Source organism: Dysidea avara, chromosome 15 (assembly GCF_963678975.1).
Source record: "Dysidea avara chromosome 15, odDysAvar1.4, whole genome shotgun sequence".
NCBI lineage: Eukaryota > Metazoa > Porifera > Demospongiae > Dictyoceratida > Dysideidae > Dysidea > Dysidea avara.
The window spans coordinates 1,066,360-1,208,771 of NC_089286.1; the positions used below are offsets into that span (position 1 = coordinate 1,066,360).

At 38.5% G+C, this 142,412-nt stretch overlaps 11 protein-coding genes and 3 long non-coding RNA genes across 29 annotated transcripts; 7 read left to right on the plus strand and 7 right to left on the minus strand.

The window, feature by feature from the left end:
* Positions 1 to 26,916: 26,916 nt before the first annotated feature.
* Positions 26,917 to 112,621, plus strand: LOC136245645 (uncharacterized). 2 transcript variants are annotated; one of them, XM_066037142.1, is made up of 12 exons: positions 26,917 to 27,177; positions 108,184 to 108,305; positions 108,354 to 108,428; positions 108,501 to 108,635; positions 108,682 to 108,732; positions 108,793 to 108,864; positions 108,919 to 108,954; positions 109,007 to 109,060; positions 109,671 to 109,703; positions 109,764 to 109,844; positions 111,080 to 111,136; positions 111,484 to 112,621. In XM_066037142.1, exons 1-12 carry the CDS (start codon positions 27,138 to 27,140, stop codon positions 112,498 to 112,500), a joined length of 1,773 nt encoding a protein of 590 aa, XP_065893214.1. In that variant the 5' UTR covers positions 26,917 to 27,137; the 3' UTR covers positions 112,501 to 112,621. The 2 variants fall into 2 exon arrangements, with proteins under 2 accessions (XP_065893214.1, XP_065893215.1); XM_066037143.1 differs by having other exon boundaries at positions 26,918 to 27,177; positions 108,820 to 108,864.
* LOC136245860 (sterile alpha motif domain-containing protein 3-like) lies at positions 34,959 to 36,145 on the minus strand (the record flags this gene model as incomplete). The annotated part of the gene is made up of 4 exons (XM_066037322.1): positions 35,912 to 36,145; positions 35,608 to 35,862; positions 35,187 to 35,555; positions 34,959 to 35,129 (listed from the first exon to the last, which is right to left on the minus strand). Coding segments are annotated over exons 1-4 (1,029 nt in total), but the record flags the coding sequence as incomplete, so codon positions are not given.
* LOC136245861 (uncharacterized) lies at positions 36,709 to 39,911 on the minus strand. Its single transcript, XM_066037323.1, has 11 exons — positions 39,752 to 39,911; positions 39,374 to 39,672; positions 39,081 to 39,230; positions 38,849 to 39,026; positions 38,671 to 38,786; positions 38,431 to 38,604; positions 38,273 to 38,368; positions 37,527 to 37,594; positions 37,283 to 37,473; positions 37,082 to 37,142; positions 36,709 to 37,024 (listed from the first exon to the last, which is right to left on the minus strand). Exons 1-11 carry the CDS (start codon positions 39,909 to 39,911, stop codon positions 36,709 to 36,711), a joined length of 1,809 nt encoding a protein of 602 aa, XP_065893395.1.
* Positions 49,184 to 54,749, minus strand: LOC136245705 (uncharacterized). The gene is made up of 4 exons (XM_066037192.1): positions 54,631 to 54,749; positions 53,936 to 53,989; positions 53,737 to 53,884; positions 49,184 to 49,690 (listed from the first exon to the last, which is right to left on the minus strand). Exons 2-4 carry the CDS (start codon positions 53,948 to 53,950, stop codon positions 49,395 to 49,397), a joined length of 459 nt encoding a protein of 152 aa, XP_065893264.1. The 5' UTR covers positions 53,951 to 53,989; positions 54,631 to 54,749; the 3' UTR covers positions 49,184 to 49,394.
* On the minus strand, positions 58,016 to 61,468 carry LOC136245583 (uncharacterized). 5 transcript variants are annotated; one of them, XR_010695954.1, is made up of 8 exons: positions 60,534 to 61,468; positions 60,009 to 60,473; positions 59,231 to 59,958; positions 59,031 to 59,174; positions 58,812 to 58,975; positions 58,571 to 58,751; positions 58,168 to 58,515; positions 58,016 to 58,117 (listed from the first exon to the last, which is right to left on the minus strand). It is a non-coding gene; the product is annotated as an uncharacterized lncRNA (long non-coding RNA). The 5 variants fall into 5 exon arrangements; XR_010695953.1 differs by having other exon boundaries at positions 60,009 to 60,095; positions 60,150 to 61,468; XR_010695955.1 differs by having other exon boundaries at positions 59,045 to 59,174; positions 60,009 to 61,468.
* Positions 63,038 to 64,566, plus strand: LOC136245585 (uncharacterized). Of its 5 annotated transcripts, none has more exons than XR_010695957.1 (9): positions 63,039 to 63,291; positions 63,359 to 63,527; positions 63,576 to 63,641; positions 63,688 to 63,837; positions 63,887 to 63,952; positions 63,998 to 64,123; positions 64,173 to 64,273; positions 64,318 to 64,363; positions 64,419 to 64,566. It is a non-coding gene; the product is annotated as an uncharacterized lncRNA (long non-coding RNA). The 5 variants fall into 5 exon arrangements; XR_010695960.1 differs by having other exon boundaries at positions 64,191 to 64,273; XR_010695958.1 differs by having other exon boundaries at positions 63,359 to 63,416; positions 63,477 to 63,527; positions 64,173 to 64,363.
* On the minus strand, positions 71,893 to 75,995 carry LOC136245514 (uncharacterized). 2 transcript variants are annotated; one of them, XM_066037043.1, is made up of 11 exons: positions 75,249 to 75,995; positions 75,054 to 75,203; positions 74,767 to 74,941; positions 74,551 to 74,708; positions 74,323 to 74,490; positions 73,766 to 74,010; positions 73,383 to 73,519; positions 72,870 to 73,128; positions 72,400 to 72,590; positions 72,267 to 72,348; positions 71,893 to 72,216 (listed from the first exon to the last, which is right to left on the minus strand). In XM_066037043.1, the coding sequence occupies exons 6-11, from the start codon at positions 73,870 to 73,872 to the stop codon at positions 71,901 to 71,903; spliced, it is 1,092 nt and encodes a 363-aa protein (XP_065893115.1). In that variant the 5' UTR covers positions 73,873 to 74,010; positions 74,323 to 74,490; positions 74,551 to 74,708; positions 74,767 to 74,941; positions 75,054 to 75,203; positions 75,249 to 75,995; the 3' UTR covers positions 71,893 to 71,900. The 2 variants fall into 2 exon arrangements, with proteins under 2 accessions (XP_065893115.1, XP_065893116.1); XM_066037044.1 differs by lacking the exons at positions 74,323 to 74,490; positions 74,551 to 74,708; positions 74,767 to 74,941; positions 75,054 to 75,203; positions 75,249 to 75,995 and having other exon boundaries at positions 73,766 to 74,304.
* Positions 75,720 to 77,335, plus strand: LOC136245862 (uncharacterized). The gene is made up of 4 exons (XM_066037324.1): positions 75,720 to 76,481; positions 76,533 to 76,673; positions 76,735 to 77,013; positions 77,063 to 77,335. The coding sequence occupies exons 2-4, from the start codon at positions 76,536 to 76,538 to the stop codon at positions 77,333 to 77,335; spliced, it is 690 nt and encodes a 229-aa protein (XP_065893396.1). The 5' UTR covers positions 75,720 to 76,481; positions 76,533 to 76,535.
* On the plus strand, positions 77,299 to 83,009 carry LOC136245447 (uncharacterized). 2 transcript variants are annotated; one of them, XM_066036969.1, is made up of 12 exons: positions 77,301 to 77,507; positions 77,977 to 78,058; positions 78,107 to 78,197; positions 79,421 to 79,506; positions 79,560 to 79,653; positions 79,883 to 79,962; positions 80,109 to 80,206; positions 81,022 to 81,161; positions 81,214 to 81,279; positions 82,012 to 82,058; positions 82,473 to 82,624; positions 82,667 to 83,009. In XM_066036969.1, the coding sequence occupies exons 1-12, from the start codon at positions 77,468 to 77,470 to the stop codon at positions 82,933 to 82,935; spliced, it is 1,245 nt and encodes a 414-aa protein (XP_065893041.1). In that variant the 5' UTR covers positions 77,301 to 77,467; the 3' UTR covers positions 82,936 to 83,009. The 2 variants fall into 2 exon arrangements, with proteins under 2 accessions (XP_065893040.1, XP_065893041.1); XM_066036968.1 differs by having other exon boundaries at positions 77,299 to 77,507; positions 82,473 to 83,009.
* Positions 82,909 to 90,510, minus strand: LOC136245446 (uncharacterized). Of its 4 annotated transcripts, none has more exons than XM_066036965.1 (25): positions 90,115 to 90,510; positions 89,563 to 89,657; positions 89,174 to 89,509; positions 88,527 to 88,557; positions 88,435 to 88,470; positions 88,229 to 88,384; positions 87,791 to 87,868; positions 87,487 to 87,741; positions 87,265 to 87,324; positions 87,156 to 87,209; positions 86,975 to 87,004; positions 86,769 to 86,819; positions 86,555 to 86,611; positions 86,469 to 86,501; positions 86,365 to 86,418; positions 86,147 to 86,206; positions 86,061 to 86,090; positions 85,874 to 86,007; positions 85,724 to 85,821; positions 85,461 to 85,566; positions 85,291 to 85,400; positions 85,050 to 85,242; positions 84,929 to 84,991; positions 83,078 to 83,233; positions 82,909 to 83,018 (listed from the first exon to the last, which is right to left on the minus strand). In XM_066036965.1, exons 1-25 carry the CDS (start codon positions 90,302 to 90,304, stop codon positions 82,986 to 82,988), a joined length of 2,499 nt encoding a protein of 832 aa, XP_065893037.1. In that variant the 5' UTR covers positions 90,305 to 90,510; the 3' UTR covers positions 82,909 to 82,985. The 4 variants fall into 4 exon arrangements, with proteins under 4 accessions (XP_065893037.1, XP_065893036.1, XP_065893038.1 ...); XM_066036964.1 differs by having other exon boundaries at positions 86,061 to 86,093; XM_066036966.1 differs by lacking the exon at positions 86,769 to 86,819 and having other exon boundaries at positions 86,061 to 86,093.
* LOC136245863 (uncharacterized) lies at positions 90,515 to 91,866 on the plus strand. Its single transcript, XM_066037325.1, has 5 exons — positions 90,515 to 90,616; positions 90,660 to 90,852; positions 90,906 to 90,997; positions 91,048 to 91,551; positions 91,603 to 91,866. Exons 1-4 carry the CDS (start codon positions 90,515 to 90,517, stop codon positions 91,351 to 91,353), a joined length of 693 nt encoding a protein of 230 aa, XP_065893397.1. The 3' UTR covers positions 91,354 to 91,551; positions 91,603 to 91,866.
* LOC136245661 (uncharacterized) lies at positions 92,435 to 97,364 on the plus strand. Its single transcript, XM_066037153.1, has 10 exons — positions 92,435 to 94,813; positions 94,860 to 95,364; positions 95,416 to 95,556; positions 95,608 to 95,757; positions 95,803 to 95,974; positions 96,027 to 96,178; positions 96,223 to 96,396; positions 96,439 to 96,819; positions 96,870 to 97,130; positions 97,177 to 97,364. Exons 2-8 carry the CDS (start codon positions 94,861 to 94,863, stop codon positions 96,700 to 96,702), a joined length of 1,557 nt encoding a protein of 518 aa, XP_065893225.1. The 5' UTR covers positions 92,435 to 94,813; position 94,860; the 3' UTR covers positions 96,703 to 96,819; positions 96,870 to 97,130; positions 97,177 to 97,364.
* LOC136245662 (uncharacterized) lies at positions 92,627 to 94,837 on the minus strand. 2 transcript variants are annotated; one of them, XM_066037155.1, is made up of 6 exons: positions 94,451 to 94,837; positions 94,316 to 94,393; positions 93,530 to 94,264; positions 93,284 to 93,464; positions 93,134 to 93,222; positions 92,627 to 93,067 (listed from the first exon to the last, which is right to left on the minus strand). In XM_066037155.1, exons 4-6 carry the CDS (start codon positions 93,432 to 93,434, stop codon positions 92,741 to 92,743), a joined length of 567 nt encoding a protein of 188 aa, XP_065893227.1. In that variant the 5' UTR covers positions 93,435 to 93,464; positions 93,530 to 94,264; positions 94,316 to 94,393; positions 94,451 to 94,837; the 3' UTR covers positions 92,627 to 92,740. The 2 variants fall into 2 exon arrangements, with proteins under 2 accessions (XP_065893227.1, XP_065893226.1); XM_066037154.1 differs by lacking the exons at positions 92,627 to 93,067; positions 93,134 to 93,222 and having other exon boundaries at positions 93,276 to 94,264.
* LOC136245663 (uncharacterized) lies at positions 97,399 to 98,983 on the plus strand. Its single transcript, XR_010696048.1, has 2 exons — positions 97,399 to 97,483; positions 98,756 to 98,983. It is a non-coding gene; the product is annotated as an uncharacterized lncRNA (long non-coding RNA).
* Positions 112,622 to 142,412: the final 29,791 nt, after the last annotated feature.

Sequence of the window (142,412 nt, forward strand, 5' to 3'; positions counted from 1 at the left end):
CAATAAAATTAACCTTGTACAAATTTGTCCATAACTTTCGCCTTGGAGCTGCAATTAACTTCATGGTGCTCTTCATTTAGAGATGCATCTGTAGTAGATGCCAGTCCTTTCTTTGACGCTGTTTAGTAGCTACTATTGTATCCTGGCATTACAAAGCTTTCTTGTCCACTCTTCGTAGATGTTATCTATGGCAGTTTCATCAACATATGTTACTGGTAGCCGTTGTTTCAAGGCCACTATAAACTCCTCTTTGCATCATTAGGTAACAATCGAGCAACATTTAACATTAAAAAAAAATTACTTTGTCAACTTTACATGGCGGATGCGTGTATTCGCTGTCACATGTGATATAAGCTTAGAGCAATATCTTTTGGTATACTTTTTTTAACCAAGAGTATCTTATATCATTTACCCAGGCGGCATTCAAATAAATTATAGTATAACATACACAGCAAGTGAACTGTTACTTACTTTGTATTGGCCAGTCAAGCACCGCTACGCCTAGAATCAGAATTATTCTCCTCTAGTCGACAATCTTATCCTTTTCACTGTTTATTAAGGTTTGGCATCTAGGAAATTTATCAAATTACTCAGAGCAGTCAAAAATGCTTCTATCAAGCTTTGCGTATCAAGTCACAGCCATGCGACCTCGCTCGGCAGCAGTTGCCAGTATCAACGTAATTACACTTTGCCATATTTCTTGAAATTCTTTGAAATCACTACTCTAGTCTACAGTCCAAGGCGCTTCAGTCTGTGGGTGTCTAGCTGTATTGTGGTGTCTGTTTGAGCAGAGCGAGAAGCAGAGGTACTTCAGTCTCAATAATGTATGACTATACCGAGTACACTGTACTGTGTGGATCGAGATACTGTACCAAGGTCTCTACCTACTCGTTGCAGTCTTCGTCTATTCACCAACAAATAGATCTAAAACTCGTGTTGGGTTCTGTATTCGACAACTACATAAACTTGGTAAGTCATGTTGTACATCAGTCAGCCCATAGATACTACACTCTATGGTCAGCCTGAATGTTGCTTAGTCAGTGAATTAACATTACCGTTAGAAAAGGGATTTAGAGCCGGAAAGTATGTAGTCTCACATGCCAGTTTTAAGGCGGTAGCTTTCTCTACTAACACACCTAATGCTAGCATGTAATATGCTATTATGGAGTTCTTAAGTTAGCTTCCTACTGGGAGTGCCTGCCCCTTCACTTAGCCCGAGAAGAATGATCTGGTCACTTACACAGTTGTAATGCACCCTTCAATGTATTGCCCCACTACCCCACCCTAGGGCATCCATTGGGGATTTGACACAACCGAATGTCAAATGCCCCATAGTAGGGCAAACCTATTGTGTCGAATCCCCACTGTTGGCCCCAGTTGCAACACGAGGATTTACTCAGGATTTGACATACAATAGAAAAAAGTACTTGGGTGCTTAAGAACGATCGTCAAATGCCCCATAGTGGGGCAGCAGTTTCGTGTGAATTCCCCCTGAAAAGCCCCTCTTATGCCCAAGGGGGGTGCTTTTTTAAGTATAAAAAGTAAATGAAAAAACATCAAGAAACAGCAATCAAAGTTTTGTTATATCCTGTACTTCTTGGTAAATATTTTAAACCTTGACCTCTATGAAACATTGCACTTGACTCTAATCCAGATATCATTCACCACCTTTATATTCCTAGCTAGTGATATCATTCACCACCTTTATATTCCTAGCTAGTACAGTATAAGTGCATTTTTGTTACTTTTTTTGCAGGCTATAGATCTGCCCTTACCACTACCTCCAGTACTGGCTGTCAAAGTGCTGGACAGCTGGAAATACTAACATTCTCTCAGGGTCACCAGGATCAAGGCAACCCTCGAATTGAGACCTTAGATCAGTGGTATAGGATGTCAAGTTGTAGACAGATGACCCTTCAAAAACATTGCAGCAGATCTTATAAAATGAGTTGAATCCATTGGTTTCATGTAGCATGACTGCTTTCTTCTATAAAGAAAAGTAGTCTGACTTAGTCTCAATGTACAGTTTTGGTGAACACTTAAAGTGCATAGAAGGTAATTGTCACTCAATAAATACCATCATCTGATGATTGCTTGTGAGCAGAAACTGGATTGAAAGTAGTTTATTTAACCCTCACTTTTGGCTGTCCACACGTGGTATATTGTAAAGCGTGCACAGTACATAGTAATACAGCTGACTTATCATCACGCAGCAGATAAATGCCACATTGTTTTAGTTCCTAAGATTGACGCGGCGACTATTCAAACTCTACCATAGGCATTGTTTTTCACTGTTTGATGTCGCTTCAGCCCAACTACTGTGTTTTGACATACCTCAGTACGTATAATGCCCGTATCATGTACTTATCTGTGTCCTCCTTTGTGTCCCATTTATCTTTGCTAAAAACACAAGGTGCCAATTTGCAATAACACCACGTGATGGCTTCCCTTGTTTGTAATGGATATTATCCGTATTTACATGGTGACTGGATTGATTACAGAGGAGCTAATCATAGATGCAATGGTCACTTGGCAACTGGTTGCTGGGGAAATTCAGGTGATGCTAAGTTGGCACTATTCTATCTTTAGATAAAGTTTGAATGTGTTCACTAGTCATAACCATGTTGCAAAGATTGTCAACAAACAAGCGTAAGGAAAAGTCAAGTTCAGAAGTAAAATCCCTAATTTTCTTTGCACTTGTAGAATAAAAGAAGCAAAATAAGGAAGGTTGCCTACAGCTACAGGTATTGTAGATCCTTAGTTGTTGACCGAGAATTAATTGTCCAGTGGTATAATATCAAGAGTTCATAATATTTGAGGGGGGACTCTTAATAATATTGTATATTTTGCTTCAGCTATGTTGCATACTAGGTCGCTTACAATCCTCCTTACTTATTGTGTTCCTGTTTCTTTTATTAGTGCATAGAAATTGGTATAAAAGGACAAGATAATGCTACTGTGCGGTAGTACTAAATGAAAGAGGACAGGTTCAATGTTGTAGTAATTGGGTGTGTGTATGTGTGTTTATATTGTGCTTCTTTGTTACATTTGTATTGTAGTTGTACTTGATAATTCTGTACTTAAAGGCATACTAAGACCCTTTTCCAATTCCTTCATGTACCTAAATATTAACAGACATTCACAATTCACGGGGGAAAAAGTGAAAAAAGCCATCACAATTTCTTTGCTATTGCAGAATGCAGCAGTAGCACTGCAGCTAACAGGAACGCGATGCTATCACGTCAAAATCTAGAGCAATACTACTGCCGGTTAAAAGGTGAAGGAAAGTTCTAAGTACCATCTAGAATAAATTATGTACGATATGTGTAACATTCATTCAGCACCACACAGACAACAGCAAGATAGCTGAAAGATGGTATATGGAAGCACAGAGGCTCCGGTCCCTGAATAGATACAAAAAACTGCAACGTCAGAAAGGTGACAAAGAAAAACCCAGCATACCTCTTGGTCTCCATAAAAAAATTGAGTGTTCAGTAAAGTGACTAAGAAAAGTGTATAATGAGAAAGATTAAACAGCTTACTGTGTAGCACATGCTATTTTTGAAATCTGGAGTAGTCCAGAATGCAACCAAAGCTGAATATAAAAGGCAGGTTATCAACTCCAGAGGAAAACAATAATCAACATACTGGACCATAAAACTGGACCACAGGGAAGGGTACAACTTGTGCTTACAAAAAAAGCAGCAAGACTGCTCGACTTATATTATGGTTTGGTGAGAAGGTACATATTTCCTCTGATGAATGCAGGCCTCTGCTATTTTTAAGAACAAATGGCAAGGAATATGACCAAGTTTTTAGAAGGATGTCACAAGCAATTCAGGAAACAAGAATCTGAAATATTCAGCTACCAAAGCCATCAGATTATTGAATCGTTACTAGCACAAAAGCAGCACATCATTACTCAGACAAAGACAACAGAGGAGTAGCGAAACACTTAAATCATAGTGTAGAGACCCACAAACACCAAGGATGCTATACATAAGAGAGGTGACATGATTTTTACCTACCAACTTTTACATAATCAGTTTGACATGGACACATCCACTTTTTTCCATCCTGCAACATATAACAGCAAAAGGGGTCACAATTTTAAGAATCGTTCTCAAGTATACTCAGCCAAAGAAATTGTCTCTCAGTGAGGGTGATCAATAATTGGAACAATTTACCATATCAAGTACTAAATTCTGAACAAGAACACAAAAAAATTTGGAGTTTTCAACTAGAGTAGGGACCATAGCACATCAATAAAAGTACTGAAACAAGTTGGAGTAGTCCATGATATTAAATCACAGTAAAACAATAAAAAGTGTTATATCCCTACTGTGCATGCTCAACTAATGCACAGTAGGGATATAACACTTCTTTTGTTTTACTGTGATTTAATGTCATGGACTACTCCATCAATGTGCTACAGTCCCTATTCTAGTTGAAAAGTCCAATTTATTCGTGTACTTGTTTGTTAACTTTTATTGTAAATAATTTTATTATGACTGGTGAATCCATGCATACCGCATCTGAAATGGTGCCGCACCCCAGCTATATCAATTATCGTCTGAAAAGTGAAGTATCCTTTACACTTGATTGTCAGCTATGTTGAACCATTACACAGCATTTCGAATCAAGAACTTTTCCGGAAGTATCTATACAATCTACGCATACCAAAAGAAATGGTGCAGCGCCCCAATTTTATACAGGTGTAACCACAGGTTAAACAGGGTTAACTAGAAGGCCACTCCTCACCTCATTCATAGGCATCGGTAGGCTTCACTGCATGCGACGTTACGATAGTACGAAGCATCCGTCATTTCAGTCATGCTGGTGCGAGGTCTCGTGAGCTTGCTGAGTGGGCGGGATATTTAAATCAACGAGGCTCCCACCAGCCCGTCGCTTAGGAACGTTTCGCAAGCTAACTACGCTAGAGTGAGCAAGCGAGCTGCCTTCTCTGCAATTCTTTATTAAGTGGTGCCATTGTCGTGTTTTCATGGAAGAAAACAACCAACTTCAGCCCGGACCGGCTCCAGCAGTGGCAGCCCCGGTTCCAGCCCCAACTCTGGCGAACTCCGACGTACAGCGGATAGCCCAAGCAGTCGCCGGAATACTTCAGCCTGCGGGGGGTTACCCCCTGCAAGCGGGACTACCTTCCGCTTCGCAGCCCGGTAAGTTTCAACGAGTGCAATGGTAATTTCACGCAAGCGGGACTACCTTCCGCTTCGCAGCCCGGTAAGTTTCAACGAGTGCAATGGTAATTTCACGTTATAAGATTTTTATGGTAATTACGTCATGTCTTAGTTATCTATAGTGCACCTTGACCAGCAGCTCAGGTCCAAGGCGATGGCAGAGCTTCTCTGCCATGCAGCGGGTGTGGCTATTGTGCCTATGAGTCAGGAAGTCGAGTAGCGGACAGGCACGCTTGCCATTACCGGAAGGGTCAGGCACGCTTGCCATTACTGGAAGGGTCAGGCACGCTTGTCTAATGGTTTGTCAAGGAAGAGTGACCAGGCACGCTTGCCAAGCATTGGGTTCACTCACATTGTTTTCGAGCTCACCAGGCTCATGTAGTATGTCCTGGCGGAGTCGAGCAATGCCCTCGCTTCATAGGTAGTGTGCCGTCGTTAGCCCATGTGCGATGCTTTTATATACCCACACAACCTCCTGCTGATGGACGCGCGGTGACTGGCTTTAAATCATTTACAGCACGTCGTCCCCCTTTAATTGATCTGGACAAGCTCTGCAACACTGGCCTTAGTCATTAAGAGCATCTGGTCACTGTGTACATGGGTATAGTCAGGTGATAATTGTTCCTTTTATGGCCGAGCAGCCGCTTCATGCCATTCTCTCAGTATCCAGGCATCCCAATACTACCTGTGGACCCCTCACTGGCTATCCAGGGGAGCTGGCTCCACTTCTGTCGGCCGCAGCCCTACCATCATCTTCCAGGCCGTCCACGGTAGTGGTGACAGAAGGTATTCTACCAGTAGCTCGTCAACTGGTGGAGAAAATCAGAAGATGGGATTATGTCAACTTGGCAGACCTCTTGAAGGATCCCCACAGCAGAGAGCAGCAAGGGACGGCAGTCAATGGTCAGACAACGTCGCAAACTGCCAATCAATCTCTTTCCATCATCAGCTGGCTCCGGGCTTATAACATTTTTTCAGCAGTACTCCTGTCATCAGAGGAGACTTCCAAGGAGGAAGCAGCAGGTCTGGCTGCCTATGCTCACCTGATCTTACAGTTGTCAGAGGACCTACAAGGCAACCAATGGTCTCAATATGACATAAACTACGGTGAATGGGCAGCAGCTAAGGGTATTTGGAGATGGGGAGAAATGAATTTAACCATTTATGGCCGCTGCCTAACATCTAAACATCTTAGTCAACCTACCCGCCCGATCATCGGCTCCAAATGGAAATCTCAAGGACAAGTCTGCTACCGGTGGAATGAGGGTCTCCCCTGTAGCAAACTATCCTGCAAATTCAACCACAGATGTTGCACTTGTGGGGGAGCCCACAGGGCAGTTGACTGCACTCCCTCCCAGGGCTGTTAAACACCCTTTTAATCACCCATTGACTGTAATCTGCCATATTTATCATCACTGGCTGTTGGTTGGCTCAGTAAATCACTTTTATCATGAATGTATCTCTAGACAGGTTAATATTTTACATATATGGTCATGTATGCTGGTCACATCTTTATATGTTCATGTGTTACTACTCAATATTAAAGGGAAGGGGCAGGGTGGAGTCCCTGACAGCCTATCAGGATGGAACCTCAGGCATGGGAATTTTAAAGTGGACCTCTAAACACGAAATGCCTGTATAAGGGAACCCCTACTCTAGGCTTTCAAGGAGGTAGATTAAGGGGCCCATTCTGAATGGATGTCAGAGAACTCTCACCCTCTGTCTTAGTGTGACTCTTGCTCACTCCAAGTGGGGTAGGGAAGGGAGCCTTATGTTCCACCTCCTTGGGGTGTGACTATCATTTGGCTGTCCTCTTCTCCCTCCCTACAGAGCTTCCAAAGGACTGGAGAGTGTTTGTCCAGGGCATGGTGTCAAATGGTCTTAACATCTACACAGACCACCTCCTGGCGATTGACTCCTGCAGGTCTCCTAGCTCTCATTGTCGGCTACCTATGGAGATTTTCACACCATTAAATATACATCAATGGACACAACAACTGCAATCTCACCCAGATGGCCGATTTTTCTCCTATATCATTCAAGGAATCTCATCTGGATTCAGGATTGGATTCAACCATTCTCACACAGTCCTCTCAGCATCCAACAATCTCCCCACATCTATTGATTCTCATAGAAGATTATTTGGAACGTGAAGTAGCTCTGTCTAGAATGTGGAAGTTTCCTCGTAACTATTCCATTCCAGGTACTCAGATAAGCCCACTGGGACTAGTACCTAAAAAGAACAAACCAGGGAAATGGCGCCTGATTATGGATCTATCTTCCCCACCAGGTGAGAGTGTCAACGACGGGATCTCATCAGAACTATTATCAGTTAGCTATACATCACTAGACCACCTGGTACTTTTACTTGGTAGAGGATCTCTGTTGGTCAAAGCTGATATTCAAGCAGCTTACAGAATGGTACCAGTTCACCCTCAAGATCAACCTTTACTGGGGTACAGTGGAATGGCTACATATACTTGGATAAAATGCTCCCGTTTGGCCTCAGGTCCGCACCAACAATATTTTCAGCAGTAGCTGACGGGCTCCAATGGATTCTTGGTCAAAAAGGCATCACTCACCTCCTCCACTATTTAGATGACTTTGTCTTTGTGGCAGCTTCGATGGGAGATGTGACCTCTAAATCTTTGTCCAAAGGTCCATTACAGGGATGTAGCATAACCCTTTGGTCATCCCCAGGTCCCAATGTTGTGTAAGCCTCAGTCCTTAAGTACAGCTTGTACCTATGTCCCTAGGTTCCACCATTGGACTGTAGTATCTTCACGTCCCAAGGTTGGAGACCTATGTTCTACCAATGGACTAAAGTATAACCTTTTACCCATCCCCAGGTCCCAAGGTTGGGGCCTTAAAACCTTAAGTCCATAGGTCCTTAGGTTCAACTACTGGACTACAGAATAATTCCTTAACCATCCCCAAGTCCCAAGGTTGGAGCCTCAAATCCTTAAGTCCATTAGTCCTTGGGTTCAACTACTGGACTATAGAATAATTCTTTAGCCATCTCCAGGTCCCAAGGTTGAGGCCTCAAATCCTTCAGTCCATAGTTCCTTAGGTTCAACTACTGGACTACAGAATAATTCCTTAGCCATCCCCAGGTCCCAAGGTTGAGGCCTCAAATCCTTAAGTCCATAAGTCCTTAGGTTCAACTACTGGACTATAGAATAATTCCTTAGCCATCCCCAGGTCCCAAGGTTGAGGCCTCAAATCCTTAAGTCCATAGGTCCTTAGGTTCAACTACTGGACTATAGAATAATTCCTTAGCCATCCCCAGGTCCCAAGGTTGAGGCCTCAAATCCTTAAGTCCATAGGTTCAACTACTGGACTACAGAATAATTCCTTAGCCATCCCCAGGTCCCAAGGTTGAGGCCTCAAATCCTTAAGTCCATAGGTCCTTAGGTTCAACTACTGGACTATAGAATAATTCCTTAGCCATCCCCAGGTCCCAAGGTTGAGGCCTCAAATCCTTAAGTCCATAAGTCCTTAGGTTCAACTACTGGACTATAGAATAATTCCTTAGCCATCCCCAGGTCCCAAGGTTGAGGCCTCAAATCCTTAAGTTCATAAGTCCTTAGGTTCAACTACTGGACTATAGAATAATTCCTTAGCCATCCCCAAGTCCCAAGGTTGGAGCCTCTAATCCTTAAGTCCATTAGTCCTTAGGTTCAACTACTGGATTATAGTATAATCCTTTAGTCTTCCCCTACTCCCAACTTTGGAGACCCCAAATCCCTTGGTCCGTAAGTCCCTACGTTCAACTACTGGATTATAGTATAATCCTTTAGTCCCAATGTTGGAGACCCCAAATCCTTTAGTCCTTAAGTCCCTAAGTTCAACTACTGGATTATAGTATATTTTTTTTAGTCATATTGTGGTCCCAAGGTTGCAGGCCTCAAATCCTTTATTCTTTTAGTTCCTAAGTTTAACTACAAAACCATGTTATTATCATGCAGTTGTTCTTAAGTCTATGCCAATGGTCGGAGAGCCCAAATCTTCTATATAGTGGTGACGTTCCTAGGTTCAACTACCAGTAGTATAATCCTTTAGTCATCCTCTTTAATGTTTTAGTCCTTAAATCACTATGTTTAACTTCTAGACATGCAGTGTAGTAATTTTGTAGGCAATTCTGTATTCCTTTGGTGTACTGCATATCTCTGTGATAATATTTTTTCACATAAAATATCCCATTACACTTAATGAGCTTTCAAGAAATTACATCACAAGACTCAATATACAGCTTATAAGATTTGCATACAATGAAAAGGAATTAAAAGTACTGATGCACAGCTTCTTGTGCTTTGTACCTGTAAGTGAGTGCTGTATTACTCGTATTACTATACTTTGTTTATATCTGGTCAGTCTACATGTAACCTGAAGATTTTAGCTAAATAATCTCTTTTTCATTGTGCAGGTGACAGATGTAATGTAGGAAGAAGACATACACATGTTGGTTCATCCTTTTTGTCATCTTTCCAAAGCCTGAGAGCCACGAGAAAGTTTGTTCACATACTTCAGTGTCCACCTGTAAATAAATACAAATATAGACTATTATTAGAATAAAATTGCTACACAAGGCAAATGAAAAAAAAACAAACAAATATCATACAGGCATAAGCAGAAAACTTTTTCGTGATGCCAGATTATTAGAACTGAATTACACACAGCAAACACCTTTATATGCTCAGAGTAGATGCATCACAGCTGGTAGAAATACAACTAGAGTGGATGAGTATTATTTTAATATTTTAACAGGTTGTAAGATGCTAGTACTCAGTGACTTTTACCAAGTTACTAAAGCTGTATCTATTGCCGTAACTTAATTATTTAACAGTGCTATGAAGAATGTCAAACAAATCTTATGAGGGCAAGTAAAATAAATCAAAAAGTAATGAACAGTGAAGTAGTCAAATGGTTCATGTTCATTGTTACAGTAGTTAATTTACTGAGGGAAGACAATGAAAGAAGTATACTTTTCAAGTCGTGACTTAAGGTGTTTTATAAAGTCATGGATGTGCAACATGTCAATACTTTTGTGCTATTAAAGTGTACATAGAGCTACACCGATATTATGCATTTTTTGGCTATCTAGTATGAATGTTACTAAAAGAAAACAATATCTGATGGTTGATCTGGATTTTTCATAGGACCATTTACAAATTAGAGAGCATTTGAACAAACCAGAGAGAATTTCAGCTTGATTGTTATTCTAAGCCTCTAGTGCTATAAAGTTCTACTGTGTAACTTGAATATGAATAATTCAGGCTAGAATGAAAATTTTAATGTTTACTCTCACGAAGACTTACACTGATTACTTTGCATGTCTCTATGTTTTAATGCTGTTGTGATGTATGCTGTACTGTAGTAAGTATCCTAAGTTATCAAGTAACACTTTTGTTGATTGTAAAGGTGCCTTTTATGACTGCTTCTTTTTAAAGGCTTCAATAAATTCTCAACTTTAAATTTTGTCACTTCTCGAAGTGAAGTGTGCTGTTTAGTTTTAGGCTCCCTACCCATAAAGAGTCGGATATGATTGCGTGACTTCATAGACTTTGTAAGTGAAAAGTCTCACACACACACACACACACACACACACACACACACACACACACACACACACACACACACACACACACACACACACACACACACACACACACACACACACACACACACACACACACACACACACACACACACATACACACACACACACACACACACATACACACACACACACACAAAAATGTACACGCCTTGGAAAAAAACCTAATGATATCGATGCTTATCTATACAACAAATCACTGAAATATCACAATCATTGATGGCTATGCCAAAAATGGGTGGTCAAAGTTGTTGGTTGTGCAGGTATGTGGTTGTGGGAGCATTACAAGCACTGAAACTTCTCCTTAAAAAACTATTACCATGACAATTGTGTATAATATATCTCACATACATGATATGCAATATTCAATCATATGTGCAATTGACTATACAATACTCATTGTCCACCACATCAGCACAGTGGTAACATTTATGAAATGTGCAATGGACACTCTATATTGGATACAATAGACAAAGTTTTGAGTATCTCTGTCCTTCATTGAACACATGCCTTTAGTTCTAAGCAATAGTTTCTTCAAGAGAACTCTCGGCACAATTAATGAAATAATATACTACCATTAATGTAGAACTGTATACAATTACAAGATACAACCTAGGACTGTTTCAATTTATTAGAATACTCACATTTCATTGAGTCTAGTAAGTATTAAGAGTTCTAGTAAGTACTAAGAGTATAGGACAGTTGTGGAGCATACTCTTTACGGGTTGTGAACACTAAACTACTATCAGTGCCTGTTTTGCCACAGGCGTCAGATGCCATGTGTAAATGTAGAAACCTACATCTATGAAAGAGATACTGTTTATATATCAGTACCTATTATTGGTTCTCAAACCATTCTCGATCAATAATTACTGATGTAGATAAAATTGCCAGATCAGTGGGTACAGTTTTGCTGAAGTGTTCCTTCTAAATTACATGAGGTTACACTTTATAAGGTTTGTTTACCATCACACATTACAATAAATTAAGTCTTTTCAACTCTTCATTTCAGTGTGCCACTAAGAATCCAAAGTTTATTGCCGTAATAGAGGTGATGATGCATGCATCATGTACAACCTTGTGATTTACAATCCTATACTATAGCCAAAGCATTGCTTTAAATAAAACTTACACTCGTTTAATAAGCAGCTAATTAATGAAAAAGATGCCTGTGAAATTTAACACTTGGTTTTGATATCATTGTGCAAATACAGTATACTAACATCATTAAGCTCTGCAAAATTGTGAGGGTCACAATTTTCAGCACACCACTTATCAGTATGCCCTCGCATATGCAACTTGTCAATAACTATTTCTGTAGCAGCAAGTGCAGCAGCAGCAGTAGATGCATTATTGCGCTTGAAGTTTCTTGCATACTTCCGCAGGTGGCAACCATCATCATAACAGATGAATTCTAATACAAATAAGTAAGATGTTCAGTTAGGAAAGATTGTTTGTATAATGCATATAAAACACACCACATCAGAGTGTTAACTTCTGTGCACTCTTTACACAAAGCAAATAGTCCAAATAACATTCCCTAAAATCAGTATGGCTTTCATGGTAAACAATCTTATGTTTACAGAGTGTATCATTGTTAAGTTACATGGCAAGAGGGTTGCATGCATGATTTTAAGAATTACTAGTAATGTAATGTTAATGGAACAAAAAAGACACGACATTCATTGTTTTAGACATTTTAGTATAGCTTACAAACAGTAACCTTTTGTACTATAGAAATCTCCTTTTCTGAACTACAGAGAATTTCATTGAGTCAGATTTGCATGAAACCATGTAGGTGTGGGGCTTTGGGACAGGTATGCTTTGGGATGGTGATGTTTTTTAGACCAGGCAGCAGGTACTACAGCACCCCAGGACACTCATAAACTTAAAATCTGATTGGTATTCACTGGTGTGTTACACTTGATTGCATACAAAATGATATACATAACTAGATCTTAGGTAGGCAAAATAAAACTAATTACCACTACCAAAACTTTATAACTACTGTACCATATCACACTACTTGTTTTTACAAATACTGTTATGGTTTTATGAAGTATTATGAGACTGGTTACCAGCCTAATTTTTTTACAAAAAATGAGAACATTTATGATCCCTAAAAGGCAATTCATTTTGTATGATAATTGATACACAATTGTAACATTTTAGAAAACATAAGTAATGAGAGAGTAATGCATAAAAACTTACTGATTGTTGAGCTGACTTCGGGCAACGCATTGTACATGTCGTGCAAATAGCCATACACCACACTTTTTGACTCCGAGCAGTACAATTCACTGAGGGATGTAATGATGCCACAGGGCCACATTGTTGCCAAGACACCTACAAAGACAGTTTTATAGAGCTAATATTATACATTGTTAATGTATCAGTTGGTCATATCAGTCAGGCATACTGATATTATGTATTCATAATCACAATTGCATCCACTTTTAATCTTTAACCAGAAAACTGGCTAAAACCCTATATTTGCATCGGCCCTCTTGCGTTTTTTCCACCATGGTTATTACATGCCCTAGAGCAGTCTTGCTAAAGGTATGCATAGCTTGAGTTAAAATTGGGCAGCCCAGGACATGGTCTGATGCCAGGTGCTAAAGCACTTTCACTTGTTTTGATAAGGAGGTTGGCAGCTGTATTATGTAATGCTACAGCAAGAAGTTAGTCATACCAACCAGCTAAACTGCACCCATGACCTAGGTTGTCAAAGTGTTGTGAATCTATAGGAGGTTGTGCTAGTGTGTATATCATTAGTAGTGCATAAGGATGACAATCTTATCTGACCGGTGGGTGGGTAGATGATAGTGGCGAATCTGCTTTTTGCCAAGTGATTCAGCACCAACAAGTTCAAATAACGCACTCCTGCCACTAGTAGAGATCGCACGATTGCGCAGCCATAGTATTTAATTAATTGTGATTGTGAGTCCCAGTTCTATCAACAGGTTTAGGTCCCTACTGCCCCCATCTGGTTTCCTTACCTGTTAACCTTATGTACAGCGGTAAATTGTGTATTTGAACAAAACCATAACGAGATAGCACAAATTTGCTGTGGCTTTTAATGTCTAATGTCTATCTCTTGGCATGCATAACTACTCGCTTAAAAACATAAAATTTATTGCTCATGATTAAACTTCCAAACTAAATATATATTAGAGCTTCAAAATAATGATTATGACAGCATTAAAACTTGATGCTCGCACAGCTTAACTTGCTAAAAATACAGACCTAGACAAACTCCGTCATTACCTACTGCCCTGTCTTAGGTCCGTCTTGGGACCAATTGTTCCATGACGGACTAAATGGTCCCAAGACGGACTATGACGGGGCAGTATTTGGCCAATGACGGAGTTCGTCTAGGTACCAAGCTAAGCTGTGTCAGTTTGAGTGCATTTGCATCTTGCAACATTGCTATTTTTTATCAGCGATTTTTGTTTACCAATTATATATCAGCTTAATCACCAGTTTGCAAGGAACAAAATGATGGCCAGGAAAGTTTTCTGTATTGTATACTAATAAAGTAATCATTTTCATACCTGATGATTTTGTCCATCACCATGCAAAAGCCTTTATGCTTTCAAGGTACCATAAAAAGCTCTATATTCATTGATTGCATCAGAGGATATGCATTATTTTAAAGTCCTCTGAATACATTGGTTTTTGTAGTTTTAAAATATCAGTCTTTGTGCTATAATTAGAATTTGCTGAAATAGCATGCCATACACTGGATTTTGTGCTTTTAATGCTTGCATGTTTTAGAACCATGCATGTTAAACATTGTAGTAATTTATATTGTGTATATATTGTTTCCATACCTGCAGTTCTGTGATTCAGACGTACATTCTTGTCTTTTTCAGTGTTACACTTCAGACTATCTACCACAGCATCATCCAACAATGATCTATACAGTAAAAAAGCAAAGATTATGGCAGCCATGAGAAACACAGCTATTGCCACCCTGCGAACCAGTACTGGGATGCCTGTGCACCACTCAAGTGCTTGAGTCTATGCAGGCAAATCCTCCTGGGGCAGGACTAGTAATCCGCAGGAGGACCATCCAGGTCTCAAGGAGAGGGACTGCGGAAGCCAATGTCTCACAACAGTCCAAACACCACTAAGTAAGACAAGGATAGTTGAGCATTTGCTTCCACAGTTAATACCAGGTACCCATTGATGTTACAGCTGGGTGGGCCCAGTTGACACCTAGCCACCAGGTTCCCATTTAACAGCTGGGTAGACCAGAGTGATGTGAGTAAAGTTTCTTACTCAAGGAAACAACAACATCACCAAGTTGGCTTGACTGGGCATCGAACCTGGAGCCTTTCAATTACCAGGCTGAGGCTCTATCAACTAGGCTAGCTGCCTCACCAACCTGATCTATATAGTGTGTCATACACATGTATTACACAGAGAGCAATGGTTACACTTTACTATTGTATGTTAACTGTTTGCAGGCCTACCAACTCTCACGGGTTTACCGTGAGTCTCACGGTTTCACTACCCTGCTCAAGTGCAGCAGATCGAATCTCACGGTTTTTGAGGCCTGCTAACTCTCACGGTTTGTAGCGCGAATGTCACAGATTTCAAGTTTAAAAAGTTGAGACCTTTTTTTTTTTTTTTTTGGTCTCAGCATAGCATTTACCAGCTTTTTTTTTACTACACACTGCAATACTACAATAAAGGTACAGAAATTTCAAGATTTTTTTACTTTCCAGGTTGGCAGGCCTGTCTTTATTTCGTGAATACTAAACTACCACATTGAAATGGCGAGTAGTCTACTACTGTATGTTACCACACAAATACTTTGAACAACATCTATGTTATGTATAGTAATAATTTAATATTATTTCATCAGGTTTGTACTCCATAAAGCATTTTGGACCTTTACACCATGTAGTAATGAACTAATCTGTTGTCAGCTTGGGATGATTGAGAGCATTGGTGGGACAGTTTTTTTGTTTGAATCAATGTAAAATTGAGAGTAATAACGATATTCATGTATGCATAGTATTCACCCATGTTATTCACAGGTTATTCAACATTATAGCCTTTGTATCTATATAGCATAATTCAATAGTAATATATACATTGAAAACTTCACAGCATGTCATCATACCTTTGTAGCATAGCAGTGTCACTCTCTGAATCAATCCGCCTTCTCTTCGACTCAAGTTCACCTGGCATATCATTTTTTCTGTCTGATTGCCTTTTATAGTGATCAACCATTTCTTTGCTGATGTTAGACGCTGGTTCCCAAGTAAATTTCTCATTATCTCCCTTCCATGAAACCTATTTTACAGTACAAATATTGTATTGAACACTTGTAAGGTGAAAGTGTATATAGTGTAAATGGAAACAATGGCGAGCTGACAATAATGGGTTATGGTTTGGAGATTTTCATCTGTTGTTATGATCTTAACAGATAGCGGTACATTATTTTACATAAAGTCCCAAGAAGTGATGTGGATTGGTGTCACTTTAATTTGGCAATCTCACCAACTGCCAAATTTTCCAGTACCATTCAGCTATGTCCATATTAAAGCTAGACTAAAATAAATGCCAGTGCTAGATTAAGGCCAGTGGGATCCACCTTAATACAACCGGTGGTATGAGATTGATAAAACCCATACTGATAATACCACAATTAAACATTAATAGGACATGCTTATCACATCACTGTGAAATACGCATACAGATGCATGCATAAAAAAACATGAGTACATGCAGTATCTATAGGATAAATTATTCTTACATACGCTCTAAATATTTGATACCAACTATATATATACCTGATATAAATCAAGTGGGTTAGTGGCTATTGATAACACCTGGATAACATTACTGTATACCATACAGGTGTATGTCCCTTTGCTGCTTTGCAAGCCCAGCTGAGCAACATTGTTCCTCCTTATAGCAGTTGCTGTTTACAAGCCTTGAGTCTTGTTAGTTGTAGTTACTCTTGTTCTACTGCAATTTACGCCATTGTAATCTCCATTGCATACACACCAAAGTATTATATATATATGGCTGACCAACTGCAGGTTTTTTATTGCTTTTCATGATAAAATAATGTAGGTTGTAGCTATAGCAATGCCATAACTGAACAATGCAATGCCAAAATGCAAAACTTGGATCAGCCATCGAATAAAACACACTGCCGTCCAGTATATACAACTCAGGCACTGAACTCTAGTACTGAAAACTATTCTAGGGCCAGAATAATGGCCCCTGCATAAGAGGCAGAACAGATAAGAGGTACCACAGAAAAAGGACACAGAGCTAGAGATTCAACAACAACATTAACACTGCTAGGTATTTGTTTGCTTTCCCTGTAAACACCAAGTACCCATAGATTTTATAACTCGGTGGGGATACTCAGATATGGCTGGAACACTTTAAGTTTTTTTTGCCTAAGGACCAACAGTAACTAGACATAAACTGCATGGGCAGTGAAAATGGATTACCTGACCAGTATGGTCCAGTTATGGCAAAATGTATACTGCATTCTGCTTTACAACAGTACTATGCGTACACTGTACCAAATGCAACACCAGTGCAATATTAAGTTTAGTGTCGTGCACAATTTCCTGTAAAATATTACCTGATAGTACACTCCAGCTCTAGTACATTTGTCAGCTGTTATTAGTCTCACTGGGTTTGTGCATGCCAATGCAGTATAATCAAAACAATAACGGCTGTTATAAGCTGGTGTGTTAGTACAACCGATGATTATTTTACCAGGAAGACTTTCAAATTCAATATGACCATCCAATTTTGCACTGCATATGTCTCTGTGGTTTTTCATGTTCCCATCAAGTCTGCTGTATTTCATAATCAAGCATATATACTCTATTTTAACGATAGATTATACTGTACCTGAGTATGTTTTCCGCATTGCCGCTGAGAATTTGACATTTATTTCCTTGAGAGTGTCATGTACATCGGATGCTATGAACATGCTACCGAACACATCAGGAAAGCTTCTCTGAATAACTAAAACTGCATATCGAAGATGAGCATTCTCAAGTCTTTTTCTATTGAGTGGCATCCTATCATTGCTAAAATTATATGACTTGACTGCTTTAAAATACTCATATCGTTTATCCACAATTTTCAACCTTTTTTCTAGAGTACTCTAGTCTAGGGGAGAGGATGAAGTTCTGTGTACAGTTGAAAAAATATTGTTTACCTGTTATTATAATGTAGCAATTATTCAAATAGTATGCTTTATGATGGGGGAGGAGGGGGAATCAAAAAGAGTAAAAGATGAAAACTGTAGATGATTACTGAATCAGTTATATAAATGATTAAGAGATTATAATATTTGTATGTGGTATATAGAGTGCCTAACTGGACTATATTTAGAAAATGCACAGCTGTAAGCACAGTAGCACTGCTTCTCTTACAATAAGGCATTGTGACCTTATCAACACCAATCATCACCTATACCAGCAATTCTCTAAAGCAGAGTAGAGGTATGTACTTGTGATCAAAAGCAAACTTGTAGCTGTGTGTTTGTACAGGCTATACTGGCAGTTAGACACTCTCCCCTTTACTAATAATATGATAAACTGTTGACATTAAAAAAAAAAATCATTAGTTGCCTGGAATTTTTTATTGATTGAACCAGGAGCCCATAAGTGCCGTAAAGTGCTTATGGGCTCCTGATTGAACCTATAGCCATTCAATTTGATGCCAATTGTAATTATATGCTTTTGTTTTCTTATACAAGAATATAAAATTGATGCCAATTTACACTCAGGTACTTACACAATTCAACAATCTGTCATCCCCTACAAATTATAAATCCTATGTATAATGAGTTACTACCTCCAAGGGACTCAAATGGCTGTTAAAGTAAAATCACCAGATTTTGCATTCATGATCATCAAAAAATACACATAGCGATTATCTCGAGTCTTTCAGACACAACAATTATACACAATTGCAACAGATAGGCCCCAGTGTTAACACGAAACCTATACATCACAACAATTATAGCACAAACCATTTTATTTATTAACAATCTGCATGGACATTGTCATAAGAAGAACAGTTTAATGTACTACATGTTATTGTCTTTCAGTACTTTCACTTATATTAATTTTGGAGATTTTATAACTGGGCTTTCTCACAGGTGCAATATATGATAGTTATATAACATAGTATACAGAGATTTACTATTACCATGAATGACAATAACTCTTTATCACACACACTCTGTAATAGCTATATACAGGCATATTTGCCAGCTAAGAGGTACAGAGATAAATGCGTATACGTACCTGCCATATCCAGGTGCATCATCATAAAGAGGTGATTCATGATCATGTAGCCTGCTACAGCACTGTGAAGAAATTTCATCAGATTGAATACTAGATTTTTTCTTGGCATCCAGTTTCGAATTTTGCTTCTTAACATTGTAGTATCCATGGTAGTGGTTGTATATATCGGCTTTCTGGTTATATGACACTTGACCAATGAGAAGCTCAGAATCCATTTTTCTCAACAAAGCAGTTGCAAATACAGTTTCCTGAGAGGAGACAAAGTATGGAAGGTCTTCCCAATCTCTGTCATACTGTACACACGAGTTTAAGCCGTTCGTCGTATAACCAAAGTGTTGGACAATTTTACATTTGGAGTTCTTGCATATCTTGTGATAGTGCTTCCCAGCTGTAGTTCCAATTACTTCGCAGTAAACTGTGACTTGACTAGGTCGGTCAAGTCTTGTTATAAGACTACTTCCACACTCTGAACACAAAGATTTATTGGATACCAAGACCACGCCCAGCTCTTTTCCATGTGGTGGAATTTTCATGTGCACCAGCTCTCCTGTGAGGTCATGGTCAGAGGCAAACGAAGTAGGATATATGGTCCTCGTGTTATCAATAGCTACTGCAAGTTTCCGTTTAAATTCAGGATCATCCAAACATGCTGCACCCGCTGTAGACATGTGAGTGTCACTGTCAGTGGCAGCTCTAGCAAACAGTAGCACTGTGTCTAAATAAGCAGGGTATTCCTTGGGTATAAAAGTAGACGCAAACATCAACCGTCTACGCACTGCAGCATTAGGAACGAGTGTAGACAACATTTTATCAACCAACTGACCGACGAACTGGCCGATGCAGAAGAGGCAGCTACGGGTGACGGCACATGTGACAACAGTTTCCGGACTGACAGGCTAATTTCAGAATGTGGTCTATAAATTTGCTGATAGTCATTACGTCATCGTGCATGCTGTAACCCTACTATAACAGTCAGAAAGTATGAATTTGGGGCCCTGATTTTGAGCTTCGGAGTTATTTTTACTGAGGCTGCATCTACTGTAGGAGAGCTAATAGCTAAGGGCAAGTTATAATAACCGGAACCGGAATATGGAATGGAATGGAACGGAACGGAATCAGCTTTAATTTTGTAGGCTCGCTATATACCATTTCCTCGACCAGACCATCAAGATCGAGGTAAAGAACTGCTGGTCCGTGGCCATTTAGCTAATAAGTAGCTGCAGTTAACTCGGGGTAACTACAAAGCGGCTCAGGTGTCTATAAAATTCCATTCATATATACTGTAGCTACTTGCAAGCATTGTTCTGTTGTTGTGTGTACCGCGGACCATCTCGTATCACGGTGTAGCTACCTGGCCAGCTGCAGCTGGCCCTTTTTTTCGGATAAACAATCATAAAATTAAAGAAATCTTGCCCCATATCATGCAACACTTTGGTACACCAACATGCACACTATATGCAACCATTTATAATCAATGCATTAAATGTACCGGCACAAATACAAAATGATTTATAATCATGCAGTTAATCAATAAACCAAAGTGTTAGTACAGATCAAACTTTTAGGAAAGTGTTAGTCCAAATGTTTGAACCAGAAACAGCCAATGAGTTGGCTGAAGCTTTTCCTTCACATCATCTGGTACTTCAATCTGATTGGGATCAAAGCTGGGGCATCGCTGACGAGGACAAGACAAATTAGCATGATAATGCACATTAGATAATGCAGACAGTTGTTGTCGTCCCATGACATTATTGAAATAAAAGTGTTGCTCTTTCCTCACTAAAATAAGGTCCATGGGTGGTGGAGGAGGTAATTTACCATCTGCTGCTCGGCTATATGCTCCCCTACATCCAGCGCATACTTTGATCAAAGGAGTTAGAAATTTTAACTGAAATGGTCCTGAATTACCAACAACAGACTGAGTATGTGTGGGTGAAATCAATTGTGCTGAGGTCACAGCAGGGGATGGATTCACATTCAAATGTAAAATTTGATTGCTTGATAACACCTGCTGAGTGCCATTATTCGTACTGGTGAAGTTTCCACTTGTAACTGAACTGGGTAAGAGGTTGTGAATTGTACTAGCAGTATCACTAGTCACAGTCTCAGTAGCAGGTGTGAGAGGATCGATGATGGCTTCAATATCTAATCTACGTGAAGTAGCAGGACCTTTGCGCTTAGGATGACCTGGCTTTTTCCCTACTCCCTTTGAAAGCCCATGGGTGACAGCAGCAGTAAGGTTGGGATGAGTTTTACTACCCTTGTAACCTTTCAAAAACTCACTAAGGCAGCCCATTGACTCAGCTGCAGCAAGTACATGAGAGCAAATCCTCTGAGATTTCCAACCCAAACAATCACCATCACACTGCAGCAGTCCCTTTTGCGTATTTCGTGTCACTATATGTGGCCTCCCGCCAGTTTCACTGGTGACACATTTAGCACTTGTCATTCCTGGAGCATCACATACTCCATTAAAAGAGTTGAGTAAATCCTCTGCTTTTTTCCATAAAGACAATACAAAATCAGCAGGCAAACTAGTTATACCACATTTGTCAGGTGGCACTGACAGACGCACAGTAGTTGAGAAACTTTCACTGGTGCTGGGCTGCTCGTATTGTGATTCGTAGGCAATACAGTTTTCTTTGAATGCTTTACTGATTACAGCTTTCCTTTGTTCAGGTGTCATTTTAAACCACTGAGCACTTTCAACTGTCAAATGGCCATAGTTTTCCTTGAATTTGTACTCTCCCATTCCATATATAGCTTTCTCAACTTCCTTTTGCTGAGATACTACAAGGCTGTACAATTGATCGCTCAACTGGGCCCATGTTGAATGGATGCCATCGGCATTACAATACTGCTGAACAACCCTGTTCATGCTTTCATTTCGATTAGTATTGTACTGAGAAGGAGGACAACCTAGTCCAGCATTTTGCCGCACAGAAGCTATCATCGAGCTTTTCATGACTTCCACTTCATTTCTGACCAACCAGTTGTAAAAACAAGGATCACAATGTGGGTGCACAGATCTTTCTATTTCATCCCACTTTGATTTTAATAAAGACAGCCTATGCCGAAAATCAGACTCACTTGTTGCATCAAGCAGACCCTTAGTATACACTGTACCATGTTGAGATCCAAATATGTCTCTAATTATTTGATTTCTAGTATACTCAGGAATCAACATCTCTGTCAACTTTCTGCGGATGTTGTCCTTCATGTGGATAAAACACCTTAGATGAATAAGGTCATCAGAAAACACACACGCAGCTGCTTTAGCAATTGCTTGCTCCCCATCTGTCCCTATCGCACAAACTTTGGAAAGGCTTGGCTCAAGCTTAACAAGTGTAGCAAAGAAATGGTAATAAGCTTCATAATTTTTCTCTGTGTGAACAAAGATTGGACCGATAAATGAAGGTGAAATATTTGTCACTTTATTGATTAGATGAACATACGAATAGGTGGTTGTGGTAACATAAAACTTTCCAAGATTGAAGGTTGGGTCAATTCCCAATACACAAAACCCAGCACGGTCTGTGCAAAATCTGCATAAATCAGACAACTGTGAATCCAACGCAAGAACACAGCTTGGGCTGTGATCGATATTGATTGATCTTATAAACTTTCTGCCTCCAGGTAGGTTGTCCTCTTTGCACTGCGTAACCAAGTCATAAAAGGAGTCTGGTCTACCAGATGAGCCATGGCTTTCCGTTTCACCACCAAATTGTCGGGCATTATAAACTTGTCTTCGATCACGAGGTAATTCACTGGCACTTTTTGCATTCAAACTACCTCCAGCTTCATTGTGTACAGCAGCAACTACCGACTTTGGCTTTCCAGTTGAATGTTTCAGTTTACTTAATGTACTCTTCTGGGTTCGGTGATATGGCGTAGTTTGTCGTTTCGCATTTCCATGTGGTGGCAGTGTTACAGGAACTTCAACTCCATCTTTGAATAGATATTGGATCACAGCATATTTTATCAACTGGCTACTAGAATCCAGAACATAAGAAATCCGCCGCTGAAACTCGGGTGTAGTTTTATGGCGGTGATAGAGACGTACAAGAGTAAACACATTTTCATCATCAGAATCGGATCCTTCCTTGATCAACTTGGCATCTACAACCACATCATTATCATCAATTTCGACAAGATACTTTCGCTGTGGCTTTCCTCCATGCACCCACATACCATTATCATCAGTTCTAAGATCATCCAAGCATGAGACACAAGAAAGGTCCACAACAAAGACACTAGAATAGTGTACACCTGTTGGCTTTTGCTGACATATTCTCCTTTCAGGTAAACTTCCTATCATAATCTGGAACAGCTGCTTAACTGAAAGTGAATGTGGAGGTCGAGCTAATACCGGTACCTCTTGTGTTAAAGGATCATGGTAATCATCTTCAATCATGTTCTGAATTTGCATAGCTCCGTGAACTGAACGGTTCTTTGCTTTGATTGGTGACAGGTACTCCACAGTAACACATGAGCTACTAGTGCTTGTGTCACTATAGTTAGCTTCATCAGCACTGGTATTACCAATTTCTAAAACCTCTGGGTCTTTGCTAGGCTTTTTTCGTTTCTAGAGAGAAAAAATCTAGTAAAAACTGTACAGGGTGTAAGTGCTTTTCTATCTATATCTATACAATATGTAACATACTTTCATCTCTATGTAGCTATCAAAGGGTTCATAGAGAAAATAAATAGGTAATTCTGAATTGTGTGTAATTCAATTACTGTTTGCTTACTATTTAGATGGAGGCTAATTGTAAAATGCAGAATTACAGAATTTTGCACCTGATACAGGAGTTATACTTCTTGCAACAAAGAAGGAAAATTCCGAAACGCAAAAAGTGTCATATGGCTTCTTAAGTATGTTGTCCTTCTATTCACTAAAAATTTGGCTTATTTTAAAAACAATAAACTTCGTCTCATCGAATTTCGACCAATATTTGGGTCAAAATATACAGTAGTTAGATTCTTCACTGGTAATCTATGTTTGCTGTTTTAGTACTAATTGTAATGTCAGCAGTATTGAACAGTCAATCCTGCATGATAGCTATTGATACTTCAGTTACTAATGGGTTTGGATCGTCGGCATCACAGCTCGCCACAACTGGCTATAGAGCAGGCTCAATTTTCTGGAATTGATTCGCCCTCAGACTCGCCAAGGGACAAAACAAGCTACACTATTCTCTGCCGTGACCATAGATAATATACCCTTTGTATATTATCTATGCCATGACAAATTCACAGCTGCTATGGTTGTCAAACATGGCTAACATGCGAAAGTTTAATTATAGAAACTATTTTGCTATTAGAAAACGGGTTCCGAGTAACTAGAGGGGCCAAATTTTTAGAAAACTTAGGGTAGGAACCGCAGAGGAGGTTGAGCACGCATCATCGAGCATCTCGTGATTTCAAAGAACTGTTGAACTACTCAACATTAACGCCTCTATATTACGGGTTATAGAAACCTCACAAACCTTCTTTTAGCAACTTCAACACAAAACTTGGCCTTCTTAATTAATTAACTAATGCTTGATAGCCTGTATATTTCCCCTAAATGCAAAGAAAGTTGGTATCAATGCCCGCCGCCATGTTTGGTGCGCAATTACGCATCACAACCCTATGATGCGTGACCAACCAACCTCCTCTGGGTAGGAATGCTAACAGTAAACAACCACCATACTGGGAGTGGACTATGCATGTTTGTGGGTAAATAGCATGTAGGAAGCCATACCACACACTACATCTACTGTGTTGCAAGAAGTAATAAATTTCAAGGTGGGGAAGCATTAGTGCGTTCACTTCTTTCCAAAAACAACAAAATATGAAACCAGACAAATGTCAGAGCTAGCACAACAAAGCGTGTTTCAATTAGACAATTGCTATACTGAATGATTGAATTTTTAACCAGCCAGTCATTCCCCACTGCAGGGGTACAGCAACACACAATGATCACATAATAGGCTAAAACAAACACATAGCTACACACAGCAAATAATTAAAACATTATTGAATCACAGTTACTGCCGGTAGAAGTCAGCAAAAGGTTACTATGACTGATTAAGGACTAAGTAAATTTATCCCTATACACTACCATTAGACTTTGAAAATTGCACATGCAATAACTAACAGTCTGTGGCAGGAGGCAGGCAGGTGCAAGAGGCATTGCGTAGCTACATGTTCTCAGTTTTCCCAAGGTTTCACCCGGTGTAGACAATGGTTGTTACGGGTTGTTAAGTGCGAACCAAGTATATACGTAGCTATCTTGTACCTACCTTTGCCTCATATTCCTCATCTGACCCGGATGAATCACTGAATATTCGTCTGGTAGAGCTATGGGGAGTAGTAGCCAAGGTATTAGCATGGGTCGGAGCAGGACTCTTACTAAACAGCAGTCTCTTTACTCTTGCTTCTTTAGCCTGCTTTCGTCTTGCTTCACAAACAAACGATTCAAATTCTTCATTCTCACTACTAGTACTAGTGCGTATAAACTTCGATAAAGACATCTCACAAACCTAGTTCAGCTACACGTGGCCCAACTCTCCCGTTCCATTCCATATTCCGGTTCCGGTTATTATAACTTGCCATAGGTACGTCGTTCAAATGGATAATACTCTAAAGAAGTTTGTTAGTTACAGCCAGAGCAACCCTGAAGCTCTAGAGACCAGGCGAAGGCTAGAGAAATGTTGGGCTGTTGATGTGAACTGGGATTTGTATCCTAAGAAGCTTTCTGGTGTATGTTAAATCTGTAACGTTATAAGGCTAGCTATAGTTATGTGAACCCTACCATCCTAATGACATCTGATCTGTATCTGTTCATAGGGATGTAAGCAGACTGGAACAGCACTTGCTGCACCAAGAACATCTATTTTGGCTGGGCTGATAATTTTGTGCAGTTTCTTCCTGTCACCAGCAGAAGTTAGCGTTCCGGAAACGAGCTGGATAGAACCAGTCCTAGTCTGGATTGCAGTTTCAATGTCCAGTGGCTCAAGGAAGACAACCATTTACAACTTTTTGTCAAAGATTGTCAAAGATGTGAAAGAGAAGATTGGAATCGATGGTGAGGTAGCTATTTCGCATTATCTCTTTTGCTTCACAGCATATACAGCTGTAGCTACTTAGCTGTTGTGTATTCACTATAAGCTAGCTAACTTAGCGGGCACCTCCTAACCGATTTTACAATACTTACTCTAGTCATGTAATTGATACTAATTTCAGACCCCAGATATACTCAGTGATATAGCCTGTAAAAGATGCTAACATTACACCCCTGACATAAATTACCAATGACTTCGAGAGGGAAATCGGATGCATTGCTTGAATACTTTGCCATAGACTCATGCATAGGCAACCATGCAGTATTTCTAATGCTGTTTGACAACTGCTGATACTGTACCTGTTGTTTTTTTATGATACACTGACCATATGTAACCCATAATCATGTCCCGATGTTATTGACTTTAATGTTTCATGGCTCAATTACAGTCACAATTGCTTAGTCTAGTTTCTTTCATGGTTGCATATATATCTTCCTCAGTATAGCTTTGCATATACGGTACCGCTCTAAGCCAACGTCGCACTTGCTCTGGAGTCCATTACATCGTGCATTGGAGTACGCGCGTGATCACGCTACCGTAACGTGCAAGCACTCCCAAGCTACCTCGAGAATTCGCCATGCGCAGGTATGTATACCAACACACGATATGGAATACTGCTAACCCTTCAACGGAAGCGATAGAAATCCATTGCCATTAAGAGGTATACACTGATAAACATTCTGTGGTGATGATTTCATGCGTACTTTACGGGATTCACCTGGTGTTATAAAAATAAAACTTTCAATCCCGTGGAACAGTTGTTCGAGACATCAACAACTGGCTGGTACCGTCTTTTCAACCATTCGTCGCAGACAGCTGACAATTCACAATATTTGGCACCCCCCTGTAGAGCCTAGCTACTTGACAATTCACAGTCTACTCGAAGTTACTCGAAGTTACTCGAAAGGAGATGGCATCCTTAAGGCGTGCAATGGCGCTCGCGAGCAAAGGTTTGTTATTAATTACTGCTGTATTATATTTAGCTAGCTAACTGCTTTTTTGGTCTTACATGCTTGGCTGACGCTAAGTAGCTAGCCAACCAATACTGGCTGGTGGGCATTGATCTAGCTGTTTTTCACATTGATTTGCACCAGCTGTTAAGCAAACCAAGTGACGCTAGCCAGACGTCGCCTTTTGTTTTATGGTAAGTAGTTCTACGGTTATAGCTAGAGCGCCAACGAGGTTAGTAACAGGAAGGAAGCATCGTAATTGTAATTAGAAAAGTATTTATAAATATAGTGCAATATATTATTGGTGGCGAGCGTTGACCTACGTGTGGGAGCTTCACAGCTGAAACGCCTACATATCCATTTGCTATGAAAAAGGTAATTACTTTTTCTTGTGTTTGTGTACTTACAATAGGTGTGTAGTCACAGGACGCACACAGAAATGAACGGTCCCCCTCAGTCCCAGCCCATTGTCTATCAGCTAGGCTATAGTCTACAACAAAGAACAACAGATCTGTGTTGCTACTCAGAGTTTGTCTGCATGCTTTAGGCCTAATTTGATTAGTATTAGTATTAGGTGTACAGGTAAGGAGGCTGTAAAGACTGATAAGTCTTTACAAAAATGTCTAATGCTTTCGTCCAATCGTTCATAGCCAGTAGTAGTTGAGTTGAGCAGGATTTTCCAGAAGTGAAGCTGTTTTGTTAGGGTGGTATTACATTATTAGCCTGCAAGTGTTCCTGGATGTTGTCTTTAATAACAGATTCAAAGGAAGCACATTCATTTAGTACATTAGTAATGCACCTATCAATGTTAAGCCCCACTACCCCCCCTCCCGGGCTTACTAAGGGATTAGTGGGGGATTTTCGCTGAATTGATCAGAAATTTGACTCAGTATCTAGGGTCCCTCAAGGGACAGTCCTTGGCCCCTTGATGTTTCTCCTGTACGTAAATGATATAACATGTAAATTCACCTTTAGGGTATTCTAAAGTTGACATCTCTATGTAAATGTTTATTAGCTAGTTATTATTTGCAATAAATACGTACAGGCTATTCAATGAAAGGGGACTAACTGATTGTGGTTAAATTTAGTTAATGGTAAATGTAAACCTGCTAAGATGCATGGTAAAATGTTTTACAACGATGCCAATTACCATAAAGTCTTGAGTGATTCACTTGAAGTACATGATCACGTTAGGATTCCCCAGCAGGAACAAACTGAAGTTTAACTAGGCTTGACTCATGCATAGTTCAGCTGAGAATGGAGCACAATATGTATGACTCCGGATCCTATAAGGAGCTTATTGTTACATTGTAATCAGGCTGTGTGAAGTTTTTTCAAATGAAATCATGTATAAAGGGTGTAATATAAATAGGTGTGGATGTAAACTGCATATCATACCACCTTCAATACCAAAAGGCCGACCATTACAAAACATAATTCTTGAGGTACACTTCATCATCAATATTATGCAATACACTGTAAAATTTTGGGTGTCATGGCAACACCAAAAAGGGGTGTCCAGTTGCATGTTTAAATACAACCCCCCATGGGTGTTACAAAGGTGCTTCTGCAACACTCTATCAGGTGTTGTACAACACCATCATTAGTGTTACCACAACACCAACCCTCCCGTAAAAGCGTATCTGCAGCACTGTAAAGGTGTATCTGCAGCACTCCATCAGGTGTAACATAGCACTTGAAATCCCCTAAGGGTGTTGTAAAGGTGTATCTGCAGCGCTCAATTAGGTGTTACATAGCACTTGAAATCCCCTAAGGGTGTTGTAAAGGTGTATCAGCAGCACTCTATTAGGTGTTACATAGCACTTGAAATCCCCTAAGGGTGTTGTAAAGGTGTATCTGCAGCACTCTATCAGGTGTAACATAGCACTTGAAATCCTCTAAGGGTGTTGTAAAGGTGTATCTGCAGCACTCAATTAGGTGTTACATAGCACTTGAAATCCCCTAAGGGTGTTGTAAAGGTGTATCAGCAGCACTCTATCAGGTGTAACATAGCACTTGAAATCACCTAAGGGTGTTGTAAAGGTGTATCTGCAGCACTCAATTAGGTGTTACATAGCACTTGAAATCCCCTAAGGGTGTTGTAAAGGTGTATCTGCAGCACTCTATTAGGTGTTACATTGCACTTTAAAGGTGTTGTAAAGGTGATCTGGAGCACCCTGATCAGGAATCATGCATGCATGAATGCATGCAGACACTTTAAATGCTTTTCTTATGCACAAAAGAACAGATATCAATTAAGATTAAGTAATTCTGTCCACTTTTTCAAGTAAATGTTAATAGTTAATTGGTTTCTTCATCAGCACATCTGTATATCCTATGCGTGAAAACAGGCATGTTAGCATTTATTTTGAACAACAACCTGCAATCACACATGCACTTATATACAAAATATTCTTATAAAGTAGTCACAAGTTGTTGATTGCTCTAATAGAGTAGTTACTTGACTGCTCTATTAGAGTATTTAATCCAAACCAGCCAAGCTGTGAAAAAAGAAGCATGGCCTTCCCAAATAGGCTTGTATGAGAAAGATGTGATATCAATGGTGGCGGCCAAGAAATGGCTGCAGCAATAATAATGCCAATCAATACACAATTGGCATTAATATCACTGCAGCCATTTCTTGGCCACCAACTTTCTTTTCCATGCTATAGCCATTTTTGGAAGGCCGCGTTCTTTATCACAGCTGTAGATATCATTTCTTTTGTATTTATATATTGGAGCTTGTTTTGCTTATCTTTTTTATTTTTCTACAGGTAAACACAAGAACTAGATTTGATGCTACATTTTTATTATATGTGTTTGTATTTTTTGTAACTTGTTGAATGTTCTTTGTATGACTGCTCTATTAGATTGCCTTGAAATGCAATTGTTGCATGTACATGTTTGGTTTTCATGTTATAGCTCATTGATGTTTAAGGTGATGTCCATTCCATAATGTTTGTACCTTAATTGATAATTTACCAACATGGGCAACTTAGGTGGTAGGAGTGACAATGAATCGCACTATCGACTGTTCTATTAGAAGATCTCGATTCTTGTGCGTTTGGTTTTTGCATTATATCTCCTTGATCTTTAATTTGATTTCCACTCTGTAAAAGAAGGTTTGTACCTTGAGAGTCTGCAAGAAACTTCAGCCAGTTTGCGTAAGCAGTTTATGCAGTGAGTGTGCGCAACAATTGCACTTATAATTATTTGAAAACTGTGTGTAACTTGCCTGTACTTTATGCAATCTGTACGAAAATTGAAGGGCAAATACGCTTTAATATGGTCTTGCTAAATCTGAAAATCAAATAAAGCATGCGTGAGCCACAACGTTATTCTAAGTATTACGAAAAGAAGAGGTGCCTGGATGGATTAAGCTCGAATTTGGTATATACGGTGTCCCACCATGAGGGATTACCACACCAAAATGGTCTATTTCTATTCGAGCATGACCGATTTACGTGTGTGTGAAAGTTTCATTCTCTTGGTACATGTATATAATACACACTTCTCTGTTGCATACCCACACCAGCAATCCTTGGCCACACAACACATTATTGTGTGTCTTAAATCTCAATTGCTTTTAATGAAATGGTAGGTGAAAAGGAGGATTCAATAGCTATAAAGGATGTTAGTTAAGTGCAATTGCATTCATACAGCCAAAATGCAGGACAATAGGGTTGTTTACTATGATAAATTGTCAACACAGCAATAAAATAGCTACTGAATTAGCTATAGACTGCTACTGAGCTAAATTTAATTTTCGACCGAAACCACAGAAACCCATCTAGATTGGCCACTGCAAGGATCTACTTCTGGGAAAAGCAGAGCTTAAATTTCATGCACACACTGTCTTAATAATATAAACAGGCAGGTTTATTTAGACTCCGGTGAATATAAACATATACATTGAGAGCGCACACCATGGCCCAGCTATATATGTAAAGTAGAGGTGGTATCAGATCGGTATCGGTAATACAAAGTTGCAGATACCACCAGTAGACACTTACCATGTTTATTATATCTTCAACCATCACTAACTAAATTTCCAGTAGCAATAAATTTGTTGGGCTAACAAAGTAGCTAATACAAAGCCTTTGTTACTCTTTTCCAAGTATTGCTACACTTGCTTCGTGTGTGTTCTAATAAATTAGAGTATACATGAATCCTTTGTGATTAAAATTTAATGACAGTGCAGTTATTCCTCAAAAAGAAGCTAAAGTGTGTAAGTTTACGGTGTTTGCAGTAGTAATAGGGTAAATAGATTTAGTTCACTTATAAGTGTCTGAGTGTGGAATCCCATGCACTAAAACTGTTGCTTGAGAAGCTAGCTTAGCTGTTTTATAACTACCTGGCTTGTTTTTTCATGAAAAAGTTTGGTTGCAAAGCTGTAACAAGCACTGAAGAAATATTGGCCGCCCACGCAATTGATTACTTAATTAATAAGCTTACAAGAAAACCACCCCAGACCAAGCAATTAATAATCCACAATGCTGCAATGCTTAGTATCGGTATCAGCATCGATATCGGCAGATGATTTCACTACAAGTACTGGTATTGGAAGTATCGGTAAAAAGCGGTATCTAAATTGTAAAGTATGGACTTACATAGACATGTGTCTATTATGCCAGAATAATTTTGGGAAAAATAGGTGGTGAAAAGAATTGGGTGTGATGATAGGGTGAATTTAAGGTATTATAAATTTAACTTGGAGGGGAAGGTACAATTCTTTTAGATGGCTAGCTACACCTCTCAAATATTGCAAGCATAAAATTGGCTTAAATATTGAGATACTCTAATAGAACAGTCACTTGCGGTCAATATATTCTAATATAGACTGGCCACTTAAGTATGCATGAAGTGTAAATAATACTCTTGTAGTCTGGCACCCTACTCCCAAAATTTGAATAAAATCCTCAGCCTGTGTTTAACTAGCAGTTTTGGAACAGAACGTGCTCATGTAATAAAATTAAATATGGCATCTTGCTATGAATATTACATTTTAAATGCAGCAACAGCATGGCCAATTAATAGGCTTAATTAGCTTCCAAGCATTACAAATAAGTATAACTAAACTCATTTACTCATACTCAGTAATCATACACTCACCCCTTGAGTGAATTGAAGACTAGTCTACTACTGACAGTTTGAAATCACGCCGGTATTCCTGAATAACAGGTAATTATTGTGTAAAACATTGCATGCCGCAATGAATATAAAATTAATTACACAACTTCTACACATAATGCGCTAATAATACTAACACACTGAGAAATGCGGGGTGAATGTTTGTAGAAGCCACGGTGCTAATCTATAATCATGATAACTAGCCACATTAACAGCCTGTGTGGTGGAAATTAGGGCTGGGCGATAGTGAAATTTTTAATGTCTGAACGGATGTTCACGATAGCCGATAGTGAAAATTCACCTATAACATGCCAAAGAGAGATGCAAGGAGGGATATACTTATGGATATGTTTTTGACTAAGAGACTAAACAGCCATTTTAGGATGCTCCTTGTTCCCCAAAAAATCATTTCGCATTTATATCTGCATATTTTTACATGTTATATTTTTACATGTTAGGCAGGTTATATAGAGCCGGTACCGGTTACACTGTTTTGCCGGCTATTTTGCCGGCAGTGGAGGGTATAATACTTAGAATGTTACGTGCATTAAAAAAAAACTTGTACAAAAACCTAAGAAAGCGAAAAAAAAAGTTGTCTAAGCGAGGGTTCGAACCCGGGCATCCGTACTCATAAGCAATGTTTGTAACGATTATACCACCGGTGCTGCAGCTAGTCATGTTATTTAGTTTCTACGTTATAAACATCCGACTGAAGTGAACAAGAGTGAAGAAGAAACCAAAGCTGAACCCTAGCCTACCCCTAACGCTAAGGAACTACTTTTCGCATCCCCTAAAGTTGAATGCTCAGGGCAACCTACTAGTGCCGGCACAATAGCTGTTAGTGTTTGCAAACCGGTACCGGCTAAATATACACTTTGTACATGTTAATTACTGTCCTATAGTAATTTTTCAAACGATAGGCGATATCCTATAGCAATACTATCCCAATATTTCGATATGTTCATACTATCTCCCAGCCCTAGTGGAAATGCTATAGCTACTTCAACCTACTTGATTCTAGGGTATAATGAACACTCCAATCACCATTTGGGGACCGGTGCCTTATTTGTTATTTCTTTACCCGCTTGCAGCGGAAGGCTTACACTTGTAGCTGCTCTAAATATAGCCTCTCACCTTAATTAAACTGAATCTGATTAATGCATCAAAGACTGCATTGCCGCGACTGCGTCACCAAATGCTAGTACTCGATTCGGCTTCAGTAAGAGTGTTCAGTTACGCGCAAACAATTCTTCGTCTATCATCAGGCTCATTGGAAGCGAAGTATAGCTTAGAAGTATAGCTAGAAGAAGCTGGAAGTATATCAGTTACTATATACAGTAATCAAGTTGTTACCTTTCATCATATTTACCGCCCATTTTGAAATCTTGTCGCGTGAAGTACACCACGGAACTAAAATCATATGCTTGAAAGTAGCCAATGAAATCAGTTGCCTTCATTTAAACAGCTTGTCTCGCGCCACCCGCCCTGCAGTAGTTACTTTTTGTGCACGTGAAACTATGTGATGTGAAGAACCAACTGGAAATCGACTATAAAACCACTTGATCACGTGAAGTTCGCTTGTGGGAGGTAGGGTCGAACTGCTGATTATTGCCTGATAAAGAGAATCAAGATTTTATTAGCCTCTCACCTTTTCACGGGGTAACAAATATACGGCGAGCTACAGTGATTTCAATCTCTAGTAGCTAGCTACTATTCTGCATCTCACACAGTGATTTACCAAAGGCATGCCTTTACCAAAAGTGAGTAGCTACTTGTTCATTGTGTTTGATGCACACTGGGTATGTGTCGCTATATGTAAAACACCAGCAATACAGTAGAGCATTGGCCTTTAACATCTGAGGTATTTTTGCACTGATGCTTTCCAGTCACTGACCTAGCTGTGCGAGGACCTGTGTAACTTAAACAAGCTTAACTGAATCTTGTAGCTCAAATTAAAGTCTGAACTACATGGCGATCTTAAAATATCCAACTATAGCTATAGTTTAATTTTACTGATAGCAGAATTTGTCCAGTGCCCAATTGGTAAACTTGATAATAATAATGATAATGGAACAAAGTATACACACTGAAGAATGCACTTGTCATCAGTACTATATAGCTAACAAACTAAAACTACAGTTCAGGATGCTGATCCAAAATAAAACTACAGTTCAGGACTTGGTTGATGCTGATCCAAACTGGTCAGTACTCGAGTAACAACATCAGGCACTTTCTGTTTGTCTTTGATACCTAGGATATATCGCTGAACAAAAATTAAAATAGGGTACAAAGATTTAGGATAACAAATATCAAATACATAATATGAACAGATCATTTTGATTAAAGCATCCTTAAATGAAACACATATCATGGCATTTCTCCTTTCTATTGTAATGAAATAGTCCCCTGGACTTGTCCGAGCAATGTAAGGCTCATTTTGATCTATTGTACTGATCTCATCTTCCAACTATTAGATACAATGAATCACTATACAAACATTAGTGCAGACAGACTTACAGCAATCTTGTGAAAGATCTTTTGTTTTGTTTTAGGTCCGAGGAGCTGACTAAGTAAAATTATAGTATTTTCATCCTGCACATTCACATTCTCTATAAAGAAAATATTACATGAATGAAAAAAAAAATGATTTTATCTTCATCAGGTAAACTTTGAAGAAGTCTACTCATCGTTTGAGAAGTACAGCCTTCTAAATTAGCTTGAACCCATACTTTGCTTGACAGCATATCTAATTGGCTTCCTGCATCATCAATTTCATCTGTGCCCCTGCATTCTTCTAATATATATCTGATCTCCCTTATGATCTGTATAAAAAAATGTTTAATAATAAATATTACCAATTTTGTGGCCGCTATATTTACATATTTTTTTGTTTCAAGAACTGGAAACTTCTGCAGTACTTCTTGTACTGGTGGACACTCTTGAAGCAACCATGCTCTTCTAGCTTGGTAAGTACTCTTCATAGCCTTTTTTACAAAGCCAGTATCGCAATTCTCTTCTTGCAATGCATTTTCCAAATCTTGCAAAGTTATTGCTTCATCTTCTGGTGGCGGTGTCAGTCTAGGTGCAGTTCGCTTCCGTTTAGCAGAAGGCAATGACTCTGAAATACTTTCATCTGTCTCCTGTGTGCTTGTATCTGATTCACTTCTTCGCTTTCCCCCTCCTTTGGATGCTTCTGAAGGTCTTCTCATATTCTTGAGCTTCTGTCGAAGTTGAAGCTTCCACGAACCCTATATAGTTACATAAATACGTGCTATTATTTATAAATTTGTGCTAACTTACATATCCATTTCCAATGGTGTCTTTCAGTATAGGATGTGTTTGAACCAGCATTTTGCACACAGTTGTATAGTCCTCAGAGGTTGGATACTGTGTAAATTGCCATATTTCCCATGCAATAGTGGTAATGATTTCTGTACGCACTCCTTTCACAATCTGGGACTTCTCTATAGATTCACATGTTTTCCTTGAAAATTGAGGAATTTTGAATTTTGAGTGCCAGTCAGAGTTAGTCCTTTTGACAGCACCTTTTGTTGTCTATAAAATTGATATAGTTATATACATACACATGTATAGTCATGCTTACTGTGATAGCTGAAGACTCTTGGTTGGAATGAATAATAGAAGTAACAACTTTTCTCTCTCCGATAATCGGCACTATCTCCTGAATCTCTTCTGGCAATAATTTCAAAAATGCTGAGCCGTCGATTTTATGATGTTTGAAGGGTGAAGCCACAGAATCAGGAGACTCAACTCTTCCTTCCAGGTTAGAAGTAAGAAAAGCCTCCAACTCATCCACAGTGCACTTTGCAATGTCCATGACTCCAGCAAAAATCCTGACATGGTAACAGTGATTTCTGCTTCTTTTATACATCACCACTGGGGCAGATTACAGCATGTATTTAATCAGCACTGGGTGTGAAATAACACTTAACAAAATGAATATACTATAGAGCAAATATACCCATCCTATTGTGTTTAATTGGCGGCCGCTGTGCTATCCAACTGAAAATTAAACACTTGCAGGGCTGCAACTGAATCTTAGCTGATTCCTGAGATGATATTATAATAATTTATACCCATATCCTCCATTCTCAAACACTTAAGTCCTTCCTCGCAGCATTACTGTACCCCTCTACCATTCCCCATGAATTTAGAAACACTTACATATACTTGTGGTTACAACAACAAGTTCATTTGCTTTGTGTAATATGACACCTTTATCATTATACAGATGATAAACTGAGGTAGAAAGGTTAGTTATTCATTGCTAAATGCAACTACACATACAAGCACATAATTCCAAGCTGCACGTGTTAAGCACTTAGTATTTTTGTAATAAAATATGAACACAGGAGTCAAATTTACAGAAATGAATTGTGACTAAACACTTTCTGCAATGTGGTATCTAACTATCACAAAATGTTTGCTATTTTGAGTCTGCAAAATTTCTGTGTAAACATAAGGTAGCTTTTCAATATCTACAAGTAGTGATATGGATGTCTCTTTAACTTCATAAGAATGATAATGGTTACAATATGATATGGTTTCATAGGTAGTGGAATCTAATAGAATCTTGCTGTTTGATATGTAAATATTTTCAATTTTGGCAAACTTGGGATATTCACCATCTGCTGCTTCCATCATTATTAAATGGCTTGTTTGATATTTCTGTCCAGCAAGTTTTATCCACTTTGCTCTGCAAAGTATGTGTGCAAGTAATAAAGTTTGCATGGTAATTGAAGTTTGTGGTTACCTGAAACAGTCAGAATTCCCCCTTAGTGATAAGGGCCTGTCTCTTTCTGCAACAAGACTCCCTATAAAGTGCCACACACATAATTTATGAATTCATCTGTTTCACCAAAATTATAGATGGGTATGTATTTGTTTATATAAGATCATAACATTATGAATTTACAATTCTGGCAATCGTGATCAGTTATAGCTATGTATTTACCTGGCCCAACTTCTGTCTCTTCTTCGAAAAGTGATTTCTGGCTTGTGTGGTAAAAGCACTGCAGCATTTGGTGCCTATTTGCTAGTGTCCATGGTAAATTAATGTAATTTCCCAAGCGCTGAGCTATTTTTTTGAAATATTTATGTTTTGCTTCAAATCTAAGTGCCCACAACCTTGAGAGTGGTCCAAACCTATGGTGCACACATGCATACATATGGCTAAATCAAGTATAATATTTGCTTACTTGGATATGAGTCTAGGAGTATGAATCAGGTAGTGCATTTTTGGAATTACACTTTTATCTGGATACAACTGTGTAAACCTTATATGATGATCTATTAATATTTTTAGATACGCAGTTTCATCTATTGTAATACTTGGTGCCATTAGGTAGTCAGTTATTTCCAGCAGAGTAAGAAAATTGTGCCAATAGTTGTCATCACTTCGGATATAGTGTCCAATGAGTATTGGTAAATAACGAGCAAAGATCCACATTTGGACTGCTGCAAAATTTCATGCGTAATTTGTATAATTATGTGCATGGGATGTTCATGTAAACTGGCATGGTAAATAAAATAACATTATAAAATGCCATTGATATCACTGCAGCCATTTCTTGGCCGCCAACCTTTGATATCACCTCTAAATATGTAATTTCAAAATAATGCGACATGCATTTGTATAGTTTGCATACAGCTATGTGTGTGTTCATTTACCTTTTTGGTTCAATCGGCTTGTATTTGAGTAAAGTGTTTTTCTCTCAATTGGTACAGGCGTATCAGATTCTGTTCCAATGGGTAATTCCAGAGACTCAATGTGCTTGTTTAAAGTTTCGAGTGTAAGGTAGTTCCTTTCAATTAATTTGATAAGCATTAGTTTTGTTTCGTATTGCAAGACTCCCTCTAATAAGTCATGCATCATATCACAAATTAGTGCACCACTGCAAATATCAAAATGTAAAACTTCCATCAATAAGCTTCTGCTGTTCACTCCACATTCACGTGACTGAGATGGGTCATCATCAATAGCTTGTAAATGTGTCTCATGTGTATGACTGCTTCGTAATTCAAAGTGGTCTTCATCAAACTAGAGGTATAAAGAACATAAATGTTTCTACTGAATATAAATCACTATACTTATATGCTAACATGTATTTTGATTTCTTCTGCTGTTCCTAAGCAATGACGGCAAGGTAGTTGGGCACTAGCACTTTCTTTAAATCCACCTAAAGCAGCGCTGGCAGGATTGTCAGCTATTACAACAGCAAGTGAACCAAAAACTTTCTGTGGTCCATTGAAGGTAACAAGATCATAGCCATTTTCCTATATAAGTGGAATATAATTAAAATTGAAATGACTTTAAACTGTCCCTACTATTGGCTTAATTACTTTACTCATGCCATACTTTTTCAGTGTCCTGGATTTGCACAAAGCAAGAAGTTGTATTCCTTTTAGCTTAGAACGCTTGCTTGGAGTAATATTTCCCAGTCCAAAGTAAAAGGCAGCTAAAAGGAGCCATGTTCATTAAGACATACTATTATCGGTAGTACGTGTATTTTATAATTACCTAGTTTATGTTTTCCTTTACTTGAACCTAACGGGTTACACACCTCAACATCATCATAGTATAAAAAAATTTGTAGTGCTGTTGGGTGTTCATTGAATAGTGGATGTGTAAAGTAATGAGCTCCATCACAAAAATCTGTCAACCTTTCTGGTGTAGTTGATGTGTGACCTTTTTGGACCTGGGTAGCACATGCAGTAATTACAACCACTATAATATTTTACGTGTTGCATACTTCAGTATAAATACCCTCATCTTTAAGTAACATTTGTAACGTCTTCAGCAAGGGTACATAAACTAGTGTGTCAGTGACTTCTTTCAAGCGACGCTTCCTTCCGTGTCCACGGTGAATTCTTCTAGTGCCCATCTTGATTTTTGTTGGCCTCTGTATGTAAGTGATTAAGCAACAATACTTTCATTTGTATGTTCTGGTGTCAGTTGTGTGTAATACAGTATTAAATGTGGTTATGAATGCAAACATACACTACCACTGCCGTAGCATTCTGTTTTGTAATTTAATGAACTTACAACTAAATTAAAATTATCTCGAAAATATGTGAGTTGTTGGGCTGGTGTTTGAAATCCTCTGAATAGCCTGCTGGTAGCCGAATAGAGATGTTGATGTATCAGTAGTTTAGCTTCTGCCATATTTGCTGCACTATCCATCATTGTCCCTATCTGACACCCTATGTTTTCTATAACACTATCAAATAGAGTCTGCACTTCTTCTGTGATTGTGCTCATTGCAGATTGAGGCATTCCATGTACTTCTTTTAATTTAAGTAACCAGAGTGCGACAACTCTGGAATTATCTGTGGATTCACCATCTGCAGAATAATATACTGCACTATACTATTGTACCCAGAGTATGTTGTTACATCATAATACATTGTGTACATGTAATACCTGTTATGCTTGAGATAGACAAGCTGTCTTCTTGTAATGTTGCTTCATTAGAGACCTGATCCCTTTCAGTGTGATTGCTACCATCAATTACCATTGGCTCAATATCACCAGTGTAAATATCATACAGACCTACACTTTCACCAGTGGCTTCTAACTCCATTGTGTTATTTGTACTGTTGTCACTATCCAATCCATGCATTGAGTAAACATGATTTCGGTAGGTGTAAAAGTTACGAAAAGTCCTTTGACAGCCTTGCAAACCACACTGCATATGAAAACATGGATCACAAGCATGGACCAGTCGTATGTGAGTCAAAAGCATTGAAACAGAAGCAGCACTAGCTGCACACAAAGGACACATAATCATTTCCTGTGAACAACTATCATACATATCTAGTTGCATGACTCTTTTTATATGTGCTGGTTTCACAGAGACTCATAGCCACTAATAATTTCTGTTCCATCATCACAAGTAATGGATGACTTCACTCAAGAATATGGCTAATTGAAGTGCCAAGCCCAAAATAGTTGTGTAACCCTATCTATAAAAATGATAGGCAGCAAAGTGTTTATCTTGGCTTGGTCAAGTTGGTGATTTGTGTAACCACCCAAAACCATGTTGGCATTACATAATGATTACAGGCCAAATCTAAACTTGTACACCCAAAAGCTTAGCTGTTTTTTTTTTTTACCATGCAGTAACATCTACATACCACATATGAGGTACATGATCAATAACAGTACTAGTGTATATATATGCTAACAATTTACTCTATGTACACAGATTTCTATTAACCAATTTCATTTTTGAAAGTGCGCTATGGCCGACAAACTTTTAAACATAAGTGGGTATGCTCAGAACCAAGAGCTCATAAATGCGTCGCAAGGCTTGCTGCACTTATGAGCTCCTGTCAGAACTGAAGCCAGTAAGGGGTGATAATGAATGCCACTGGTTTACCCAGCAGCTATATATAGATCAATCATCTGATGATGGTTTTTTTTATAATTGCATTTTTGTATGCATAATTATAGTGACTGCTTTGAGAATGAGTTATTAATAGTCTGTTCTTTTGTAACAGTTATAATGGTTGTTGTATTAATTCACTATAGTCTGTTCTATTGTGTGAGGCTTTAATACCAAAAACTTCTATCACCAGTAAAGGTCTTAATTTTCTTCATAAAGAACTAAACACAGTGTATTTGTGCTGTATTGACTTTTTTACTGATCTTAATTATTGTATAACTGCATTGTATGTAAGTACAGTCACTACTGTAATAAGTGTCTTGCAAGGTAAACTATATACTGCTCCAGACTTGTGTAAACCACATGGACTTTGATTTGTTTTGTAATAGTAAGTGGGTTGGTACTGCTTTTGCTTTCAGTATCAATTCTTGTCATAATATAGTTAGTGATTCCCACACTGAAGGGAAGATCTAAAAGTGTTTGAGTACCAAGCCTTTGGTCAGATCAACATCTTTGTGTCTGGCCATTAATATTGTTACTCTGTTGTGTAAGACAGTTTTTGATATATGTGAGTCTGCTGGTGATGACATAATGTTATTTAAATGCCATTATGAATTGGTGCCAAGGTGCCACACCAAAAAGTCAGTAAAGTGATTAACCTAAAATTGTAATTGGTAGCTATAAACCAAGCCAAAGCAATTGGTCAGGTCAAGTCTTTGTGTCTGTGTCATTTACTGAATGCTGCCATATGGCTGACTTGATAAAGTAGTTCAGAGGTGTACAGGTCATGAACTACAAGGTGAAAATTCCATGATAGCTCTCACTTGCACAGCCTTGCAGACCACACTCTATAATAGAAATTACATTCAGTAACTAGAAGGCTAAAGCAAAATGAAAATTCCATGATAGCTCTCACACAGCTGGTATTGCAGACTGCCCTCTATATGGACAATCATGTTCTCTAGCTTGCATGATTCATTCTTAGGTGCATGGTAAATAAAAATAAGCTTGAAAGGAAATGTGAATTATATTATATATAGCTAGGTGTTCCTGTGCTTAAACATTTCCCAGCGCCTATTTTAACCTTGGCATCTGCATCGTACATATTGTCAGTGGCGGATCTAGGAATTTATAAAGGGGGTTTCCAGTTTAGAAGGTGGAAATATATATTGACATGAGATACGCAAAAGTTTGCACTACATCGTCTGGTTTGGTAAGGTGAGACCAAAAAAAAAAAAAAAAAAGTCACAGCCTAGTAATAGTACATAAAATATATTAAATAACTTCCTACACACTACTTTAGTAGCTACTGTGACTGTTCTATTAGAGTATCTCGATCGAGACGCACACCGCGATAATTAAAACATTTAATTGTTACACAATCATTTTTCAAAGGGGGTTTCCGTGGAAACCTTTGAAACCCCCTTAAATCTGCCACTGATTGTTAATATGCATGCATGAGTACCAAATAGCTACATAAAGATGAGCTTTCACAGACTTTTAGGAAGTACTGCATGTCTTTGAGTATGTAGTGTAGTGGATTCCTATAGGTATTTAACGCTTTCAGGATTTCTGTGGTCATGCCAAGTCCATTAGTTGTAAAGGTGTAACCAAGCTAATTATCTATTTGGTTAATTCAAAGCCTTAATTTGCTTTTATAGCTGGCCATTAATTTTGTTTAGCTGGGGTGTGTATGAGTTTTGATGTATGTGTGTGTGCTGATGATGATATAGATAATTTGTATCTATAGACAGGTGTCACTTATAGTACAGTGCCATGCCAAAACATACTTGTAATTTATTTAAAGCCAAAAATATATTTTACTGCCTTGCAAGTCACATACCAAGCCAAACATACTTATTTGGTCATCTTTGTGTCTCCTGTACTTTAAGTTATGTTATCCTGCCATATATGGCTGACTTGGTAAGCTAGTTGAGTGGTTTAGGCCAAGAACTGTCTACCTTTGAAAATTTACACACAAGGTAACCTATCTGTGACCTCCTCTACTTTTACAATAAGTTTAGCCTTTTAAAGGTTAACAAATACAGTGAAATCCTCCCTACAGGCAAGTGTATATAATAATTATTAATATGTGTCACCAAGAGTTGTGTCCAAATGCTGTAACTATAGTCAAAGCCAACTATATGATAGGCTTCTGCATATGTGATGAATTTTGTTAAATAGATTGGGGATCATTTCAGTAAGTACTAATGCTAATGCTATACATGATAGAGTTTAGATTGCAATATGCAGCACAGGTACGTAGCTATGCTATACTTTGAGTAACTCAGCTTGGTGTTTGATGCTGGAGAGGGGCTTCATAGTTTGTTGTAGATATAAAGTAACAAAAATAAAGTAACAAAATTATCAAGGATGTTTACGTGTCGTGCTATTTGGAAAGGCTATGGTATGGTAAAACCTTATGATGAAAATTGTTTTTCCAAAGCCCTATAAATCTTGTCAGGATGAGCTACTAATCTTGTAATGTTGTGGTCTCGTTACAGGTGTTGACTCACAACAAGATGGTCCACCTGATGATAAGTGGTGCTAGCTCTGCAACATCTCCGAAGTGATTGGTGGTTACTTACAGTTGCCATGACAACACAATTTATGGGATGTTGAATTCTGTAGTCATCATGAACAACGCATATTATATTTCCACTTTATTTGACTTAATGTTTTTATCAAAAAACTCTTCCACAACACTTCATGCCTCACACCCACTGACTCTGTGAGACAGTGCATTTACCATGTGTGGGTGGTCGTACGCGTATTATTCATTCAATTGTGTTTCCAAGCAGTGATGTTCTATTAGAGTACAAGGAGTGTGAAACTTATACTTTGCCAGCAACCTGTCCAACTCAATTATTTAGGAAGCCATATGAGCCAACAGGGCAATTCTCTTCCTTTACAAATAAGTGGGTAATCACCACAAAAAAATTGTTAGCTTTGTATGATTTATTTAACAATTATATGAAATATTTACACTGTTTACTATTAACGCTGTTTATATTTTATTTATGAAGCCATGCAACTTAATTTGATAAACCACCCAACTGCTCCAGTACGTCACTACCTTTCTATACTACAATTATTATAAATTCTCTATCACTTGATATAATAAAATCATACATACTATATACATAATACCTTAAGGTGCATAAATTTAACGCATACTAAATTTAGCGATTTCATGTACTTGTGGATTTAGCGAGTACTAAATTTAGCAATTTTTTGATGACTATATTTTTAAAAATTCAATTATAAATGAATGTCGTTTATAATGACATGTGTAATCAGTCAAATGTTCATTGTAGGTAAGTGAGACAACGTTTCTACCGATAAACAGTTTCAAAAGGATCTTCTGGAGGAGGAATGTGCGATCCAACAAAAAGATCGAAAACGCCTGCTTTCTTCCAACCATTTATGATTATTTGTTGACCTCTTTCAGTTGTAAAGTGGTTATACATCTCAATAAGCCATTGTGCATGCAAGGGTTTTATCTTGCTTAAGCGCAAATCAACTTCAACATCATTTAAAGCAGCACCATTGTCAAGCTGATTCTTGACTTCCCTGCTGTAGTAAGTTACAAACTTCTTCCTCATAAATTTCTTTACTGATCCATTGACTGTGAGGTCTAGAGGCTGGAAAAAATGTGTCATGTTAGCAGGCACTGGCACGAGTTCAATGTCTTTAGCCTCAAGCTCTGCTTTAACAGCAGGTGTCATTTGACCTTTAAAGACATCCCAAATCACCATTGCCTTTTGTGTTTCAGGTAATTTAACTCAGCTCTTTTATTGATGACATATGGATTGATCACTTCTCGTATTAGTTTTAGTGTTTCTTCTTCATTTGACCAATGGGAGGGGTTCTGTGACAGGCAAAATCCACGAGGAAAACGGACATCACGTGGTTGACTTGCTTTAGTTTTCCCAGCATAGATGATTTGAAAAGGTAAAAAGGAACCAGCTAATGTTACTACTAAAGTTAAGGTTATGTTTCTTTTATCATTTAAACCTTTGACAGGCACATTTTTACTTGCACGCTGAGCCATTGTTTTCCTTCCAACTGAAACATATGATGAAGGGGTTTGGTCTGCATTTATCACTAGTTCTGGTGGAATTCTGTATTTGACTCTTTTGTCATTAATATCTGTAAGGTATTCTCTTTCACATTCACTGTACAGACCTTTTGGTACAGGCGGATGTGCTGTGGTACCGATTCGCCGACTGTATCCCATTCTGCGGTACACAGACTGTACCCATGTGCGAGGCATTTTAAATTTTGCAAGATGTGGTAGACTTGACGGATTACTCTCAATGAGTGCTGTAGCTGTTGCTCTTACAACATGAATATCAACAACAGAGCCTTTTGCCCGAAAAGCTTTCAGCAGTTTTATCAATTTTGCATCAAAATCCAATAGAATAGGTGGTCGTCCTTGAGGTTGGCATTGAATTTTACAAACTGGTTCAGGGTTTGGTTTTTCCAATTCTGACTCGACTACTTCTTTGTAGGCCTTCTTAAAATTTCGCACTGTACTTTCAGTCAAGGTTGGGTACTTTTTTAAAAACTGCTTTCGGGCCCGTTCATTCCCATTCTCCACGGCATACTTTCCTATCTTGGCTCGATCTTCGTCTGAGTATTTCAAATAAGTCCCTCGTGTACATCTCTGTTTCTTTTTCTGGCTACTCAAAATCTCACTTGTGTTGTTTACAACAGCTTCGTACTCGACTTCGCCAACCCCAATTCTCTTAGCCTCTTCTAAAGAAGGCATTCCATCAGGCATAGGTTTCTCTTGGGAACTGGAACTCTCATCAGGCCTAATCCGTTTGAATCCGAAACGGTAAAGAGCCATATCACATGTACAAGGTGAACTTGCGCCTGTAAAATCCTGTAAAACCAGTTAATGCAGGTAGGTAGCACCTGAAATTGATCAGACCACGTCGGGATCACGTGTATCCACAGATGGCTGGCGTTGCATCTAGCCCTATGTTTTTGCAGTTTAGTTTTCTTTGTGGACTGAGAGGATATCATGAATACAAGTTATTTTGGGCCCCAACTTTACATGAAATACTGCCAGCACGCCCAGAAGTTGGTAACCGTTTTGATCGTTTTGCAGTAGCAGGATACAGACGATTTGGCGCAATTAAACGAGTTGTTGGACACTTACCACGAGAAATATCTCGCTTTATGTATTTCATAATCGTACATGGAGCCACAGTAACTTGTAAAGTGACTGATGTTCATCATCGAAGATCACCTCTGATTCAGGGTGGTCTTGAAATACCCATCGAAGTAACTGTCAGCATGGAAACGAATGATCAAAATAAGCAAGCATTAGAGCTGTGCAGGAAATCCGTGCAGATGAAGTATGCAGAACCAGTAAATGGTGAATACGAAGATTTCACAGACCGAATCTTGCAGGCACTTCATAACGCTTATGATTTGCTGGATGAATCAGAAGATGATGAATCTGAAGAAGATGATGATGACTATGCTGAAGATCCAACTACAGGAAATACATAACCATGATTATAACAGTGTTTTTAATTTAACGGATATTTAATTTAGCGAAAATATCAAAATCGCTAAAATCGCTAAATTTAGTGTATCGCTAAATTTATGCACCTTAAGGTATAATAATCATGCGTACTATGCATATAAACATTCAAGACACTGTCACAATTTCCATGATGATAAGAGGTCTGAGCTGCATGAGATAATCCACCCCACATTCACCAATGGAATTCTATAAATTGAAGCATAAAATAGACTAGACGAAACATGAGAAAGAACTCACCCAGTGTAGCCAATATGGCAGATATAAATCAGGTTGATTGTTAACTAATATGTGTGGTAGCAATAAGTGACAACTCCCATCTAAAGAAAAGATAATTTGTATGTGTATCTGTATTGTTCACATATGTGTGTGTATGTGCATGTGAGTGTGCGTACATGTGTCTGTACATGTGTCTGTACATGTATGCACATAAATAATAACAAACACTGCAGTACACACAATTAATAATGAATTCATTACCAGCTCCCCTACAGCTACTATCACCTCTCACGATTCCAATATCACAACTGTGTTGAAGCTAATTTTTTACAGCTAGTCCTAAATCAAGAGTTTGGGAAGTGTAGCAGTATGGAGGAAATTGACGTATACCACTCACAATCTACTTTGACCTACACAATGATCCTGTATATAAAAATGGATACTCTGAATGTGTGCTTACATTATTACCCTTACATTATTACCCTTGTGTGTTTATATGTTTTACCAACATATAAACAATGATAATTGTTAGAGGTGTTTAGTACGCACGAAGGTGTGAGCAAAGAGCTGATAGCGGAAGCTACCAGTTTGTAACAAATAATACATTTCTTATTACTTGATTTTGACTTAGTAATTATTTTATCGGTTCAACTTGCTACTCCACAAAAGGATGAAGGGGCCCTGTGCCCTCCTCTGGATCCGCCTTTGAAATTGCTTTTACAGTTTACTGTATGATGCATGCCATCATGCTGGTATAATCAGTCTTGTGCTATTGCAGTGTACTATTATAAATCACAAGCAGGATCACATCATGTGCAATTACAAGTCTAACCTCTCAAAATTGTCATCGTGCTAATCCATGGAGTCCAGGTTACCTGATAGCTATTTCAGTACACATTGACGAAACCGAGGGGTAGCCAACGCCCATGCAAAACGCCTGAGTGGTGTACGAGAGTCCCAATATTTATGTATTTCAAAATATTAAATACTAGATGAATGCATAGCATTGAAGGGACAAGCCTGCTTTATTATAGTGTAGCTAGTTGCAAATTTCTTTGAAAGAATTCTTTACTAATACCATTTTGTGTACATGATTTAAAAGTAAGCTTGAATAGCTACAATTTTTACTGTATAGCTATGTCCACAAGGTTGCCAGTGCCAGTGCCTTTAATAGACTGTAGTGATGTTATAATTTCTAATGCTGAATTCTGAATCCTCACTTTTAGATGAAAGCACTGGACCAGGTGTTTATGCATGATAGGAAGCAACATAATATAGCTATCTCACAAGATGATCACAAGTTATGTGGCTATGTACACTACAGTCTTAATGGCTGATTTGCATGGTTTCTATGGTGAGCACTTGAACAGCTTATTGGTTGTGATCTATATTGCTTGGTTAGCACTTAGATGGTCTTTGGTTAATTTTCCTTTACCAATTTCCGTTTGGACGTACAAGACAAGCAAGCAAGCAAGCAAACAAGAAAATCTCCAATCCTACACAGCCAGTGTTTATTCTAGGATTTTACTTTTGGGGGGAATTACACTTTTAGGGGGTCAGGGAGTTAAAGAAAATACATTGACAGAGCTAAGTGAAGACCAAAAAAAAAGATCGTCACCATAAGATAACACCTATTCACCTCAAGCATAATAATATGCATGTATAATATGCATATTATGCATGTATAATATGCATATTATGCATGTATAAGTGATTGCGTAATGTCATATAACTGCATCTACTTTCATTATTTGACTTGTCATCTTTCACACCATGTTGTAATGACATACACTGTATTGTTACAATTTTTTGCATAATATATGTTGCTATGAGATTAATACTCATTGCAGCGATGATAAGTATATAACTTGTGCTAATGTGGAATTTCTTTATGGGAACTGGATACAATTGTGACCAGACTTGTAAAACCTTTTATACATTTTAATAAACTTAGTATACTATAGTATACTGTAGTATACTGTAGCTTCACTCGTGCACAGTTATGTGCAAGTTATGAAGTTCCCCAGGTCAAAAAATGGGTCCAACTTTTTTTTGCAAATCTTACTTTATTTGAAGTGCTGTGTAGATGAATTTTACTTTACCCCTGTAGCCTAAATTTTGTAGGTGTGAATATCTAATGCAACCTCTCAAATTTCAAGAGTAACATATTTCAGAATTAATTCCCATATATTATCAGGCAACAATTGCCCCTTCTGGACAATCACATGTATGGAAAACCATGCATGAATGCAAAATGTCATTTTTTAGTTTGTAGTTTTTGCAACAGTTGGCTAGCTTTTCTGCATGAGATTCTATGACCTATATACACTTTTGGAGAGATTATTTGGTATTCACATGAGATAGTCATTGATCTCATGACCCTACCTACACATTAGGGTAGTTCTCAAGTATTTAGTGCATCTATTGATGATTTTAATTAATTAAACATGTAGGTTTTGTCACTGATGGTGAATGGAATTTACTGTGTACTAAAGGGAATACAAGACCACTATCAGTGCTGCAGATTCAAGCTAATGTTAGAGCAAATCATTTCACGGATGGGTTTTAAGAAGTTATCCACTCTTCTGTACGTTGTTTTTTTGAATGTGCAGCTGTTTATAGCATAACGAGTACTATACGAAAAGTATTTCCCCATTGTTTGTATGCGTGTATGCAAGTGCGTGGATAGTATAAGGCATGAGTGATGTTCATAAGAATAATAATATTCAACAATTACATTCATTCACTGTATAAGAATAAAGATGCAATATGTGTATGCATGTGTATGTAATGTACGGGTACTATACGAAAAGTATTTCCCCATTGTTTGTACGCGTGTATGCAAGTGCGTGTATAGTATAAGGCACGAGTGATATTCATAAGAATAATAATAACATCAGTCACCGAAATGGTCCACATACAATTGCCTGTTGATGTATCATTCCCCGTCCGCTTGGTGTCATCATATAAAAGGTTCCACATGATACTGCTGCTGCAGTGCATTCTGATCCCCACTGGTAGAGGTTACTGAGTTGCCCCAGAATAGAACTGAATTCGTTCTGTTTTAACTGATGGTATAGCCCATCTTGCCTGACACCATTAAGATTATACACTCTGACTTCATCTTTTGCTACTCCGGTAATTATCATATCTAACCAATAGCATAGTGCTTGTTTGGACAGTGCAGGGGTTCCTCCTAGTAGCACAACACAGTAGTTTAAACTCCTAGTCTTGTAAACCAGTCTCTACATTTAGTTTGGGGAATTACAACTCATGATGGAATGAAATCAGAATATATGATGTAATCATTTTTAACATTAGCTGCATTGCATGAACCAAGTAGAGTGCATAGCTATAGGCTGTTAAGCAGTTCTGTTTCAATAACAGGTATGAAGTAGGCCACAGTAATATCATGACAAAGAAGCACACATTTAAAAATCTAGTGTTACTTGCATGTGGGAAATTTGACGAAACCCTGTTACATAAATAGTTGTATCGCTTCAATCCATTTTCGGTTAAGGTTAGAGCTGAGCAATAGTACAACTATCACTATTCACAAATTGATAGTAACTTTTATATCGAGTAACAATAGTATCACGATATTACTAGCAGTTATCAACCTCACATATACGACGCATGAATAATCCAATTACACACCACATATCTGCTTTTCTTACACTCCATTGGAAAACACCACTATGTATTACAGTTGTAATCTTGGTTGTGCACACTCCACTAAACTTTCACAGTTTCCTCAACTTCAACACTTATCACGTTTGCTTCTGTTATACATGTTTTTTGACTAAGCACAGATATGTAAGCACAGATATGGATAAGTTACCATGATTGTTACTCACAATAATGATTATCGATTAATCGCAACTAAATTTAGTAGAGGCAATGCTATTGTTAACGGCTTAATTCCCCAGACTCTCTAAAATATAATACTTTTCTCTATAATCAGTGTTGCACCAATATGCATATTTTCACATTTACCAACAACTGATTATTTACCCATTCCTGTACTGATATGCCAATATTCACTTATACTCTTTAATACTTCGTGAATTGCTATTTGCTATGTCTGGGGTAGTTGGGTAATTAATTGCATGGGCAGTCAATTGTACAATGTTTGCTACAGCTTTGCTGTTTACCCCTTTCAAGAAGAAGGAAGCCAAGTAGTTAGAAAAACAAGTAAGCCAACTTCTTACTAAGTGTTTTTATTGGGATTACAGACCCTTTGCGAAAGGCAATTGATGGCAGCCAATAAATATATGCCTGTTGTAGCAAACTTTTCGGGGACAAACCTAAAACAGTTATAGCAAATAAAACATTTTAGTTACCACTGCGTACACAACTTTCTTTACTGCTACGTGTTCATTACCATCAATAATGATTGATTGTGGGTTTTGGTTAATCAGCTAATTATTTCCACTTCATAACCGATACTAATACTTACAAAATTTGCCGTTACTGATTATTCAACCAACTATTGGTGCAATAATATTTTAAAGTTGGTCAAAAGTGACCCTTTTCCAACACCTGATTATTGCTTTGTGTTTGCTATCAATAAATCAGCTAAGCACCTTTGATACAATTAAGTCAATTGACTACAACATAACACAATACTGTTTGTTGCACTATAAAGCCTATTAATATATATAATATATATACATCAAAGAGGCTATATAAAGGGGAACAGAATATTCAGTTATCCACCCAACATCTATCAAGGTGGCAGTCGAGTGGTTGGCATGCACCCCCAACAGTGAGAGAAAAACAAAATAGCTCATCAAGTGCAGGACATGACTAAAACGCAGAACGGACTGGAAAACGGACGTCCCATTTCTTTCTCCACTAGCCGCATAGGTGTTGATTCGTGGGTAGCGCGTGTCAATGGCTTCTTGTGCTGACTATCACATTATGAAACGGCAATCGTGTGATTTTTCCGTACCATGCCCCCTACGTTTCGAAGCGAGTGGATTGATTGCAGAAGCACTTCTCGCACTGTTCTTCGTACGTATCGCTGTATAACGGACACAACATAGTTGAAAACGAACTAACGTTGCTTGGTAGTAATTGATGGTCAGGGCACACACTGAGACGTGTAATTATTTGATTTGCCTGGCACCATCCGTTTCTTTGATGCAGTATGCAAGGGGGTTCACTGGTCATGAATTTACAAAAAGTTAACAAACAAGTATAAGAAAAAAATATGAATTTTAAATTTGAATAGGGATTATAGAAATAAAAAGTAGTGAAACAAGGGAGATCACCTACACCTGCAGCCATACACATTTAATCCCTACTTCAGTCATGTAATGTAGTATAGCCATGATCCCTACTTAAATTTAAAATTCATAATTTTTCTTATAGCTACTCGTTATTATAAAGCACACTGGCTATTTCGCTTCGTTTTCGGCTATGTTCTGCGCGTTACGCAGTCACGTATTGAAAATAGTACATGGGGCGCCTCTACAATCAGCTCACTTCAACGTGGTACAAAAATTACGCCCATTTCATCCTTGCATGAAGTCAGCACAAGAAGCCATTGATGCGCTACTGCGAATCAACACCTTTTCGTTAGTGGAGAAAAGAATAGGGACACAAAGGAGGACAAAAGTAACTCCATGATGCATGCACTGTAGCTCCTTTGGTTGGTGAAAAGGCATGTCTCGGGTCCAAGTGACGTCTAACAGTGAAAAAATCAAGCCTGTAGCGTTAGCCATTGTTGAGTTATGCTTGTCTGAACGCATCAGTTAGTTAGTAAGTATGTAAGTCAGTCAGTAAGTCAGTAGAAAATTCCATTAAACAAGTAGAAGGAAAAATTAGTAATTTTAAGTTCGATTAGGGATCATAGAAATAAAAAGTAAGGAAACAAGGGAGATCGCCTACATCTGCAGGTATATACTAGTGGACATTTAATCCCTACTTCAGTCTATATATCTCTTCATGGCTAGTTATACACTGAATTAAGGATTAAATGTCCACTAGTATATACCTGCAGATGTAGGCAATCACCCTTGTTTCCTTACTTTTTATTTCTATGATCCCTAATCGAACTTAAAATTACTAATTTTTCCTTCTACTTGTTTGTTAACTTTTTGTAACATAATTATGACTGGTGAACTCGCAAATACCACTTCAAAAGCAAGACAAATGTTTTGTGTAAGCGCACACCCCAACTATTAATTATTGAATAGCTAGTGCTTCGTTTCCAGCTATGTTCAGCCTATCACACAGCGTTATTAATGAGGAGATTACATTAGAAGCGCTTCTGCAATATATCGAGTCCCTACGGAAAATTTACGAAAGATTCACTCGTCAGAATGCGCGCCCCATCGATAAATTAGTGGAAGTTATTGTAGCCATTACGCTTCATTGTTAGCTTTGTTCAGCCCGTTTCACAGTGTTGTAAACGGAGGACATCGTGAGAAACGTCTCTGCTGTCACTACAGAAAATATGGGTGATTTAGCCACCGGGAAGCCATTAGCGCTGCCACGAATCGACACCTCACATGTCAGCAAAAAGAAATAGGGCACAAAGGAGAACAAAGGTAACTTTGGTAAGTTCATGATGCACCCCTTGCATGCACTGCGGTATGCCAAAAGGCACCAGTCGGGAAGAAGCGACGTTCAACAGTGAAAAAATCAAGCCCGTAGCCTTAGCCATTATCGAGTTACGCTTGTCTGAATGCATCAGTAAGTTAGTCAGTCAGTCAGCAGAAAATTCCTTTAAATAAAATTTTTTTCAAAATTCATAGCAACTTTTCTGAAGCATTTTGGGCTGACACTTTTGGGCTTGATTCTACCTAAACAATGCTGCCAAGGTGCCATGAAGGTATTGTGAGGCTGATTTCTGGTGAATATTTTTTTGTAAAAAGGTGCTAACCTTGTGGATATAGTATTACCATACTGTATGATAAATTTTTTTTATAATAAAAATTTTGTAGCAACCCTACGGAAGCATTTCGGGTCGTTCTGAAGGCACGTTTAGGCTTGGTTATACCTAACCAATATTACCAAGTCCTCGTGAAGGAATGGTAATGATGGTTTTTGGTAGATTTTTTTCATGGGCCACGTCCAAACCTTCCTGATCCCTACTATACAGTACTACCGTACTGTATGATAGCACTAATAATTCCAAACATCATTGAGTGATTGATGTGTAAATCAGGTCTTGCTACACACGATTATCTAATATCTATGAGTCTACGAAAGGCTAGTTCAACTAATGCCTACCTCGTGCAAGTGTAGGAAGATTCTGGAACGGTGGTAGCCCAATATTACCCACACTTGGCATCCCTAAACACGTGTCAATGTCCGCATCACTGGAAAATATTATCGTTATTCCAGGATCTTGATCTTCATTGGACTGATCATTAGATTCCTGCAACAGAAAATATGCGGAGGATAAAAAAAAGTGATCCCAGAAACATACCATGGAATCTTCCATGTTGTTCAAAATGGCCAAGGTTTGATCCAAAGTTCCAAACTAGATGAGCAGAACAGATGAATGTCCATACATAATACAAAATAGGGTACGTAAACACACAGTTGGGCTGAAGCAACATCTAGAAAAACTCAAGCCTGTAGCCTTAGTGGGTGGGTGCTTGTTTCCAAACAAAACACACACACACACACACACACAAAGTAAGAATATTGCCTAGCATTGATTGTAGACGATGGAGGTACAAGAGCAAATTCTTTCGACCTTAAAGTGACAGATAAAAGAAGGTCAAGGGAGATTTTTAGTAGCCAAACGTGGGTAATTATGTGGGCACTTTACCTCATCAGATCGCGCAGTCATGCGCACACGATCGAATTTACAATGAGTGAAGATAAAACATTGCCTTTAAAAAGTACAAGTACTGGTATAGTGGATTTTGGTTGCGTTCGAATTTCCCATATTCCGTATTGTTTCTTCACTTTTAAAGCCTGCGTAGCCATGGAATCAGCTTGTGTAGTACGGTAGATCTAGGAAGATCGTTAATGAGCTGATTGAGTGGCTACCAGGCGTTGACAACCGCCAAATTACTTGAACACAACCAAAATCCGCTGTACAGGTATTTAATTTATTTAATACATTGGCGACAGTCATACATGTACATAGATCTATAACGCGCGTAAGCTCACCTCTACAAGAAAAACCTTTAATAGATCGTGAGTTGACAACTGCCAAATTAAGATCGTGAGTTGACAACTACACTGGCAAACAGTCTTGTAAAATGCAGCGAAAACTCCGCACCCTCTAATAATGGGTTTTACTCTTTTCACCACCTTTCATAACCCTTACGTAATATTAAGCTCAAAAGCATCCAGACTTCCTACTGTAGTTGTTGCTCTCTCTCTTCGACTTTAGGGCACGCATCTAGTAGTTGCCGCGAGTAGTCGACTTTAGGGGATGCGTCCAGTAGTTGCCGCGAGTAGTAGACTTTAGGGGAAGCGTCCAGTAGTTGCCACGAGTAGTAGACTTTAGGGGAAACGTCTAGTAGTGTTAGCGTTAGGGTTAGAGTTCAGCTTTGGTTTCTTCTTCACCTTTAGGGTTAGGTTCTTCTTACTATATACAGCTTATTTCGTTAGTCACATTTATAAGATACAAAAGAAGGGAATCAAGGGAGCTAGCAGCAGTAGCATAATCGGTAGCACACTGGACCATCACACTGGGATCCTGGGTTCGATCCCCCTTCAATACTGCACTATATTTTTCACCTTTTTGGTTCACCATTTTTTGTCTAAGTTCTGTAGGGTTATGAAATAGGGTGAAAAGAGTGAGACCCCTCTAATAATGGTCAGCCGTGTTTCTCCGCGTAACTGGCACATTTTCATAACGAAAAAATAGAACATTAGGAATTACGGAACGGGGGGTTGCGCGTGTATTAGAAATAATTTTTACAATGGTTCATTCTTGTTGTGTTCCAGGCTGCAGTAACGATTCCGTGAAGAAGCCTGGTTTGTCGTATCACCGACTCCCATTGAAAAGAAAGAAGTTGATGAAGGTATGGATACACAGATAGGTCGGAAAAACCTACCACTCAACAGAAACACCAGGGTTTGTGGTGCATACAGTTACCTCAGTCACAATAAATTATATATGCATACTACACAAGCATCTGTGATATGATCCATAGCAAGGTTTAGTTTAGGCCAAGCAGATATGTTGTTATACTGTGCAAGAGAGATTCTGGCCCAGTTGTAGATAAACAAAGAATGCCAGTAGTTATGGCATGCCCTACATTAAGGTTAAGTGCAGGTCTAGCTGGAATGTCCTATACTAAAGGACAAGTGCAAGAGAATTTCATCTGGCCCAGTTGTAGATTAAATAAAGGTAAATTTGGTATGTACTGCAATGCCAGTAGTTATGGCATGCCCTACATTAAGGTTAAGTGCAGGTCTAGCTGGAATGTCCTATACTAAAGGACAAGTGTAAAAGAATTTCATATGGCAGACATATTTCCAGCTGCAGGTAAAATAAAGGTAGATTTGGTATGCACTGCATTGCAAGTATATATGGCATTCCCTACACTAAGGTTAAGTTAAGGTCTAGTAGAAATGCCCTGCATCAAAGGAAAGGTGCAGGAGGATGCCATATGGTAGGTCCAGTATACCTACTGGAAATCTGTGCCCTATATTTCCTGTACATTTCCTGACCTCGCAGAACCATAGGAAATTTGATTATTTTCCCAGTGCTTCCTTCACTGTTTACGGAGATGATTAAAGTGCCCATACAAATTAATTTTGTAGTACGCAAATGTATTTCAATGGAGTTTCTCTCACAAAGTTATGCGAACTAGTTGGGTTTGTACTGTACATGCAGAGTATGGGTGCCATCACCTGACATATTGTTGAGATGCGCTCTCCCATGTTTTTCTACTTTTTCATAGTATTTTGGAAAGTAAAATAGTGCTTGAAAACATGGGAAATATTTGGAATATTTATATATAAGGTCTACTTTTTTTGCCAACTTAGCTTCAGGTGATTGAGTGTGAGATGGAATATGAGGGGGTAGGTATATTAGTTGGAGTAAATAATTCTGACATATACATCACCTTAATCTCACACACTTCAACAAAGACTCACACTCAATTTACAAAGACTCACATTCTTCTGTAGAACCATTTGCGACTGGGATAAAAATTTTTGATCATAGAAAATACACATTGATCGCTTGATTTCACCTGAAAAAACGAGCCTCGATTCTTGATGATTTAACACATATTTTTGTAAATTCTCGTTTCAGCTTGCGAGCTAGCTCAATCAAAACTTTCTAGGACATCTTGATTGCTCGATGCACAGCAAATTTACCACTTGATCGCTTCATTTAATTTTGATCCCAGTCGCAAATGGTTCTACAGGACTAATGGTAGTGACTGTCAAGCATCGCCAAAAGAGCAGAGAACTATGAGACAAAGTGAGCAAGAGAACTTTGTGAGCAAGAGAACTATGAGACAAAGTTTGTTATTGTAACAAGACATTTTATAATCAGTTTTATTATTAAAGTTTGTTGTTGCAACATGAGACATTACATTTGAAGTTTGTTATTGTTTAACAAGGTTAATAAGTGAAGAGGTGGTAGGGCATTTATTAGAACAAGCGTGGGCTTGTATTACACACACTATCAGTCACATTGACCTCGTGTCAGAGTGAGAGTTTCCCCTCCCTCTCTCCACAAGGTTAAAAATATGTGTCATTAGCTACTGGGGCATCAGTAGCTACAGGAGGCGACGAGGGTTAAGCTGGCTTATTGGCACTATTCGAAGCTGGTTTTGGGCTAAGAACCCCTTCAGGTGGGACAGAAATTCCCTTTTCTTTGTTGTTCCAGTCTAGTGAGTGTGAGTGCTCTTTCACTTTTCCATGAGGTGGCTGGGTATAGTGAAAGAGGGCCCCCTCTCACTCATTCTCCCCCAAGCTGTAGTAATTTAGCTATTTGTATAGTTACTTCTTCCAATTCCAACTCCCTATCCAAGCCAATAAGTTGGCCAGGAGGGCCCAACAAAACAATCTAACGGATCAGCCTACACTTGGTTGCCAAACCTTCTCAAGGTAGGATGTTATTGCAGTTGAAAACACTATGCCAATGAAAAACATGTGAAATGTCAAAAATTTCATTGACAATTTTCACTGCATTTTCATTGCTAATTATCCCGTGAAATGCAATTTCAGTATATTTTCATGACCCCCACCAATGAAAACTTGACATTTCACATGTTTTTCATTGCTAGTAGTGAAAGTTCATGCACTATTATCAACAGTTATATAAACCCCCTGTTTACACAAGAAACCGTACAACAACAAAAATGTTAGAGAGGTAGTTGTCACGTATCATACTAAAAAAGCATTCGACATCATCCATGCTGCTTGCTCTAGGATGATCTGGCTTTAGACTCTTTCTTGCTACTTCTCTCTGATGCCATTCTCTTCCTTCAATGTTGGTGATAAATCTCTTTCGAAAATCCTAAAATGTCTAGGATTCCTGCAACAACATTACATGTAAGTACTTAAATAGAAGTTTATATATGTAAGAATTAATACCTGTTAATTTCAAGTAAACCATGATGCCATTCTCTTCCTTCAATGTTGGTGATAAGTCTCTTTCGAAAATCCTAAAATGTCTTTAGGATTCCTGCAACAACATTACATGTAAGTACTTAAATAGAAGTTTAGAATTAATACCTGTTAACTTCAAGTAAAACAATGTCATAAAACTTCTTTATACCATGGCATTAGTTCGTCTAGTATCATGTTGAGCAAATGGACTTTGAGCGCTGTCGTTCACTGAGCCCACGCTCATCTCCAGCTCTCCTCCAATTCCAAACCACTCTAATGTACCGGGCCTCAAAGTGGTAGCCTTTCTTTTCCATAAAAGTGGCCAACTCGGGATGAAATAAATGCTCTGCATCCAACACATATTGTTTCCCAGACCCTGTTAAGGCAGGGTAAGATGTTGGATTACTGAGTGCCTCCACAAATCTCTCCAACTTAAGACTTTTAGGACCACCGTTTCTCGTGTGGCTAGTAATTCTATACAAGGATACAAATTATCCAAAAAAGTGCATTATAAACTAAAGTAATTTACCTTAAGGAGATGAGCTTCATCCTCTCGTTCATAAAAATTTCATCTGTTGCTGGATGTACTTCTGGAACATACATATGGGCTCTAAAAGGCACCCCATTTTCTTCATAAGCACTAACAACAAAGGCATACTCTAACTGTGCTAGAATAGATCTCAATTGATCATCAAACGACTCACTAACTCCTACATGCAAAATGACAAACATTGAGCAGCCACGTACTAGTCCTAACAAGCTATATTTACCTGTGTGCCAAGTAGAAAATGTGTAGCCAGAAGGAACTGTTCGAACACGCAGTCATTGTATGACATCTCTCCCTGATATATCACATGACCTCAAGCACCATACATATCTTCTCCAATAATTGCTGGATTGAGAATCTCTGCTATCATTTTGCCATTTGGAGATTCTGACAAAATACGCACATATTATCAATCAATGCATTGTAATACATACAATATTACTATTTGGTGCTAACATAGCAATAAACTTCTTGGAGGATAGCCTGCTGTACTTCCTACGAACATCTGCTCGAATCTGCAGTACACTTAGGGGTCGTGTGTATCCCTTCATACGTAGGTAATTAAACTCCCCGTCACTCACAAAGCCTAGAGGTATAAAATGATATATACTTCATACATATAGCACTCTATTATTTACATACCTGATACTTTCATCCCATGGGAGACCATTGTTCTACATAAAGCCGAAATCAACCTACGCATATCCAAGACCAGCATACGGTAAACACTGGACTGGCAGTGCATAAGGTTTTTTATTATGACGATCTGATGAACACAAAAATGTGCATAGCAGGAGTTCGCCTGAAATGCACAGTCCTTTCCACAAAATTCAGTAGCTGCTTCCTAATAGCTAATTTCCTTGGAATGTTATGCTGTTCAAACAGTCTAAGGACACAGCAGCTGACACATGCCAGCAGTTCATGATGAATGTTACATCCTTCACTGATGAGAGTTTTGAGCTCTTCAATGTTCCAAGACAGATTGAACATAGCAGAATGACCACTCTTCAACTTGCCTTCATATATTCATTATTGACTTTCAGAAGTTCTGATAAAGAGCATATTTATTTACAATTACTCGATGAGATAAACTGCAAGTCCTCTCTTCAACTACGTATTCCAGCCACCAAAAGTAACTCACTCCCAATTTATTCTGCTGACCCCTGCCTAATTCCAATAGCATTTATCCTTTCAATCCTCTGGCAAAACTCAGTATACTGATGCTGTAGTCTTCCGTTACCCAAGTCCACATTGCCTGATCATTGTCCACTAACAGGCTGGCATAAGCCTTTGAGAACATCTGTTCCGTCACCCTTTATCCACCATTGAGCATCAAGATTCAAGGAAACCAATTCCTCCAATACTGCCATCTGTATGAAATAGTGTAATTCCGACATTCAATAATATACACTATACCTACCTGAATTTCAGGACCTGTAGTAAAATGTCCAGAAGCAATGTCTCTACGAATCGTTCTTTCGGACAGTGCAGGAATATTTACCAAAGCCTAAAACAGTTGAGCATGCTTACATATGCATGGTAGCACATATAAAAAAGTAACCTTGGAGGGATCCATGGTTGAAATGCTCTGTTGAGATAGGCATACCTGACTTATAGGGCAGTAGCTCCATAGAGGCCCACTGAATATTTTGAACCATTTGGTTCCAAAAAGCACGTACATTGTCTGAAGCCAAGAGTGATAGTCAACTGGGCATTTAACCTATGTACCTCTTCGATATGTCCAGCAGTAAAAAGGTTCACCATGTATTGAATCAATCCCATGGGCATCCTTTTGGCTGGCAAAAGAGTATCTGATTGATCAGATCAGATGAATGTGTGCCATCACAGATGTAGGCCACTGCGCCGTAAGCCTTCATACTCGCATCTATAAATACATGAAGAGTCGGCTGATCAGTGAGCAGCTGCAGTCGTACACTATCCTCACCGGTGTGGTTGCCGATTCCTTCTTGACAGCATGATGTGGAATAAAATGGCCGTTCTGAGGTACATCAGATTCTTGGGCTCTTTCTATGAAACCTCGGCTGAGCTGGTCTGTGATGATGGCACCATATGTCTTCAAAAGATCTAGCGTCTGAGCTAATTTGCGTGCAAGAGACCGTGCCCTCTTTTCACATACACTATGGTTTGAGGGCAGTGGAGGGTGGTCAGTCTTCCAAGGAAATCCAACAATGTATGAGCCATCTGCATCTCAACAGACTAAAGAGTCAATAAAGGTTCTGATCTGTTCTGCACTGGTTGCCTTGGATTGTGTGGTGAGTGATGTACCCATTTGTTCTATGTCCCAAAACCTTGTGTCGTTACATTGCATAACTGCCATGTGAAGTATGTCAATGTCTGCATCACTGTGTGAAGAGGAAAGGGGACCAGACAGAAGATAGCCAATCTTGGACTCTACGGCGGTGGGACCGTTGCCACGGATTATCTTATCTTGAACGAGATTCCAATAGAAATCTGCACCAATCAGCAAGGTGATCTCAAACTGGTTGTCACTTCCAACTGGGTGTGCAAGCTGAAGGCCATGAAGGTATGGGTATTGATCCCCCGGGAGAGGTATTGCATTCTGAAGAGGTGCCGCAATCTTTGGAACAACCAGTACTGAAATCGGGACTTCTCCACCGTCGTTGGTTAGTATTGCAATTGAAGCTGATTGCAATTCTCTTAGTACGGCTTCTCCCCCAAATGTAGATATGCATATTCTCTGGCGTTTGCACGTTTCTACCTTGAAGCTGTCTGAAAGCTTATGGGTCATGAAGGACCTTTGTGCACCCTCATCAAATAATATTTGTGCCTTGCAATGATTGAGTCCTGAACGTATTTCAGCTATGGCAGTATTTAAAAGGCAGGATGTATTGCCAGACAGCAGGTTCGTCCCTGGTAACTTGGACGGGACTGAAACTGTTACAGAAGCAGTTATATCTTCTGGTGAATTCTACTGGTTAGGTGGAGGTGCAGATTCTTGTTTCATCTGTTTGTCCTGGTCCTTGTCTGTTGTAGTCTCACATAGGCTAGAGTGGTATTTCCCTCTGCAATGTCTACACCGTGCCTTTAATCTCACTGGGCAACTCTGTGGCAACCCAAACAATTAAAGTACAGATTGCTCTTACGAACAATTTCCATTCTTCTTCTTGGGTCAGTGACGGTGTTGCAAGCAAATGAGGAATGGTCCGTTGAATTACAGTAGGTACAGCATGACGACTTTGGTTGCTGAGTCCGTGGTTTAAACTTGTTGGCTCCTGTGAAGAGCGAGGTTGTTGGCATAGTTGACAAGGTACTGTCTGGTGATTCGGGTGTGCATTCGAGTAATTCCACTGACTCAAGCACTCTGAGCTTCCTTCTTGTAAATCAGTGATTGGCCACTCTGGGTCAGTGTGAGCACGAGCAAGGTTTCGGCAGATTTCTGGTGGAAGCTTCCCAAGAATAATGGGGACCAACAGGGCTCCGTAAGAGTTCTCAGATTATTCAAGTGCTGTCAGTCCTCTTATGTGACTCTCCACAGTGTCATGAAAGAGTCTCAAGCTAGATAGAGTATTTAATGGTTTGGGAGTGTTCACCAAGGTGTGCATGTGTACGTTTATTATTTTCTGGGGTTGTCCAAAACGCACCTTCAGGAGTGCTACCGCATCGTCATAATTAGCACTTGTCAAAGAATTGCACGAGATGCTTCCCCCTGTATCTGGGCTTGGAAGATAATTGAATTTCTGTACACCATCCAGGGTGGAGTTATAGAGTTGACAGCTGCCTCAAACGAGTCCCAGAAACTCTGCCACACAAGGGGGTCCCCCAGAGAAGGTAGGCAGGTTTAATTTAGGCAGTCAACTCACAGACTGTCTAGTAGTGGCTGGGTAGCTGGCACTGCCACTGTTGGCTGTTGAAGTGGCACAAACTCTGCAGTAGACACATTTAGTACGGTAGGTGGTAAACATATTAAGGGTCCTCTTAATTGCCTCTTGAGTGGCTGCAGATTCAACAATTTCTGCTTCTAGTTCATGTGATTGTGTTGGCAATTTCTTGGTCCACTTGTTTCAACGCTGCACGCTCATTAAATTGTTCTATTGAATTGGTTAGAGTAGCGATGTCTTTCTCAATAGGTGTGCTCTCCGAGTCAATAATGGCATCCACCTTCTAAATGAGGCGCGTTAAATGGGATAGAAATCCTTTCCGCGATGTTGCAATTCCTCCATTCTCGTTCTGAAACAAAAAAAATAAAAACAGTCACTGTGGATAGTTTGCTCGCCTTAGAAGGTACCGTTATCAAAGTCATGTGCCACGGTACAACAGCTTCTGCGTGGTTGGTTAGAAAAGTAGCGGGAGATCGACGATAGACGAACAAACAACTGCTCACAGCACCGGAAAGTTGACCGGTTCTCGTCTCAGCTCTCAGACAACGAGGGAGGAATGATGCTCTTATTTGCTCACGTGATACAACACAATGAAAATACAAACCCACAATCCTAACTTAATACAATGGCAAATAGTAAACTCTAAAATATAGTTCAGTTCAATCCGTGACATTACAGACCAAGACAGAGACTGGTGGCAAACGTCAAAATTTATTTTCGTGACTCGGCAAATGATGGGGTTGTAAAAGTCTCACGATCGACCACTACTGTTCATAGGTGAGTCCAGGACACTTCTGGCCATTGTGATCGGCAACAAGAAAGACGCATCCTAAAAGTCTGGATGTAAGTGCATGAATTTAATTAGAATATCTTGCTTTTAAGTATCCCCGTGCGTATACGTAATGTGTAGATTTTAGCATGGGTGAGTAGTTGTATTCTGTTGGCGATATTTTGGCACTGTTCCTGAGGTCAGTTGTTTGATGCTTTGCGCAAAGTCAGTGTTATAGGATGGTGATACTATTTCACAGGCCATGTTGAGCTTCTCTTGTGTCTGCAATCATCTCGTCCTCCCTGCTCCTGTAAGAGAATATCCCTATATTGTACAACCTGTGATTACTTTTTTACAGACCATTCATCCTCCCAAGGAAGTTCATTGGTGATCATCAGTTCACCACCTGTTGACAACAGCCATTGTAAGCACGCCATACTTGCTTTGAATTGCTATCACTTTTCTTACAGGTTGTATACTTCTGAAGGACTTAGACCATTTAAAAAGGTCTGACTGATTGTTTCGGTGTTAATACAGCTTGTGGAGCTTTGCTACATTTAACAACTGGTATGTACGCCTATAGTAGATGTGTCAGGACAGTTCTCTATTGACTAGCAATTGTAAGTGCACTTAGTCTGCATTGTAAAATTATATTTACCTTCTTTCAAGGACTGCTGTGTGTTGTGGGACCTCATCTCAGGTCTCCGAAATCGTTCTGATTACCAGCAACTGCAAGTGCGTTAAGTTTACATTGTACAATTGTATTTACCTTCTTTCAAGGACCATTGTATTTTGTGGGACCTCGTCTCAGTTCTCCAAGATCATTCTGATTGCCAGCAACTCAGAGTACTCAAGGAAATGGGACCTCGTCACAGTTCTCCCAGATACTTCTATTTGCCAGCAACTGTAAGTGCACAAGTCTGCTTTGTACAAATTATATTTACCTTCTTTCAAGGACTGCTGTGTCTTGTAGGACGTTGTCTCAGTTCATTCCAGGACTGCTGTATCTTGAGACCGCATCACAGTTCTCCAAGATCTTTCTTATTGCCAGCAACTGTAAGTACACTAAATCTGCATTGTACAAATTGTATTCTTTCAAGGACCGCTGTGTCTTGTGGGACCTCGTATCATTTCTCCAACTAAACTGTAAGTGCACAGCGTTAAATTTTCGCATTCGATAAATTGTATTACTTTCATTCAGGGTGAAATACAGGACTGACCTGTGGGCCTTCAGCAAGGGACCAATACTACACAGCTGAAATTCCAGGACGATGTTAGTTGATAAAAACAAATTTTTTGTAGTGTAATTTTAAAAATGTGTTAAAAGATTCCATAAATGTGCAAAGTTATACGGTCAAAGCCGCTTAAAGAGCAGTAATCTACGGGACAAACTGAATTGTACTACCGTATATTGCAAATCTTCTGAGGTGGAAAAGCTTCGCGGATTTTGCGGTTTTGTCCAACCACGAAAGTTTTCCTGCGAATTTCCCGCTTTTAATATAACAGCAAGTATAATCATGCAACCGCAAAACTTTTCCACCTCGAAAGATTTGCAATATACGGTATGTGAAACGTGACTATGTGATTCTACTGGGTGATACTACAGGGGCCATTAGCTTACCAATTAGCAATATTGCAGCCCATCTCCTTGTTTGGTCTGACATATGTCAGATGAAAGTAGGCATATGGTTCTCCCCTGCACTGTTGTTGTAGTTAACATAACCGCAATTTTCTGTTGCTATGTAGGAGATAAACAGGCTAGGTGGGACTACTGTATATCATAGTGTAAACAGGAGTTTGGAGGCTAATAGTGTTACTGGCTGATTGACTGGCAGGCATGTCAGGTCAACCACTATGTTGGCCTGACATTTGGCTGGGCGTTTTTGAAAAATTATAATCATCTCTGAAATGATACAGATCTGTAGGCTTATAAAGTGGTCCCAAGACGGCTATGACAGGCAAACGCCCACGATTAGCGTAGATGTTTATAGTACGGGTATATAGCTGGAAAACTACAGTGCCACGGATACATCCCAAAAATGCTGTGTGACATGCTGTACCGCAGTGCCATTTCTCCACACATACAAGTTTGTTATAGAAAGTGCACTTGCTCATCAAGACTCACAGTCTCATTCTTTTCTAGCCACCACAAGTGGTATGCGTTACTCACAATCCTATTTAGTATAAAAACTCAATGAAAACAGTGTGTTAGATATATTATTACATTTCAAATACATTAATTTTGTGTTTATGTGTAGTAGTTGGGATGCATTGACTTATTCTTGCAGATTGCAATAATAGGAAGACAAAAGCAAGGTTAGCTACTTGAGATACATGAAAGCAAAATATGGCATAAGTGCATTAACACAATGAAGAATCCAAATGCACATACTTTCTTGCTGTTCTCATTCATATACTCTAATAGAACAGTTGCCGTAATACATTGACCTTCCGAAATTCTGAGCAAAATTGGGAAACCACAATTCAATTCTCCACCTAACTTGCCACCCAGGTTCTACATGCCTATCAAATTTGAGTTTGTTAGAAAAATTGGCACTTTCAAGTTCTCTCTAGGGTGTTGTATTCATATAGCACCCTGAAATAGGGTGTTGTATTCATATAGCACCCTGAAATAGGGTGTTGTGATGATCCTTTTGAGGTGTTGATAAGAAAACAGTGTTGCAGCAGCAACTTATCCTAAGAGGTGCATTCATAGCACCCCGACACAAGGTGCTGCAGAACTAAAAAGGGTGTTGCAACATGTAAATTTGGGGTGTTAGGGAAAAGGCAACACCCATTGGGTGCAGTTGTAACACTTTTCACTTTCAAGGAGTGCGGTCTCAACACCCCTTTGTTTTTCCAGTTAAAAGGGGGTGTTGCAAGTGCACCCGAATTTTAACAGTGCATGCACATCAGAAATCCTGTTGGTTCACAGTTGCTTGAATCTCAGAGACTTTGTTGACAATACCCTAAGCAGTAGTAAAACAGAAAATGGTATATGTTTACAAATTTGAGCATATTTTTAGGTAATTGATCATGAGGGGTAGCAAAACAGCCACTCTTCTGTAATCTCCTGCCAGGTTCCTTTCTTGTTTTTTGATTAGTGTAGGTATTAGTCTGGATGTTGAAGGGTGATACTTGGAAAATAATGGTACCAAGATAAATTTCATATCATTAGTTGCAGAATTTTCTGGAGGACAACATATCCAAAATCGTTATAAATCGTTATGGATGTTTGAAGTGCAACAAGGCATTAACCTCCAAAAATTTAAAATGTGTGTTGCTGATTATAACTCAATGTGTACAGGGAGTGTATAAACAGTGGAATGGACTACTGGAATGGAATTTTTTAAAGTTTAATATCATTTTTTACATCTAAATAAGTGCAACTCCTCCCTTTAAGTAAGCAAATAAATAGGATTCCCCTTGAAGTCAGCTCTTTTAGCATACTTTTCCTCACCACAACACTTGTATGACTTAAACTCAGTACTTGTCTGCAACTAACTGTCTTAATGAAGGTTCAGTTCAGTGTACAATGTGGCACTGCCACAACAAACTTTGGCTTAAATTTGTTTTCTGACATAGCTAATTGTGTAAAAGGCTCATTATAAATGCTTACAAGATAGTCCCGTTTCACTTTACCCAAAGATTTACGCTTAGGCTCCTAGGTTAGTGGTAAACACCTTGTACACTTCTGTGTTTGCCCTCCAGTGCCTAACTGGTAAAGTTGATAATAAATAAATGAATACTTCATTATACAGTGAATGTACGTTTCAGGGGCGGATCCAGGGGGGCTTTGGGGGCTGAAGCCCCCCCCCTTCACATTTAGGCTTTACTTGATCAATATGCTGAGTATTGTAATGAAATTTTGTCTTAGCATAATTATATGATCACTAATAATACAAATACTCATAAAACCACCTTATAAACATCTTTCCAAGGTATTATCAGTGGATTTTTGCTAAAGTTTATGCAACAAGGATCCGGATCAGCATTGGAGGTGTACAAGATCGAGATACTCTAATAGAGCAGCTAGCTAACTACTCTAATAGAACATTCACTAGAAACATGTAGTTGGTTCTGTTATGGAATTTTTCCAAATCTGCCTGCACCTATACATACAATGAAGTGCATTGGTCTGTTTAAAGGGCTTCATTCTGCTTGTGTAGTTAATATGTATGGAAATACTTAATTCAGGTACACAATTTCCATTGAAAATGCTCTCAGATTCAATCTTGTATTGTTCAAATTTCAAAATTTTCCATTTTCAACATAACATACACCTATTCAGTGTTGTGCAATTGTGAGAAGGGTGCATCATGTACTTGGTTGTCTGTACCTACTCAAACTTTTCCATTCCTACTCAAACTTTTCCATTAGCAAAATGCTTCAGAGAGACCTATATAATCTAAAGGCAGTATATAAAATATCTACAGATATGAATTTTATGTGGAAATGTCTCCAAATTGCAGTATTTTAGCATCTATTTTTCAAAATTTTCCTGGGGGAGCATGCCCCCAGACCCCCCTAGTTCCAGCATGCTTCGCATGCTGGGAAGTGTGCTTCACACACCTCTACCCAAGAGATTAGTACCTTGAGTTAGACCCCCCCTTTTATAAATCCTAGATCCGCCCCTGCTTTTTACAATGCATAGCTACATGTAATCAGCTAGCTAGCTAGCTAACTTTTTATCATTTGGGAACAAGCGTTAAGTCATCATCAGTATTCCCAATAAACCGCTTATGCAACTGACTTTACAGTATATTACATTGGTAAACTTTGTGAGGTGAATTATGTTAAAAGAGCTGACTTCAAGGGGAATCCTATTTATTTGCTTACTTAAGGTGAGTGGTTGTACTTATTTGGATATAAAAACTGATATTGAACTTTAAAAAATCCCATTCCCACCATTCCAGTAGTCCATTCCACTGTATATACACAGAAAAGCTGCAAATGATGCAATACTAATAGATCGTATTCCAAATGACATCATACGAATTTTCTATTTGGGGGACTCTTATAGTTTCGAGTATTATCGCCAATGGTGATTGAGATTTCTAAGCTTGATATAAAGGTTAACAGACAAGATATTGAGATGAAACTACCAGGTTTGGTTATTACAGCAAATAAATAATAGTATTTCTTCTAAACTTTGAAAACCAGCTGAAAATTCTAACCCGGCGTTAGAGAATAGGTTTTATACCCTTATAACTGTACCTGTTGTCAATATCTTCTTCCAGGATTGAATAGTGATTTGAATCTTATTAAGCCACATTGGAACTCTCACTCGAAGTTGTTAGAATACCCCAAATAGCCACAGCCATTTTATTTCATGACGTCATTTGGAATACGGTCTATGGTCAGTGCACTAGTGTTGTTCCAGTACCAGCTTGTTATTTCAGTTCCAGTTCCAGTTCTAGAATCATAAACCTTTGGAATTACAGTTCCAGTTCCAGTCTAAAACTATAACTGTTAGAATTACAGTTTCAGTTGTGGAACCATAACCTTTAGAATTATAGTTCCAGTTCCAGTTCTAGTTCTAGAACTACAACCTTTAAGATATCAGTTCTGTTTTTAGTTCTGCATAATTAGTTTAGTGCTCCATTTCTAAAACAATGCACAGTGTGCGCTAAACTATGGGTTTTGATTTGATTGTGTTATGTATCTAGGCAGAGCAACTACTACAAAACTAACTATACATGCAAGGCATTGATGCTCCAAGGCTTTGATTATAGGGTGATTTGAAGTTAATATCAAACATTAAACTAGATATAAACACATTTCGGAATGACAGAAACACCTAGGTAGTGAGAATTATTGGTTTCACTTCAGTGTTGCATTGGGTGTATACAATCACTGGACTGGATCGTGGACTGGACCGGTGGACAAGCAATGGACTGGACTAGTGCATGGACTGAACAAGTTTCTTTCTTTTTATTGCAGTATTTAGGAAACTGGTTGTATATAACTACAGTATTTTTCCACAGCAACACTAAATTTAGGCTATACATGTAGGTGGACCTGTCAACTTACAGCTTGTATATGGAAAGGCAAGATCGACAGATAAACTACAGCTACTTAATATTGCTTATTCAAATGCCCATAGTTTGTGTTAGAGGATGCATGTCACTACTATAATATTAAATGTTAAGAACAAGAAGGATGGTGGACACAGAGCTAAGAGTTTAACTGCAAATGGAGTATTTAATACTTTAATTTTTAACAGCTATTTTGCATGTGTTTCAAGATTGACTACCAAACAATTCCTTCTCAAAACATTAACACAAGTTGTTATTTATAAACAACCCTAGAAAAATGAACAAACAATGCAGGTGGGCAAAGTTCATAGGTTCATTTGCATATTCTACACATGTGTAGCTCTTTTATAACTAAGTTCAATATCTCAAAAGCATGAAAGTTTAAAGCCAAAATTGTCTTCAGAAACAAGAAAGAATTAACTCTAACAATGCAATGGTTTCTCCAAGCCTGAATACTATATAAGGCATGAGTCCAGTTGTTCAGTCCTGCAGTTCAGCCCAGTGTTTCTAGCTATATAACCTTTTGCATCATTCTATTGAATACTTATCAGTTCTTGCTTTTATCAGCACACTAACTGTAGTCGTGTAATGAGCATTGTATTTGCTATTTTTATTGATAATAACTAAATGATTATGACCAACTTCAGTTCCAGTATTAGTTCCAGTACTTGATCAATTTTCATATTAGTTCCAGTTCTAGTTCCAGTATTTAGGAAAATTAATTATTGTTCCAGTATTGAGAAAAGTAAAATTATTGTTCCAGTTCCAATTCTAGTTCTAGAATTGGAACTAAATTAAATTGGAATTCCAGTTCTAGAACTGGAATTAAATTTAATTTAGTTCGAATTCCAGTTCTAGAACTGGAATTAAATTTAATTTAGTTCCGCAGAACTGGAACTAAATTAAATTGCTGGTATTGGAATTACTTTTAGTTCCAGTACTGAGAACTGGAACAACAATACAGTGCACCACATTAAGGCACAATAAACAAAGTGGTGACATGCATATAATTATATTATAGAATAAAATGTGCAAGTACAGAGACAAATGTTTTGCCATTAGGGTATAATGGACAAGGAATGATTCTCTCTTAGATGATCAAGACTATTCAATAGCAATACCTGGTGTGAATAAAGAGTAGGATTTATAAATCTACCAGGTATAAAGGTCAGGTCTAGCTTCACTTAAATATCTGTAATTTCTTTGTCACTACACTGTAAAAAGTGGCTAGTTGTTTTAGCACATTGCCGTGAGAATTATGCATCTATGAACTGTGTAATATTTGCTAACCTATTGCTATTAATACTCCTGGGTGTGCTCTTTTAGCAAGTGGTTGCCATAATTACCACCATTTCATGTAATATTAACACCAGCTATAGCTATTATAATATAGTGTACTCCTTATGTTCAAAATGTTGAAGTGAAATTAACACCCATTCTTTCTCATTGCTTACCACAGCTTGCTGGTATAACACGGCAGCTCATGCAACGACGGAAACCGAATGCCACAATTGTTTGTTTCAGCCCAACGTGCAACATGCAGTTTGATTTCTCAATGGTGAACTCAAGATATTGTATCGTGGGTGCTTGTAGCCAAGGAGGTCGCCAAACAATGGAAGATGTTATTAAAGTTGAAATAAACACTGGAGAACAAGCTTGCTTCTTAGCCGTTTTTGATGGCCATGGCGGAAGGGAAGCTGCCCAATATACCCGTGATCATCTTTGGGACAATATCAAGTCTGTACGTGAATATAAAAGTAGCGAACCGCAAGATATTTGTAAGGCAATCACAACTGGATTTATTCAAACTCACGATGGAATGCGTAAGGTTGTAAGTAACTGGATTTCGAAATATGATGGATATCCCAGCACGTCTGGAACTACGGCCTCATGCGTTATACTTCGAAGCGTAGACAGCAAATTGATATATATTGCTAATGTTGGCGACTCCCAAGTAGTCATAGGTAGAGCAAGTAGTAACTGTGATGAGACCAAACTAACAGCAGAGGTGATAACTAAAAACCACAAACCTGATGACAAGGAGGAGGCTAGGCGCATTGAAGAATTAAGAGGGACCTTGGTGACGCAAAATAATGGCACCACAAGAGTTGCATGGAAAAGGAAGAGAGACCCAGAAGGTTGTAGCAATGCCTGCAAAAAACACTGCATTGAAAGCATCCCATTCCTCAACATGACCCGAAGTATTGGTGATTTTTGGAGTGTCACTGAGACTAATGATTTTCTGATTTCACCTATCCCTGATGTACACATGCGATACTTAGATGACAAGGTTAAGTTTTTGGTCATTGCAAGTGATGGACTGTGGGACGTAATGAACTCACAAGAAGTAGTGGATGAGATTGCCAGGAACACTGAAATTGATGACCGTCGTGAAACTATTCCACACATATTAATTAAAAAAGCCTTGAACAAATGGAACAAAAGGCAATGCATTGCTGATAATGTTTCTGTATTGATAGTATTCATTTATTGACATTGATACAGAATGATCAGCTATACAGATCGTGTTATATGTAAAATTAATGTATGTACGTGTAGTGTGCAACTTTTTTTTTGATACATATAATATTGTACTTAGCCATCCACAAAATGACTTAAATAATTGTATGACATGACCTTTTATTTTACAGAGAATATTTCAATGTAACAAAAAATTGTTTTAAAAACGTATCCCTTATTGGTCGAAGTGTAAGCACTTGTCTACTAGGAATACTTTTGGCTGACATTACTGATCTTCTGTCAGATTCTTCGACAATCCAAGAGTGGTGGTGGACACTGTACTCCAATATTTCCAGGGCATGCAAGGCCAAAATCAATTCATTGTCCACCACGAACAAATTTTTTACTATACCAAACTTGGCATGTGATTTATCCTCTGCACTCAAGACAACAGCAACTCCTGTCTTTAGCTTCACACCAGAAACCTCAGCAGTTTGTGTACTGAAATTATAATGCATTGAGTATTATTTTCAGGCTACTGATATACTCACCAGAAAACCATGTCATGTTCAGTTAAGGAATAAGATGATAGTTGATCTTTAAAATTTGTTGCTTGCACTGTAATGTTTTCTCCTGTACAGTATAATGATGCATAAAAGACTTAACTGAAAACATTAATGTTACCTTTCCCTATAATTTGACTTTTAAAGCAAAATCCTGAATCAGAATTTAACACATAGCACTGGTATGACTGCTGTCTCATTGCAAGTGAAAAAGTTACATTGATGAAATTCCCCATATGTGTTGCTAGAGACTTAAAATATTGGTGTTTTGCTTCATAACGCATTGTCCAGTACCTCACCAAAGGTCCAAGTCTGCAAAAAAAAAACAGAGACTTGACACAGGCATTAATATGCAAAATAATATGCTGCATGTGACCTCATAAAGTTTTTTGTAAGTTAAGTGTTGACAGTGTCATCAATGAGGTGATTATTGAAGATGTAATTACAAATTTCTTTGAGAGAAACCTTACCAACTATCAGAGGGAATTAGTATACATGAACAATTGTATATAGCTAGCCAGAAAATATGGCAATTTTTTTAAAGCATAAGTGATTGCTAGGCATTCACCCTAATAAATACAAATTGTGTACCTTGCCAAGAGACGTGGAACATGAATTAAGAAATGCATTTTAGGCAACACGGACTCTCTGTACAGAGTGACAAATTGTTCGAGGTTTTCTTCAATCAAAACTTCCAAATATCCAGGAGTCTCAGGATTTACAGTTGGTGCAAATATCAGATCTACTATGTCCAGTAGTTGTATATAGTGGACCCAATGTTCATCATCTTGTGGTATAAAATGTCCTATCATCACAGGAAGCATCCTTCCTAGTGTCCACATTTGTGAAGCTGTAAGAATTATTTCCATATACTGAACTGTACACATAGGCAATCACAAAAGTATTATGAAACATCACCACACATTGCACTAAAATTAAGATTCCCCAGTCACAATACACGCTGATTCCTTTGCTCATCAACCAGAAGTACCAATGTTTTGTAATATGTACACATTACAAAAAATGCTTGGTAAAAAATTGGCATGTGGACTTAATTTTAGATAATTATGAGAATATCCGACCAATTAATTTAACCTGGCATACTTGTCTGTCCAAGACGAGTTTTATCAGCAGACTGAAGGATAGTTGATGTCAATGGAGAAGGAATAGATATTGCTTCAAATCCATAATCAAAGTTGGACATAAGACTGTTTATATCATCATTGCTGAATAACCTAGTACTAGTTAAGAGACAAAACAAACTTGAATGATCACAAAAATGACTATACTTTAAATAAATTTTAAATAGCCCCCCCAACCATCGTCACAATGTAATTTAAAAGTGGGTATACTGTACATAGATAGAACGAAAGTAGGGAGAATACATTTTTTTGCGATAGTGACATTTTACTCTAGTATCAGGTGTTCATAATAGAAGAAGGGACTATTGGTAGCACACAGTATCAAACAAATAGCATACAAAATACCTTATGAAATAATTTAGCATTAACTTAGTTGTGTAGGGCAAATATCCTTCTAACACATCGTGCATCACATCGGGTACCACACATTCATCTGCTACATCAAAATACATCAATGAGTTGAGAATTGACTCCCTGTTAACTCCAAAAGTCTTAGAGTAATGATCTCTGATAGTAGGATTGTCTTTCAAAAGTTGGCAGTGGTGCTGATGGCTCAGTGGTGTTCGAAGATCGAAGTATTTCTCATGAAACTAACAAAAACATTGAAGAAATCAGTTACAAATGTAAATTATCATACAATCATGTTCTATGAGTAGTGTATGTACATTCTACAGTGTATATAACAGCAACGATTCCTGGAGAAAAAGTTTGATGAGTTCGGTAGATGAATGGAGGCCTATCATGAAGGGTCACAAGCTTCTCTTTGGTTAAACTTTCCCACTATATACTAGATCAGGTACTACATGTAAACTTCAAGCACATCCTCACATGATCATGCTATAACATAACCTAGCTGTTAATTTAAACTCCATGTACAACATGTGAGAAATTCTAAAACATACCTTGAGTTAAATTTCTGGTTTTGTTGTCAAACATTGTCTGCATAGTCTATAAGCAGCTGAGCTTTCTTTAAATCCTGCCACAGCACTGCTTCCTGGGTTGTCTCCAGAAACTGTAGCGATTGTTCCATAGAACTTTACCAAGCCTTCACATGTACTAAAAGTACAGCCCTATATACAGCCAACAAAGTATATTGAAGTATTCTGGTATACACAATAAAAAAGAGTTACCTTTTCTAGCTGTTTGATATCTTTAATGGCTGGCTCTAATATCTTGTCATGTCCATAAACTTCCAGCAGTGGGGCCTCAACCAAACACAATAATTGAATTGCTTCCAAAGTAGACCGGTACATCGGATGTATGTTTCCTATTGTATAGTAGTAGCAACCTATTGCAAAATATAGGTCATTCAAAGTAGAAAAATATGCCACCCTATAAAATCTAACCTATTTTGTGCTTCTTACGAAAGGAGCCGAGTGGGTTGCACAGTTCACATTCATCAAAATACAAGAAAATTTGAAGAGCATTGTGATGTGAACCAAACAAAGGATGGCATTTAAATTTAGGAGAATCACAAAAATCTTCCAATAATTCATCAGAACGTTGATGTCCTCTCATAATCTGAAATTATACAAAGGTTGAACTGAACATAACTGTTTAGAAACATGCACATGCGTACATTTATTAAGATTTCTACCATATTAGCTATAATACTTGATTAATGATTACAAACCTCTTCATACACAGCAGGGCAGTTAAGCATGTTCTTCAAAACTTCTAGTATTGGTACATATGTGAACTTTTAATCAACTTCTGTTAGTCGTCGTGATTGACCCTCACCAGTCCAAATATAGGATGTTCCTAATGTTATTTGTATGGGATCCTGTACAACCAAATTTACATCATGATTAATAACAAAATCACTTACCACAAAATTAAGGTATTTTCTATAATAAGACAATTGAAGATACTGTGTCTTAATATTAGCAAAAGGTGATGTGTATGGCGAAGTTTCATTAACCAGTGCATTTAGGCCGGGAATATCGTCAGAATTCACATTTAAAATAGCACGCAGGTCATCACCAAGCTGGCAAACAACATTAGTACATAGTTCAGTAACATCCGATAGTATCTCATCAACAGCTGATTGAGTTAGCCTTTTCCCTTCTTTTAACTTCAATATCCACAATGCTGCTTCCCTTTCTAAATTAGTTTTATTATTTGCCAAGGACTGTGGGGGACAATCTAGCGGCGCTGACTCAGGCGAATGACAAGGCTCCTCAGGCGAATCATTATACAAGTCTTCTGCAGAATCGGCACTGCTTCCAGTTGGTCTTTGTTCCTCTTGTTCGCACTCACTTACTTCCCCACGATGTTTTTTTCTAAGATGCCTTTTGTAGGTGTGAAAATTGTTAAAGGTGGTCTCACAACGAGTACCACTGCTATTTTCAAAGCCACATGTCATATGGAAATTATGAGAATTTCCATGTACTCTGCCAATGTGACGGTTTAAAAGTTGACGAGTTGGCACAGAGAAATCTTCGCAAAGATGGCACTGCATATAGTTAACTAGAATCAATTCAGTAGAGACGGCGGAACAACTAAAAATGCACGAGTTTAATCCTGCCTGTTCTTCTCAAATGACACCCTTGATGATTTGATCAGTATGACGAGCCTAAGAAATCCGGAAAGGCACACACTAGTATGGCGGCGCCCGTCACTTTGCATAAAAGTAAGGGTCGGGCGCCGCCAGACTACTTGATCACAGAGCAGCATGATGGAACGTGTTGAAACGATGTGCAGGTTACTTTCTGATGCTGGCTTTGATGATACAGTAGTAGACATATTTCGTGAAAATAAAGTTGACCAACAAGTTTTGATTAGCCTTGATAAAGAAGATATGCTAGAATTGGGTGTAGTGGCACTTGGCGACCGAAAAAGATTGCAGCAGCTTATCGTTAGCCTTCGTGATGTAGAAAAGGAGAATGTATGCCCTGGTGGGGGTGGCGACAGAGGCTCGAAGGATAGACGGAAGGATTGACGGAAGGAAGAAACATCCACCGTGCCTACTTGTACACCACGCTCTCCATTGTCCTCGCCATTGTCGTCGTCGTCGTGCGAGTTATCAGATGTACCTGGCAGTCATAAAGACCTTGAAAATGTAAGGCATATGTTTTCATAGTACTGTATAAAATCACAACCTTTTATGCAGTTCATGGAGGAAGATTTATTACAACCACACAGTGCAGAAAACTTGGCTGGCGAAGAGCTGGAAGAGAGCCTTCTATCCCATGAAGAAGAAGTTGATACACAAAATTCTACCGTAGTAGATGCAAGCCAGAAGTTGAATCAGGTAAATACAAAAAGCTATTACTTTAAAATGGCTTAATAATGGTTCCTTTTTTTTATTAAAGGGACCATCAGTGCAAGCTAGCATAACATCCAATGTGCCAGATTACCTTGAAGGATGGGAAGAAAATTTCACTGCACCAACTCAATTTTCAGAGCGTACAATGGGCGTTTTGTCTTCTGGTTTAATGTCTAAGTCTGCTAGAGCAGAAATCACACAAGCTACTACAGCAAAGATGCTTAATTTTTGCAAGTACCCTACAGCAGATCAGTATAACATAGTTGCCAAAAAAATTGTCACTAATCTACTTAACGGAAAGAAGGATAGTACTGGCACAGGATTTGTAAGTTGTATGTTATTCATATTATTGTACACTTATAACTATATGGTAGGGATCGTGGGCTAAGGGCTTGGAAACTCGGTTCCGCAACATCCGACGCAAGCCACGTTCTTCTTCTATTGGACTTGAATTTTCTCCACCTACTAAAAAGAAGAAGATAGGAATTCACTCATGTCCTCAATCCTCTGCATTGCTAGATGACGCAACGTATGATTTGCATTTAAAAGAATTAGAGAAACAACTGTCTAAGAAAACCAAATCTAAAAGTGCCCTTTCATCTCTAATGTATGGTGGCCGAGAAGGGTCAGCCGCTTCGGCAAAGTAAAAGCCGCTGCGGCCCGGTACAAACCGCGTCGGCCTAGTGCAAGCCGCGTCGGCCACGCCATATTGTTATGCTCACGTGACAATCGTTTGCGTATTGGTGAGCTGCAATAAGAAAAGAGCACGCAAACAACGAATGGATCAGGACGAGGATAAAGAATTCTCTATAGATGACGGTAAGCATGACTTGTACGAAAGCATTTTTTACATATATGTATGCTAGTGTATTAACCATGAATAGCCGTTTTCCCATGTTCTCTGGTTGCAGTTGTATTGGGAGTCCATTCTATTCACCACTCGGTGATTTCTCTTCGTGTATCATATACAGTAAGCATAGTATGACCCAGAGCCAGAATTTGATAGTCTTTAATTGCTTAGAATTATTTATTTGGATATATCACGTGAAAGGCTACTCATTATGTTGCCCCCAGACCATTGACATCAAGGTTTAATATGCCTAAATTTGGTCGGTCTTATTTACTATATAATACCTCGAGTACGTGCAAAATCACAATTTCCCCATAATTAGCGCTGTATGGTAGCTAGCACTGAAAGGATATTGTGAATTACTATAGTCACATACCCCATCATGCACTATAATATTATGTTGCACCAATTAGTTGTTTATGTACATATCTTTTTTAGTTATTGCTGAGTTGTTTTACTCTACAAGACAATACAAAGCTATACTGCAACGCTTAAAACTAATACATGGTATTGACAGAAGGTAAGAGAGTTTTGTGATCTGGTCAATTTCTAATGACACATTCTATAGCATGTCCTGGTTAAAGCGACAACTGAAAAGACTAGGTCTAAAGAGGCGTTCTCCAGACCCTCCTGACGAGACAGTAAAGACACTGATTGAAGTTGGTTATTTGGCTACTTTATATAAAGGCCAGCAAACGTTTGACCTAACAGTGAACCTATACACTGTATAATTTCTGTTATTGAGAAAGTAGACACTAGGGGGGTGGATCCAGGATTTTTTGAAGGGAGAGGTCTTGGAAATTGGTAAAAAATAACCCTTACGACTTCAAACAAGGTGATTCTGCACACCCTGTGCATTGTTTACACAATAATGTTCCTCCGGCATATCATATTGCCATGATGTGCACATCTAGCTAACCAACTGGAAACCTACACTTACACTGATGTTAGTGCAGGTTATTGCCTTACTAAGCTAATGTGGATATAGCTCACTACATGTACAAGCTGTTTGTTTACTGTGGCAGTACTACAAATGGTCAGGTTTTTGTTTGCTCATCTGGCACTCTCCTTTCTGGTTGTACAGAACCCGGAGTGATTTGATTGACTCTTTTCATTTTTGTGAAGTTAAATTGATCTTGCAGTGATGCCTTTAGAGTTATTAGAACAGTCATGTGATGTTACAAACTGGTTGATTTGAGAGAATCATCACTAGAGTCCACCATTGCCAAAAGAATATATACATTACAAGCTAATCAGACATCTGTGGCAGATCTATGGGTTTCCACTTATAGTGATTGCGTGTCTTATGCCATTTGTTGAGATTTGAATAATCCGCAGCACTTCAATCTATTTCTAGTTTGAATCCTGACTGTTCTATTAGAGTATTTTTACTTTTCCAAGGGAGCTTCCTCTGTGTTTGACCCTGAGTCACTGTCCCTACACTGCCTGCAGTCATGCAGTATAGGTAGTACAGGACAACATACAGTAATAGGGGCCTGTTGTGCACTCATAAACATACCTTACGGAAGAAAACTTTGGCGGTCAAAAACTTTGACGAATTTAGTGAATGACTTGTGATTCGCCAAAGTTTTTCCCACTGAATTGCTATTGCTATTGTGAGTCCTTATTAGTGTCAGCACATCAAATCACCAAAGTTTTTTCCGCCAAAATACTGATTCGCCAAAGTTTTCTTCCATACCGTAATATAATAATTTCTTGAGGAGGGGTCCCTCTGGACATATACTATTGAGTATTTAGTTATATAGTTGGTCACTGTAGACTGTACAGTAGGTCCATAGGCAAATCCACCAATTCAAGGATTCCTTTATATGATATATTTGTGATAATATGACTACTCATTGTGTTTGTATGTTATACGTAGTCAATAATAAGTTGCTCAAATCAACTTCGAGGATACCGGGCTGTTTGGAGGATTCTATACAGCAAGTACAGGCTGCCTGTTAGGAGGTACAGATTAAATTCCAAAGAGTATCAGTGTAGTATAAAGGGTATCCTTGTAGAGATACAGTTATGAGAATTATGAGACAAATAGATCCTGAAGGTGTTAAACTACGAAAGAAAAGGAGACTTAAGCGTAGATTGTACAATTCCAAAGTAAGCGTGTGGCTAAAATAGGAGTTGAAATGTATGCAATCAAATATTATGCATTGTTTCAATGCTTTTACTGCATTATCTCTACTAATTATTTTGCTTGCCATTATGCATACTCATTAGTGCATCAGATCATTTACAGAGTTTCATAAGTTGTTGCACTTGCAGTGATTTATAGTATGTACACAATGGAACATCTATGCTGTTTAAGATATATCCATACTTGTTATAGGGTCCAAATTACATCTGGCATTTGGACGGATATGACAAATTGAGTCCATATGGACTAACAATTCATGGATGCATCGATGGGTAAATGGAATGTGTAAAGTATTCTCATGAACTTGTACAGTAACTTAAATTTTGTAGTATATACTGCATAAGGGAGTTGATTTTGGTTGTCGTGTGCTGTGCTTATAGGGTGAATTGCCTATAACCTACTCTTAATTATTCTGTAGGTATTCAAGGAAACTGATTTGGTTAAAGCTCTCTCCAACAAATCATGATCCAAAAGTCATTTCTAGGCATTACCTAGAAAGCATTGAAACAATTAAAGGTATCATGTACATGTACTCATATATGTGACCTGGTCTGACAAAACCGGGCTTATCGCCTATTTCAAAGTATTGAGAAAAGACGGTTTGAAGTATTCAAAGTGTTGTAGCTCGCTAAAGGCTGGAGCTATGCCAGTGATAATTTCACACGTTTTACTACATTTTCTTACCTTCTAGAGCATCCATCTCACAAGCACCCAACTATTAAGTTTCCCGTCATTTTAGATAGTTTTTAAACCAAGGTTGACTGTATCAGGCGAGCTCAACTTGGGAGGGCGGGAGGGGGCTGGTGGTGGCACTAAGTTTACTGAAAAAAATTAAATGGCGAGGTGTTGGGATGGACAAGGTCAAATTATGGGCCATTAAGGGCTCAAAACTAGCCAAAAACAGAGGAAATTTACACAACAGCTCATTGTCCAACACCACGTAGCTGCACAGCCACACACAGCCATCTCCTGGTTGATGGGGCTTCATGAAGGCACCAGACCGCTAGTGCAGCTCGCCACAGGACTGGGGAAAAGCAGCCAGAAGAAGCAGACCACTGAATCCTGGCTGACTGTGCTGCTGATATTTGATAGTTCATTCATGTACCTTTGTATTTGTGGCAAAATATCAAACTTCCTGTGATGGGCGATGAGCCTGATATTGTCAGACTGGGTCACATACTTAATGAATGGTGGTACATGATTTTAATCGAAAGGTAACATCACTCAGATTTCCTTTGTATATTATAAATGCCAAATAGTTTTATATGAAAAAACAAAACACAACTATTTATATCATAAAGTATAGCCAACAGCTGTTGTTATTGATATAGGTTGTCCAAGGGTGGTACGTGCTGACCATGGTACTGAAAACTGCCTAGTTGCAAAATGTCACATTGCCTTCCGAATGGATCATGAAGATTGTTTGTCTGGTGCCAGGAGTTTTATATATGGACCTTCAACAGCTAACATTGTGAGTTCTATCCATGGTTTTATGGTTGTTTATATCTTTGTTCATTGTCAAGAGGATAGAGGCATGGTGGTCACAGTTGCGAAGGTTTAAGACCAACTGGTGGATAGATTTATGTAAAGTATGTCCTATATCTGACATGCTGAGCAATAACTCGACTTGCTTCCATTTTTCAAATATAACAACACATTGAAATATGCAGGGTAAAAGTTGTATGTTACAAAAATCTTATGCATGTTTTTTTTTGCTTCAGAAAACAGTAAAATAGACTATACCTTCAGCACGGTGATTGTACAAATTGATTGTTGTACTGTTTCCCATATACTGTAGGATAACAATGAAGTCATAAGATGAAATTTGAGAACAAAATGCATTAAGTTGGGTTTGAGCTCAGCTGATTGGTCACATATTGTATAGTTGGTACTTTATAAATTTTTGAAGGAATGATGTGCTCGTATCATTTATTACATAAAGATTCTAAAATGTTAGCCTATTTTGTTGTGCAACTTGACAATCACACGTACAGGTCATAGGCAGTATCTACCTATAGTTTGTCTACGAAGTTTTGATATCTCCATCCATGGAATAATATGGTACAAATGTAGGTGCAACACATGATCATTCAATGACATATTTATTATGATGAATTGATGATGCAATAAATTCCAGCAACCTCATAATGTAAATAATACGGGCACATTGCCCCATGGATGGTTATTCACATAGGTACTGTGGCTTAAGTAATCTCTTCCTCCGTACATTTGATTTTACTGGTTTTTTGTGCGTTTATCTTTGTGATCTGTATATAGTGTAGTGCATGCATGTATATTCAGGATATCATTGTTTTGCATAGGGACTTCAGTCTGAAGGACTTTATGACCATTCTAACACCATTCACAGGTTAGCTATCCCAAGAAATTTTAAATAAGATTTAACCCTTAAACACACAAAATTTCTGAGATTGCATATTCATGCCAAAATTAACTGCGCATCAAATGAAAGTGGTCCAAAGGTGATAGGAGGGACTGCCCCTGAGGTATATTTTATTTTATAAAGGAATGGGAAAGAGTCTGTGAGCTTTACACGGCACATTTTGGGTGCAGTTTAGTGCTAGGATTTTAATCTTAATACAGTAGAATGACGTAAACTGCATAGCCATAGAAGTTCATTTTAAAAGTTACAAGTCTTCGCTTGAGGACACGCTCTTTGTAAGTAGTACATGTATTTTCAGTATCATGTGGGCTTAAGGGTTAAAGTGTGCATCCCCCCTACAAAAACAATTTCATATGTGAACTGTGTTCTTTGTGATTTCAGATACACACTTGCCTTTTCATTTGCAAATCTGCTGCAGAAAGATCTAGATAGCTTTGCTGCTGATTGGAATTCTCACCCAATCAGAAAAAATAGACGCATTAAATCACCACATGGTTGTCCCGATGATCTATTTGACATGCCAGCATTGCAAGGTATCATATTTGTAGATGTTCTGTCAGCATGTAATTTTACAGGGGTAGAAGATCAATTGCAACCATTTGACACTGATTTATGGGTTACGTGCATGCTGAATGAATCCAGTTCATCTCCCACATTTTATCCAGATGATTTCAAGACATCTGCTACCACCATCTTACAAAGTGCTTTGGGATTGACACATGGTGGAATTACTCATGACAATTGCCGCAACGTTTACCTCACTTTAGTAGAGTTAATAGATGAACTGGTAAATAGAGGTATTACTATATGCTCAATGTTCTCAGCAACTACTTCAGCAATGTAAGCATAAAGTGCAAATATGATGTACTAAAGTGCAAATATCATTTTCAACAATTAAAAGTTTGTTTCTGACCACCATTCCATCACCTTTAACAACAATGGCTGAATAAGTAATTTCCAGTATGCACATGCTATAGGTAACTTACTTGGTCACTCGAACACCTCTTGCTGTGTTTGAGGAGGCACTGTTCAATAATCTTATAGTATAGCTGTAGGAGGTTTGGGGCAATATCATCGGCTGAATCATCAGCTATGGAGCGGTAGCCTTCCAGTGACCTCCTCTCTTCATCATAATGTTCGGTCTGAGTAGGAAATACCCTTGTTACATACTGTATGTGGCGCACATTCTGGAAAAATTGAAATTATTTCCGTCATTATAAACTTTCAAGGCGAAATATTCTCTTGGACAATATTTGTGACCGGATTTTGGAAAATCAGTTCTAATGTCACATTTGACAGTAAAGTATTTATGAGGAACTTATAACTTCACAGTAATATTTTCTATGCCTTGAATTATCAGAAATAATGTGAAATAATTCAGCAGATGCATAGCCTCCGTAACGGCAACCCAATGAATGGTATAATTCTGTCTGTGACATAAGCACTGATTTTTCAAAATCTGGTCACATTTTACTACCACCTTTTTAAACAGATCCTTTTTAAACAGATCATGATTGTGTAAGATGCATTGTTCCATCGGATCAAATTTAAAAGTATATTTGTAGCAAATAATTCTGATACATAGCAAACGATTGCTATGGCTGGAATCTTAGTTAGCAAGGCACCTGCCAATAACGCTTGCAGTGATGTTACAACTCCCACCATCGCACTTATATGGTAAAAGGAGTTTAAACACGCTTTGACGTGGTTATTTCTGCTGGTTATAATCCACTTCATGACACAATGTAAAGTTCTATATTATTAACTTTCATGGTCCAAGCTATTCACAACAATATTTTAACAATGACAGAAATTCTGACCACACACAATTAAGACATAGTATTTAAACAAGTACACAAAAATTGGAATTTTCAACTAGAGTAGGACATGATACTAAAAATCACAGTAAAACAATAAGAAGGGTTATATCCCTACCGTGCTCAAGCTGTGATTTATAGTATTGTGCCCTACTCTAGCTTGTTTCAGTACTTTTTCTCGATCTTACTATGGTCCCTACTCTAGTTGAAAATTCATTTTTTTTGTGTACTTGTTTGTTAACTTTTTATGCAAAATAATTATTATTACTGGTGCACCCACGCATACAGCATTAAATGAAATAAATGGCTATGCGCGTCTCAGATATTGTCTGAAAAGTGAAGTAGCATTATGCTTCGTTGTCAGCTATGCTCCACCCGTTACACAGCATTACGAATCAAGAACTGTTTGAAAAGCACCTCTACATTCTAATCAGCGTGTACGAAAATATGGACTTTTTCCATTGCGAAAGGGAAGCCATCACACGTGCACCATTTAGCTGTCAGCAAAAAATTAATGGGACACAAAGGAGGACACTGGTAAGTCCATGAAGGATGCATTGTATGGACTGCGGTATGCCAAAAGGCACCTCTCAGGCTGAAGCGACGTCAAACAGTGAAAAAATCAAGCCCATAGCATTAGCCATTATCGAGTTATGCTTGTCTGAAGGCACCAGGAAGTCAGTAGAAAATTATGTTTAATAAATAATGTTTAAAATTCTGTATCAACTTGATGAAAGGATCTAAAGGGTTGTTTGGGCTTAGCTTCAACTAACCAATACTGACTTATCATTGTTTGGGAAAAACGAGGCTGGTTTTCGGGTGATTCTTATTCGTGGGCCACGCCTACTCCTGTGTGGTCCCTACTATGAACCACTATCGTGGTTCATGATAACAAAGCCCTAAGCAGATGACTGTACAGATGCGTGCATGTGCATGGCATAAACAGACATACCCAAGCACTGCATATTAAATTTACTAGAATTCTAATACATTCAAGCAGCACATGTGTATCTAGCATACCAATTTCGGGTCATCTCTCTTCTTGTCATGCGCCACTTTCTTTGTAAATAACTCCAAAGCTACCTGCATGAATTCATTGCTTAACTATACACAAACAATCTTTAATTGCAAGTTTTCATACCACTCCATAGCTGTACATGTCAGTTTTCACTGATACATGTGCATATTCTGTTTCTGGAGCTGTGTACCCTGCTGATCTGGACACCATGGGTACGGTGATCACGGATCTTCCAGCTATCAACTGGGGGATTTCCTGTGAGAATCCAAAGTCTCCCAGTTTTGCACGGAGGTTTTCATCAAGTAAGATGTTGCGCCTACCAAACAAGGAATTTTAAATGCAGCAATATACCACCTGTACAAACAGTTTTATATCTCCATGCATGATGGGTGGTGTGGCCGAATGAAGCCATGCTAACCCACGGCAAATGTCTATTAAAATCTTTGACTTTAGCCTCCAGGTTAATGAAGGTTTCTACAAAGCAAAATAGAAATACAAAATTGTAAGATGTAGACCTTAATGCACCATGTGTACCTTAAACAACCGTTGATGAAGACTTCCTTGCTCCATAAACTCGTAAATCAGCATAGGTGGCTTTGAGCAATAACCCATCAACTCAACAAGATTCTTGTGACGACATCTAATTAAACAAAGGCATATAATGATGACAATATTGTATTTACATAATGCTGTGATTAGGGTCGACCACACTTTCAGTATTTTGATAATATGTGCAACCTTGTAAAGTATTCTAATTTACTGAATGGATCTCCCCCCCCCCCCCCCGACCATTATACCTTGTAAGTGCCCATGCCTCACAGTTTAGCTGTCCACCAGTTGTAAACTTTTCTGGGATATGCATTCCCAATTGAGCAGCATGAGCTACAGCTATAGTCTGTGTGAGATGTTAGTACGCATGATAAGGTACATGTACTCCATCTACATACATCGGTGAATTTCTTGATGGCAACTTTAGTTCCCTTCATGGTGCCGAGGTAGACATGGCCAAAGCCTCCCTCCCCCAATTTGGTTGAAAAGCCTTGTGATGCTTGTACAATGTCCTCTTCAGAGAATTCTGGTACTAAATAGGGACTATAGTAACACACGACCAAGCAAATCAAACACATACAGTACCATAAATAGGTAAATCGTTAGTTCCATTGGCTGCTTTTGTAAAGAAGTATATGTTACATACATACCAAGTACGTAGTTTGCCCCACCTTTGTCACCGCTTTGTTCTGGTGCAGCTGGATTCAAGTTTCCCTCCGTAATCGCCACACCTGCACATGTAAGACCGAGAAAACAATCCAAGAGAGCATAAAAATAATGTATTTATACAGTCCAAATGCTATGTAGTAGGGTTTAAAATAGGCTTAGTTTCAAGTATACATAGCTGCCAATATGACCTAGCATACTAGAGTCAGGCATATGTACATACTAGCATCTTCACTATGATCTGTCATAAGGTTGCTCCCCAATAAAACATCCTGATCTATGTGGTAGAGTATACTAAACATCAGTCAGCAGTATTGAAATACATACCACCAGAGTTAGCAACAGGTACTAGATCTTTACCTATACAAGAAACCGTACCATAAATTTACCTGCGAATGAAAGACAATTCATACTTCGAGTATCATTACGTGGCGGTTGATTACTGCGAAACTGAGGGAGCACAGGTAGATCTGCATATAATTAAAAATCATACCGTAAGGTACAGAGTGGTCACATAAAAAAAAAAGGGTTGGGGTAAACAAATCCATATTGCTTATGAAGCATGCAGTTTTCCACTGTGTTGCAATGCAAGTACATCCCAAAGGGTTTCTCAGACCAGTAACCTACCTATGGTGTCATCAGAAGCTGCACCCGACAAATGTCTTTCTCCAGAGCATTCTAACGTTTAAAAAAAAATGTTACGGTAGATGGTTATTCAAAAGTCAAAATGAATTCACTGTTGATTGTGCCTTCTACTTATTCCTCAGAATGGTAGCAGAAACTGCCTTAATATTATACCACTTTCAATGCATGTCAGTATATGCAAAACTCACTTTTACGTTGACTTTGGAAACTGCATGGGCCTGGATAAATACATAAGTATTTAAATCTAAAATGAAGTAGGATCTATACAATGAAAAGTAGTGAAACAAAAAGTTGAATGATGGTATCACAGTATAACTAGGTGGATAACATACTGTTTGATACAGATGCAATTAGAGTGCGTCAATTTACCATTATTTGCAATCACTGAATGTTTTGTCACAGTCTCTTCTACATACTCGATACCTATAAAACAGCATAGATTCATTGCTGTAAAACCAAAGAATGAACATGTATTTACCCTTAAACCTTTTCTTAGGCTGAGATATGACTGACGGTTCTGAATCACTATCTACAGTACCTATTATAGAAAGCATATAAACAGTGTACAAGTTGAAAGCTAGAAAAAACATCAAGTATAAAGGACAAAAAGGCATGATATTGATCATGACGCGTGGATTTTATGTACGGTGAATACCCAAAGCTTTCTATTCAGTAAAGCATGGTACTTTAAACAGCTTACTTGCATCTACAATAACTCGAATAATCTTCCCAACTACCACATCTGAGTTACACAAGGCTTTACACTGATACAAGCCTCCTTTATTGATGTACACCACAGGTGATGAAGGAAAATGCTGTGTACTGTCTCTTTCCCCAATGATTTCCCATTGGTAAGTGCAAATGCCATGAAGCGAAGCAATGCAATACAAGATCAGTGGCTGCTTCATGCTATGCACAGTGATAGCCGTAGGACTCTGCCACATAATCTTTAATTCTAAATAATTGGCAAAATATTCATGTTGTTTAACAATGCACCTTATTACCACTTGTTGCATCCTTGACTACATAGCCAGCGAAGTTGCACTGTGCATCATTCAGGGGCGACAACAGTTGAGAATTGTCTAAAAACAGCAATCCTGGATGTCAGCAATTGCTTATGAATAATACATACTGTTATTAGATTGTTACACACAGAATGCTACTGTTATGATTGTTACACACAGAATGCAATAAGGAAATGTAACGCTTCCATGATATCGTTACACTTGGGACATGCGGTGCACAAAACTGTACCTTACATAACAATCATAAGAATTCAACTTCTACAAGTTTATGTGCATACATGTATGCAATACATGCAGTGTTGTTTTATAAAGGAATTAGGGAGAGCCTATATAGAGCTTAGTAGCAAACTAAATTGGGAATGTAATTCTGAAATCCTTGTACTGAAAACAACAGCTACATAATACATTCATACATACTTAGGGAAATAGAGTACACTTGATATCCATCCTCTTCAGGATGGTACACTCCCAGTTGTGTGAAATCCTTTCCCAATATACAGCGCCAAATGTATTGCCTTGTCACATGGCTTCTGACTGAGTGTGGCCGTGCACGTGATGGTTGAAAATACTCAACTACAGGAAGAATTGTATGTATGCACATGTACACTAAAATGTAACTACACCTCTTAATGAAAACCAGCTCTCTTCGATATCGTATCCTTTGGAAAGACAGATTATATGCAAATACATACTACTAAGTAGTGTTTATGTTTACCTGTGCGCTTAGGAGACAGGACAGACGTTTCCTGTAAGCAGCAGATATAAAACTGATAGCTATTAAACAAACACCAAAATCAACAAGTCTATGGTACCATTCATGCAAGTGACTATCAGATCCGTTGTTTATTGGAGTATGGGTTGTACATATGTGAGCATATAATAGTGGAGATAGATGTATTACAGGATCTTGTAGCATGTAAATTTGATGTCATTTTTTCATGGGTTACCACAATCATAGGTAAATCTCATAGGTATACAATACCAATAACAAGGCAACAACTAGTTAGGTTGCTTGAATATGTGCAGCATCACTGGTTTAACATTGCATATCTTGTGTACATACACTTCACATATTTATTAATGTTTCTCATGAATGGGAATGTGTTTCTTGTGTATTGGTGGACATCATGTATGCCCACCCATCAAAAATTTTGTAGTTACACTACTATAATCAGTGGCTAAACACAAAGCCATGTGGACTATCAACACTAGCTGTGATTACATGAATACATAGAAGTAACAAAAAATACTCTACAAGCTTATCCTCCACAGAGTATAACATCGTAGTTCAACACTATCCCTCACACATTACATACTCTTGCTATAAGTATAGTCATGTTATTATAAAACACAACATTATACCTCATTACTTGTGTCTTCATCAGTTGGGTCTTCGTCAATACAGCCAACTCCAATTTTTAGACTGTTCGCAGATTTTTTTATCATTAATAAATAACTCCCAATTGTCCATGGCTTTTCCTTCCCCTTCACAGTTACATTTTCAGATAATATTCTGGCCCCATTCATCTTAAACAAAGCCAGCTTCTGTCCTCGTTGTACACTAACCCTACAGCTCCTAGCAGCCTTCAACGCAAAGGCATCATATCCCTCTGTCTTCTTTGTCTGCACTTCAACATAAGGACTTTTCTTACGACTAAACACTCCAGGTCGTCCTTCTTGCATAGCACAAACAGTAATCTATATTACCGAAATTCTCTATGTATTTAAACAATTGTCACAACTAGTCATACCAGCACAGTGTCATCTTGATTCTTTGTTGAACTGTCATTGGCAGATCCACGAGACTTCATGGATTTCTGCAAACTGTTAGCCCTTTCAAGTAAACCTGCACATGGTATTTGAAATTTTGTTTACTACTATGCGTACTGCACTAGATAATTTTCAGGCCCATAACCAGGGGGGTTCAAGTGGTTTGGACGAACCCCCGTTTGTAGGCTGCGGGACCGGCGGAGGAAAATTTAAATATTCAGTCACTCTAATAGAACATTCGGCACACTGTGACGATTCAACAGTAAATCACTGATTATTATAAGTTAAGTACTTTGATAGTACACATATAACGACCTTGAATTGTTGTTCAACAGTGTAGTGACTGTCCTAAAAAAATTGAGACCTTTTTTTGGCCTTGACTTGACATTAGAGCAGAAATCTTGAGCTGCCTCACTATTATGATCACCTTCTGGGAATATAGAACCCCCTCTGAGAAATCCTGGCTACAGGCCTGATTTTATAGGAGATAAGTAACATACACATATGTAAGCTATACAACTATGCACAGACACCTTGGATTTGCTCTTCGTTTTCTTCCTCAGGTTCATGGTCGCGTGGCTGGTCCTGGGACTTGTGTCCGCGTGTCACTGTTTTATTGCTGGCTTCCGAGCTGGCTTCCAGAACTTTGGAGCTATCTAAAAAAAATTCTCCTATGTTCCGTAACAGGGAACTAGGGCATTTATCGCTAAGGTTCAATTGCATTACCGAACACGTGTTAGGATTTTCATTGCATTACCAAACACGTGTTCAGGTTCACGTGCACTTTAAAATTAGACTCGTCTAACACGTGACTCGTAGGCCGACGCGGCTTTCACTAGGCCGACGCGGCTTGTAACGGCCGAAGCGGCTTTTACTGTGCCGAAGCGGCTTTCACTGTGCCGAAGCGGCTGACACTTCTCGGCCACCGTACTAATGGCTGAAACAAGTGCAAACAAGCACAAGTGGATTGTTGATAAAAAGCCGTCTGTTTTGGAGGTTATCAAAAAATTTCCTACCCTTAAAACTTTTGACATGGTATGTACTCTATTAGTTTCATACATACAATTGTGTATTGCAGCTTTTGGTGGATTTTGCATCCATTACCGTTATGGAGGACCCTATGAAGAGTTTTATGGCCAACTGGAAGATCTGGATTCCCAAAATTTACCAAAAAGTCAAATTGGAGGCTGGATTGCACAGGAAAACGTATTTGTCTTTTCTCCCTTTAATATCACAATACGAAGATAAATCAGTTGAAGATATTTGTGAAGGTAAACATGCAGTACAACTATATATGTGGTACAGTGTAATTTTTGATATATAGATCCAGATATTTTGGTGCTCTTGCTTTGCTTGCGAAAGCTATTAAACAGCAAAATGCCAAAGAAGTGTACTGAATTTTTGGTCTTTCTGGAGGTATGTACATGTACAGCTACATTTGCTATTGTTGTCAAATTATACTACAGGATGGTGATGATATCGACAAAAAAGTTGAGGAAATTACTGAAAATGCTCCATACATGGTGCAAGTTGGTTCTGTGACCACTAGGCAATGGTTTATTGCAATTGAGAAAGGTATACTGTTCTCAGTTGACAACTTTGCAAAAGCAGTGGTTGCAATGATGGCATGCTATTACGTATTTGACATTGCTTACCCTAAGCAATGGAATTCTTGCCTTTTGTTCATTGAGAAATATTTGCTGACCCCGAAAGGGTGCCCTTCGTTGAATGCAACTCAGCTGGGAGTAATTGCAGATATTGAAAACATTTGACATTTAATAGACTGATGAACATTTGTTAGATTGTACATAGGTTCATTGTACATTGTTTCTTTTTAGGTACAATTATTCTTAATGCAAATTTTGCATCAATTAAAGTTGCAGTTGTTCATTGTTTGTGAGTTTCTTAATGTAGGAGAAACCTTGATGACACAGCTGTAACAAATCTGAAAGAAGAAAAAGAATACAAATGTAAGCATGTTAACTTTACAGTGGTACATTTACTATTTTTTTATTTGGCAGTGGCTCCTGAGCACACAAGTACAACAAAGGCTAGGAGAACAATGAGAAGCCACTGCATTGAAAGGAACAGAAAAATTGGAAGCCTGACTGTGTTAATTCAAGGAAGCCACTGGTGTAACCTCAATATCAAAGGAACACTGGACATGCCAATATAACAATTTAACCATGTTATTATACAAAATAAAATGACTTTTTAACACATGTTTTTGATGTTAATTTAGCACTTTACCTGAAGATGTCAATATAGCACTATAGTGATTGGTCATTTTTGGTACTTGCAAATAACACATGATTTTTGTGTTATAATTACACCTCCCTTTTAACAGTGCATAGAGCTGTACTCTAATTTACTGTAGTGGATATTTTGCATTCAAATACTCAACTATTTTGTAAGGCCTTAGTGATTTTCTGTTCTCATCAGCATCCACTTGTATTTTCTTTGCCACATATACCCCATTATTAAAGATGTAGCTAACCAGTGATATCAAAAAGATCGAGTATGTGCAGTTCAGTTTATAAGATTACTGCCCTTATATACTAGCTACCTTGTTCACTGTAGTCACAAACTCCTTAAAGATTGTGCATTGAACCTTCTAATATTTATATGTTATTAAAATTCTGCAATCACAAAGGACAACTATATAATGTAGCTACATCTGATGATCTACTTCAGATGTAGCTACGCATAGGCTGCTATAAGATCAATTCTGTATGTATCTAAACAGATAACTACCAGTGATATAGATTAGTTCTGTATCTAAATAGCTAACTACTAGTGATACAGAAAGTTGAGGTATGAAAATAAGCCTATAGCTATATATAGCCATACACTGTTAAAACAAGGGTGTTCCTGAAACACCTTTTGGGGTGTTTTAGTTACCGTTATTGTCAGGCTCCTTAAAAAGGTGTTCCATTACACCCTTGCAGGAGTTTCCAAGATAACTCTCAGAAGTGTTTGCACACACCCTGAGGTGTTCCATTACTCCTCTATTTACAGTCAAAAATGATTTAAATGAAATTAAATGATTTAAATGAAATACAATGATTTAAATGAATTACTAGCAAGAGTATATATTATACTACACAAAAGTTGTTGAAATTGTACACACAGGTACATACACTGTATTCACACAGAGTTTCATGACGTTGTGTCCATTTTCTGTAGGTTACTAACAAGCTTCAGTGTAGCAGGTGGAAGTGGCTGATCATCAACCAGTTTGAAAATGTAATGTTGGATGAAAATCAGGATGGAACAAGTGTGCTTTGGGAAAATTATGTCAAAGGTGAAATAAACACCCATCAAGTCCATCACACCATCTTGAATAGATCTTGATATGACAAAAACCTGCTTCTCACAGCACACAAATGTTTGAGCAGACACTTCACCAGGACGACCAGTGATAACCAAATACAGTTCAGTCTGTTCAATGGCAGAAACTTCAGCATCTACATCAATATCGGTCCTCTATAAAAGTAGATATGTGTATGGATAAAGAGATGATCATATTATATGAAATGTACAATAATGTACCTCAAAATGCTTCATAAAAATAGTGATCTTCGGAAATCCGCGGGGATACAGAAGTCGACTCAATATTTCCAAGTAAGCCATATCATGTGCTTTTACAAACAGCATTAACTTAAAAATAAGCTATTTAAGTGTATCTGCATTTGTGCTTACCTTCAGGTTTGGGTAAATCTAAACCCACCTGCATGGATTCCAATAGCTTCTTTATGAACGGTCTATTGGCTGATTCTATCTTTGCCAGCTCAACAACTTTTGCACACCATATCGACCAGTCCTTCATATTATCCTTTACACTTCCTTCCATGTGTGCAACAGCCTTAAATTCTCGTCTTACCTAGTATGGTTAAGGATATAACTATAGTGCACATACCACAGATTATGTACAGCATATCCACAAACTTGATTGCAAAAATGGAAACTTTGTCACGACATCAGAAACTAGGGGACAATCGGTCCTTATCCATTCTTGTCTTTTCCCCTGTGTTAAAGCCATCAACCTCTTTACTTCACTTGGATTCTGCTTCCCCCTTTTTGAAACTTTATTTTTGTACTCTTCTTCCAATTGTTGCACTGTTTCATCATACTCTTCGTTTGAAACTTCCTCTTCATTTTCAACTCTACTGCACTTTGCTACAGACTCAATGCTATGTTCTCCTTTGTCCAATCCCCTTTTGCAGCCCTTTCTGAAGTTCTTGAAGGAATTCCTTAGTGCTAATTTCCATGATCCCTATAGTGAACACTATAACAACATATTTACAGGACTGTTGACTTACACAATTGCAGTCTGGATCTACCTTATCGCAGAGCTCCGGATACTTTTGTAACAGCTTCGTACACAGTTGTGTACTGTTCTGGCTTTGGATAAAATGTATAAGCTGTGATGTACATCCGAAGTACTTGGATTATTTCTTTTCGTGCCTTGAATGTTGTCACCCCAGTTCTTACAGCATCCTTGACAGCATCCGAAAATGTTCTAAGTTGTGGGATGGTAAAGTTTAAATGCCAATTACTGGTTGACACTGGTACTGCAGAATATGGTGAAGGACTGGCAATTGGAATGGGGGATGATTCGGTTGAAACACCAGCACATGATGATGATGTACTCTCATCTAAAGTATTGCTTAGGATTTGAGCCTATACAAGGTTCATCTCTGATTTATACAATCACTCCAAATATTTTCTTACCTCAGTTTGAATGGTTAAGTTAGTTGTAACATCAGCACTCGATGAACTTGCATCTAAAGTACTGCTTAGCGCTTGAGCCTACATTTGGTTATGTGAAACTGATTTAATACAATGATGCTCCAAATATTTTCTTACCGAATTCTTCCTAGCTTCGTTTAGTATTTTCCGCAATTTGATTCGATCTCCAACAGCAGGTGCTACTTCTTTTAGATCTTCCTCCTCCAGCCCAACAAAAAGTTCGCTGTTGATTCGATTGTCTACAACCGCTGTAACAACACTACTGCGTACTCCTTGAGACAGAAGGAATTCTCCAAAGGCCTCACAGCTTAGCGTCTCCTCTTCGTCACCACTCATCTCCTAGCACGAGGCATCTCACGAGACACGCAGTGTGCATTATTTAAAGTACTGTATACTTGATGCCTAGTGAGCATTCGTTGGAGAAAATTTAACAGTGTTGTACTTTATATCGACTAAATCATCGTCTTAACTTTAGGGAAGGTTAGCTCTATATCTATGTAAATTGTACGACGTTTTGTTGTCTTAGAATGTTTCGTAAACGCCAAAACTTGACATGTTCACTGTGCTCAGCTGCTTCACACCTAAGCTTTGACATATCTGACTACGTTAAGCATATCAAAATCTTTCATGCCCATGATCCATCCTTCAAAGTTACGTGTGGAATTGGAGGATGTCAACAAACATACAGTAACTTTCATACGTTCGTGAATCATGTATCTGGTATGCATAACACTGTGACTCCTGCATCTCAGTCTGATAACTGTGATGCACACAATTCAGCAGCAGATGACGAGCAACCCAATGATGACTTTGATAGTGGTGAATGCAGTTTTGGTGGGGTATCTTATCAAGACTTATTGTTCACAAACAATAATGATTCACTATCACCTCGGGAAATGATGAAGAACACAGTTGCAACATTTTTACTTGGGTTAAAAGAAAAGTTTAAACTCACTCAAACATCAATTCAAGGACTTGTTGATGGAATATCAGCCCTGATTAGTCAACGTATAAGTCTTTTAAAGTCGGAAGTACGTATCACAATGTTAATCTATGCTGTGCATATGTCATATATTTTTTAGGTTTACAAACTGTTGCACCAAGCTGATTTCACTGGTTTTGAAGGCCTGGATGAATGTTTTGAGCATCATGAACATGTGTTTTTAGGATTAGAAACACAGTATCACCAAGTCAAATATTACAAGGAACACTTCAATCTAATTGTATGTAGTATATATTAATCCTTTTTCCATAATACTGGATTTGTCTTACAGGAGCCTTTAAGGGTGGTTCTTGGTGAATATCGTGCGTGGAAAGGTTGGGGAACTAAGCGGAAGTGTGTTACAGAACAAGATTGCCTGATGTATATACCAATATTGGAAACAATTCAGAGTCTTTTGAATAACAGTACTTTACTATCAGAGGTTTGTTAACACTTCTTATGGGTTATTGGCATACAGTAATTTCAGATTGAGAACGGACACCAGTCTTCATCAGTTTCCAGTGATTACTGTGATGGGAAGGCTTACAAATCACATCCCTTATTTGGAACTGATAAGAAGGCTCTGCAGTTGTTTCTGTATTTTGATGAGTTGGAGACATGCAACCCATTAGGATCCAAAGTGAAGATTCATAAATTAGGTTCGGATTGAATTTTATTAAAGAAATATGCATTATAATATTTGAAATACAGGTGCTTTCTACTTTGCACTTGGAAATATTTCTCCAAAGTATCGCTCTCGAATATCTAGCATTCAGCTGGTGGCATTGGTCAAGTCAGATTACATCAGTTGTTATGGAATGGACACGGTGTTGAAACCAATTGTTGAGGACATCAAGAAATTGGTAATAGTTGTATTATTTAAAGTTGGTTGAGTTTTATCTTAAAGGAGAGAGGTGTTGATATTGTGATCCATGGAGTTCAGAAGACAGTCCGAGGAGCCCTTGCAGTAATATCAGCTGACAACTTGGGAAGTCTTGCTTTAGGCGGATTTAAGGAAAGCTGTTCTGCTTTAAGAATTTGCAGACATTGTATGACATCTAAAGCTGACTCTAAAACAAAGGTGCGTAGCCTGTGCCAGTATAGTTATGTAACTTTTCTAAAGTTTTTAGAGGAGCAGTTTGAACTAAGAAATGAGAATGACCATAAAGATCACTGTAAATTAATTGAAGCAGACAAGTCTGGTGCTAAATCAAAAGAGTTTGGGGTCAACAGAGATTCAGTGCTAAACGAATTGAAGTATTTTCATGTATGCAATGGGGGACTTCTACCAGACATAATGCATGACATCCTTGAGGGTGCCCTTCAATATGAGGTCAAACTGATGTTGCAGTGGATGATAGTCAGCACATTACTTCACACTGGATGATTTTAACTCTCGTTTGGATGGAATACATAGAATTTGGTTATATGGAATCAAAAAGCCGCCCTAGCATTGTATCAGGAAAGACAATAATGTCTGAGGGCAATTCATTGAAACAAAATGGTTTGTTGGCATGCAAGGGTGTACTAATATTATTAATCAATGATTTTTAGCTTCACAGATGTGGCTTCTAGGACGGATTTTGCCAATCTCATTGGTGAATTTGTTCCTCAACAGGATGAGCATTGGGAGCTTTTTTTGATTATGATGGAAATTGTGGATTTGCTTTTTTTCTCCTACAACATCTGTTGACCATGCAGCTTACTTGGCTGCTCTAATAAATGACCACCACCGTGATTGGCTACCCTTTATCCAGACAGCAGCATTCTGCCTAAGATGCATTTTTTGGTCCACACACCTAGATTGATGATCCAGTAAGATATAAATTGAAGATCAACTTAATTTATTTCAACCTTGCAGATTTGGACCTCTGGTTCGTCACTGGACCATGAGATTTGAAGCAAAGCATTCATACTTTAAATCTCTTGCTCGAGCAATCGGAAATTTCATTAATCTGCCATATACTCTTGCAATGAGGCATCAGTTATACCAGTGTTATTTAAATAGGAATGAGGAACAGCTACCATGGAAATCTGAAATGGAAGTTGGTCCAGTTAGCACAGATTATCAATGTACATATGTAATACACATGGTTTTTTGTAGGTTCAGCAGTGTGTGATGACAGATTGAATGAAACATTGAATCAGCCTTCTTTGAGTGCTTACAGGTTTGCATCTAGATGTGTTAATTTTATATGTAGTATGTCTCAGTGTTTGTGTGCGTGCGTGCGTGTGTGTATAGCCCAGTTGTTGGATTGCAAGCCCAACTCTTGGACACCCTGACCCTGCCTGATCTCCATCACACAGTCAGGGACAGGTCTGCTGCCATTAGCTGCACTCCAAAGGTGCATTACCAGGCCCACCACGAGGAGGTTGGCAGCACGGGCCCACATTGCATACACTGCATGCAATCATGGAATAGGTTGATTCAGCTTAGGTCCTCATTACTGTTTGTGGCTTATCCCCCTTCATGTGGCCCACCTAGTCTAAATAAATAGTCTTGTAAATGGGTTACTCAGCCTTCCAAGGCTAGGTGGGTGGATGTGTCTCGTGGGGGGTGAGGAGTCCGGGATGAAGAAGTCCCAGGACAGATGGTGAAGAAGTGTGAGGTGAGAGGCAGCATAGCCAAGTGATTAGAGCATCAACCTGGTAATCAGAAGGTCCCAGGTTTGATGCTCGGGTCGAGCCAATTTGGTGATGTTATTTCCTTGAGCAGAAAACTTTGCTCTAATCTTCCCAGCTATTAAATGGGAATCTGGTGTCCGCTGGGAAAGTAGTCCACCCAACTGTAACATCAATGGATACCTGGTGTTAACTGGGGAAGCAAGAGTACCACTGTCCATGTCTTACTAATGGATGGGGTTCAGGTGGGACTTTGGATACCTACACCATCATCCATGAGGATGGTACAGCCCTACTGCGGGGTTATAGCTTTCCCACAACAGAAACTCCTAGCACAGCTCCTAGTGCCTGCTTAGTGCACAGGCAGCCTAGCTTCGCTGGGTCGGCATGACCATCTGACGGCAGGCTAGAGACTTTGCTTGGTGTGTGTGTGTGTGTGTGCAGGTATGTGTGTTTACAGATTGGTGTGCTTGTGGGTTTTTGCTTCAGTCCACCAGGCTGTTCAAGTAGGGACCTGACGGTCTAGTGCCAACTGGAGTGGTGCACAAGTGTGAGCAGTGCTAGTCACTTGTTAGATGTGATTTTGTGGCATTGTAGTTAAGGATTTACTTTCTACACTCGGTGGTTGTGTGCTTTTGTGTTTCATGCTCTGTGTATTCACGGGGGGGTGTATGTGTGTGCATGTCTGTGTTCATTGGTTGTATGTTTTTGTGCATGCCTGCTTGTGTGCTTGCGTTTGTTTGCATGTTTGTTTGTGTGCTTCATGTGTGCCTGCATGTTGAAAAGTGTATTATGATATGTTTGCTTTATACTTGCAGTTGTAGCTGGATTAAAGTTGACGGTGATGAGTACAAGCTTGACACTGGTGTCATAATTGAAGTAACTGATGACATGCCAACGATTGGAGTGATTAAAAAAATATTTTGATTGACGGGCAGACAATTTTTTTTTGTTTAAATGCATACAAATGTACATATGATGCACATTTTCGTACTTATATTCTAGACGACAATGCTACTTGTCAGATGATACCACATTCCAGTTTATTTCATTCAGGAACTGTTCACATTCGTACATCACATATACATGAACTGTATAATAGTTTTGTAATTTTACCTTTTGCCTTATGCACACCCTAGCTTGTAATTATTTTAGATTTCTAAATTATTTTAGTGGACTGAAGAATTCCTCAGTGCAGTAATATTGGGTGATATAATTTGTTTGATCTGCTCTTCTATGACAAATAATCAATCTAGTAATGAACATATTATGGCATGTTGTGTGATGCTAAGAAAAAATAACTTTACACCCTCTTTGGTGTTTAAGATACACCTGAGGGTGTTTAAATGCACCCTTAGACAACAAGGGTGCAATGTAACACCTTAGGGGTGTTCATTTACACCCCAAATGGTGTGGGTGTTACAGTACACCTTTCGAAGGGTGTACAGGAACACCCTTGTTTTAACTGTGTATTGACCCGCATGCTGATTTTCTGATGAAAAAAAAACAAACAGAATATCACAAAAATTAATAATGGCCTAATAAGTCTACTGAATATTTTAAATTATTTTTTCTCTAAATCTGATAAAGCAATCAAGTATAATTGAAAATTTCCCCTTATGTATGTTAACTTGTGATCAACCTCACAAAGAAGAAGCAAACTAAGTGTCTAAGCCCTAAAGGTAGTCATATATAGGCTGGCTGTTGTGGAAATGGCTAAATATGGTGGAAGCATGAAAATATTGATATATTGAGGTATTTAATTTACAGGTTCACTTGCAGGTTACACACTGAAATGAGCTCATAAATGCTTACTAAGCTGTGCCATGCTTTAAGGCATTGTAGTAGTAGACATGTACACAGTTCATTCTAAATGCAAGAACTGTCATAATTATGGTATACATTCGGCAGTTTTTAAAAGTTAAATTATTTCGTAACAGTAGTCAGTCAATCATGGACTCATAGCTTGTGGGGAGAAAATTGTAAAAGGCTGAAAGACTATTGCTAAAGAAACTGTTACTGAGAAAGCATGGCACTATTCAAGCTATTTCAGAGGCTAAAAAAGAGGTTAGTTGTGGCTAAAAGGCTAGTTGTAAATGACTTTTGGTTAGTTGTAAATAGTGATTTGGCTAGTTGTAAAAGTCAGACTAAAATAACAAGCTGTGTTAAAGTCAAAAATTACATACATGTGCTGTGTATTTTTAGCTACAGGGATTTTACTAAAAGTACCTCAAGATCCAGTCTTGAGATTGCCATTTTCAAAACTTTCCACTTGTGGTCCAATAAATTGCAAGTTATAGTTATGGTCATTAATTTTCCCAGTCCACTACTGATATAAAATCATTGCCTTAAAATCTTATAAAACAGTAGTTTGACCTAAAGAATTGGCTTGTATATCACTGTAAATTTGTTTGCTATTTCCTAGTTTCAGGTCTCAGTCACTTATCTCAAATTGCTTCCAGATTTGATCTTGCCACAATTATGTTTCAACTAGGTAAATATGCTTCCACACTCCCCTGAAATCCCTTTAATCATTCCCTTCACTGAATCATAATTGTAGTGCATATTTCAGGTCATTGATTGCCTTGGCTTTTACACATACAAAGCAATATGACGGTACATAGGAGTCTTTGGTTTGCACACTAAATTAGCAAAATTAACTAGTCTCGATTATAAAACCTTGGATTATTTTCAGTGTACAGCTAGAGTGATACAATGAACATTACAACATTCATTTGTTTAACAGGGGAACTGGTATTAAATTGTGAATTTTTTTACAAAATTATGCACAACAGCCACTGTATGTACACATCTGATATTGGGTGCGATCAGCTAATTGAAAGGGAATAATTATACAAAGTGTAATGTACAATTTTAGTACACAGTAGTGACCCCTATGTTGTACTGCCATTTGAGCAGGTACTGCAATACCATTCATCATCAGGTGCAGTGGTAATCCCAACACAATTCCTAATGTAATTTGAATGTATATGATATTACAAATAAATTCATATTATCCTTACCAGTGATACCACAGATTACATTTTTCACAGCAAATCATGTCAACATTTGCACAGACAAAAGTGCAAGCATTACAAAACTAAAATTTTAAAAGTCCAATAATATGTCAACATTTGCACAGACAAAAGTGCAAGCATTACAAAACTAAAATTTTAAAAGTCCAATAATATTTTTTTACATCCAAATAAGTACATCAGACTATTGAAATTCATGTGTTTACAAATTCCACTCACCTATTCATTACTTAGTACTATAGACATAACCTCTGCCAACCTGTCTCTGGTATTGTTTAGGAAGCCGATCACATAATTTTTTGTTAAATTTTATGAGTGGCTTCATACTGTACATAAAGACTTTCATGGTTTCTTATGACATAGCATGGCAAAAATATGTCTTGGACAAGCATTTACTATATTCTTTTTCAATTCACTGTACTTACCACCCACATTATAGTGGTAGAATCTCATAGCATCACACAAGGCACAACAGAGTTGCATAACTTTGCAATTGGCCTATAATTGTTTTTGTTTTGTAGCACATGCATGATATTATGTTCAGGAATAGTTTGAGCTCCAAGACCTCTTGCATCCATATCCTTATGGTAGTTTATTTTCTAATTTAATAAGCTTTCTGCACACTAGTACCAGTGCTGTTTGGTACGTACTGGGCTTTTGAAAGCACAGTGTTTTTACAGTGGAGGAAGGTGTAGGCACAAAAGCTTTTCAGTGGAGCCTCTTCTTGGTCACAGTGATTTCATAAGTTAACGAAATTCATGTGTTACTCACCCATTCATTCATTAGTACTAGACATATCCTCCGCCAACCTGTCTCTGGTATTGTTTGGGAAGCTACACAAGCATTCTACTTGTTAAACCTGTTTCTTGGTTATACAGTAACATTGCATTCTGTAGTGTCAGTTTTATCTAATTTCATGAGTGGTTTCATACTGTACATAAAGACTTTCATGTTTTATTATGTAGTACGCTGACATTATAGGATGGCATGTCTTCATTATTTTTGGCTCAATGACACAACGAATACAATGCTAGTTATCAAACAAAAACATTAGACCTAAAGATAACTTCAGTCAGGTCCACCCAGCTCTTTTGTTTGTGCTTTATAGCATATTTAAAGTTGGCTCAGAGTATAATTCTGTTGACGCCTGGATTATGCACCACAAATTGCTATATCAATTAGTGGTAAGTTTGACAGGGATTAGCATTTTGTGTTTACAGGCTTCTGGTTTAAGGAGGAACATCTGTGTTTGTTTAGTTTGAACCCACCTAATTAAACTTTCCTGACTAATGAAATTAACTTAACCCATGACTGAATGCAATATATTTCAAAAATAATTTTATACTCTGTAAAATTCAAAGTGTGCTTTTAGAGGCCTACACAAGTCATAGACATTTCTTATAATTCTATACAGTACTTTGCTACTGGTCATGCTGTATTAGCACATCTCTGTAATGAGTTTGCTGAACTGCATTGTGTCCATATCTTCACTGTACCATGGCTGCCTGACAAATTGCCAAAATTGACTAACTTCTTAGGAAACACCAAGCACTGAAACTTCATATATATCGTACAGAAGCTTAGAACAGTACATGTACTTGGTACCAAAGCCAAAGAACTACTTCTCTAGTCAATACTACCTTATACAGAAAACCACTAGGTGGTTGTAATTTGTGGTCAATTGTATGCCTTCTGGTTGATATGGTGAGTGGTATGTAAGTTACATGGTATTTGTGTGTGGACTGTTACAGTAATAAATTGTATCTTTTATTGAACACAGCACCTACACTGAACATGTAGGTACATGTAGTAGCTGGATTTACTATTACATACAACCAGCGTTGTATAATCCATGATGTCTTTTTGCACTTTAACATTAAATTTCCACCATGGTCATTTGAAATTAGATAAACATGTACCACAAATTATGGGCAATTAGTGGTTTATGGTGTATAAACTGGCTGTAAATAATGTTGTGGGAGTACTATCTGGTGGCATCCTAAACCTTGAAAATTCACTGGTCAACTCAAAGCTACCACATATCAATGATTATCTGCAGTGATTTGTGAAATTTATGTTCTGGTCTAGTGTCTACTTGCTTGATCACTCAGCAATAGGTCAATAATCCATAGCAGTATCAGAACTTGCATGAGATCAAGACACACGGTAGTGTGTCGTGCGGCCCAAGAAACCGGCGCGCCACACCGTGAGTATATTGACAGGAAGAACGAAAACGTCATTTTCACACCTTTGTATCTCAGTGATCACTTATCTGATTGGAACCAAATTTGCTACACAGTTGCCCGCCAGCCAAGGGAGTCTACATTCCAAATTTGAAGGAAATCGCTCCAGCCATTTCCGAGATACGAGCTGCCAAAATTTCGTTTTTTTTTCTTCTTCTTCTTCGTCTTTTCGCACACTTGCAAAAATTGCTATAACACGCAAACGCGTACTCCGATCGCCTTGAAATTTGGCACACAGAAAGGGAGTACAAAGGCGAATCCTAGCATCAACTTTGGTACAAATCAGATGAATGGTTCAGGAGTTATGACCGATTATTCGCGTAAAACAAGATCGATTTGTTGTCACGCCTACAGGGTAAACCGCTTCATGGAATGAGTTGAAAATTGCTATGTAGATGGAGTAACCATCGTAGGAGTGCCTTTTGGTGGTTTGAAAGGAATCGAGATAAAGACCACGGAGATATGACACAAAACCCAACCTGTGTCACAATTACGCGATCGATTTTTATGAATAAAAAAGTATTAGTTTTCACGCCTACTAGACAAACCGCTTAAAGCAATGAGCTGAAAATCGGTGAATAGCTGGAATAATCTTCATAGAAAGTCCTTGCAGTAGTACAGAAGAATCGGATTACAAACCACTGAGTTATGATTCGAAAGCCAACTCCGTGTAGCAAATGCGAGATCGAAATACTCTAATAGAACAGTCACCCTAATAGAGCATTCGGCTAATTTATTTACTCCATTATAGAATTTTATTACATCACAAGTTATTCTGTAGGGAGTTCAGCTGCAAACAGTTAATCTTATAGACAGTTCAGCAAGAAGACAGTCACCATGTGGAGAGTTAAGCAAATATATCACTATAGAGATTCAGAACATTACAAGTCACACTGAAGAAAGTTCAGCTATAAACAAGTTATGCACTGTGTAGAGAATTCAGCTACAATTAAGTCACTCTCTAGAGAATTCAGTTACACAGAATTCTGCTACACACAAGTCACTGTGGAGAGAGTTCAGCTACAAACAAATTACCCTTTAGAGTGATCAGCTACAAACAAAACACTTTGCAGGGTGTTCAGCTGCAACAAATCAATTACCTTTAGAGCGATCAGCAATGAACAAATCAACACAAATCTACCTGTAGAGAGATCAGCTAGAAACAAACCACCCTGAAGAGAGTTCAGCTACAAAAAATCACCCTGTAGAGACATCAGCTAGAAACTAGACACAATGTAAGGAGTTCAGCTACAAGCAATCACCCTGTAGAGAGTTCAGCTAAAACAAATCAACCTGCAGAGAGATCAGCTACAAACAAATCACCTTATAGAGAGTTCAGCTACAAACAGATTACCTGTAGAGAGATCGGCTACAAACAAATCAACCTGCAGAGAGATCAGCTATATACACACAAATCAACTTGTAGAGAGATCAGCTACAAACAAATCACCCTGTAGAGAGATCAGCTAGAAACTACACACAATGTAAGGAGTTCAGCTACAAACAAATCACCCTGTAGAGAGATCAGCTACAAACTAGACACAAAGTAAGGAGTTCAGCTACAAGCAAATTACCCTGTAGAGAGTTCATCTACAAACAAATCAACCTGTAGAGCAATCAGCTAGAAACAAATCACCCTGAAGAGAGGTCAGCTACAAAAAATCACCCTGTAGAGAGATCAGCTAGAAACAAATCACCCTGAAGAGAGGTCAGCTACAAAAAAAATCACCCTGTAGAGAGATCAGCTACAAACAAATCGCCCTGTAGAGAGATCGGCTACAAACAAATCAACCTGCAGAGAGATCAGCTACACACAAATCAACTTGTAGAGAGTTAAGCTACAAACAAATTACCCTGTAGAGAGATCGGCTACAAACAAATCAGCCTGTAGAGAGTTCAGCTAAAACAAATCAACCTGCAGAGAGATCAACTACAAACAAATCACCTTATATAGAGTTCAGCTACAAACAAATTACCGTATAGAGAGATCGGCTACAAACAAATCAACCTACAGAGAGATCAGCTACACACAAATCAACTTGTAGAGAGATCAATTACAAACAAATCACCCTGTAGAGAGATCAGCTAGAAACTACACACAATGTAAGGAGTTCAACTACAAATAAATCACCTTATAGAGAGTTCAGCTACAAACAAATCACTCTGTAGAGAGATCAGCTAGAAACTCGACACAATGTAAGGAGTTCAGCTACAAGCAAATCACCCTTTAGTGAGTTCAGCTACAAACAAATCAACCTGCAGTGAGATCACCTACAAAAAAGTACCTTGTACAGAGTTCAGCTACAAACAAATTACCCTGTAGAGAGATCGGCTACAAACAAATCAACTTGTAGAGAGATCAGTTACAAACAAATCCACCTGTAGAGAGATCAGCTGGAAACTAGACACAATGTAAGGAGTTCAGCTACAAGTAAATCACCCTGTAGAGAGTTCAGCTAAAACAAATCAACCTGCAGAGAGATCAGCTACAAATAAATCACTTTATAGACAGTTCAGCTACAAACAAATTACCTTGTAGAGAGGTCGGCTGCAAATTAATCAACCTGCAGAGAGATCAGCTACACACAAATCAACTTGTAGAGAGATCAGCTACAAACAAATCACCCTGTAGAGAGATCAGCTAGAAACTAGATACAATGCAAGGAGTTCAGCTACAAGCAAAATCACCCTTTAGTGAGTTCAGCTACAAACAAATCAACCTGCAGTGAGATCACCCACAAAAACGCACTTGTACAGAGTTCAGTTACAAACAAATCACCCTGTAGAGAGATCAGGTAGAAGAATTCACCTTGTAGAGAGTTCATTTACAAAGAAACCATCATATAGAGAGTTCAGCTACAAAGAAATTACCCCATAGAGAGTTCAGCTAGAAGAAGTCACCTTGTAAAGAGTTTAGCTACAAAGAAACCATCATGTACAGAGTTCAGCTACAAAGAAACCACCTGTACAGAATTCAACTACAAACAAATCACCCTGTATAGAGATCAGCTAGAAGAAATTACCTTGTAGATAGTTCAGCTACAACAATTCATCCTGTAGAAAAATCATGCTAGAAGAAGTCACCTTGTAGAGTGTTCAGTTACAAAGAAACCATCATGTAGAGAGTTCAGCTGCAAACAAATCACTCTGTAGAGAGTTCAGCTACAAAGAAACCGCCATGTAGAGAGTTCAGCCTCATACAAACCACCTAGTAGAGAATTCAACTACAACAAATCACCCTGTAGAGAAGAAGTTACCTTGTAGAGAGTTCAGCTACAAAGAAACCACCATGTAGAGAGTTTAGCTGCAAACAATTCAAATGAAGAGAGTTCAGCTAGAAACAAATCACCCCGTAGAGAGATCAACTGGACGAAGTCACCTTGTAGAGAGTTCAGCTACAAAGAAACCATCATGTAGAGAGTTCAGCTGCAAACAAATCACCCTGCAGAGAGTTCAGCTACAAAAAAATCACCCTGTTAAGAGTTCAGCTAGACGAAGTCAGCTTATAGAGAGTTCAGCTACAAAGAAACCATCATGTAGAGAGTTCGGCTATAAAGACACCACCATGTAGAGAGTTTAGCTGCAAACAAATCACCTGTTACAGAGAGTTCAGCTACAAAGAAACCATCCTGTATATAGTTCAGCTACATTTCAAGTCACCCAGTAGAGAGATCAGCTGCAAAAAAAATCCTGTGGGGAATAATGAGCATGTAATAAATATATGTATATAATTTGTATAATTACTAATAAAATCAAAAATAATTGAAGTACTAAAATTCTTCTTTAAGTTCTTTTCTTCTTCCTGTGGTAAAGAAAAAAACACATGGGTTAAAAAAGCCCCAAAGCCAGCCATAGGCTGGCTTTGCAGTATACAAATACAAAAAGAAGTGATATCTAATCAAAAACAGCCAAGCTGTAAAAAAAGGTGCGGCCCCCAAAAAGGCCATGGTGAAAAAAGATGTGAAATCCAAGGTGGCGGCCAAGAAATGGCTGTGATGGTAGGTTAATGGTTACATTTTAATAACGGCAATTCAGGTGAATTTTGTGCCGCTTGGTCTTGGCACCAAATTCACCTGAATTGTTGTTATTAAAATGTAACCATTAACCTACCATCACAGCCATTTCTTGGCCGCCACCTTGGATTTCACATCTTTTTTCACCATGGCCTTTATGGGGGCCGCACCTTTTTTTACAGCTTGGCTGTTTTTGATTAGATATATATTTACACACATAAACATGCACCTGTGAGAACCTGTTTGTTGGCAATATTTTGTACATATTGATCAATTGTTTTACTGTAGATGCATGTGATCATGCTGTTGTTCAATTTGATGAGGAGGAGGGGTGTACGTCTGTTGTAGAAGATTTTCGGATACAATCAGATATTAAAAAGCTATCTGAAGGAGATAGTTGTATTGTGCTGTGGGACGATTGAGTTTTGTACCCAGCTACTTTTGTTATGGCAGGTAAATATACTTCCATCACGGGTGTCGGAAGGTCTTTAATTCATTTATGAATGGATTTGTGTAGTGGACCACTGGTCCACTAAGGGGTTGTTATTATACCGCATAAGCAACATCTATATTCACAATTTGCAGCTTCATGGATGCAAATGGGATAACCTAACCTGGAAAATGTGGTTTCCTATAGTGACTGATCAATTCTATTTTTCTGTACCTATGTATCATGTCATGCATTCTAACAGAAACACTGTGAGCACGTAATAAATGTATATGTCTGTGAAATGCAAAGCTAAGATTTATGTAACTCTCACAAATTCATGCACCATTGATATATAGCCAAAATAGAGCTTGGATAATTGATAGTGTGTATTGGATAATTAATTGTGTGTATTATTAAATTGTCTTACAAGTTCCTACCACAATTTGCCCATATGCTATAAAAGAAATGAACAAGAGACCAAGCCATGCAGTTCATATTATTGTTGTGTTATATTCTCTGTTGTAGGATCAAAAGATTGTTGCAATAAAAAAGAAGACGAATTGCTGAACGATGAAGAAAAGGAGAACAGAGGAGTTAAACAAAACGTCACAAACGAGAAAGCTGTTATAGGAAGGAAATTGATTGAAGTAGGTATATGTCCATTTGAAAATTTCATTATAGTAGATCAATCATAGACTAATGAAGCTCAAAGTATGAGTGAAGAAATAGGAAGAAAGAAAACAAAAAGAAGAAAAAGAAAACTGATACAAGTATGAATGTGCTTCATGTGCAAGTTTAACATATATATAGGTGCTTCAATAATTTGTTATTGTTCCCTTTAGGTAAACAACAATGAAGATAAAAGCATGAAACATGACAATGTATGTGCAGGTGTTTTATGTTTATTGTGCATGATATATAAAATCTTTCAGGAGGCTGGGAGAATGGGCAAGCAACAATCACAGAAGACCAAAAATGTATTCATTTCTTATTATGTGACCAAGTTTGATGCTTGTTTTCTAGGAAACTACAAAGAAAGGCAAACAAAAGCAGCGATCAAAGAAAGCAAAGCAAGTGAGTATACATAGTACCAAGATCTGACACATATTCATTACTAAAATATATCTTATATAGTTGGATGATGATGATTTTATTTTAAAGGTTGGTGAAGCTCCCATACAAGAAATTCCCATGAATGAAATTGAAGTATGTGTAAATACATTACCGTGCTAAAAAGTACTGTATTTTTGTATTTTATAGATGACATCAGATGATTTGGATACTTGGAATGACATTGTAAGTGCTTTAAATAAATATATGTACAATTGTTAATTAATGTATCCTCTAGATCATAGATCAGCACAAAAATGTTGATGATGAATACAGTGAAGATGATATTGAAGTGGGTACTTTTCTTTAAAAGCACAGTTTTCTTAGCTGTTATCTAGCAGTGGGTTTGTAACAACCATACTTACATTGTGTAATTGTGTAGTTTTGGGCTTCGCAGAGTTGGTTGATTGTATAGGCTGACACTGTGTTTCAGTCAGATTTTGTGCCTAGTGTTTTGTTTCTTGTGTACCATCAATTATTGGATGGATTCACAATGATGTACAATACTGTATAGTCAAAAAAAACTGTCACCACTGCTTTGTCTAGTGATGATGAATGATTGTTGTAGGAAACTGTTGATGTTGAATTATCTGACTACCAGGGCAGTGTGTCAAACAAGAAAATTGCTCAAGTTCATGTACTAAATTAAATTATTGCCCCCAGCAAATGCCATCTTAGGTGTACCGATACATTTTCAACACTTAAAAAGGAATAAATGAATAACTAGTGCTCTGAGAAAAAGTTAATATGCTAATTTGTATGGTACTGTTGACCCAGTAGTGTATTTTCAGCATAGTCAATGTACAGATCAGATGATAAAAGAAATCTGCAACCTATGTTGTTGTTTGCTTGAGATGGTCTATGTAAATTCTTACATTAAATTTGTTTTAATTTATTTACAGCATATGAGAGATTCTTTTGGAGCAATGAACAAAGTATGTACTGTGTACTAGCATTGGAAAACTTGGTCATTTAATTATTGTAATTTTACATAGGAAATTGTGGTACCGGTGGCTATGGGTTTGAGTGATCGTGAGCGTGACCGTTCCGTGCACCACTACACTGGTGGTAGACAGGTGTGTACTTCAAAATGTATACCATGTATAGCCTTTTCAAGTTGTGCAGTTCTTGGTTCCTTATGTTGCACAGCAGCATAACATGTGAAGTTATGGATGCTGACTACTGTCTTGTAACCATTTTAGTTGGCAGTAAGTCACACGAAACGTGGCATTTTATAGCATGGATCTTGAAAATCTGTGATAGCTGTGCAACCTGAGGTACTTTACTATTATATCTATCACAAACTTAGCTCTATTAGCATTAGGATTATCAGTATATTTGAAACTCACTTGAATACTTGGCTAATAATATAATAGTTTGAGCTAACTTTATTACTCAGTATGATAGGTACAAGACTTGCATAACCAGTCATACGCTAAACATCATGGATCTATAACTTATTCTCCCTTAGAAAATTACGTATAATTTCTCTAGAGGCTTAATAAGGTTACTAAATCCTAAATCCAATAGAAACCTGCGATGGGGTTACTAACCACTTAGTAACCTGTGGTCTCGCCAGTGGTTGTTTACTACATTCATCAAACAAAAGTCGGCAAAAGCCAAATACACAGTACCTTTACTTTTAGCTTACTTTATGGACAAGACACACAATATTTGGGCTGATCGTTCTATTGCCACATGGTGGCGTGGCTGACACTTACTATCAGCAACTCGACTCTGACAACAACAGCCGCAGAGTTTTCTACTTTCTTTTACTCTCCTGTACTCACTTCACTCAATCAGAAGTTTCTAAAGGCTTACAATACTGGCTAGCCAACACACCACTTCAGTATAACTGGGCACAATGCGATGTTAGTGTGGCGCTGCCGATTAACAAACTTAACAAATATCTCACAATGCTAACAGCCATTTTGCCACTTGTTATAGCTTACTTTCTACACTAGACAATCATCATTGGTGCCGTTCTTCTAGGCATAGTAGCTACTATGGTATGGTGTTGACACCTCGAAAAAATCTCGATTCGAGTACCCTCAGTGCCACTTTCTCTCAATCTTTCTTTGCCTGCTACGCTCAGAGAAACTTTCTAAACTACTTAAAATGGGCCGACTTCAGTTTCTATGATTTAGTGCCCCTCTGATGATGTGGGCTCAACTACCCACAAATCAGGTCATTAAATTCACGTAGAAACCTTGTCGGCTCGTTCTAACTATAACTGTGGAAAATTTGAGTAGTTCTAAAATGCTTCCGTTTAGTTACTTTAGTTACCGTTGTTAATTTTAATTTTTTCCAGCAGGAATTAGACATTCATGAGCTAAAGAAGGAATTAAAAATTGAAAGCACTGAACAGGTAAGAAATACATACTTGTGCTAATGCTTGTGGGGAATCAAAAGTATGCATATAGCTACAATAAATTTCACTGATGTCATCCTGAACAACATCAGTGCTTAGAACAAATACAGAAAAAAGCAGAAGCTAACAATTTTTTTTGTATGTAAAGCACAGTCATGGCTACCTTCTTATTGCATATATTTGATTCTCTACATGCATTAATAATCTTTGTATAGACTCACCCATTCACTAATATTAATTAAAAGCATAAATTATGACACAACTTATAATATTGGCACACTAATGTAGTTCAGTTTAAGTAGCTAAGTCTCTAAAAAAATCATAAAACTTTTTCTTGTTTATAGAAGAAATCTTTAGTGGAGCTCAGTTCAACTGTTGGGAAGCTGAGAAAAGCAGTAGAGGATTCGCAAAAAACTCTTGCGTCTATTCTTACGAAAAAGTTCAATCCCACCGATACCATATCAGTTGGATTCAATTCATCAAATGTACAAGTTCCATCCCCAACAGAGTGTATTATGATACCACCAAGTCACCAGTCATCACTTAGTCCACTTACTACCACTACAGAGCCTTATCAGGGGGAGCTACCGCCAAATGCTGAAGAGAATATGATACCACCTAGTCATGAGTCAACTATTGCTGAAGCCAACCCTGCAATTGATCAAGGGACGAATGTTACAGAGCCTGTGGTAATTACACCAAATTCTGTGAGGACCCCTCCTACCCCTAATCGTATGGTACCAGCTGGAGTACTACTTGATCAAGGGACAAATGCTACGGACCCCATTGCAGTGAATCCAAATTCTGTAAAGCCTTTAGTGAGGACCCCTCCTACCCCTACCTGTATGGTATCAGTACAAGGGACAAATGCTATGGATCCCATTGCAGTGACACCAAATTCTGCACAATTTTTTGTGAGGAACCCTCCTACCCCTGCCTGTTTGATACCAGATCAAGGGACAAATGCTACAGATCCCACACCAAATTCTGTGAGGCCTTTTGTGAGGACCCCTCCTATCCCTAACTGTATGGTACCAGTTCCAATGCCCACTACGGCTTTATCAAACATGGAGCTCACATCCATTTACAATACTAGTTGCTCTAGGCGCAACTTTTCTGTCAACTTAGTCAGAAGATTATTCACTGTTTCGGTGAGGTGCTTATCCAATGTGTCTGGAAAGGGTAGAAAATCACAGTTAAATCCTCAAATGATTCAATATATCCGATCTTTGACATTCCAGTTCTTTCCTCTCCAGGGGTATGAAAATGAAAGAAAAGAGTGGGCTGCCTGCGTCGTTTCTATCGATGAAAGTTGTAGGAGGCTGATAAACAAACCTAGTAGACAACAACCACCACAGTGAATACTTCAGAAACGTTAGTAATAACTATCTAGATGATTACTGTTATCCCAATTAATAAGTGATTACTGTTTCCTTTTCATGAATAATTCCTTTCTGCTTAATTATTACTGAAGTCAATGCATAAAAAAATGTATATAAAGTATAGCTATGTAGTTAAGTATTCTACAGAACTTAATTGTATCAATATCCACTTGGATTTCCCTCCACTTCTATAATCCTTGGTATCACTTTATGCAAATGCCCAATGTACTTTTTACAAACAGTTGGAGTCCGTGTCTGCCAAAATTGTTGAATGCCCTCCTTCAACTCTTCAAGGTTTAATGGCTTGTAAGAGCTTCTTAAAAACTGTTTCAGTGATCCCCATACATTTTCGATGGGGTTAATGTCAGGAGATTCTGCAGGCGTTTTCCACCAATTAATCTTCTTAGCTGCAAAAAACATTCCAATGTACTTGCTGGCGTCCTTGGGGTCGTTATCTTGCTGTAGTCTATGACCCCGTTGATAGCACTTTTTCAAAAATAACAGCAGTGATGATTCCAATACCTTGCGATACCTGCACAAGTATAATATTATGTTAACTAATACCTGCAATTGTTATCTACAGCTATGTAGCTGTACATACCTCACAGCGTTCATAATCCCAGTGAAGATAACAATTTGGGTTGCTCCTCTAACCGAAATGCCACCCCAAATGTGAACCTTTGCAGGGTGTTTTGGTCGTTGTTTCAGTATCCTCTTTTGGTTTTGCTTTCTAAAGCACAGTCTACCATGGTGATCTAATTGAACTGTGCATTCGTCACTGAAGATAACATCTTCAAACTGCTCACAGTCTTCTAATTGCTTTTTACACCACACTACTCTTTTTGCTTTATTAGCTTCTCGAATCAGCTGGCAATAATGGGGACAAGTACATACCCAACCATTTTCTCTACGAGACCGCTTTACTGTAGCTAGAGAAACTCGCAAAGATGGAAACTTCTTTTCTAACTTTTCACGAATCTGTCTAGCAGTAAGTTCATCATTGTCCTGTAGCATACTATCAATCATCTTGCTCATATTTGCGGTTATTTTACGGGACTTATGTTGTCAAGGCAAGTCGGTGATAATGTGATACTTCATAAATTTTTTCAGCAACCGCTGCAAGCTTCTGAGTGTTACTTTAATCCTTTCTTGTTGCAGTCGTTTCCAAATGGTTCCTAGGGTATATCCAGCTCTATGCAGTACAATTACTCTCTTCCTGGTTGCTACATCCATACGAGGCATTTTGCAAACTACGCTTGAATTATTATAATTGTGCCATTTATATAGGTTGTACACAAGTTACTTTATTGTCACGTGCGTTTTCTACTGTCACAGCGTCGAGGACTCACTCAATGGGTAGCTATAATATTTTGTAACACAACCTTGCTATTCGTAAATATTGATGGTTTCTCTCAATCTCTTATAAGGCTAAGAAGTGCGATATTGGATCACATTCCCCGGCCAGTGGCTAGCCACGCCCTCGGCCACGCCAACGTGAGAACATTATGCTAATTAAAAACATCCTGCTCTATGATTAATATAGAATATAGGTTATACGTAAACACTTAAAATCACATTGTACAACATTGAAGGTTCTTCTTTGGAGACTTCACCCGTCGTCTGGCCAACTTGTAGACCGTCAAGCTATCTTCGCGTCCTCAGGCATGGCTAGCAACACCTGTAATATTGATGATACGCAACAATAATTATATTTGCATGTCAAGTCTATACATATAGCCTATATAATATAAACAACTTGATTAAGATCCGCATGGTGGCTTAACATAAAGACTGCGGCTTTTAATCAAAACGTCGCAAGTGAACGCGTGTGAAAATAAACCAAGCTACAAAATTGTTTCAGCTCTCTTGAGCACTGGCAGCCTAATTTTCCTAAGTATAAATTTATGTTCAATAGTTGTCGTTATTATAATGTGAGTTAATAACATTAGCTGTGCTTTTGTGAACCACCGGCTGGGTTTTCCCCACGGAGAATTATAATTAGCTAGCTGAGAGCACTCGAGTGGACTCGATCACCCGGATAGTGACTCAACACGTGACGTTCTTGTTCGCTTTTCAGTATAGTCCAGGAATGGTCCTTGAAACAACTTGAAGCATTGGTGGCGGTCGACAAAGGCGCAAAACCTACTATATATTCATGCTATACTAAACGTAAAACCTACTATTCGTGCTATACGCAAGACAACCGGTATTGTTGCAATGGCTCTGTTTTCGCTAACATGCTTGCATGGAGTAGCGATTGTGCAGCTAACATGCAAGTGTATTAATTATTAAGAAAACCGCTCCCATTGACGTGCGAGTCTGTGCTGGGGCTGTGTAAGCTTGTGCACGAAAGTACTTCAAAGTCATAGCGTAGTCGCTCGCGTGCACCTCTGGGTTGCGTGCGACGTTGGCTTTGAGCGGTACCATACCACTATTTTGCAGGCCGTTCTGATAACCCGGACCGGTCCGGTCTGGTCCGGGTTATCAGAACGGCCCTTTCAAAGTTGTTGATCTTGGTAGGCAACTCCCACTATCACCCATTAGAGATCTCACAGCACACCTTTTATCAAGATGGATCGTCGTTGCATTGGTTGATTGAAGAGGTTTCTTTAATGTGGTGAGATACCCTGCAGATGACAGTTGGAAATGCCATTCCAAGTGGTGATGATCTGCATACTACAGATGAGGTACAGTATCTGAAAAACTAATAAGCATGTGAAATATAGTAATCCAACAAACTATCATCCAATAAAGGATTATAGTAATTGAAAACACGTACATAACCACCCCACAGTATTATCCTTCTCAATAAATATGGGTACAGAAGCATAAGGTATAACTACAACATGCTTATTATCACAGGATTAAACCTATGCCTGGTCACTAAAAAGTTGGAGGAGAATGACTCTACTGGGTTTTAGCCCCTACCATGGCAATGTTGTGTGGATATTAATTGTAATCATATTACATGCATGGTATTGTAGTAATCATATTACATGCATGGTATTGTAATTGTTGTAACCATATTAAGTGCATGGTATTGTTGTAACCATATTACGTGCATGGTATTGTTGTAACCATATTATGTGCATAGTATTGTTGTAACCATATTAAGTGCACGGTATTGTTGTAACCATATTAAGTGCATAGTATTGTTGTAACCATATTAAGTGCATGGTATTATGTATGTTTCTAGTTGATCAGTACCCACTCCCAAAATGTAATGAATATGATATTGCACAAGTAACTTTTGTTATGTTAAATCAACTTTATACTGGCTTTTGCCATCTTACCTGTACCCTCTATAATCTTGCCATGTCAGCTACTTATTAGTGTTACTACATCACACCTGAACGTGTCTTATGTCCAGGCACTACAGGTGACTATGTACTTGTCAGTGTGTATGTCATTAGTATAATGAAATTATCATGGTGCTAGTGGTCACATGTGTCTGAGGACTTGTGCCGCACATTACGATTTGTTGCACCTTTGATTTGCTCGGTGATTGTTTAACTATTGCGCAAACAGTTTCATCAATCCCTTCTGTGTATGTATTATACAATCACATTATAGCTAGATGACAACTAACAGGCTATTGTGTACCATAGCCAGGCTGCCTGGAATAACTTGAATAAAGATACTGGTCAGTAGCTAACAATAATTTACATCAAAACAGTAATCACACAATAGTGTAGAACATTGTAGCCAATCAGAACTATACAGCTGCTCAGCCCAGATTTGAATTATGCCAGGTGCTAATTCAAATTGCACTGTTTGTTGCCTTGGCACAAATGGCTGAGTTTATTGTAAGAAGAACGCGAGGTGTATCTATTGATTTCAAGACATTATCAGATGTACGGATTCCCCAGTAAGAATCAACACATGTTGACATGTTGCCAATCAGCTACTGAATTGTTTATATTGTACTGTATACACATTGTTCTGTTCATACTACACCTGGTTTCCCATCTATACAGAAGCCATACTTATACTACTTAACTGTGGGTATAAATTAATATTAAATTGGCTATTACATCACTACTGCATGGAGCTGGAGTATGTGCTATGGGGGATTTATCCTCTTGGTTATTGGTATAGAAATAGTTAATAGCCTCAATCATGATGTAAATTATATGGGTGCACTCAAAAGGAATGGTTTGTAGCATGAAGATAAAACACCTTGCTCGCTGTGCTGGGATAATTGTATATGCTAAAAACTAGCCACTTTTGATACATTACATTGTGTTTGAAAACTTACAATCTAGCATTAGAAAAATATGTACCCTAAATATTGCCAACTGTTATTTAAAATATGCCTTTAGCCCTCTACATAAAGTGGTCTAAAACAATAGTTTCTCTAAAATATTTACAGGATACGATCAGCCAAGAAAGCTACTACCAAGAAAGTGAAAGATGATGACACCTTGTATCCGGTTATAGTAACCAATCAATATGACAAGTGGGATCGTGTTAGGATACACTACATTGGTTATGGCCAAGAATATGATGAGTGGAGGGAACCTGCAGGCCTTGTACAATTATCATCTCCGTGTGCGTTTAATGAAACTCTACACCAAGAATTGGCATGGGAAATTAGATCAACATCACAGAAATCAGATCCATCAGTTAAAATAACAATGCCATTTGATAAGCATGTTTTTGATGAAGGAGGGCCATGTACACAAAGGGACAAAACAGATTACTAGATACAGAATCCATCAGTACAGTGATCTTGATGACATTTTGAGAAAAAATTGGCATTTACGTGGACTCAACTGTGCTGGAGATTACTGCCCTGTCCTCCTCAACGCCACAGAATTTTATTTGAGCCGCCGAAGGCCAATAACTCATTTCATTCCTGATAGTAATGGTGCAGCTATCAAAACTTCAACCCCTCGAGGATATGTCCTGCATTTTACTTTTGTTCGAGGCGATGGCAACTCATGTGACCTTGGTTCAAACAGAGACATTTTTACCTAATCATGACAAACAACATGACTTATATACCATATCATTACTATATAGCTAGTTACTTGACAAATATTTTGCCGGCTGATCCCTGGATTACCTGATGTAGATAGCTCTCTATTAAATACGCAGCTCTCTCTTACTATGCTCTAATATCAAATGCCCTTCTTTGCTCGGGCATCTTCAGTTGCTGTAGATGCTTTGTAATGTTTGTGTCTCCATTGAGCCTCTCGGTTGATGTTTCCATCTCTTAGTTGACTCCCTCAACTAGGGCTGGGTCGAAGCTTCGAATGTTCGGTAGGTTCGAAGGTTAAGCAAACTTCGAATTATAAAACTATCCTTCGAAGCTTCGTAATGCACTCATAACCTACAAAAAGAATTACGAATAAACATTCTGTTCTTTATTGCAGCAGCTTATTCACCTTGCACGATCAATGTTCGTCTTGTGCGATCGATGTCACCTGCCACGCCCATTTTTAAGCCAATGAAAATTTATCTTTCTACCATGGTAGAAGCCTTTAATGCCTTATAAAGTGATAGATAATGCATGAAAAATGTCCTTAAAGTCATTAGTTGGCATTTAACTGTGCATGATTGCAGTACAGCGGACAAGCCCATTTGCAATCGCTCGATCGTGTCATTCAAAACTGCTGCTATGCATTATCCAAATGCTTACAAACTTACAAAATAGGATTAGAAAGATAAAACTTAAACATAAATACAAGAAAACCTACCAACACCGAAGCTTCGAATATTCTATTAGCGGATGTTCGAATATAAATTTCAAGCTTCGTCCCAGCCCTACCCTCAACTAATAGTTGACTCTCGAGCTATCTATAGTTAACCGTAAGAGATGATTATTACCTTAGTCATTACAGTATACGACTTGAAATTTAATTTTAAAGTAGATGGCGATGCTTTCATCCGTGCTAAAATATAGAATATCTTGAGCAAGGCATCGTGTGATCATGGATGTGGGTACGGTGTGACTCAGAGTACTGATGCCAGTCCATTAAAAAATGTACTTATCAATGGCATTGTTATTGACGGGTCTGATTTGTCAGCGTTGACTCTGCGCGTGACTGAGTGCAGGAAAAATATGTCGTAATATCGATGACACAAGAAAAAAACCGGGATCCTTCAGGTATGGCGTTACCGTTTATACGTACGAATGGGCCCAGGGGATTATTGGGGATTGTATGTAGTAGTCTGATCTATCGCTGCAGCACTTTTCTTCACGATGCGGAGTAAGAGTTAGCTAACTTTCAGTGAAATTCCCGGTGAATCGTTGCATTTTCAGGCCTGCTTCTCATCCCTAGTAATTGATTCAAACGTGACTGTTTGAATCAATCATGTTGAACGTGACTGTTCAACACCATTGTCTACTTATGTTATATCGCCATTATCATGGTAACATGGAAAATACTATACTATTGAACCCACCAATTCAATTAGGCAGACAATCGCACTGTGACACCAGAACTGCCTCTCATATAGCTGTCACATGTTGATTTAGATCCTTACACAGAATTTTTTGTTCAAAAGGGACCAATTGGTTACCGTCTTTTATATTTATACGTAACTCTTACACGGTTTTTTCTGTTACTAAAATCTAGTGATCCAGCTATTCTAGGTACAAAATCTAGTGATCCAGCTATTCTAGGTACACTGTATTATAGATTTATTGCTCTGAAATCATGCAGAATAATAAATTATTTGAATTCTCATACAGCATTTTTTCAAGTTGCATACCCCTTGGGCAATAGTATGGTTTGGTTGAACATATTGTGTACTTTAACACATTTCCTTCTTGACTGTAATTTTATTCTGTTTCTGTCAGGTGGTGAAACAAGTTCCTAGCTACCAGTTGGTGAAACAAGGAACCCACAGGAATTGAATGTCTTACTCCATGCACCAAACTATGGTGTTGACTCCAAGAATTAAATTTACTGAGTCATTCAAGTTTCAATGGAATAGATTTGTCAACTCCTCTATAATGCTTGTTCGTAAGTGTATGCTTGTGATTGATAGACACAAAGAAATACCCAATTAGATGTGTAGTATGAAGACAAATGGACTTTTCCCTACTTAATCACATAGGATACTGGCCATGCGACCAGGTGTGGGAGTTTACAATACTTGGATAACGAATTCCTCTGCAATTAATTGATATCTCCCTAGGGCGACTGTGAATACAGGGATCCATGAGTTCACATTAAACTCTACTGAATGCCAAATATAATCGTTGTGGCTGGAAAGCCTACTTGTCACAGGTTGCAATATTTGCACAGCTGATTGTATGAGGACTAGTTTTTATCCCTCATTACTATATGATCATTGTGTTTGTGTTGATTTTGTCTTTGAATCGTAATACACCTGCAACATAACCAAAATGAGAGCACTATGTCCAACTGGACAAAAGCAAACTTAATAATTGTCTTGATGTGGTTTTCAGGGAAATGTTAGTAAATGTGTTAGTCATAATTTATAATGTTACTTTTTTGTACAGGTACGAGAGTTGTGTCCTGGCTGCTTACATTCACTGCAGTAATAGAGTCATCTTCAAGATACTCTAAGCGGTTAAGCTTCTTCATTATTTGTGTAAGAGAACCTATGCTGTGATGATTAGTGCTTTTAAAATAGTACTGGGTTATGTGGTCATTCAGTTTTTCAAGCCCTTGCTGAGAGGGGGCTAAACTTCCATATAGCATGAGAAATTCGACAAAATGAAATGAATGTAAGGAGTAACTCGTTTTGTTTGATAATCTGATAAAAATAAATTTAGCCAATCCTTCACATCTTTGCTAAAGTTGGCTATCTTTACCTCATCAGTGTTGTCAGACTTTAGAAAGTCATTTATCTTCATGAAGTTAGTCCAGAGTTATTGAATTTTGTCACTATTTGGCAAAGATGTAAACAGTTTCATGATGTTGATTTTGTTAAAATGGCGATACTTCTCAGGACCAGTAAGATCTCTCCATTTCAATTTTTTTGATTCGCGATCTGTGTATGGATGAAAGCTGATGTTGCACTTTTCTAGAGGTGTACTGATAATCGGATTGGCTATAATATCGGCCACCAATATGGCAATTTTTACCAATATCGGTATCGGTACAGAACAGCAGGAGGACCGATATCGTTACTGATATTTACACAGTAGCAATAGTTTGTACATAAACGGATTGTGCATTGGTTTTCTACATTATTCATGTGGCTGTTTAGTGCCAGTGGCTTATTGTTCACTCTGAAACAAGCGCTACGCTATGAGAAGCCATATAAATACATGCGATTTTACTGTCTGTTGCTGGAAAGCTTATCACAGACACAGTCTTTATAAATGAAGCAGTTATACAGTAGCTACCTTGTAATAAAAAGAAGGGTCATAGGATAACCAAGGAAACTTGCTGTCACAGTACCAGCTTTCTCACAAACCATTAGAATGCAGAAATATCCGTATAAGGCTTCATAGGAGTATACATAAAAATGTTTGTGGGTGCCTAATTGTCTGGAATGCACAATAGAAACCCAAGCTGTGTACCACCACAGGCAAAGTATAGCAATGAATACATGCACGTGTTGTTGTAGGGTAGGTAAATGTACACTTTTAAGGTGGCAGGATACCGGATATAATGGTTAGACAATGGAATGGCTTCGTCAACCATGAAATATATTAATACCGTTTAATTGAATCAGGCATGATGTAATATGTGTAATGGATTAGCCAACTCTTGCGCGTGAACTTCAATGTATGCTATGGATAAAAGAATAGTCAATTTTGTTGTATAATGCCGTTGTTGCTTACTTGTTAAAGTATCCTAGGATTGATTGCAAAGCAGTGGCCAGGTAGCTACAACATTTCTAGTTGATATTTGATCTTCTGATGTGCACTAATAAGAATGAATTGCTTACAATGATAAAATACAACTGAGGTTTGTTCGAGGGGTCTGCCACGATTCGGAATCACGTCGAAGACCTCAGGAATCACTGGAATCAATCAAGGAATCATGGAATTATGGGAATTTGAAGCGGAATCAACTTTGTAATTAGAAATATTTTGAAATAAATGTTATGAAAATTATATCGTAAATTACCGTTTAACACAGTATAACACCCTCATAAGCTAAAGACGCTAACTCTCACTTGTTTTGCACCTGGTTTTACACTTTGTGTATACACCTACGTGTATTACAGTGAGTGTTCCTGTGCGTTTCTAGTGAGGTTTAAGTCTTCACGAGTGAGTGCGAGCCGTCGCAGAAGCAGCTAACTACAGCCACTGTATACTAGCTAACTCATTCTCCGTCGGCTGGCTGTTGGATCAAGGTTTCCTGGATTCCAGAACATCCTGTAATCTAACAATTTTCAATAACAGCTCCTACAAATTCTCAGTGGGGCCCGGATCCGGTGTTCCCAGCGAGACTTATACTAACCCTTAGCTAACTAGCTTGTTAATGAGTTGCAATACATTCTTACTATATAATTATTGCAAAAGTCATAATGGTGAGTATATTACAATATAGATGTAAAATCACGAGGCTACAAATATAAGCTATAAAAATAAATTACAATGTAATGTTTCAGAAGTTCCTTAAAAGTATCTATATTGTCACAATTTATATCACTAGGTAGAGTGTTCCACAATCAAATTGAAGCAGGAAAGAAACTGTATTTATAAGAATCAATAGCTGTGTCTGGCTGTATAAATTTAAGTTCACTACTTCTGGTATACCTTGATCTATGAGCTATGTAATCAGGAGGTGATACATCCGCAATGCTATGAATAATTTTATGGAACATCTGAAGCCTTAAATGTTTGAAATGAGTTTCAATAGTGCTCGAGTTAAGACGTGATAACATGTTTGATACACTGCTGGTTTGATATTAATCATTCATTACAAAGCAAGCTGCACATCTTTGCACAGACTCAAGTTTGTTTTTTGATCGTCTGCTGTAAGAAGCCCATGCTGCAGCTGCATATTCCGTTGTGGGCTTGACGTAAGTAAGAAACAGGTCGATTCTTTGATTTTACCGGAGCAGTTTGCAAAATTTCTCCTCACAAAACTTAATACAGAGTTTTCATTTTTGCACACATTGTCCACATGCTGGTTAAAACATAATTTTGAATCAATTGAGACTCCCAGGTACGTACTTGGCACACTGAACCACAGTAAGTTGTTCTCCATGAAAGTGGTAACTGGAGTATATATAGGGTTTCGTTTAAGAGTTATATAGATACAACCACACATTTGTCAACATTGAAAGACATTTTCCACTTTTTCTCCCATAGCTCCAATATCTGTAAATCATCTTGCAAATCTTTAACATCTGTTAAACTATCAATTCTCCTATATAGAATGCAGTCATCAGCATATAAGCGACAAATAGAACTTAATTCGTTAGTGATATCGATTTGATTGATTGATTTGATTTTTAAATTAGCCTCAAGTCAGTCGGCAATGCCGTTCTTCCCTGACTGAGGAGGAAACACAAAAATAGCATACATATACACATATACAACTGCACACACACAAAGACTGAACAAAAAATTACAACACACACATAGCACATACAAAACAATTAAGCAAACAATTTACAAGCATAAAAATCATCAACAAATTTTACACAAATAAGAAAATAAATCGTCCTGAAAAGTTGGAGATGTTAACATGTCGTTAGGTACTGCATTCCACCAGTGGGCAGCTTGAGATCTACAATGCTTTTGAGTAAAAGAAACTCTACATCTTGGTGGCTGTGCAAATAGCTGTGTAGTACGAGTAGCATATTGCTATCATTTATGTATGTAAAAATAATAGCAGAGGCCCTAGTACAGAACCTTGTGGGACACCACTCAAAACATCACAGGGGGTGGAAGCATAGGCGATTCTAAGGGGGGGCCAAGGCCCCCCTGTTAAAAAATAACTTTTAAAAAATCTTGGGGAAAAGTTGCTGTATAAATTGGCATTGTTATTTTTAGCATTTTTCATGTTTTTGAACAAATTTTAGGCTGTTTTCAAGCCTTTAAATTGCAAAAATCCTGCAGCTTTTGGGGGTTGCACCCCCAGACCCCCCTGAAAATTCTACTTTATACTATAGCCAAACAACAATAGTTATGCTGTTTCCTACTGGGCCCCCCCTGTAGGTCAGGTCTAGAATCGCCACTGGGTGGAAGTGCAACCACCACACACAACACTCTGTGTACGTCCAGTCAGGAAAGATGTGATCCAGTTTAAGGTCTTTCATCAGGGTTAGCTAGTGTTGTGACGGTGTCCACTGACACTTTTGCCAGACGCAGAAATATAGAGCTGCCTACCCAGTAATGATAAAATAAATAAATAAAAATAGGCTATTGCCAGCGAATTTCTAGCGGCTCGCAGCGGCTCGAGTCCATGCAGGGTGGAACTTAACATGACTTTAATACTCACCATGGTAGGTTCAGCAGAGGTAGCTAAAGTGATACACTGTGATAGTCACCATTCTGGCTCGCCTATAGTACAGAATCCATTCTAGGGAATCGTGGAATCAACTTGGAATTACAGAATCAGCCTTGGAATCAGCCGGAATTATTAGAATCATGGAATTATATAGGAATCCCTTTTGGAATTAGACGGAATAAAGGAATCGCGCGGAATTGCTGGCAGAATCAGAGGAATCAGAGGATTCAAAGTTTGGAATCTAGGAATCAACTGGAATTACGCGGTGATTCCGAATCACGTCGATCATAATCCTGAGTGGCGGACCCCTCGGGTTTGTTAGTAGTTAACTGATAATACGTTACTGTACTTACAAATAAAATCATTGTACACCATTGACTAAAGTCATGTATATTTTCCTCCATTCATCTGTTACCCATTGAGTCGGTTCTCTTATCACAGCTTGTGGACATGCCAGTTCAGGAAGAATAGCTGTAAAATAGAAGTCTCTTATTTTAGGCAGTATTGTTGCTTTGAAGTTAGGGTCTGCCTTTATTCTTTCAATATGTAATGATTTCGTTAAAACTACTAGATCACACCGTTGTCGATCAGTGCAATACAATGCACACTGAATTTGGTAATAGTAATCGTGGCCCCTTTTTAGTTGGAGATTACCATCAGAGTTCTTTCCTAAACAGAATGTTTTACAGTTAGTGGCAGCTTCGTCAAGTGTCATATCTCTTATTGTATATGGATTTTTAAGCTCCACTAATCCTTGTGGTGAGTCTTCAAGTGGGTCAAATACTAACCCATCAGGGCTAGCTGCCAACCATGGGTTGGAGACACTTACCACCAGTCCACCGGTTTCAAAAGCAAATCCAGGAGAACTGATCTGTTTAACCTTTAAGTATTCCACCCGGCTAACGTCTTCTTGGAGCAAACCCCAATCCATTGCCCTGTTACCGTGAAAATTTGTATAAAGTAGTTGTTTTACCTTTGCAGTTACTTTTGTAGTCGATCTTCGCTTGGCGATTTGTCCCACATTTGATGAAGTTAATCCTTTTCCTTCGTTCCTCTAGCCACTCATGTTCACATTCACCATTACTTTGTCCCATTGTTTTGGTATAAATTTGTTTTGCTGCTGTCTCGGTAACTTTCACATGTGCTTCATAGTATTCGACCATTAAATCATGTAATTTATCAGTACACAAATCCGTTGGCACTTCAACAGCATTAGGACCTTTATTGTCGTAACCAGAATAGTCTAGTCTCCCCTGTTGAGAGTCAGGAGTTGATCTCCGTTTACGCTGTAGCTTTACTTCCTCAGTAGCTTTGCGTTTGTTGTCTTGAGCAAGGATTTTGTTTTTGCTAGCTGAGACTGTTCTGAAAGTGTCATTGCTTGTACATTTTGTTATTTTCTCCCAGATTGTTGGCCCCATTCAGGTCCTTCGTTAACTCTTAAAGCAGCTCCAGCACAACAGCTTTCCCATGAACCACTTTGTGATCTATTAATTTGTGTAGCTCCATCAAATTTGGACCTGATGTGCATATATCCCTCAGCTAGGTTTGTTGTGAAGTTTCCTGTAGTAAGAAGTAATATGTATAACTAATATAGTTCAAATAATTGATGATTGTATGAAATTATATATAAATGCATTTGATTTATTTACCGATCAATTGGTTGGCCTTTGCAGCTAATCTTCCAGCAATCCTCTGTATGTCGCACATCATCTGCTGATCAAGTGGAACAGTTGGCTCTAGACTGCAATCAAGTTGAACCTCCTCTGGTGCATCAGACGTTACCTCTTCCCATGCCATTTTCTGCTCTAACAATAGAGTGTCGAGGGGGTCATCATTTGAGACCTCATCACAACAGTCAACAAGACTTGAGGATGCCTGTGACGTGCTATTTGAGGGGCCTGCAGAACAGATGGATGAGTTAAAGGATGTATCAGTGCTACTATCAGTGCCCGAAGAAAAAAGGATGTCACTCTGCTGTGAGTCATTTGTGTTTGTGGGTGATTGCAGTGCTCTCACAGTTTTGCAGTACTCTGGCTTGCATTTACTGTGACTGCCCAAACAATGCAATGTGGCATTTAAAATATCTTTCTGCAGTGCTTTAGCTGCTGCAACTTTGTTTACCTTCTTGTCCTTCACTTCATTACTTCTCATAATGATTGCACACCTAACAGTGGAAGCTAACCATTTTTGTTGTGCTTCAGTTAGTTTGTTCCTTCCTTTATACTGGGGCTTATCCTTGACCAAATTCTCTAAATGGGACCTAAAACATTTAACTGCGTGATTGGCGCATTCTAGCTTTGTTATTGCATGTCCCCATACTTTAACATTTTCTCTGAGTGTACTATGCACTGAACTGTCACCATCACCAATAAAGCTGGTGTATCGCAAGCCATGTTGCTCCTCAGCTTTTGAAAACCCTTCCAATATTATATCAGATTCCATCGATGATGATGACCCTGTCCAATTTTTAAAACCAGGGAGACAAGAAAGACAAATAGCAATCAATAAACAACAACACCACCATTCAGTGCCAGCTATAACTGTCATCGTAGATGCTGGGTGGAGCAAACGCACACACAAGCACAGTTACAATGCCTTATCATGTGTGGGTGTCATTTTTGGCAAAGAAACTAAAAAACTTCTATTTATAGGAGTACGAAACAAATATTGTGCTGTATGTGCAAAGGATACTACTTGAAGCCACCTCCTGTTGTCATTTGACCCCACACTGCAGCTAGATTGTTGGTCCAAAACATTTTCCCTGTTAACCCTTTGGTTTTTGTGGATGTATTGAAAATAAGTTCATGTCCACATCCTTTGAACTTACAGCCGATAATTGAAGCCAGGCCTTCCTGTTTCTCACCGATCATTGTAAGAGAATCAGATGACTGTGCAATTTTTTGGCAAGCCAAACAAGATGCAACATGTTTTGTGACATCCTCAATGTGCCCCTGTAACAGTTGCAGATTGATGATACGACATTCAGCAGACTCTGCATTTTCTATTATTGTCACTGTTTGTAATTGGGTGCTGTTGTTCCTGTTGCTGCTGCTGTTGTTCACTGCCACTGCTCTGCTGCTTTGACTTAATAGCTCTGTAAGTAAACACATTTTACTAACTAACATGCAGTCGTATGCATACCTCTTCTTTTTTCTGTAGAACAAATGCCTGTGTTGATTTCGATGATGCCTCTTGTTTCCCATGTTGTTAATAGATAAAGTATGGTGTACTGCTAGCCTTTTTATTATAAATGTGCTGTAAAATTTTGGATGATGTAGTACACATAGGATCAATGCCTTTGTTTGCTATGAATTTTGTTATTTTGTTTGAAGGAAGACTCTATGGAGAGGCAGAGATAACTCGATTTTGCTGCATATATGTAGCTAGAAGGATGATGCAATGATTTCTCATGCTTATTCTTGTTGGAAAGTTGTAGTAGTGCATGTTAATAACGCCAGTGAGGCGTAAAGGTAAGCTGCTACAACTGCAAGTGAAGTAGGTAACATCTACAGGCGAAGGTGCTTTTATGCGCGATGAATATGTCATCACGCATAATTGATGGTTGGTGACGTAAATGCGGTTGAAGGCTGTTTGGACACAAGGTACTACAGATTTTTGCGTCAGTTTTTATTGCTGTAGTTCCGTATATCAACAAACTGGTTGCACAGGCTCGTACTCTATGTGTGGGCGAAGTGAATGGCTGTCGAGGTCGAGGGGAGTAGTACAAGTCGTGTTTTGGCGATGTAACAGCGTCTTAAAAATTGAAAGGCTAGTAGTGCGCTTGTATTTATGTCTTACTAGTATACTCTACTACTGGTCACTGTATGTTAGCTAAATCTGTCGTGTGTCACTGCATTTGGAGCTGAATATGCCTTAGTTCGATTGCTAACTGACGCGAGGTGGTTTTTTTGTAACCAAAAGTTGCCACGCTGCTGTGCGGTGAATAAGCAACGTGTTCTTTTGATTTTATATGATAAGCTAGAGGATTCCCTGAACTTTCGTTTCCACTATGCTATTTGTGTATATGATATAGGAGAACAGTGCTGGCGTGTAATTTTATAGAGCATGCATTCTACCAGAAATCCTATGGCTTCGGGTATCCCGCCACCTTAACTATAATGCAAATATCGGATCGACTATTGGTTATCGGCCTCTTTTGGTGGCACCAATATCGGATATCGGTACATGCCAAAATCCCATATCGGTACACCTCTACACTTTTCATTTAAATATTGGACATATTTGTCGAATGAAGAACTGCTATCAAGTGCTTGTCCCTTATTAACTTTTGCAATAGCATCCAATCGTCGCAGTTCTAAAATCAATAAATTTTTTAATAAATCAGTTACTCGTAAGAACAGATGTAGTACATCTGGGACGACATGGTGAATAGGTATTGAAGGTAAAATAGGTTGTCTACAGCAATTGTATTTCTCTTCTGATGTTTTACCTGCACATTCTTTAATTTCTTCAATTGACCGTGCTCCTTCGTTGGGATTAGTTATTGACCATGTTTTAGTCAAGTCATGCCTGGTGGTAGAGGGACATTTACACCAAATGCAGGAATATGTAGCGTTAGCTGCATCGATCACCACACAGAGAGCCAAAAATTTCCAATTAGCGCAGAAAAAGTGCTCTATATCAATCTTAGAACCTTCAATATCTACAAAAGATGTACTTTCTATTGATCTGCAAATGTCTTCCATTGCCTCTACTAGCCCATCATAGTTTTCATCTGTGTTTACCAGTGCCAATACATGGTTGCCTCTTGGTAAATTTGAACGCTCTATGGTTCCAATTATTGAAAATCCTATGACTGCCACATGCATGCTGCGAGAAACACGTGTCCCTTCACCAGTTATCTTTACTTTTAATGAGCATGTCTGTAGTATTGCTGGGTCAACCTTCACAAGATGTTTCACTCTTTGTTCAAGTTTTTCTTTAAAAGATAGTTGTACGCCGATTGCTTTTCCTGGTGTTCGATAAATGGTGATGTCAATTGTTAACTGCTTTCCTTTTTTAGTCACAGAGTATAAAGTTGGTAGTGTTGGATTTACTACTGACAGTTCGTGATAAGCCTGGTTGGAAATGTTGTATTTATCTTTGACATAATGTGTTCTTTGAATGGTGTCTTTTTATCAGGTAATGTCTCTAAGATGGGAGTGATGTGTGCATCATGATCAACTGACATGAGTTCACCACTCTCCTTGTTGGTAAGTAAAACACTTTTGACTTTAAAGCAGTCATCTTCAACAAACGTAAGGGCTGTATTGACATCATGTGAAATAATTCGTTTTCGCTTTCGTTGATATTGCACAGAGTAGTCTGACCAGGGCTTCTAACTTTTGTGTCTTGCTGATGAAGGGTCAGATTTAGCAAGAGATTGTGACAGTTTTTTGCTTGATTGCTGTATCAATTCGAGTTTCTTTGTGGCATCTTGCAGCATTGTTCGAGACTTTCTGAGTTTCTCTTCCAAATTGCTAATCTTTGACAACATAGACTGAGATTGCTGGTGACTATTCCTACTGACAATTTCGTCATCTGCCAACTCCACTACCCAATCTGTTCGCTTCCAGTTCTCTTGCAGATTGGTTTTACCCCTGCTTTCCATGACTTCTAAAAGAACTTCCCATTCTACGAAGCTTGGCTGCAAATAGTTGATGTAATCTGTCAATGATGCAGACATTGCAGTGAAGCTTATGAAATACTTTAACAATTACTCTTTCAACTGCAAGTTGTTTACCAGTCAGTGTTGTATTCACATTTGTGACTTCTGTGTCTCCTGACAGGTCAAAATGGGGTTCACCATATTTACTTGGATGACTGATACTGTACAGTAGTAGCTGAGACAAGACATTATAATGCATGGTCAATACTAACAAGATAATTTGTAGTTGTTGTGTTATGTAGAAAACAATTACTGACACGAGCCGCAAACTCTTCAATGGTTTCACCTACTCGTTAGCATTGTAAGGGCGTAGCTACCATTGGTTTATGCGCACCATACAGTAGAGGCGGTTCAAGTCAAGCGGAAAAGAAACGGCGCTTGTCTTGCCGTGCCATTTCATTCCCCCAGCAGTCTTCAAAGCAAAGGTTTGTTCAATACTGGCTCAGGTAATCGTTTAAATTCAAAAAAATTGCACAACAAGGTATTCTCACTTGTTTACGTTCACAGAATACAAACGCTTATGCTTAGCTCCAGACACTCCTTCACTTTCATCCATTTGGCCCACACCAAAATAAAGCAGTGGTTAAAATTTCCCGCCTTGAAAGCTCCAATGAGTAGTAATGACGAAGCAAAGCGTTTTTTTGCTTTCTGCATCTTATACAGCAATAATAATGATAAAATCTAATGTTATCTATCTGACACAATACATTTGTACATATAAAATAGGGTAAATAAGAAATCTTTGAGACGACGGGCCCAGCTGGCTTCCTGGCCGATCTCTATGAATACCTGTAAGGAGATGAGGAAGAAATTCATAAAACTGAATATAACCGTTTTTTTTTCTGTTGTAGTACAATACCCCATTGTTAGACGAAATTAAAGTCAAAATTTACCTTATTAAAGTCAAAATTTACCTTACGAACAGGATTGCCAGCAACTAGCACTTTGAGATGGTGGATGAATCTCAAAACATAAGTAGACACTCTCAGTAAACGGGCTGTAGTTGTTCGCTAGCATCACTTTGGCAATGCCAGTGTACATGTGTTCGTTGATTGAGTCCACATTACTTACCAAAGAATGTATAACAACAGGTGGATTGCGTACCATCTCAGCCTTCACTGATTCAGTTACCTCACCCAATGAGTTTACAGGCCATTTACTGTCAGGTTCTTGAAGAAAGGACAGTCCGCTCCACCACAGATGTGAATTAATAATTTATATACCCTTTGGCCCCTATGTTAATAAAAAAGTGTTCCGTTAAACACAAAAGTCAATATATTGACATTTGTTACACGCATGCCTCAAACACACCTATCTCGTAAACGAAATATCCTATGAATATACGGTTTGGACCACGCTACTCTGTGGTTAATGGGTAATACCCTAAGCTTTATCCGAACATTATTGTACTTTGGTGAAAATATCCAAGTGAAAAGTGTACTTTTATTTCCATATTGTACACCTGGCTGTACATTTCAAAGCTGGCACGGTGTTCAACTGTGCTGTATTTGCCCAAGTGTGCTGTATTTTCCTTTTGATCCCAATACACTGTTGAAACAGTAAACAAGTTGACCAAAGCATGACCATTGCTAGACACATTGTCACATTCCTTTCACCAAACCACTGCAATGTTATGAGGCCATTCAACAATTATGATCATAAACACATAGAACAATGCCATGACCTAAACACAAGTGGGCAAATTACCCTGAAAGCCATTCTTAGCGAAAGCGAAGGAACAGAGCACATGGCATTATCAACACTACAAAATGACTCCTGTCCACATTGTAAAACTAGGTGGAACACGATAAGTTAATTTGCTTCCAGTTGTCTTCGTGGTATCGTTCCCAGGGCCACACCATGGCTTCTATAAATGCACTCTCACCCGCTAAACACGATAGCATATGAGGCCATTCAACAATTATGATGTATCATAAACACATAGAACAATGCCATGACCTAAACACAAGTGGGCGAATTACCCTGAAAGCCATTCTTAGCAAAAGCGAACGAACAGAGCACATGGCATTATCAACACTACAAAATGACTCATGCACGTTGTAAAGCCAGGTGGAACACGACAAGGTAATTCGCTTCCAGTTGCCTTTGTGGTATCGTTCCCAGAGCCACACCATGGCTTCTATAAATGCACTCTCACCCACTAAACACGATAGCAAGCCTCTCTATAACAAAGTCACAGACTTACTCATGGGCATTAAGCCAGGCCTCAACCGAGAATGAAGCAGTTGCCCACTTACTGTCACTCTCGGCAGTTCAAATCAATTAAAGCTATGTAGCTACTTCATCACGCTGATGCAGTATGAACAATGCCTCGAGTAGTTAATCACTGCAATACACACGGTCTCAAGCTTACATGGATAGGTAAATATCAGTTGTTTTTTATCCAGTGCAGTACAGTCATGGAGTCTGTCCAACAGTAAATGTTCTTGATCTGAGGAATCAAGGGTGACACAGTGTTAACTAAGCGTGAAAGAATTAGAGCTCCCAGCAACTCCAATCTTGGTATGGTTTGTTTCTTAGTGGGTGCAACTCGTGCCTTGAAACTATCAAACGAGTACTTACATGACCAGGAAGGTATGAAAGCCGGAACTGAATGGAACCAGAACGCACCCCCTCCTTTAATTATTTTTTATTGTCATAATTACATTTTGTGTTCATTTTCTACATATAGCTACATGATTTCACCTCAGCTGAATCCTATCGTTGACTTCTACACCAACTGCATCAGCAATAATTTATCATCCCCAAAATTAATAGTGATGACAGCTACCTTATCGACGAGTATGATGATTCATCGTATCCTCCTTTTCCCGATTGTGGCCATACACAACATAATTATACCATACGTACCTTTAATATGGCTAGTCTATGGCGGTAGCAATACAATATCATTTCATAGCTATAATGTATGAGACTCGAGATCGATATCATTGTACTTAGCTATTGCACTGTTCAAGCTAGATTAAATTAGATAAACTGCACAGCACTGCATACAAGTGTGTGATTCATACAATTAATAACATTGGAGGTACAGTACTGAACTCAGGTTCGCTAGCACGAGGCTGGCGGCTACTTCTACAATCTCCACTTAAGTTGTAGCTATTCAGTAGATTTTGTTGCTTTAAGTTTGTATCTTCACTTAAGTACGTCAAAGTCTATCACCGCTGTTCTCTATCCGTCGTCACCAAAATGCAACTGAGCAGGGCAGAACGTAGTCTCGTTCCCAGCCGGGCTCGCGCTAATGCGCATTAGCACGAGCGCACGACACTAGGCAGAACGTGCTACGGTCACGTGCTATTAGCAGTGCACTATTTGGAGATGATAAATTATCGCTGATGCAGTTGGTGTAGAAGTTTGTGTAGAAGTCGACGATAGGGCTATAGGATTCAGCTGAGGTGAAATCATGTAGCTATATGTAGAAAATGAACACAAAATGTAATTATGACAATAAAAAAAATTAAAGGAGGGGGTGCGTTCCGGTTCCATTCCGTTCCGGTTCCGGCTTTTATACCTTCCCCTTACATGACCATCAGAGTAGACTGACTGCAGGTACAAAACAGCTGCATAGGCTTGTTCAGAGGTATCACAGAAACCATGAAGTTCCACCTCACTCACTTCTGAACCGTTATTGTAGTAGCACCGTTTTACTAACTACAATTGCTGAAACTCTACCATCATAGAAGCCCAAGAGGCTAAATCATCTCCGGTTAATGGTTCATCCCAGTCAATCTTGTTGGTACAGAGTACTTGAAAGAATATCTTGAGTCTCATGATAAAAGGGCTTAAGAAACCCAAAGTGTAGTAACGTGACAATGAACAGACTTTATTACTTAATGAGTGTTGATGTAATTGTATGGTTGTATGACGTCATTAAGTGGGCTTGGAACCTTTAACGGGGGAAAAGTTACCCTCCAGATTGAACCACAGTCAAAACCAAAATTTTTCAAAGCTCGCACCCTACCATTTTCACTTAAAGAAAAAGTGGAGAATGAACTAGAAAGACTTGAGGCTTTAGGAATCATCACACCAGTTACACATTCAAATTGGGCAGCACCCATTGTTCCAGTTGTGAAGCATGATGGCTCAATCAGGCTTTGTGGTGACTACAGAGTCACAGTCAATCAAGCTGCAAAAGTTGACACCTACCCATTGCCAAGGGTAGAGGATTTGTTTGCTGCCATGTCAGGTGGAAAATTTTTTACCAAATTAGATATGTCACAAGCTTATTTACAGCTACAGTTAGATGACAAGTCCAAAGAATTAGTCACAATAAACACCCACAAGGGTTTGTTTCAATACAACAGGCTACCATTTGGTGTTGCTTCTGCACCAGCAGTGTTTCAACGGTGCATGGAAAGCCTATTTCAAGGGTGTGAAGGTGTTTCTATTTATTTGGATGATCTCTTAGTGACGGGCTCGACCACTGAGAACCATTTGACAAATCTAGACAAAGTTTTAAGCATCATGTCCGTCAATGGTTTGAAGTTGAATAAGTCAAAGTGTGCTTTCCTGTTACCCAAAGTTGAATATCTGGGCCATGTCATTGATGAGCAAGGGTTACATCCAACCCAAGAGAAAGTGAAAGCAATTCAGGAAGCCCCAAAACCTCACAATGTGGGTAAGCTTAGATCATTTTTGGGCATAATCAATTATTATGGAAAATTTCTTCCTAACCTGTCAACAAGATTAGCACCACTTTACCAATTACTGAAAAAGGGAGCTAAATGGCAGTGGAACAGACAGCATGATAAGGCATATGCAGCAGCCAAGGGTGCACTACAGGGTGATACCTTACTTGTGCACTATGACAGTACACGACAATTAGTTTTAGCCTGTGATGCCTCACAGTATGGGTTGGGTGCTGTGTTGTCACACATCATGGATGATGGTCAAGAACGTCCTGTAGCTTATGCCTCCCGCACCTTAACACCTGCTGAGAAGAACTACAGCCAGCTCGAGAAAGAAGCCCTAGGTGTGGTGTTTGCTGTCAAGAAGTTCCACAACTACTTGTTTGGGAGACACTTCATAATTAAGTCAGATCATCGCCCTTTGTCCTACTTGTTCAATAGTTCAAAGACAATTTCTCCTACAGCTTCCTCAAGAATTACAAGATGGACATTGACCTTGAGTGCTTACACATTTACCATTCGATACAAGCCAGGCAAAGACCTTGGAAATGCTGACGCACTAAGTCGATTACCACAACCTCAGACTACAGATGCGGATTGCCAGCCAGCAGAACTAATACACTTGTTACAACATCTTTCATCCACAACAATCAATGCTGCGAGCATCAGAAGATGGATAGATACACATCCATTATTGTCAAAAATCCGTCAGTTCATCCTACAAGGGTGGCCAAACAACCAGCTTGATGAGGAATTTCAACCCTACAGCAAACGAAAGACTGAGCTGTCTGTGCTTGATGGTTGCATTTTATGGGGAACCAGAGTTGTTGTTCCACCACAGGGCAGACAATCTGTTTTACAAGAGCTTCATGACACTCACCTTGGTGCCAGCAAAATGAAATCACTTGCAAGAGCTTATATCTGGTGGCCTAAGATGGACACAGAAATTGAGAACCTTGCAAAGTCATGCCCCACCTGTCAGAAGACCAGTTCATCACCAGCCAAAGCTCCACTACATCCTTGGGAATGGCCAGCACTTCCTTGGAGTAGACTACATTTAGATTTTGCTGGACCCTTCCTTGGTCTTATGTTCCTAGTACTAGTGGACGCCCACTCAAAATGGCTTGATGTTCAGCTAATGCAATCAATCACATCTGAAAACACCATCTTGAAGCTTAAAGATATTTTACAATTCATGGATTACCTCAGAAAATTGTCACTGACAATGGACCATCCTTTACTAGCTCAACCTTCAAGGCCTTCATGGAGAGAAATGGTATCAAACACATTTGTTCTGCTCCTTACCATCCTTCAACTAATGGCTTAGTGGAGAGGGCAGTCCAGACATTCAAACAGAGTTTACGACAGATCCAGGGCACATCAATTAAAGAGAAACTGAACAAGTTTTTGTTTAAATATCGTATAACACCACACACTGTCACAGGAGTGGCCCCAGCAGAATTACTCATGGGAAGACGTCTCTGATCCCGCTTAGATTTATTGAAGCCAAACTTAACTGAGACAGTTCAAAGCAAGCAATTAAAACAAAAATTGTCACGTGATAATGAGAAGTCTTTTAGAAAATTCAGTGAAGGTGACCCAGTTTACATTGAAGATTTCAGTCATGCCAAGTCAAAATGGGTTTCAGGAGCTATTCAAAAGTCAACAGGCCCAGTGTCATACAGTGTCATTTTGTCTGATGGGAAAATAGTAAGGAGACATGTTGATAACATCAAGGCCAGATACAATGCTACAACCAATGAAACTAATGGATCAGAGTTTGACTTAGCTTTTCAATCAGAGCCAGAACCAACTGAAAACACACAGCATTCTAGTATTCCTGATCAGTTAACCACATTGGATGACACTACTGAAACAACTACAATGTCAACATCAAGACCATCACGAATTAACCTCCTGCTAGATATGATGAATTTGTTGCTACTGATGAAGCCTCAGAACTTGAAGAGGAGGAAATGTAGTAACGTGACAATGAACAGACTTTATTACTTAATGAGTGTTGATGTAATTGTATGGTTGTATGACGTCATTAAGTAGCTACACTATTTATACTTGTAAGATTGTGTTGTAAGTTAATTGCTATATGTGTTGAGTTGAGTTATTAAAAGTATATAGCTATTAAGCGTGCGTGTCTAGAACTAGCTTTAGGCTCCGGCTAGAAGATACAATACAAAGGATCAAAAACACTTGCAGTGATTCTTAAAAGTGTCCGTTTACTGACATCTGATTCATCAATACCCAACTTCAAACTGTTTAGCTTGAACATAAACTCATCAGTTTGACTGTTCCATGTGATGCCCAGCAGTTTGGATAGAGTAGCTTGATCATCTGACTCTGATGGTATGTTGTCATTTGGAATGTCTTGTCTTATCAACCTCACTTGCTTTAATTCTCATCATCAGTTGTGTTGAATTGGTGTTCCATGTTCTTAACCCTTAAACGCTCATTAAACTTTTAAGGAATTAAGCCGTGAATGCGCACGTAACTTTTAAGGAATACGTGTTTAGACAAAACAAACTTACATGGTGAGGCAAGATAGCCTTTCTAAACTCTGTTAGCCTAAAACGAGATATCAATAGAAAGCTTATTCATTGGCCTACTTGGGGAAGGCTAAATAACCACTGTAACAACAAAGGGTTACTTGTTATAAAGCGAAGAAGAATGTGAGTCTTGTGGTGTAAAAAAAATGGAAAAGGCTTAAAAAGTGGTCACCAAAACCTATGTAAAGAAAAAAACAAAGAATAGTGAAAAGGTGATGATAAAAAGGTGTGCAAAAAAGGAAAAAAAATAACCACTTCAGGATTTGAACCCTGTCCATTATGAAAATCTATACAACTCCATCTCACACTTTGACCATTGTGCCACCAAGTCAACTATAGCATACATTGGACAATTATAGTACTTATGTGTAATATCTGCTCATATCTGCTAAAAAGTCAACTTTTCACCGATGCCAATATTGATATCAGTGCACCTCTAACTCTAGTTAAAATATTATCACAGGATTGAACTTATGGCTGGTAACTGAAAAGTTTGAGGAGAGTGATTCTCACCTACCAAACGTCCTTAATTTGCTAAACAAGAACCTCTCATAAGTTTACACTGTCCAAGGTATTTTTAAAGCAGAAAATGGACATTTCCAACAGCAGTTTATTATTATTATCCACCAGATCTACTTATTTATTGACACCCCTCAATTGTAAAGAAGGGAAAATTAAACTTCTTTTCATTTAACACTTTAATATATTGGGCTAGTAAGCACATTCAGTCCCATAGCATTTGTGATTTCAGGGGTCTGAATGGGACATTCATGTGTCCTTCAATAATGTGTTGTGATTTTGGGCATAAAAATTGGACCATGGAGTCTATGTAGGATATAATGTTCACACCGTACACGTGATGACAAATGACAAAAATTTACCAACACCTGAATAGTTACTGCGTGTATACACAGTGGAACCTGTCTTAGAGGTCACCTGTATTGAAGGGCCTTCGTGAAACCTCAACTTCCCCAATGAGAAATTTAAACAGAAAATTACATATCTATTGCATTTACTAAATGTGACCAACTAAGACAAGCTCCACAGTATATGCATAGAAGATAGGGTCATAAAGTTGTAAACTGGGTCAGTTGTTGGTACAAAATTTGTAGGAGCATTCAGTATTCTTATTGCTACATTAAGTTCACAATGTAGACGTACTAAAACTATACAAGAGGGAATTGAAATTGTGGAAACAAATGTAGCAATGAGGATGACAACCTGGACCCCGCGAAGAAACTCCTTTCCAGGTCCCGGTGGAACCTGTTTCTGTAAATCAGGTTCCGCAGGAAACACAATAAACACTTATGTACTATACATACAAGCTTACACAATAGCTTAAAAGATACAACAGATGTACTCCACTTTCAAAGGGCCGTTCTGATAACCCGGACCGGACCGGGCGAATTTTTTTTTTGGACGCACTTCTGACTTAGAAAATTTTTCATGTTTTGTGAACTTACCGTTTTTCTTTGTTTTACGGATCGTTTGCGGATAAGGAAAAGGTCACACTGAAACTATTAGCCCTTGTGTATTAAGTGTGTTGGTCGTCTTCAAAGACGCTTTGAACAAAGGACGAGACCTATCTGAATGGATATTTCTTCCCTGCCGTCCGCCTGTCATCTCACAACACTGGCGTGACTCGACTCGATGGCTGAAAACTTCCGAGTGAAGGCCAAGGTGAAGGCATGAAAGGATAGAAGGACACTTGTAAGAAGGTGTCACAAGTAATAAAGACAGTTGGGAACTGAATGTGTAGTATGTGACTATTGAGAGCTGTAGTGGTAGACTCTGGGTAATCGGTATCTAGATGTTTATGGTTATCTTTACAGCGATGCATGCATGTCACTAATTTTACAATATGTAGCTACTCAAAATATTGTTACTTGTGTACTATAGGAACTGTAGTGTTTTTGTTTTTTTTTGCTATAACATCTGTGGAACTCCACTACACGGGAACCTTTTTTTATTGGACACATTTGTTATCCAGTATAGGCTAACACTGTACTGCCTGTTCCATCAATCATCAAGGATGTACCCAGGTTTAGAATACAAGAAACAAGGTTAGGTCCAGAGGATTTAGGGGAAAATGTGTGGGGCCTTAGGCCACTCCAAATAAATTTTCTGTTTCCCATCCACTGCCCACATCTAGTTACTGTCAGCTCTAACTAATCCATTATTCCGTATTCTTCCATTATTTTCCAGTTATTCTTGCATACTGACAGACTCAGTAAAAGCCATTTTGAAACAGTGTCAGCATCGCTATCAAGTCAGCACAAACTTCACGTTTGTGCTATTTTTGCAGCTTAAAAGGAAGGAACAAGCTTAAGCATGCTTTTATGTAGCTTTATGGTTGTGCTAGGCAAATAGTGGCTTGAAAAGCTGCCAATCACCCGCATGTAAATATGGGGACAGAAAACAGAGAATTTATTTGAAGTGGCCTTAGCTACATACTTGCATAAATTAGTGGTGAATATGTAGCAGTTGGTATTAAAAAAAATTATTATGTGGCAATATTGTGGTAATTCAGTGGCAGCTGGTTCCGACCACTATGGACACATCCCCGAATCATTTAACACTATACCTTGATAGTCAAGCAACCTTGATTATAATTTTAGTTCAGATTTAGCCTTTATAAAATATACAATCTTTTGAGCGTCAGGTTATAGAGGTTTCACTGTACTTGTGTTAGCATTTATTATACTTGTTCACAAAATTGATGCAACAACTATTCAAATTTGACCACTGTTCAGTATAAAACAATGTTTTTTATTTTTTATTATGACACTGCTCAAATTTGGCCACAGTTAAAGGTGTGGTGGTGTTTAACTACATAAAAATGGTACTTGTATTATGCATGAAGTATATAATTATACTTTAGCTAAGGCTGAGGACCTAATTAACATGGACGTTATATCATGAGGTGATCTTTCAACAAGGTATTAAAATACACATGAGCTATGTGTGGGACCTACTTGAGTTGGTCACTTTAAATGAGATAATCTTATTAGCAATTTTGTACAGTAACAAGCTCGGCCAAAAAACATACAAAGAATTGGCACCACTGCTTGGATTTCCAACTGTTCGACAAACACAGAAAATTAGAAGCAAGAATTCTAATGAAGAACATTACATGCCTGGCATTAACAGTTGGGCTATATGCCAAAAGAGGAAAGGTACCATTGCAAAACAGCATGGATGGTACCCGTGTAATACGCATAGTAGAATTGTACAGGGACCAGTACTTAGTTGGTGAAGAGTTTCCTGCAGATGTTCGGTACTATCCAACAGAATCGCAGCTTCCCATTATGCAGGATCCCAAACAAGTAGAGACCTACATTTTGACAGTAAGGAAAAATAACCAGTATGCAGCAGAAGCATACAGTTTGAACTTGTGCGATACAACTGGGGTATTAGATGACATAATTATAGGGTGCATCCCAGAAGCAAAAAAGGGGGTCACTGGTAGTCACATTTTTGCATTGATGCTAGAAATTGAGAAACAGGCCAAGTGTCACAGTTTGTCGCTTGTTGGACATTGTACAGATTCTGCGGGTAATTCTCTTTGTGCACTGGTTAAACTAGCCTCACCCTCAACTTTTCAAAACTTCGATTGCCATATCAAGTTTGTTGGCTTGAAAATAAAGGGATTTGTGTTTTATGCTCCCATTCTTAGAGAAGTACCATCTATTGCATACCCTTGTTGGGACCATTCAGGAAGAACTTCGATCAGAAATTTGATGAATGAGAATATTAAAATTGTTTGTGAAGTGTTGCCAGCAGGCAACATTCAAAAGTATTCTTTTGCCACCATCTATGACCTAAAGGCCCTCAAGGCTATAAGTCCAACTTGCACAATTAGACATGCTGATATTACACCACATGTGCGTCACAACTGTGATGCCACAGTGAGGGTAATATCAAAAGCAACCATTGAGGCCCTAAAAGAACACATGCCCGAAGCTAAAGCTACCCGTTTATACTTGCAAGCATCATTGTGGATTCATGAGCCATTCCGCAATGAGAAATTTGGTTCTCCAATGGCTGTAGTACAAAGTTTATGGGCAGGAGTGATGACATGGCGGAGATGGAGAAAGTATGTAGAACTAGCCAGTGGTATTGGATTGCAAGATAATTTCATTAGTAGGAGTCACTATCTTACATTGGAATTGCTTGGACATGCTGGAATTCTCCATCAACTTGTTTTGTATTTGTCATTTCCTGACTTGGATATCAAAGAATACAGCCTTAGGAATACTGGGAATAGGAGCATCGAGGCTATGCATTCGGTTCTGCATGGTGGCACAGCTAATCTACCAATTACATCTGCCAATTTGACCTACCAAGATTTCCTCAGTAGATTGAATAAAGTAAACCAAATAAAGAAAGCTGAGCATTCATTGCAAAAGATTACAGGGAATTATATTTGCAGCACAAAGAAGCGCCAGATCACCAATGCAAAATCTTCTGGTGAACAAAGTGTTCATGACAAACCATATGAAAAGCCTGCATGTTATAGCGCTTTTGTATCAGATTTAATGGCTTCTTGTGACATGGGTGATAAAAATTCGAAAACACTGCTAGAAGCACTAGCTCCACAATTAGTTACACTGTTGAAGAAGTACAAGCAATGGGATAACCCTGATCACTGTCTTGACACGACAAAAGGGTCACTGGAGTCACTTCCAGTTATTATGGCAGCTGCTGAATTGCATGAAGCTACAGCTACATTGAGTGACAACACAATTGATGGACTAATTGGGTACAGTTTAAGAGGCACTGACACTACTGATCATGATGTAGCACAAGAGGACCATTATAAAACTGACACATCACTTGTTCAAGAAGTAGCAGAAACTATGACATGGCTTAGTGATGATGCTGGTCAGGCAGTTGTAAGCAATGATGTGCCTGAAGATGGGTGCCATGGTGGTCTGAGTAGTCAGGCAGTTGTAAGCAATGATGTGCATGAAGATGGGTGCCATGGTGGTCTTGCAATTGGCAGTCAGGCAATTAGCAATTATGATGCAGACCGTACTGATGTGAGTCATGATGAAGCTGTTTGCAACTTATTGATTGACAGTGAGGTGAGCCTATTCAGTGAAAAGTGGAATGCTAGAAGTGCTAAAAGTCTCATTAAAACACTCCAACCATTTCGTGAAATGCCATCCAAGGATCGACGGAAGAGGTTTGCTGCTGGCCAACTATATGGAGATTCTGAAAAGCCTAACAGTCATGATGTCTCACTGTTTGAGTTTTGGGCAATTGGAACAACCAAGTTGCAAAATGCACATTGCTTTCTACTTGGAAAAATAATATTTATGTCGCATCTGGGCAAGAGCTGCACCAGTGAAATGAAGACAAATCCAAACTTGAACATCATGTTTGAAGTATATGAGTATGACAGTCTATCAAGATGTTACAGTAGCAATGGACGAAGTGGCTTTTAAAAGTGAAGTGTTTGATAGCAAATGTGAACAATGAAGTTTCACTGGATAATGATAAGATTTCATTTGACTATAGCAAGGTTGCTGAACTTCAAGAATACTTACCATTTCATGATGATGTTGATATTGACTCTCGTTTTCCCAAACAATGCACTGCCAGTGCAACCACT

What these genes read in the sequence shown, in the direction of transcription:
- LOC136245645 (XM_066037142.1), top strand. Translation starts at nt 27,138, where the DNA reads ATGGCATCCTTAAGGCGTGCAATGGCGCTCGCGAGCAAAG. An exon ending in TTCCCATGAATGAAATTGAA is followed by an intron (nt 108,865 to 108,918) that starts GTATGTGTAAAT and finishes TGTATTTTATAG; the next exon opens with ATGACATCAGATGATTTGGA. An exon ending in ACAGTGAAGATGATATTGAA is followed by an intron (nt 109,061 to 109,670) that starts GTGGGTACTTTT and finishes ATTTATTTACAG; the next exon opens with CATATGAGAGATTCTTTTGG.
- LOC136245861 (XM_066037323.1), bottom strand. Translation starts at nt 39,911, where the DNA reads ATGGAGTTAGAAGCCACTGGTGAAAGTGTAGGTCTGTATGATATTTAC. An exon ending in GTCTATCTCAAGCATAACAG is followed by an intron (nt 39,673 to 39,751) that starts GTATTACATGTA and finishes ATTATTCTGCAG; the next exon opens with ATGGTGAATCCACAGATAAT. An exon ending in CAGAAGAAATCAAAATACAT is followed by an intron (nt 38,369 to 38,430) that starts GTTAGCATATAA and finishes TTATACCTCTAG; the next exon opens with TTTGATGAAGACCACTTTGA.
- LOC136245705 (XM_066037192.1), bottom strand. An exon ending in TCTTCCTACACTTGCACGAG is followed by an intron (nt 49,691 to 53,736) that starts GTAGGCATTAGT and finishes TTGTGCTACTAG; the next exon opens with GAGGAACCCCTGCACTGTCC.
- LOC136245514 (XM_066037043.1), bottom strand. Translation starts at nt 73,872, where the DNA reads ATGTATTTTGATGTAGCAGATGAATGTGTGGTACCCGATGTGATGCAC. An exon ending in ATGCTAAATTATTTCATAAG is followed by an intron (nt 73,520 to 73,765) that starts GTATTTTGTATG and finishes TCTCTTAACTAG; the next exon opens with TACTAGGTTATTCAGCAATG. An exon ending in GAACATGACATGGTTTTCTG is followed by an intron (nt 72,217 to 72,266) that starts GTGAGTATATCA and finishes TTATAATTTCAG; the next exon opens with TACACAAACTGCTGAGGTTT.
- LOC136245862 (XM_066037324.1), top strand. Translation starts at nt 76,536, where the DNA reads ATGGAGGAAGATTTATTACAACCACACAGTGCAGAAAACTTGGCTGGC. An exon ending in CAAGCCAGAAGTTGAATCAG is followed by an intron (nt 76,674 to 76,734) that starts GTAAATACAAAA and finishes TTTTTATTAAAG; the next exon opens with GGACCATCAGTGCAAGCTAG. An exon ending in ATAGTACTGGCACAGGATTT is followed by an intron (nt 77,014 to 77,062) that starts GTAAGTTGTATG and finishes ACTATATGGTAG; the next exon opens with GGATCGTGGGCTAAGGGCTT.
- LOC136245447 (XM_066036968.1), top strand. Translation starts at nt 77,468, where the DNA reads ATGGATCAGGACGAGGATAAAGAATTCTCTATAGATGACG. An exon ending in ATACATGGTATTGACAGAAG is followed by an intron (nt 78,059 to 78,106) that starts GTAAGAGAGTTT and finishes CACATTCTATAG; the next exon opens with CATGTCCTGGTTAAAGCGAC. An exon ending in TACAGGCTGCCTGTTAGGAG is followed by an intron (nt 79,507 to 79,559) that starts GTACAGATTAAA and finishes GTATCCTTGTAG; the next exon opens with AGATACAGTTATGAGAATTA.
- LOC136245446 (XM_066036964.1), bottom strand. Translation starts at nt 90,304, where the DNA reads ATGCAATTGAACCTTAGCGATAAATGCCCTAGTTCCCTGTTACGGAAC. An exon ending in TCGAGTTATTGTAGATGCAA is followed by an intron (nt 87,325 to 87,486) that starts GTAAGCTGTTTA and finishes TTTCTATAATAG; the next exon opens with GTACTGTAGATAGTGATTCA. An exon ending in AGAGGTGTTCGAGTGACCAA is followed by an intron (nt 83,019 to 83,077) that starts GTAAGTTACCTA and finishes TTGTTGTTAAAG; the next exon opens with GTGATGGAATGGTGGTCAGA.
- LOC136245863 (XM_066037325.1), top strand. Translation starts at nt 90,515, where the DNA reads ATGGCTGAAACAAGTGCAAACAAGCACAAGTGGATTGTTGATAAAAAG. An exon ending in AGTTGAAGATATTTGTGAAG is followed by an intron (nt 90,853 to 90,905) that starts GTAAACATGCAG and finishes TTTGATATATAG; the next exon opens with ATCCAGATATTTTGGTGCTC. An exon ending in AATTTTTGGTCTTTCTGGAG is followed by an intron (nt 90,998 to 91,047) that starts GTATGTACATGT and finishes ATTATACTACAG; the next exon opens with GATGGTGATGATATCGACAA.
- LOC136245662 (XM_066037154.1), bottom strand. Translation starts at nt 94,669, where the DNA reads ATGAGTGGTGACGAAGAGGAGACGCTAAGCTGTGAGGCCTTTGGAGAA. An exon ending in ACGAAGCTAGGAAGAATTCG is followed by an intron (nt 94,394 to 94,450) that starts GTAAGAAAATAT and finishes AACCAAATGTAG; the next exon opens with GCTCAAGCGCTAAGCAGTAC. An exon ending in ACTTAACCATTCAAACTGAG is followed by an intron (nt 94,265 to 94,315) that starts GTAAGAAAATAT and finishes AACCTTGTATAG; the next exon opens with GCTCAAATCCTAAGCAATAC.
- LOC136245661 (XM_066037153.1), top strand. Translation starts at nt 94,861, where the DNA reads ATGTTTCGTAAACGCCAAAACTTGACATGTTCACTGTGCTCAGCTGCT. An exon ending in AGTGAAGATTCATAAATTAG is followed by an intron (nt 95,975 to 96,026) that starts GTTCGGATTGAA and finishes TTTGAAATACAG; the next exon opens with GTGCTTTCTACTTTGCACTT. An exon ending in AAGCTGACTCTAAAACAAAG is followed by an intron (nt 96,397 to 96,438) that starts GTGCGTAGCCTG and finishes ACTTTTCTAAAG; the next exon opens with TTTTTAGAGGAGCAGTTTGA.